The sequence below is a fragment of the Vidua macroura genome, chromosome Z, assembly GCF_024509145.1.
Source record: "Vidua macroura isolate BioBank_ID:100142 chromosome Z, ASM2450914v1, whole genome shotgun sequence".
Lineage (NCBI taxonomy): Eukaryota > Metazoa > Chordata > Aves > Passeriformes > Viduidae > Vidua > Vidua macroura.
In genome coordinates, this window is record NC_071611.1 from 76,887,711 (window position 1) to 77,027,585 (window position 139,875).

The 139,875-nt window shown below is 47.3% G+C and overlaps 3 protein-coding genes, 1 long non-coding RNA gene and 1 pseudogene across 4 annotated transcripts; all 5 read left to right on the plus strand.

Annotated features, from left to right (window-relative positions):
* The first annotated feature begins 9,296 nt into the window (after positions 1-9,296).
* Positions 9,297-11,013, plus strand: LOC128821627 (uncharacterized). The gene is made up of 4 exons (XR_008441169.1): positions 9,297-9,443; positions 9,618-9,710; positions 9,934-10,014; positions 10,927-11,013. It is a non-coding gene; the product is annotated as an uncharacterized LOC128821627 (long non-coding RNA).
* A 7,647-nt stretch (positions 11,014-18,660) lies between these two features.
* LOC128822393 (uncharacterized protein DDB_G0290301-like) lies at positions 18,661-25,473 on the plus strand. The gene is made up of 6 exons (XM_054004091.1): positions 18,661-18,931; positions 19,848-19,885; positions 23,959-24,090; positions 24,369-24,704; positions 25,123-25,201; positions 25,469-25,473. The coding sequence occupies exons 1-6, from the start codon at positions 18,661-18,663 to the stop codon at positions 25,471-25,473; spliced, it is 861 nt and encodes a 286-aa protein (XP_053860066.1).
* A 1,998-nt stretch (positions 25,474-27,471) lies between these two features.
* Positions 27,472-32,203, plus strand: LOC128822394 (serine/threonine-protein kinase PAK 1-like). Its single transcript, XM_054004092.1, has 7 exons — positions 27,472-27,512; positions 27,655-27,767; positions 28,396-28,513; positions 29,361-29,460; positions 29,904-30,100; positions 31,725-31,862; positions 32,126-32,203. Exons 1-7 carry the CDS (start codon positions 27,498-27,500, stop codon positions 32,201-32,203), a joined length of 759 nt encoding a protein of 252 aa, XP_053860067.1. The 5' UTR covers positions 27,472-27,497.
* Positions 32,204-50,402: 18,199 nt separating this feature from the next.
* LOC128821609 (retinitis pigmentosa 1-like 1 protein) lies at positions 50,403-77,294 on the plus strand. The gene is made up of 14 exons (XM_054002802.1): positions 50,403-50,440; positions 53,797-53,928; positions 55,541-55,672; positions 59,029-59,160; positions 60,773-60,904; positions 62,517-62,648; positions 64,261-64,392; positions 66,942-67,073; positions 67,352-67,684; positions 70,635-70,747; positions 71,376-71,493; positions 72,346-73,085; positions 75,545-75,682; positions 77,054-77,294. Exons 2-12 carry the CDS (start codon positions 53,797-53,799, stop codon positions 72,565-72,567), a joined length of 1,710 nt encoding a protein of 569 aa, XP_053858777.1. The 5' UTR covers positions 50,403-50,440; the 3' UTR covers positions 72,568-73,085; positions 75,545-75,682; positions 77,054-77,294.
* Positions 77,295-86,627: 9,333 nt separating this feature from the next.
* On the plus strand, positions 86,628-109,552 carry LOC128821618 (3'-5' RNA helicase YTHDC2-like; annotated as a pseudogene).
* The last annotated feature ends 30,323 nt before the right edge of the window (positions 109,553-139,875 follow it).

Below are 139,875 nucleotides of genomic sequence, written 5' to 3' on the forward strand. Positions count from 1 at the left end.
CTCACCTTGAATGTTGCTGGGCTTGGGGCTCCTCCCAGCTCTCTGGGCAGCCTGTGCCAGTGTTTCAGCACTCTCCTCGTAAACACTTTCTTCCTTAGAGCCAATCGAGTGTCTTGTAGCTTAAAACCATTCACCCTTGTCCTCTTACAATTGGCCTTACTAAAAGATTTGTCCCCATCTTTCTTAGAAGGCCCTACAAATATTGAAAGGTCTCCTTGGGGCTTGCTCTTCTCCAGGCTAAACAAGCACAACTCTCCCAGCCATTCCTCAGAGGAGAGCTCCCAGCTTCTGGTCATTTCTGTGACCCTCTTTTGTTCTCAGGTGGTGTATTCATGTTTACCTGGTAGCAAAGGAACTGAAGTATTGCAATGCCAGGGACGGGGGCTTGAAGAACACAACAAAAGCAGTCTAGAACCAAGCGGTTCTAGATTGGTCCGTGGGAAGGCAGGGGCTGTGGGGGAGCTCACTGTGAGCATCCGAGGGCACTCAGCTTGTCCCTCCTGCCCCAGCCTTAGAGGTTTCTGCCAGCCAGACGGGGACAGCTGAGCAGGAGTTGTGCCAGCCCCATGTGCTGCCTGGCCCGCTCAAGTAGATGAGAATTGCTGCGGCTTTGCTGCCAGGTTTTGTGGCAGACAAGGAGCTGGTGACCAGGCCATTTCCTTGGCTGTTCCTGCTGAGAAGGAAGATGCCAGCCAGCACAGGAGCGGGGGGCATGCCAAGGCAGACACTGCTCTTCCTGCAAGCCAGAGCTCAGCCCATCTGTGCCCTGCTGCTTGTGTCCTTGCTCCTGGCTTGCTGCTGAAAACCTGCGTGTCCAGCGCTCCTGAGAACAACACGTGCGGTCAATAATTTCAGAGCCCTTGGGAGTCTCTTGAGGACTGCCCAATGCCCCACATATCCTTTGGGCACTCAAATAGCCCATGTCTGTAGAAAAAAGGAGCTGGAATAAGTGTGTTGAGTTTCCTGAAAGGAACAAAACCTTTGGACAGCAAGCAGCAATCCCACAGTGCTGTCAGGACAAAAATGCCAGCAAGTGATGACACCTTGAGGAACGGACTAGTGCAGTTCTGGGCCATGTTTGCCTGTGCTAGCAGCATCCTGGACATGAAGGCTCATGTGCTGATGGTGACCTCAGGCCGCCTATGTTTGTGTATTTCTGGGGGCTAGAGGAATCCAGCTTGACCCTGTTAGGAAGTCAGTTTGGAAAAGAATGGTTCCTTTTTCCTTTGTCTCTTTTAATTTGGTTTGTTCCTTTTCCCCTTTGGGCAGCATCCATTTCTCCAGTCAGCGGAGCCTCTCTTAAGCCTCTTCTGACAGCCTGATCGCTGTCATCCCTGTAGCCAAGTCATGCAGGAAGCAAAGGAGATGACAAGGACCACTTGAGCACTTGGAGAACTGAACCTGTGAGAACAGGTAGAAATCCTGAGGGGAGAGGGGCCAGGAAACAGGCAGCCATCAGAGCAGGAAAGGAAGGTGGCATCTCCTTTTCCTCGCACCTGCTGATCCTGCTTTTGAATTTCTGCTTGGGACAGCATTGCTGGAGGGCACAAAGTCACTACTGACGTGCACTTTTCAGGTGGGGGGTGGTGTGAGGCATGAAGCTTCCACTAATTATTTGGGAAGCTTGGCTGGCACTTCATGTGGAAGTGTCTTCCTCCCCTCACCAGGAGTCAGAAGGGCAGCGTCTGGAGGCACAGCAGCTGCTGGCACAAGGGGAAAATTTCCTGGCAGAGGTACAGAAGGAGCAGGAGAACAGGCTGCTTGAGATGATGCAGTAAATTGCCATCATGCAGCCTGGGCGAGAAAAGATAAGAACCAGAGAGAGTCAAGAGGCACAGAGTGTGAAAAGAGAGTTTGTGTGTTGTTTTGGACTCCTCTGGGCTCCTTATGGGCACTGTTTCTCTGGACACTGTCTGTCTGGGTGGCATTGTCTCTTAGCTGGCCCTTGGTAAACAGTGCTGGAGAGATTTTTGTGTCTTCAGGGAGCGGTCTGGTGAGAGGCTACCAGAGCGCAGGTTTGAGGAAGGCAGGAATGGCGCTGCAGGCCCAAAGAGAAAGGGAAGCCCAGAACTTCCCCTCAGAAGGAGGGAGGTCCCACGGGAAGCCCCTGAAGAGCCAGGCTGGAGCTGTGGGAGAGGGCTGGCTGTCAGGCTGCTGAGGAGGTGCCTGAAGCTGCTGAGTACGTCCTGTGCATTCCTTGTCCAGTCGAGCAGTGTATTATAGTGTGTGTGCCTCAGCATGGGCTGTAACACATGTTCCTCCTCGTTTGGTGTTGGGAGAAACATTTTGGACTCCCTACAGAAGCCACTGTGGTGCTTGGATGCAGGCAGGGAGCACTTGGGGCTTTCCTTTTGCCTTTGAGGGCAGCTGGCAGTGGGTGGGCTTTGCCTGAGCTTCCCTCTACAGTAAAGACAAAAGCAGGGATTGTTTTGGGAGCAGCAGATGGCTGTGACCTAGCCAATGACTCAGAGAAGGTGTGTGTGCTAGTCTGGCCACACTGATCAGAACAGTTGGCTTCCTGGATTCCCTTTAGACTCCAGACTTGTCACCAGTCTTTGGAGACAAAATACTTCAGAGAAATTGATTGGCTGTAGGGCTGGTTTCATACTGCTGTTGTTTCTATGACTGTTTGTACTTCTATTATTCCTTCTCCAGATCACATAGGCCCCTGCCATCTAAATCCCAACTCTAAGGGCTTTTCAAATGAAAAGGAAGGAAACTTGCAGCGAAGCAATCGAGGAAGCAGAAGAGATGACCAGGACCACTTCAGGATTACTTCCTCCAAAGGCAGCTTGGAGCTGGACTCACAATAAAAGTCCTATACACCCCCAAGCCTGCTGGACGATTGCCTTCCTTGTCAGCCATGGAATAAGGCTCTACGTTCCCTTCTGAATTGGCCATTCTTTCTTAAAAATGGAAAGTCCCTCTAAAGGGCATTCTGGTGTGTTTTGGATTTGGCAACAATCTCCTCCATTTATCAGCTCCAACCTACACTGCCTTTGGAATGCTGTCCATTGGCTAGCTTTTTCCCCAACCATGGATTTCTGGATGAGGAAGAAAGGGCAATTGCATTTCCAGCCAAAACCCAGTGAAGAGCAGGGCAGCCAAAACATCCTGTGGAGATACAGGCTTTCAACTGGGCACACAGAGGCTTTTGGTTCCTGCTTGGTGTAGCCGGCACGTCTCCTCTGTGGACTGCTCCTGCCTCCCACGTGGCCATGGCTAATAGGTACAAGGCTCTGCAAGTGGATCGAAGAAGGTGGGCACATCTGCTGGCAGTACAGGAGAGCAGAGAGGAAACAGCCTGGCAGGACCCTGGCCAGCAAGGCAAGGCACCCGCTGGACCTGCTCTTTGTCAACAGAAAAGGACTGGTGGGTGATGGCACGCTTGGGGTTGTCTGGGGTTCAGCAATCATGACAAGTCTCTGTGCTTGGCTGGGTTTGTTCCTCTTTCTGTGCTTTCTGTTGTCCCTGTGCTCTGCGGTGTCTACCCAGGGCTGTGTAGCTGCATGGCACAGCTAAAGAGCAGGAGGGCCTCATTTGTCTGCCCTTTGATATGGCTGCTCACGGCAGCCTTTTCAATCTGCAAGCTCCATCTGGAGAGTGACTTTCCCCCTGTGTTTGGTCTCGGAGGCCAGGGCCTGTCATCTGTAGTCTCAGGTGGCATTGAGGGCTGCCCAGTGCCTCAGGCTGCTGTGACCCTACCGCAGAACAACAGGAGACAGTGGCAGGTGGTTGTTTCCAAAGTCACATCCTTCAGGGGCGGTGTGCCATGTGTGTCCTTTGTCCAGCCCAGCCCCAGACCTAGGGATCAGACGCAGGCGCTGCTGCTGCTGCCACTGAAGTCAGCGAGGATTTGGTGGTTGGTTTCCATCCCAGCAGAACTGGTCACTTATGAAGCCGGCTGCTGATGGCGCCCTGCAGATCTCTGGGCTGCACGGCTGTGAGGGAGCTGTTCCTTGTTGTTTTTCTCCATCAGGGAAAGCTGTGCCGGCCAGGTGTGCGTCTACAGGGCAAACAGGGAGCGCGCAAGTCTCTTCCATCTGTGTCTGCTGAGAGTGGTGATCTTTGAGATCAAGTGGCACAAAGTCAATTGCTTGTGGTCCCTCTGTGGGTATCCATGTTAGGTAATGCTGCTAAATCTGCCTGTAGCACAGCAGCAGGGGGAAAAGCCTCTCAGCTCTGCAGGTGCGGTAAGCTGCCATTGGTGCGCAGAAAAACTGCATTTTGTCTTTATGAGGAAGAGAACTGGCTTAGCAGCGAGAGAAGGTGGAATGGTTCTTCTGATCTTTTCTTTCTGCCTCGTACAGGCAGATCTCTGTGGCTCATAGGTGTGCCCCTGACTGGCAGTAAACGGGGGAATCCCTGGAGCCATAGCCAGGTTGGGCCATGAGATGCCGGCTCCAACTGGGAGCACAGCCCTGGGTGGGCTCACCTGCAAAGTGTGGGCAGACTGTGTCTTGGAGGTCGGTGCCACAGGCAAAGTCCATCAGTTTTGCCTGTCCGGTGGCCAGGTCGAGGAGGATGTTCTCTGGTTTGATGTCCCGGTGCAGGACCCCACAGCTGCTGCAGTATTGCATGGGCTCCAGCACCTGGAGGAACAGCCCCTGCACCACCTCCTCCGACATGGAGCCCCCATGGCAGAAGGAAATCAAAGAGGTTCTAAGACTGCTCAGGGCGCTCCATCACCAACACGAAGTTGTTAGGGAGCTGACACCAATCCAAGAGCTGAACAACACCATGGAACCCAGTGGACACCTTGTCCAGCAGCTCGATCTCCACGGGCACGCGGATTCCATTGGGCTGCAAGAAGACCACAATGCCGTCAGTGGGGCTGATGCCGTGCCGGGGTCTAGAAGCCCTCACCCAGCCCAGGATGCTCTGAGCCCTCCACTGAGCTCACGCCAGCTCTCTTCTGAGGCGTCCTGGCAGCTTCCACTCTCCCGGGGCCTCAGCTTACCCCGCCCGTCATGTGCTGTTTTCTGCTGCTGGCCCAAGTCATTCACCAGCTCGCCCTAATGACGGATGCAATCCCGCGACACACATTTGATGGCCACCTGCGAGCCAATGGGAGCAGCGGGCTGAGCTCAGATCCCACCCTGCCCAGCCCCGCCTTCCCTCTCCTCTGCCCTCCCCCTACTCCGCCCCTTGCCAGCCCCACCACCCACCGGGGCGTTGTCCGCCAGGCACGTCCCCAAGCAGACGGTGCCCAAGGCGCCGCGGCCCTGCAGGTAACCCAGCGGAATCGCTCCTGCAGGGCCTTCCCTGCAGGCGAGGTGTGGCTGTTGGCGTTCGGGCCAGGGCTGGGAACGGTTCCCGACCTCCCGGCTACGGCCCCCCAGGCACCTCGGGCTGGGCATCCCCATCTGAACAGGGCACTGGCATCGGGCTGGGCGGCCACGCTGCCGAGTGGCAGAGCTCAGTCCGGGGAACCTGCAGCGGAGGCGGGAGTGAGGCCCTGCCGCGCGTGTCCTCCGCGGGCCCGAGAGGAGCCACAAGCGGAGTCGGGGCCGGAGTCGTGACAGACGGAGCTGAGGGGTGGCGATGCTGCCCAAGACGCAGCTACTGAGGCCTGCCCGGCAGCACCACGGGCAGTACGGCGAGGGCCATCAAGGAGAAAGCGCTGCCGACTGCTCTATGGACTCGCTCCATCATTTGAGCAATGCTGCTCCAGTCCACAGACCATGAAACAGAAAGGGAAAAATCACCCACTTGCAAGAATGCCCAGAGCGTGCCGTGAAAAGACTAAAAAAAAGAACTCTTGCAAAAGTCCCCAGATCATGCAACTAAATTGGTAAAATAAGGACACTTACATGAGTTTGCAGACTGTGCCAAAAAAGGAGGATAAAAGGACACTTGCATGAATTCTCGGACTGCACAGCAAAACAGGGGAAAAAAAGAAAAGGACACTTGCACAAATCCACAGAGTGTAGAAGAAAAAGGAAGAAAAAAGGATACCTGCACATGTCTGCAGACCCTAGAATTGCAGCTGAAAATAAAAGGATGCCTGCATTTGTCCACAGACTTTACGGCATCAGGCGACAAAAAGGACTCCTTTGACAAGGCACACACTGTCCCAAAGCAGCACAAAACCCGCTTGAAGTGCATAACCCATAGCTCAAAGGATCCAAGAGGAACACAGAACAGGCACCAAGCCCACACACCCTGTCCTTTGGCCACCAATGCTTCTGACTAAAACCAGTTCCCTAAATTGGAATGCCTGTCATTCCTGCCCGTTCACTGCGTGGCTAACATCAACCAGCAAATTGTAGGGCTCACTGAAGGAAGAATGATTTTTTAGCGGGGAAAAGATGCCGACTAACAAATCACCCATATGTGTTTGCATGACACAGGAGCAGCGTTTATGTTGGCAATATGGCAGGGACACGTCCTCTGCACGGGGCAGTGCCCACGTCCTGTGCATGGCAGGGGGTGCCCTTGGAGCAACCCTCACACAGTGAGGGTGCACCCATGGAGGCATTTGCCCATTCTCTCCACTTCCACCAGCTCCCAAGTCAGCCCTTCTCTTGACAAACTTCTCCGTCCAACACTGAGCTCCTTGTGCCTTTGCCAAAACCCACTCCCGTTGGCTTGTGGGAAACCTGCAAGGTCAGATTCTCCATGGATGTGGGTTTGAAATCTCCGTCATGCCCACGATGGGTACGTGCTGCATAGTACTGCATTTTTCAGTCATTTGCTGCTCTCTCATTTCCGGCCTGCAGGAGCTGAGTAAATTGATCCTGGTTTTCCTGAGCTAACTTAGTCTTTTCTTTTCGGGGCCATATAGCTCACTGAACCACAAACTTCACATCTACTGCGGACAGTTGCAAGCACCAAGCAGGGCAAACGATCCAAAGTGCAGTTTCTGAAGAATTCTCCTCCGTCATTTCATTCTAGACTTCCTCATAACGTGCCTCAGTACCTCAGGTTTCCAGTCTCACGGGTAACAGGAGAAGGCCGCAGGTCAAGAACAGGAGTTCAGCCAATGGCTACAGGAAGCAGAGGAATTTGCAAGGCAGGTGAGTGCTGGAGCTGATGGAGGCCTGCCAAGCTGCCTGCTCTTGTCTTGCTGCTGAAACCCTGAACTTCAGTGCTCCTGAGAACAGCACTTGGGCCTAAATCCCACTGGAATCAGCATTTCTTAGAGGGATTGGCATTTGCTGAGGAACGGCGTACGCTGCTCATCCTCTTGGCAGTTAACCCAGGCCATGTGTTAGAAAGGATGAAGCTAAGTGAGTCTGTGGAGTTTCCTGGGAGGAACAAAGCCCTGTGACAGCAAGCAGCATTCCCAGGCTGCTCTCAGGAGGAAAATCCCAGCAAGCTGATGACACCTGGATAAAGGGGTGAATACAAATGTGAGCTACGTTGGCATACAATAGCAAGGTCTGGGACATGAAGGTAAGGGGCAAATAGTGTCATTGATGCCTTTGCTCAGGTGTTCCATATCAATTTAGCTGAAAATGTCAGTGGTAAGTCTATCATTTTATTACATTAGAAAAAAAAACAATAACAAAATGACTTTAACTTCTGTGGCTGCTTTGTCTCCAGGTTCAAACGTTGTTAGGTTTGAATTCTGATGCCTATTGGAAAAGTGAATGGAATTAGCAGAATTAATGCATTGTTTAGTTATTTTTTGTTTGTGCTTGTTTTGAAGTATTAGCAGATGCTGCGGTGTGTCTAAAGTAGTGTTAAATTCATATGAACTGAGTGGTGGGATGAAGTCAGAAACAAATTCTGTCTGGCCTGGATTTTAAAAATCATGTAAGCCACAATCACAGCGCCTTTAGGTGAAAAAGAAAGAATGTTTTTCTTTGGTTTGCTGGTTTATTTGTTCATTTATTTATTCATTTGTAATTCTCAGCTGATAATAGGCACAGTGAAACCAGTGCAACTGCACGAATGATTGCTTCAGGGAGAGGCTTTTTGAGTCAAGTAGAGCAGCTGATCAGTATGGGAGCAAGTATCCACTGCAAATCCTCTAATGGCTGGTAAAAAACAAACAGGCAAACCAAAGCATAGATTTGTCAGTATACAAATGAGAAAGTTTAAATGTTAAAGAAAATTCTAATTGCTAACTTAACAGGCTACTGTAAGCAATAGTAAATTTTGACATTCGAAACATATTTGAACTTCTGTTTATCACATTGTATTCCGGAAATTATAAATTGAATTCAGAGTCTTAGGCTGTGTGTCTTTTGAAGCGAGAAGTTCAAAAAGGATTTCTGTGTATTCTTTCAGGATGGCTGTGGACTGGGCTAAGCACTTGGGAGAGACAGAGGTGGTTGACTCGTTGGAATCCTACAGGTAAGCTACAACGACTTTGTAGAAACAGCTGAAGGGAAATGTTGAAGGGAAATTTGCATTTTGGCTTCTAATCAGAACAATTTTTAGCTTTTTGTGCCTTTAAATCTGACCTAAATAGCAGGATTTATTTGAGACCAGGAATGTTTCAAAACCATGCTTTTTAAAAAATGGTGTTTGTAGTCAGTGTATTTCTTTGATTATGTTTGATTATTGATTTGCACTTGATTATATGTAAATCCTAGGATAAGTATAGTTACAGTGGTATAGACTTCTTTCATATTTTTTTTTTATCATTTTGATGTGGGCATTGCTATCATGATTATATGTCTAGGCAGGAAATGAGTATAGTGACTTAGATAAATAGAGATAATGATTCTACTATGTACCATTTTAATTTCAGATGCTTATTTAGGAAACAAACCTGTTGTGTTTTTGTCTATACATTGTTGTCTATACATAGTAGCCATATGAAAGAAATTCAGTAGAAGTGACATTTGTACTAGGTCATTCAAGAATTGGTTTCTGATTAACGTACAGTTACAGTTCAGTTGTCGTTTTGCAGAGACTAGTATTTTTAGAACACTTTTTAGTGTAGTTTCCACTTGCACAGTACCTACTTATGGGAGGAAAACATTTGGGAAAACATTGCTTTGAAATACTTTTTATTTAACAGGTAAACAAGTAGTGTCTTTATACTTTGAGTTCTGACACTTTGCTTATGGCTGTGTTTCAACAAAGAGTAAGAACTGAAAGTTATGCTAAAAATTGAAGTTTCATGCTTTGTTGGATTGCACTTAAACCAGTGAACAGTAAGAGTATTTTGGAGGTGCTGTTCTGCTACACTTGAAAATTAAAATTGGAAAGGAGTAGTCTTGTTGGTGTTGATCTAAGTTTAGTTGGTGGCTGAATGCAAACCTGAAACAAACAGCCTTGATTCTGGTGTGGTCTGTGCATTTTTCTATTTGCTTCAGCAGGTTTTGGACATCTGGATGAAAGCTCCCTGGTCTGAGCAAGTGCTAGTGAGCTTAGCGCAGAGGACAGAGAACTACTGACAGCTTATCATCACAGTTTTGATGAAAAGGTGGATCTGGACCTCATTATGCACTCACTTCATAACATCTGTCATAGTTGTGAGACCGGTAAGTATAAACACACACTCCCAGCCAATGACTGTACTTTGAGCCTTTGATGAATCCTGCCCTTCTTTTGGAAACACTACATAGGTAAAACCTTCCAAATGCTACTCTGCACAGTACTGATGGATATTTTAAGCGAATTTGCTGCTTAACTCTGCAAACCTGCTTCTCTTTCAGGAGCGATTTTAATATTTCTTCCTGGATATGATGAGATAGCTTGAGGGACCGCATTCTTTTTGATGACAGGAGATTTGCTGACCATGCGCACAGGTAAAGCCTCTATGGTTGAGGTTTTCACTGTGTCTTTCAAAAACACTTAAATGTGCATTAGATATCAGGTTTTCATGCTTCATTCAAATACTCCGACTTTGGATCAGAAGAAAGTCACCTCCTGCTGTGCGCAAGATAGTACGTTTTAGAGGACTTTGTCAGATATTGTATTAATCTCTTTTGTCTTTGCTTTTAACTATAGTTCTGGTTGTTTTAATTGCAGATTCTTTCTACAAATACAGCAGAAACCAGCATAACAGTCAATGATGTGGTATTTGTTATTGGCTCAGGCAAGGTGAAAGAGGTATGAGTGGTTAAAAGCTTCTGTGACAAGTAAACTTCCTAGTGTTATTCTAACATATGTTATAGGTAAATTTTAGAGTACTATTTTCTTATAGTAGGCTGACAGCTAGTGCATGTCAAGTAACAAAGATCACAGAAGTTTTGACATTCTTTTTATGACAAATACTGTAAAAAATTAGCTGTTAATAAACCTTGTAAAAGCTATTGTAGATTGAAATGTTGATGCATTTTACAGTTTCTGTTAGGTGTTTTAAAATGAGTCCATCTGTTTAGACTGCCATATTCCTGAGACTTAAGAGAGCACTGGGAATTCCCTTTGTCCTACTGTTGTGTCAAGTCAAAATCAAATCCATTAAGTTTTTAAGTATTGCTTATGTTGTGTTGAATGCCCATTCCCAAATGACATGTGAAGGAAAGGAGAGATAGTATGATGAGGCAGTTTTAGACCTATGTCTTTGAAAATGAAGTTGGATTTCATAGGGCAGATACATGCCAAATTTCTAAAGTTCCTGTCTTTTTCTGTGACTTTGCATCAAATGTAAGAAAATAAGGATGTGTTTTCTAAGTGAGACAAAGAAAGAAGACCTTAATCAACACAAGAACATGTTTTTTCCTGGTTTGTGATAATTCAAAATACAGTCCATCTATTTTATTGACTCAAAATTACCTACTGAGACTACAAAGAAAACTTCAAGTTAGGAAACCGTAGCACAAAGATAATGCAAAACGTGTATTATAAATTCAATTGAAAGGAGGTACTTCAGGGCATACCTCTGTGCCAGAAGCTGCTGGTGTTTGTTAAAATTATTTTTTCTATTTTTTAAAGAATTTCTGTTAAAAGCTTATGAATAACTTCTTTATTTCATGTATCATGGTTAATCATGGTTTTATGTTCCTTGCTCTGCTTTTATAGAAGTCTTTTGATGCACTGAGTTGTGTTACAATGCTGAAAATGGTGTGGATTTCAAAAGCCAGTGCTATCTAGAGAAAAGGCAGGTGATAAATGCTTGAGATTTGTTTTTATTTTGCAGATTTCAGCCGTCCTGTATGTTAAGAGTGAAGTGCAAACCTATAGCAGCCAACTATTCCCCAGCCAAAACAACTGGGTAATATTTCTAGGCTAGTCCAGTATTATCTTGAACAATGGCTAATACTTCTTCTCTGCAGTAAATAAAGAGTCAGCATGTATTTTCTTGGAGTAATTTCCCAAGATACAGAAAAGCGGCCCTCAAGAATGTCCCAGAACTTACATTAGGTCCAGGTTGTTGTTCCCCCATGAACTGAATTGCTCTTTCTGCCACGTAGCACCAGCATGCAAAGTTGTTTGTCCGTGGGTAAAGGACTGCCTGCTGCTAGTTTTTAATTGATACCCTGGCGTCCCTTCTTTAGAAGTGACACTGAGCAGTGATTCCTTATTGACCATCTCCAAAGTACTCATAGATATTCAGACTTTGCATATTCATCAGGATGCTCAGGATCATACTCCTGTCAGTGCCGTGAGGGCTGAGAAGTTACGTGTGTATATAGCAGCAACTGCCTGTAATGTTGTATTATCCTCCAGGTTTCTGAGCATGAACTGTGAGCATTTGCTGTCTCTGTTCCTTCGTTCACACATGTTAGGGTCTTCATTCTACCATTTACATCTAGACTTCCATTTACCCTTTCCACTTTACCTGAGCTTTGTGGATGCCAGGGAGTATGATATTGCCGCTTTGTTCCTACTTCTTTAATTATTTTGGAGGCAAAGTGTGGCCCTCTGTCTGAGTCTATTATTTCTGCTAGTCCGTAGCGGGGGATTATCTCTTCTAATAGTATTTTTACTACTGTTTGTGTAGTTGGAGGTAGGGAATGCCTCTACAAAGTGAGTCAAGTGATCTATTATCACCAATAAGTGTTTATACCTTCCTACTTTAGGCAAATCAGTAAAATCAATTTGAATGTGGGAAAACGCTCTATGTGCCAATTCCCGTCCCCCCATTTCCCTTTATCTCCATTGCCTCTTGTTGGCCCGTTGACAGGTTAGACATTGTTGTGTTATTTGTTTAGCTAAGGTGTGCATCCCCATACAAGTGCATTTAATTGCAAATTGGTCTATTAATGCCTGGGTACCCCAATGTGTTTTTGTGTGAATTGCTTCCAGGATTTTTCAAGCCACTGACTTTGCGAGTACCTCACGGCCATCTGGTAATTCTTTTCTATTTCCCTTCTCTATGATCCCCATTTCTCTTAGTTTTTCCTGCTCCTTTTCTGTGAACACCAATATCTGGATTGGTCCGTGTAGTATACAATACTTCCTGTGGGGATTCTCGCAAGCACAATTTATTCCACACATCCCAAAATCTTTCCAACAGTTGTGACAACGTTTGCTCTCTAAATCAGCTGCACAATCGGGGCAGTCTTCCCTAACCCTTTTGGTAATTACAGTTTCTTTTAACGCTCTAAGAGCCGCATTTTTGGCCTCGTGATCAGCGACATTGTTTCCCCTTATTTGGTTACATATCCCCCTCGGGTGGCCTTTTACATGAACTACAGCGATTCCTTCAGGCAACCTTAAAGCTCTCAGTACTCTCCTAATTAAAGCCTCACGAATTAATCCCTTTCCCTGTGAAGTAATCAAGCCCCTTTCTTCCCATATCTTTCCAAATGTATGTATTACCCTTTCCAAATGTCTGTATTATAAGCATATTTTGAGTCTGTATAAATGGTTCCAACCTTTCCTTTTAACAGCTCTAAGGCCCGTAATACTGCATATAACTCACAAGCCTGTGCCGACCACCCTGAGCTTAATGGCCCTGATTCTATTACCTTCAAGGTTTTTCCATCAATTACAGCGTAACCTGATTTTCTTTTTCCATCTATTACTTGAGACGATCCATCCACAATTAATTTCTCGCAATTTTCTAGTTCTTCTTCCTCCAAATCAGGCCTTTTCTTTGTCTGTTCTTCAAGAACTTTTAGGCAATCGTGTGTCAAGTTTTTGCTAGGTTCTCCGTACAGAAATTGAGTAGGGTTTTGGAGGGAAGTGGTTTCTAAGCTTAATTTTGGTGAAGAAATCAGGATTCCCTCATATTTTAGGAGCCTAGCATCTGTGATCCATTTCTCTGCTTTTTGCTGTAACACTCCTCGAATGTTGTGGGGAGATAGTACATGTAATTCCCCTCCAAAGGTTATTTTTACTGTTTCCTCTACTAACAGTGCTGCTGCAGCTATTGTTTGTAAACAAGTGGGCCAACCCCTAGATACTGGGTCTAGCAGTGATAGACCATTTATTCTTTTGATAAAGAAGCCACTGTTTTTTTTCCTCCCTGCCCAATCTTGAGCTAATACTCCGTATGCTGTTCCATCCTCAATGTTTACAGAAAGATAAAAGGGCCTTTTTAAATCAGGAAGACTGAGAACCGGTGCATTTACTAATTCTGCCTTAAGGTCCTGTAGTTTTTCCTCATCTTCCTGAGTCCACCTAAGCAAGCCTTCTTTTGTTAGTTTCTCATATAGGAATTTTACTTTCCTGCTAAATCCCTCTATCCATTGTCTACAGTACCCAGATGATCCTAGCAGCTGTCTAACCTCCCGCTTCGTCCTTGGCCTTGGCATAGCCAAGATTCCCTTGACCCTTTCCGGGTCTAATTTCTTCATTCCTTGACTCAGTCTATGTCCGAGATACTTCACCTCTTTTTCCACAAATTGTAGTTTGGATTTTGACACTTTGAGTCCTTTCAGGCTTAGAAAATTGAGTAATCTCATACTCTCTTCCCTGACAACTTCCTCTTCTTTTCCAGCTAGTAACAAGTCATCTACATTCTGAATCAGGACAGCCCCTTCTCTCAATTGAAAACCTGTAAGTAACTGCTCCAGTGCCTGGCCAAATAAATTAGGGGACTCTGTAAACCCTTGTGGGAGTACCCTGTGGGTGTCTGGGTCTTCCCATTCAAAGGCAAAATAGTCCCTACAACTCTCTTGGAGGGGACATGCCCAGAATGCATCCTTTAAATCTATAACACTATACCACTGATATTCGGGGCCTAACTGACTTAATAAAGTATAAGGGTTAGCTACTACCGGGAATCTTTCTACCGTCCTTTTGTTCATTTCTCCTAAATCATGTACCAAACGGTATTTCCCATTGGGTTTTTTAACAGGAAGGATAGGAGTATTAAAAGGGGACATGCAGGGTTCTAATAACCCTTGTGCTTTTAATCATTCGGTTTCAGGTTTGACCCCTTTCCTTCCTTCATTTGGAATTGGGTATTGCTTAACTCAAACTGGGACTTCAGGATTCCTTAACATTACTTCAAAGGGCTTTATGTCCAGTCGGCCCGCCGTTTCTGGGGTATACCATACTTCAGGGTTAATTTTCTGTTCGTCCTCTACCCAAAGAGAACATAATTTAATAGTAGCTTTTTGTCATTTATGTCGATTTCAATTCCTAATTCAATCATCAAATCTCGTCCCAGTAAGTTATAGTCAGCCTCTGGAACGAATAGCAGTGACCCTATACCTATTTTGGAGCTGGTTTCAAAAATCACGTCTTTAATTACAGGCACTTTAAAGGCTTCCCCTTTTGCCCCAGCTACCTGCATTGTTTCTCTTGATAATTTACACCCTGAGGGAAGGGTTTGAACCGTTGATCTCTCGGCTCCTGAGTCCACAAGGAACTCCCATTCTTGCTGCTGGGGACCAATTCTCAGTTTTACCAGGGGCTCTGTTCTTTCCTGGGTCCCCAGCAAATAGAGCCCCTGACTTCCTCAGTCTTCCTTGAATTGCTTTTCATCTGCCAACCTTTTTCTGCATTCCCGCCGAAAATGCCCTCTCTTACCACAATAAAAGCAGCTTCCCTGTCCACCCTCCTTTTCTCTTCTCCCTCCTTCCACCCTCTGGCCGCTCGGCTTACTTCCCTGGAACCGATGAGGCGTTCCCTTCTGCCCTTCACGTACCACAGCCATCGTTACTCTCGCTCCTTTCCTCTGTCCTTCTTCCTCTCTCCGGACATACACTTTCTGACCTTCCCGCAACAACTCTTCCAGGCCTCTACCATGCCAATCCTCAATCTTTTCCAACTTTCTCCTAATGTCAGGCCAGGCTCTGGCCACGAATTGGGCCTTTAACAACATCTGTCCTTCCGGAGTGTCAGGGTTTACTCCGGAGTACAGCTGAAAAGATCTCCGGAGCCGTCCTAACCATTCCGTGGGATCCTCATCTTTCTTTTGACTCTCACAAAAAGCTTTATTCATGTTCTGCCCCTTAGGGACTGAGTCTCTGATGCCTTGGATAAGAATTGTTCTTCAGTCTGCCATATGTGTCCTATGCAGGGGATCCTGTTTATCCCAATTAGGACGCTGTAAAGGCCACTTAGCATCTGCTTGGGGTCCTGCCTGATGGTCTCTCTCCCAAATCCTCATACCAGCCATCCTGATCATCCCTCGCTCCTCAGATGTGAATAGAATCCCCAGTATTGACTGCATTTCGTCCCACGTACACACGTTGGGCCCCAGAAACTGATCCACCCGCTCTGCAACTCCGAAGGGGTCTTCCAATAGGTGTCCCATTTCTTTCTTGAACTCCCTCCCATCTCCTGAGTTGAGAGGTACCTCCACATAACCTATTCCTGGAATTTGGGCTGGTTGTCCCTGCTGACCAGCATTGGGGTTAGGGATCATTCCCAAAGCTACTTCCCTTAGTGGATATAGAGCTTGCCCTTCCCTTTCTCTTTCCCCCCGTGTTAGGCTACGAGTAACGCGGCGATTTTCCTCAGAGACCGGCTCCGGGATTTCTACCTCTTAGTTATCAAAATCTGCCCCTTGATCCAAATCGGGGTAGACTACGGGTGGTACTGGTGGGGGTGGAGGAGGGGGAGGTATGTATGGTAGAGGGGGTGCAGTTGGAACTTCCTCAGGCTTTTTATTTTTCTTTTTCCCTCCCTGGGTGCTTAAGGCAAGAAGTTTTGCTCTTGTTTGCCCCACTATCCAGAGAGCAGCATACTTGCTCTCTTCCATATCAAAAGGTTCTTTAGAGTTTCCATAAATGTTTAATGTCTGGCAAATCCAGTTCTCAAAGCTTCCAGACACTGGCCAAAATGAATTATCACCACGGATCTGTTTCCCTCCCCATACTTCCATACAATAATGTACCATTTTTGCCCTATCCTTCCCTTTTCTTGAAGGATATTCACCCCAAGATTTTATCATTAGACCTAACGGACTGTCAGGTGGTATCTGGGGAAGCTTTACCGGGGTCCCCATCCCCATGGAATCAGAGGGCTTGCTTTTCCTCCGTCCCATCTTCCAGGACACCTTCATGCACACACACACACTCGCGGCCCCGTTTGTGGCCCAGCCCCTCTCGGGGTCTGGAAACCGCACTACTTAGAGGTCCACACTTGCCTCGTCCTAAAGGGACGTCTCATAGGTTATGTCCTGGGATCCCAACCCCAACCGAGCGGATTCCCACTCTTATACTCACGCTGTTCTGCGTCTTCACCCAGGCTTTGTGCACAAAGATTATGGGGTTACCGGTATCCCTTTTGCTTAATACCAAATTTAGGTTCATTGGTAAGGGTCCGGGAAGGCAAAGCCTGCACCAGGGCTGCTGCAGAGGCAGCGGGGCGCCTCCCTGATGAGGAATTCCCACCCGGTCGCCCTCATCCGAGTCACTGCACCAAATTTGTTATGGACAAATTCAACTGGGGAGGCCCAGAATTATAGAAAAATCAATTAACAAGAATTTATTAAGCAAGCGGTAGTGAGCAAAAGACAGCGCTGGGCGTCCGGAGAGTCTCTGCTCTACCACGGTGTGCCCCTACACCCATTGCCCTTTTTGTTTTTATAATCTTTTTTTTTTTCTTCTTTCCAGGTGACGTATTTTCTCTCAATGCACTCTGCGCCTGTGCAATTGGTTGCTAGGGGTTGTGGGGGAGGTCCTGGAAGTGCACGGCCTACCTGCCCCCCCCCACACCAAGCACCACGCTCCATCTCCTTCTCCTGCTCAGCGGATTTTTGGGAAACCAGGGGTTAGTATGTATTATTGGCCACTGGAACTAATGGAATAAATTTGCTTTGCAAGCCCAGTTGTGTCTTAGATTATTTTGTGCATGAGTCTCCTCCTGAACCGGTGGCAATGACCACCAGGGACCTACAGGATACTCCTACTCTTCTGTCAATCAATTCTGAGAAATGATTTAAATATGTCAAAGAATTGGGAGTAATGTTTAGCCTGTGAGTTTCAGCAAAGTATTGACTCTGTCTTAGTTGCATGGATACAAACTAGTAAGTGAGATTGCTGGGTGTGCAGGTGTTAGGGAAGTGATTCCCTATGCACCGAGTACTGAAATAAACAAATGCCTCCTTTCTAAGGCTGAGCTGGCAGCAGGGATCAGGCCCTGCTTGGTAACTTTCATTTTGGCAACTTCTGTGAACAGGTAAGAAAGGTCAAAATGAAACCTTTTCCAGTTATTCCCCTCTGCTTCATCTTTTTAGGCGCCAGAACTCTGTGCCACAGGTGGCCTGGCTGTGTGCAGAGCAATGCAGCCCCCACAAACCCCTTGATTTCCCCACAAGTTGCCATGCCTTGTTCCGAGGTGTGCCCAGCTCTGCCAGGAGAAAGAGCCCGCAGCGCAGTGGGCACCGTGCCCTGCCCAGCCAGGGCTCTCTGGCACAGAGCAGCAGCAGCAGCTCCAGTGCCTTTCAACCCACTCCTGCCTTGGCTTCTCCTGGGACACAGAAGCCTCTGGAAATCAGCATTGCCAGTCGCAATGCAGCTTGGAGCAGCTCCTGTGGGCAGGCAGATGCTGCCAGTTTGACTGCTTCCAAAGGGGAATAAAGGCAGCGATGTACGTGCTCAGGAGCCCTGGGCATATCCAGTAAACATGTAAATATGTGGGAGATTTGTGAGGAATTATTTCAGCTGTTATGCCAACAGTGCCTTCTCTCCTGGTTCTGTGTGTTCTAGATGAGTAATGTAACAGTTGGCTCTCCCAATTAAGAGGTAGATAGTATGTGGATGTTACAATGTATAGTGATGTTATTGTAATATATCCTCCCATAGTCTTATTTGCCCTCCCTCCTGTAACAGCCTTGGTAGTCAGGGCTTTTGGGGAGGGCCGGCTTGTGACCAGGAGGCGCGGTGTAACAACACCTGACCTCCAATCAAGATGTAAGAAAGTAATCTCCACCAGTGGACAGCAGAGAAAGAGTTGACTGATAAAACTTTGGAGGGGCTAAGGGTATAAAAGGCAGAGCATCCGTTTTGTAGATGAGCTGCTCGTAATGGTCATAGAGACTCCCAGTGCTGCAATTTTTCCTTATTCAGTCCTCTGTTAAGGTTTATTAAACCTTTAACATTTTAAAAGTGAGGGTCATTTCTCAGATGTGCAGTGCTTTGGGCTATTCTCTTGGTCAGCTTTCCTTTGCTTGGGTCCCATCTGAGTGCTTTGTTGGGGTACAGGCTGTAGGTGCTTGGTGCGCTCTTGGAGTTACTCTTGGATCCCTTGAACAGCAGGGTTTGGCCCACAAAGGGAATTTGTGCTACTTTGTGACAGAGGAGAACTTCCCAGGCTATTTTGCGTTTGCTGTACGGATGGTTGGTTATTGCTTTGCATCAATTCACAGGCCAATATAGAGGGTTTGCATTGTGATGTCAGGGCATGGTTGCCATGCGGTCATGGTGGCATCAGAAGGTTGCTGTGGTGCACAAAAGGCCTCAGCGTCAGAGCAGCCCTAGGCCTTGCTCAGTGCAGGATGCTCAGTGCATCCTCCTGGTTGAGGCACGTGTCAGTGGGCAGCTGCACACTGACAAGAGCCTTGTTTTTTCTCGTGTTGGAGTGAATCTGCGCAGCAGTGCTACAATGATTGAGCAATTTGCTGCTGCATTTGTCACTGCTTACGGCGTTTCTTATTCCGCCTATTACCTGACTAACCTGGCACGTAAGTAGAGGTTTTCCCTGGGTGTAACCAAACCTGGCTTTTGTATGTCTTCCTGCTCTTAGTGACTGAGTTATTTTGAAACAGAAGGAGCATTAGGGTGCCACTGGTTTGGGAAAGCTCCTGTCAAGAGATTCAGCTAAAAAGGGGGTGTCTGTAGGCACAGGGGCAGCATTTGCAAGGGAACCTGCAGGGGTTCTGTTCCCTCCACGGGAGAGTCTGAGGCAGCAGAATCTGTCATTTCCTCAGATTGCTGGGACAAGCAAGACAGCTTTGAAAATGTAAACTGGAGAACTCCTTGGAAGGCCTTCTAAAAACTCTGCAGTTGTTCCCAGAATTCAGGGAAAGCTTCTTTCTTTTTACATTTTGTCATGAAAGGATTTGAGTGCCTAACTTGACCCTTGTCTGAGTGCTAAAATAGTGATTCCCTTTGCAATGAAATGCTAACTCCAAAGCAGTGACTATCTGCTCCTGAATCCTAGAGCTGCTGCTGTACTGCATCACAATAGAGCTGCCACAGCTCAGTGGAGTTTTGGGGAAGCTTTTCTGGGCAACTGTTTCCAGCAAGTTAATGAGAATTAGTTCATACCATTGATTAAAAAAAAAAAAAAAGGTACTGGAAGGAGAGGATTTTAAAAGATATTTCATGTGTTTGGTAGAAGAGGAGCATTGAGTGTGAAAGAACAATTTACATTTTCTTGATCATGTTTATATTAATTTACTGGCTAAACAGGCCAAAGTGTAAGCACGACCAAGAATATGGTCCTGATCTCTTGCTGGTTGTGTGAATGAAATGTGTCTCCTGGAGGGATGTTGTGAAGCGGAAAATACTCTCTGTTTGCAATTCTTGTTCTGTGGGATTCACCAGCCCAGGCAGTTTTCTGACAGCATCTGCTTCATTTTCTCTTGCCCACTACAGGTCACGTGAAGCATGTATTCAGTGGTGCTGATGCTAAGGTGAGTGAGCAAGGAACATTTCATGTTCGTGGTGTTTAAGTATTGTAGAGAATGCTGTGAGCTTAGCCAGAACAAGTAGACTGTACAGGGCCAGCCATGCAGGCCGAAAGAAAAACCAATTTCATTCCTTCAACAACAAACAAATAGGCAAATCTGGGTATTTCCTAATTTCCATCTCAGAGCCTTGAAGACTTAAAACTAAGATTTGCAGAGAGAATATTGCTTGTTAAAACCAAACACGGAAGAATACTTAATAAACAGCAATTTCCTATAAAGTTCAATTAGTGCATTTTAATAAAGCCATAGTGACTTACACTTTCATTCCAATCAAACATCAGGACACTTCCTAAGAAGATGTGGTTGTACAACAAGAAGGACAATTTAAAATTGTGAATACAGTATTTGAAGTCAAAGGGGCAACTTTGTGGTGGGGGAGCTGCGTGGGCCCAAAGGACCCAGGGGTGCCGGTCAAGAGCAGCTGAAGGTGGGCCAGCACGTGGCCAGGGAGCCAAGAAGGCCAAGGGCGTCCTGGCCTGTGTCAGCAAGAGTGGGGCAGCAGGAGCAGGGCAGTGAGCGTCCCCCTGGGCTGGGCAGCGCTGCGGCCACAGCTGGGAGTGCTGTGCCCAGTTGTGGGCCCCTGTGAAGCAGAAAGTCCTTGAGGGGCTGGAGCGTGTGCAGAGGAGGACACGGGAGCTGGGGAAGGCTGTGGAGCGCAAGGCCAAGGAGGAGGTGCTGAGGGAGCTTTAGCCTGGACAACGGGAGGCTCGTCAGGGCCCTTCAGGCACACTTCCATAGATCCATAGAGGACAGCGCTCACCCCAAGGCCTGCTTCCCTGCCAAACATCCCCGCTCTGCATCCATGTGCTTTAGCCACCTGAGCAGGTGACACTTCCAACTTTTGGTTTCTTGGCTTGCTAGGAGGAGAAGCCCTGCTCATTTTCTCTCTTCCCAGCAAGCAAAGATGCTTCTGCACAAGCTTTCCTGCCCTTTTCCTGCACCGAATGGGATTCTGATCCACTTTTAGTTTTCCATGTCTGCCGCAGCAATAGCAAAGGCCTTGCTGGCTATTTCCTACTTTTCCATTTCACAGCTTTCAAGAGCTAAAAGCTCCCTTGTGCAGAGGCACTGTGCCTTGCAGATAGCAGCCAGGGAGGACTATCAAATTCCTAGGCAAACAGAGTTCTCTTGAATTAGCCCATTTCAATCTGGTCGGAGTGACTTAGAATGCCATTGCTAAGAGAGCTGATGATTTCTCCTTCCAAGAGGTGGTTGTAGATGCCAGGAGAAAGGAGGTGCTAAACCATAGGTAACGGCCTGTCCCTCATGTTTCTCTCTTGCCACAGATGACAGAAGCAGCAGCAGTCTCTGCCCCGGCTCCCTCTGCTCCTGGAGAAGAAGCCAAAGAGGAACAAAAGGAGCAAGACGACCACAAGCCTGCAGCTGTGGTCACAGCAGAGCCTGATGCTTCCGAGAGAGTAAGTGCCAATTGTGGGTGGTGCTGTCTTTAGTGCAAGGCAGAGCTGCAAGTTTCTGAGCAGCCAGCACTTGCTGTTGCTGGCTGAGGATGCTGAGTGCTGGAATCCCGCAGGACGCGGCCATTTCCTGCAGGCAGGGACAGCTAGAAATTGGCCTTTGGCCTGTCACCTTGAGGCACCCAAGAGCTGGGGGCTGCGGCTCAGCTTCTGCCTGCTTGGCTCAGTGAAGCTCTGTCTCTGGGCTTCTGCAGGGCCGTGGCCAAGGGCACAGGTGCTCGTGCTGGAGGTCACAGGGCTTTCTTTAGTTGTTTTCCCTTTGTGCAAAGGTGTGTTTGGCTTGTGGAAGTGTTCTGCAGTTTTCTGCAGCAGTTCTTCACTTGTACACTCTCTTTTGGCTTTTGATAAGCGGCAAGGAGATGATTGCGTTGTCCATGAAGCTGGGGCAGGCCATTCTTGTGAGGTGTGGCCAAAGAAAGCAAGTGCCTCGTTGGGAAGGCTTCTTGTCAGGCAAAAAGCAGAAGGGGCAAGATTCTGTGGATGTGTTTTGGGATGAAGCCTGCAGCTTTGGAAATGGCATTAGTGCCTTGGGCGGGGGTGAAGCTGCAAGTCCTTGACTGCTGTCTTGTGTTGCTGAGAAGAGGAAGGACATCTTGGAATTGTGGGTGCTGTATTTGAAGTCAAAGGGGCAAGTTTGTGGTGGGGGAGCTGCGTGGGCCCAAAGGACCCAGGGGTGCCGGTCAAGAGCAGCTGAAGGTGGGCCAGCGCGTGGCCAGGGAGCCAAGAAGGCCAAGGGCGTCCTGGCCTGTGTCAGCAAGAGTGGGGCAGCAGGAGCAGGGCAGTGAGCGTCCCCCTGGGCTGGGCAGCGCTGCGGCCACAGCTGGGAGTGCTGTGCCCAGTTGTGGGCCCCTGTGAAGCAGAAAGTCCTTGAGGGGCTGGAGCGTGTGCAGAGGAGGACACGGGAGCTGGGGAAGGCTGTGGAGTGCAAGGCCAAGGAGGAGGTGCTGAGGGAGCTTTAGCCTGGACAACGGGAGGCTCGTCAGGGCCCTTCAGGCACACTTCCATAAATCGCTGCATGATAGTGCTCAATACAAATGCTTTTTTTTCTGGAAATATCTTCTCACAGCATTCAAGTGCTTTTGACACTTGATTTGTTCACTCTTTCATCTTTTGGTTTCTTCCTTTGTTAGGAGGACATGTCCTGTTCATTTTCTCATTTTTTAGGAAGGGAAAGCTATTTTCCTCCATGTTTCCCGTCCTTTTCCAGCTCTTGTCGATATTCTGCTAGCTTTTTCTTTTGTAAGGTGACATTTCTGGAGGATGCAGTATTTTTGCATGAGAACACATTGTTTGGGGCAGTGAGCTTGGTGCAGAAGGAGCTGTTCTGGTGCCAGGCCAGTCAACAGGGCCTTGCACTTCGCGTTCATATTGACAGTACCTCTGCTTTTTTGCAGCCCAGGGAATCAGTAAATGTGGTTTGGGAATTGAGCAGGAAATCATTGCTCTTGCATTCCAGCTGGTCCTCAGAGATCAGAGGAGCTGGAAGGAGCTGGGCTTTATTTCTGATTACAGCCCCTTTAGCACTCTCAGTGTTGTCAAGTCCAAGAGAAGCACTTGGCCGAGCACAAATGCTGCAAGAGTGCCATTCCCAGTGCAATGCTCTAGATCTGGTTGCATTCCATAAGGACCTAAATGCTCCAGATTCCCCGGGAGTGTGGTTTATTGAAGCAACAGGAGAGCAATCTCAGGAGTGCTGCTGATCAGGGCAATGGCTACCAAGTGTGTGTAGCAACAGAAATGATAGGAAAGAGAGATTATAAGAGTGAGTTCTATCTATCTATCTATCTATCTATTTATCTATCTATCTATCTATCATCTATCTATCTATCTATCTATCTATCTATCTATCTATCTATCTGTCTATCTATCTATCATTTGTATAATTGAATCTTCTTGGCTCTGGTCCAAAGCAGTTGGAGGTGCAAAGTTCACTTAAAGCATCCCTTTCAGGAGAGGATTAGAGACACGTTCTGTTGACCGATTCTGAGCAGGCAGAGCTGTTTCCCCCTCCAGATATGGTGTTTTTTTTTCCCCTCAGAGCTGTTTTCCACCTCCAGCCTCTTCTTCCTGAAGCCCCCAGTTATTTTTTAATTTTCTGCCTGTCCCAGAGAGGTGGAAGAATTCCATGTTTTAGGTGGTGAAGAGAACATGAACTCCAGAAGTGTCTCTCATAAAGGGTGAGCTCACCCAGGAAGCCACCTGCAGAGGCAGGATGGAGCTGTGGGACTGGGCTGGGTGTCAGTCACTACTGAAAGACAAACAGGACATGGCAGGAGCAGAGGGAGGCCCTCACCAGATCCCTGAGAAATGCCACACCTTCCCTGTCAGCTGCCTGAGAGGCTGTTGGAGCTTCAGCCCCAGATGGCCCCTGATTGTAGTGCCAGGGTCACTTTGGAATCTGTGCCTCCCCACGGGCAGAGAATGACCCAGGAGAGCAGCAGCACAGTGCTCTGGGAACGTGTGAGCCCATCAGTCCTTGAGTCTTGGCCCACAAATGTCCTATGGAAAGTTGAAACCCATCTTCTCTTGCTTTCTGTGCAGATCCTTCCAGAGAAAGAGCAGGAGCAGATTGCCTTATCAGAGATGCCATGCCAGACTCAGGAAGAGCTGAGAGCCCGAGAGCAGGAAGAGCAGCTCAGGCAGCAGGTGGAAGAGCCACAGGAGAATGGCCAGGTAAGCCTGACTCGCCAGGTGTCAGAGGGAAAGGGCAGGAAGAGGGGCATAAAACAGAGCTCTTGGGAGTGAGGAGGCCAGGAGTCCCAGAGGCACTGAAAGCACAGAGCCTTGGAATCTGCAGGGATCAGCACTGGGACAAGAGAGCTCCATTGGAAGCAGGTGTGGGTAGGGAAGGAGAAAGAAGTGGCTGAATAAATGTGATTTTGAGGCTGCAAGAGGAAAAAGCTGAGCCTTATGGCAGCTCCCAGTCACTTGCTCTGCATTTGTGTGTACAGAATATCAAGGCAGAGCCACAAGCAGAGCTGCCCGAAGCTCAGAGTGCCATCACGGAAGTGAAGAAGAGGAACCAGGAAGACACGAGAAGAATTCAAGAGGAGATGAATCTCCATCAGCAGAGGGGCGATCAACAAAACCAGGTGAGTGAAAGAGTGGCAGCCACTCCACTCATGAAACATCCTCTCTCTTGTATTTTAGAGAACTTGAAGGAACAGCTGGACACAGACTTTCAGAAGGCTCACGCTAAGATCAAGGCAAGGGAGAAGAGGCAGGAGGAAGAAATGAAAATCATCAGAGAAAAATTTAATCCCCTCCCTCAGGCTCTACAAAAGCAAGTGAGTGAAAGAGGGATAGCCACGGCAGTCACCAAACTGGTGGTTTCTGCCCTTCTGGCCTTCCCAGTGCAGAGCAGCAGGGAGCAGGGTGATGCCTCTGAGTGCCATCCTGCTCTAGTGTGTATCACAGTCACTCAGAAGGACATTTCCTGGTGTGCTGAATCTCAGCTGCTGCCCTGGACAGTGGGACTTGTCCTTTGGCCTTTTGGCCAGCAGTCATCCAAATTGATTCCTGCTGGCCTGTTCCTGCTCTCCTTGTTTCTTGAGGTGTTTTTACAGGGGAAGATGGTGACCCAGATGGAGGATTGAAACAAGCTGTCTGTATCCCTTGTAAATCTGTTCTTTCCTCACAGTCAGTGACTCTTGACTGACAGGGACAAGCTGTAGTCTCTGACTGCTTTGTTCTGTTTGACTCAAGGTGCAAGTGTTGACATCTCACCGGGCAGCCGGCAAAGACTTCCGGCAAATGAGTGGCACTGAAGAGCCCCGAGGCGTGCGTGAGGCACAGGAACTGTCCCCACCAAAGGTGCTACAGGTTGGGCATGACCTGAAGATGGTGCAGGAAAAGAAGACACAGTGGGGGGAGGACGAACACTTGAACAAGGAGCTGCACGTGTGTCTGAAGCCCTTGGAGGGGGAAAGGAATCCTTGAGTGGAAGTAGAATGGTCATTGTGGCAGTGATCCTTCAGAAAATCCATGAAAATGGACCATGAATCTGGCCATCCACTCAAGTAGAACTACCCTTTGGTTTTGACCCATCCAGTCTGAGAAGTGGACATCAGAAAAAAACCACTTAAGAGCCCTGCATGTTGCTGGCAGCACCTTCCTAAGGGCTTGCATTTGAAATGGAATCTCAGGCTAATCTCTGCCAGCCACCTTTCTGACATAAACTCATTTCTTGTCTCAGATCTACAAGGGCTTTGTCACCAAACCTGCTGCTGCAGCAGCATGGTCTAAAGGAGCCTTTGCTCTCCACCCTGAGAAGCGGAGCCGGGGCGGTTTGTTCATCTCCAGTGCTGACCCAGCTGCTGCTCAGCAACAGGAGATCAAGGATGACTCCCTGGAGCTACGGAGTACGTCTGCTGTATTTCTTGTCTGAGGGACAGTCTATTGTGTGCAGGTGTCAGCATAGCTGTACCAAATGTTTTTCCTGAGTTTGGTGTCCCAGGGACATTTAGAGACATTTCCCCACAGGAACTGCTGTAGAAAAGCAGTCTCTGTGCTGGCCACCTGTGCTGCAGAGCTGTCTGCCTGGTTGTTGTTGTTACCCAGCCGAACACAAAGGGTTCAAAGCTCCAGGCTCTGGGTCTGTCTTTTGAATCTCCTGGAAGCTGGGATCTCTGCTTTAAAGTGAGCATCTTGCATTTTGTTTCCCTCAGGGACAATAGTGAACATGGAAAATCCCGTGATGAAATACACGGAACTGGAATATATTGGCAGAGGGTGAGTCCAACCACAGTCACTTCTACATAACCATGGGCCAGGTGTTTTTCTGGTGGAATATCTATCCAGTGTGAAGTCAGAGCAGCTGCAAACAGACATCTATCCCCATGTTCAGACACTGGGGATAGATTGTCCCATCTCTCAGTGCTGCTCCGAATTTGTGAGTGTGCCCAAGAAGGCATTGTCAGACACACCTCCATGCTGCCAAGTTCTTGCCTGCAGCAAGGAACAGGACCTGGAAGATCTCCTTGTCTCTCAAGTGTGGGACAGTTCTGTGTTAATTTCCTGAGCATTTTTGTATATCTCCAAATCATACAGCCACACTAATAAAAGGGGAAGAAACGTGCTTGCCTGAAAGAGCAACCTACTCCCTGATAGCTGTCAGATAACAGTTCTCAGGAACATTTCTTTCCAAGAGATTGCAGAAGGAAATACTCCATGGTCAGGATAAAAACTGCACAGTTTAGAACCTGAAACCCAAGGTGAAAGAAGGAGATCTCCTTAGGAGCTGAGGCAGTAAACAGCAACGCTTCAGGGACAGGCCCAGTGCCCATGCACTTGAGAGGAAAATGCATCATCTGCCTTTGGGCAGAGCCCGCCTGCTTCCGCCAGGTTTTAGGCATTTGCAGCAGAGATCTCCTCTGTGGACTGGCTTTCACTGCAAGATCTAAATGTCTTCTCCTTTCTTTGCTGCTTTTTTGTTTCTAGGACTTTTGGAGATGTTTGCAGAGCACTTGACAATGCCACAGGAGAAGAGGTAAATGTCAACATCTCCCGCAGGTCCTCTGGTGTGAGCAGCTGTGGCTGGAGTTTGAGTAGAGCTGTGCTGAAAAGGCGCAAGAAGCACAGACTGCTACCAGCCTGCAAAATACATTTGGGACAGTCTTTGTCCTTCTCAGCTGCCAGAAGGAAGGCAAGGAGGGCAGCAGTTCCTTTCAGAGAAGGATGTGCTCATTTGCTCTCCATTGCTAAAACAAAGGTGGTGCCTTTGAGCATCTCACTGCTCTTTGGGGCTACGGCTTCAGAGTCCTGAATTCTCACTTCTGCTTGCCAGCAAATGCATCTGAAAGTTACTGGTAGTTCCTTAGCCACCTGCAGTGCTGCACTGGAGAACTGCACGTAGGGAGAGATCTGCACGGCGTCCCTAAAAGCCCTAAGTCCTGCCCATAGCCCGAGATGTATCCACAGAGTATTAAGGCATGGATTACTTCTTCTGAATCCCAGACAAAGCAGCAGGGAGTGTGCTCAGAGCTTTGTGGGTGATAGTTGAGACACCACAGTTACCAAGTGGACAAGGCAAAACCTCAGTGGCCACGTGTCCTGTAAGTGGCCTCCAAGGGAGCAGAGAAATGGGCTGTTGCAATGTCAGTTCCTAATTACTGCAATGCCCAGTCACAAGGCAGTTTGGCACAGCTCGGCTGTGGCATTGCAAAAGCACTCGCTCCATGTGCCTTGCGGTCTTGTGCCGCCAACTTCTCAAGTTACTGATTTTCAATGTCATTTTAGGTGGCCATAAAGAAAATAAATCTCCAAGAACTGAGGAAGAAGGAACTAAGAGTCTATGAACTCATGGTCATGAAGACAAATATGAATCCCAATCTGGTCAACTATTTAGACAGGTGAGTTGTTGTGAATGTTTGTTTACATATTGCAAACATGCAAGGTAAAATTCCACTTTGTTCACTGGCAGAAAATAGAGCTGTAATTATTGGTTAAATATTACTGCTCTGCTCATCTCCAGTGGATGGGAAGAGAGTGCATCTTGTCTGCATGAGTCTTCCCCGGTACACAGAGTTCTAAAATTATTCAAAAACCTGCATCACTCATATCTTACTAAATCAATAGCCTGTAAGTTCACAGCCACCACATTGTTTTGGGCCTTGGTTTTTTTCAAGAGTCCTCTTACGTCCAGATAAACTAACATGGATTTCCCTTGGATTGTGTCCCCTCTTTTCCATTGCTTTGCATGCCAGGAAGACTAGTTGCTTATTTCCAGAAACACGCAGTTTGACAGGTTTTTGATCTGTTCCTAACCTGCAGTTTTTACTTGCTGGCTATTGAAGACATCTCCTTTTTTCACAGCTGTGCCTTTCTTCTTGAGACAGATTGCAAACAATGCACAGCCTAGAGGGAATGTCTATTCCTTTTATTCTGTCCTAGTCACAAAGGGACTTGGAAACAAGAATCAATCAAGAAAACAACCTAGCCATGCATGTTTATCTCCATGCTCTTGTTTCCTTCTTTCAGCTACCGTGTGGATGGGCAGCTCTGGCTGGTCATGGAGTACATGGATGGAGGCACTCTGAGCGATGTCATCAGCGAGACCTACCTGTCTGAAGACGAGATGGCAGCCATCAGTCGGGAGGTCAGCAATCCCACCTGTGCTGCCCAGGGCTTGGGCAGGATTGTCTGGGAAACAGGGCTCCGACCTGGAGTGATTTCATGTGCCAAGCTTTGTTTCTGTGTTGCTGGTATGCTATGGGCAAGTAAAAGCCTCTCAAGTGAAATGCCTGCCAGTGCCCCTGCACTCACAGCAGTTAGTTCTTGTACTCATATCTCCTACTGTTGTATTCTCGCTCTGTCTCTTGTATTTGTATTTGCTGTTCTCCACCTTGCCTCCCTAAACTTTTATCTCCAGCCTGTCTGCACTGCATTCCTTGTCTGTAAAAGCAATGGTGCTGGTGGCAGCATTTGAAATGATCAGCAAAGAAAAAAAGACTCATTTCTCTCAGTCCTCAACTGAAAAGGACAGTAGTGCAGCCAAAATGCTCTTTGCTTCAGGAAGGTGACTGTTATGATACTTCCAAGTCTGTGCTGAGGCCAGCAACAAAACCTTTGTCATGCAGCCTCCCACCCCAAAGTGATCCACTTCACACCAAAGGGAGGGACTTTCTCTTCCTTGGCAAAACCCCTCACTTGTCCTCTGCATGGAGAAAGCACATCCACAGCAGCAGCAGCCATGCTGGCTGGTTTGCAGGGGACAGTCTACAACAACAGCAGCTGCTGTTGCTCTTTCAAAAGCTGACATGCCTTTCCTTAGAAAGGTCCTGCTCTGCAAGTGGTGGAGCAGCAAGCTCTTCCTCACAATGGCACTGTGTTCCTCCATTACTCGCCATTTCCCTGCAGAGGGAATCTTTTAGAGCTCTTTCCTTTCTTGTGTAATGAAATGACATCACTAATTTTTGCCCTCCTGTTTCTGTTTTCTCTCTCAGTGCCTGCAAGGCCTGGATTTTCTTCACTCGAACCATGTGATCCACCGAGATGTGAAGAGCAGCAACATCCTTCTCAGAACCGACGGCTTTGTCAAGCTGGGTCAGTGTATTCTTGGTCAGGTGCAGCATTCCAGGGACGTGGGCTGTGGGGCTGCTTTGAGTGACTGCCAGCTTCCCAAAATTGGTGTTGGTGGCAGTGCAGGGAACCCTGCCACAAACTGTGGGCACAGTTGCAACATGCACAGAAGTATGACAAGGAACAAGGAGTCAAGAGTGGCGTTGCTCTGTGTGTGTCCCTTCCAGAGGGAGGGAGCTGTAAATCTAAAGCTTCAGAAAAATAAAAGGCTGGAGGTAGTCTAAACAATGAGGCTTTTTTTTTTGAAGTGGCCAATTCCATATTTCCTTGTCTAAAGCCCTGAGGAAACAGAGCATGGACAGTTCTCCAGGAGACTCAACAGCACATTCTTAGACTGAGAGTGGGGAATTCTTTGGCTTGATTTCCTAACTTGAGCTGGCTTTCATGGTTTGTTTTTTTCTCCACAGCTGATTCTGGCCTCTTTGCTCAGCTCACCCCTGAGCAGAGTCGACGGAGCTCAGTGGCCAGCACTTCTGGGTGGATGGCGCCTGAAGTGGTGACAGGTCAACCATGTGGCCCCAAAGTGGACATATGGTCTTTTGGAATCATGGGCATCGAAATGGTGGAAAGAGAAGTTCCTTACTGGAATGAAACTCCTGTTTCGGTAAGGTGCAAATACTCACTGATCCTGCTTGTCTTTCTCACCTGTCCCATGGTCAGTGTGCCATTGGACAAAATCCCATTGCCATCTGCTGGCACCACTTCCACCAAGGTCCCCTTCTGAAAATGTCCCTGCAGCACATCAGCATCTGCTGTCGATTTGGTTGCATCAGAAGGGAAGTGGCAGTTCAGAAACCTAACCAGCTCAGAAACCTGCCATTTTGGCCTCCAGCCATGCCTGACATTTTTCACTTGCTTTTTGAACAATGTTGGAGCTCTGTCTCTGAAGAAAAGGAATTTTTCCGTGGAATGGTTGGATGTGTGATAAATATCCTTCAAAATAGAGATTGAATCTTCCTAGTTTCAATTTTAGAGAAAAAGAGAAAAGAAAAAAAAAAAATTGAAAAGGAAGAGGAAGAGAAAAGGGAAAAGAAAAAAAGAAAAAGTAAGAGAAAAATGGAAAGGAAGAGGAAAAGGAAGAGAAAATAAGAAAAAAAGGAAAAGGGAAAAAAAGAAAGAAAAAAAGAAAAAGAATAAAAAGAAAAAGGAGGAAAAACCACCAAAGCAATGCCCAAGCAAGTTCTGCTTGCTTTTCCCTTCATTTACCACAGCACATCAATTTTCCTCCAAACTGTAGCATCTTTTCCCAATCCTGTGGGTCTTCAAAACTTTCAGGCTTTCAAATCATCTGTACATTGTTCAGTCTTGCGTGTGGGTGGCCTGGATAAGTTTAGGATGTGTTTTTCTCCGACTGCAGTTAGAATTGTACACTAAACTCTTGGCTGTTTCTGGGTACTTTAACAAGTTGATGAGCTTGCAGCCAGGTGCCCGGGGCTGGGATCCAACGTGGGCGGTTGACGCCGGTGCTGTGTTCCTTTACCACAGGAGCAGGGCCATCCCTGGCTTGCACAGTTCTAAGGACAGTGAGGACTCCAGCTCCCCACCATGTCCAGTGGCTGAGCACAGCTGCAGAGAGACAGGATAAAACCCTCTTTGTAACCTTCGGGGGTGGGGGAAAAGTGAAGGAATTTTTCCTCTGGGTTGAAGAAGAAAGTAACAAAGTCTCTTTGGTCACCATCTATTTCAGTGCCACCAGCACAGAGCTGTCACTATTGTGGTGGGCATTTTCATGGAGACTCCCAGGCCTCCTTCCATTGTTATTTCTGTCTATTTTAGATGGATTCTGCATCTGCATTTTTTTCAAGAGGAGAAAAAAAAAAAAAAACTTGATGATTTTTGTTTCATGGAAGCTGTGCTAAAGGGACCAACAAGCACTGCAAAGATTCCTTTCATGTAATAATCCTTGGAAATAGTATGGATAGAATAAACTCCCCCTTCCAAATAGCCTGTCAGGCTGGTGCAAATCCTCAGAGAAGCAAAACATGCTTTTGCTGATGTAGTTCCCACTAACTAGGTCAGTCAATGAAATCAGCTGCCAAGGCAAGATCTGCTGAATGCTGGAAAAGCTGTGGCTGCATCGGGGTTTGGGTTTTTGGTTGGTAAAGGAAAGTCATCTCTGGGTCTCTCCAGGGCAGTTTCTGCAGAGTGGAGCTTAAACAATGGGATCTGAGAGAGCACTTACAGATGGGAAAGAAGCAGCTGGAGCCTTATGTTTCCTTTTTCCCCAGCCTCAACTCCTGATAGACATACGAGGGACACCAAAGCTGCAGCAGCCCAACCGATTCTCGCCTTGCCTGCGTGACTTCCTGAGCTGCTGCCTGCTGAGAAACGAGGCACAGCGCTGGTCAGCCAAGGAGCTCCTGCAGGTAAAATGCAAAGGGGCTGCAGGTGAAAGAGTGTCTGAGGGATGGGCTCCTCCTCCAGTGAGGTCCAAGGCATCAGATGAGCCCCCGTTCCTCCTCACCTCCACTCTTGGTGCTGTTCAAATGAAAACAGTGAAGAATCCTAGACTGGGCTGGCAGGGCCCTGTGAAGGTCATCTGGTCCAAGTGTCCTGCAATGAGCAGGGACATCTTCAAAGAGATCAGATTGCTCAGAGCCCTTTCCCACCTGACCTGGAATACCTGCAGGCATGGGGCACCTACAAGCTCTTGGGACAACCTGTGCCGGTGTTGCACCATGCTCTGAGTAAACAAGTTCTTCCTTAGACCTACACTTGATCCCCATTTTGTTATTAAAAATATTTGCCCACATTCTATTGTTAAATGGCCATGTTAAAAAAGATGTCCCCCATTTTCTTCAAAGCCACTCTGAAGTCTTGGAAAGTGGCAATAAAGTCTCCCTGGGGCCTGTTCTTCACAAAGCTGAATAACTCCACCTCTCTCCGCATTTCCTGAGAGGACAGGTGCTCTGTTTTCTGGCTGTTTCTGGAACCCAAGGAAGCCCGTCCTGGCAGAGCAGTCTGGAGAGATTTGGCTGTGGGCAGGAGGGGCTGTGGGGGGCTCACTGTGAGCCTCTGAGGGGCCCTGGTTTCTGCCCCCCACCCCACCCTTAGAGGTTTCTGGCACGCAGACAGGGGCAGCTGAGAGGGACTTGTCCCAGCCCCATCTGCTGCCTGGCACGCTCAGGCAGAGGGGAACTGGCCCAGGCTTACTGCCAGGCTGTGTGGCAGAGAGGGAACTGCAGCAGCCAGCGCCACTCGGCTGGCCCTGCTGGGAAGGAAGGTGCCATCCAGCACAGGAGGGGCAGGGCATGGAAAGGTAGACACTGCTCTGTCTCCCTGTGGAAATTAGCACGGTGCCTGTCTCTCAAAGACAGGGACCTATGTGGGTCATTGGAGTTTCCTGAAAGGAAGAAACCCCAGGGACAGAAAGCACCATTTCTAGAGCACTGGCAGGGCAAAAATCCCAGCTAGATGGAGAAACCAGAATAAAGGGATAAGTGGGATTCTGGGCCAGGTTTGCCTGTGATGGCAAGGTCCTGCACATAAAAGATGGAGGTGCAGATGGTCCCATTGGTCCTCTTTCTGCATCTTTCTAGGAGCCAGAGGAATCCTCTGAAATACTGAGCTTGGAAAGTCACGGTTCATTGGTTTTTGTTGTTTTTTTTTCTTTGGGCAGCATCCATTTGTAACACTTGCTGAGCCTGCGTCCTGCCTGGTGCCACTGATTGTTTCAGTGAAGAAGAGGAAGGAGACAAGAATGTGATAATCACATCAGCACCATTACCATTGACTTAGAGTAGGATTGTAGGTTAGGGTTAGGGTTAGGGTTAGGGTTAGGGATAGGGTTAGGGTTAGGGTTATGATTAGGGTTAGGGTTAGGGTTATGATTAGGGTTAGGTTTAGGGTTAGGATTAGGGTTAGGGTTAGGGTTAGGGTTAGGGTTAGGGTTAGGATTAGGGTTATGATTAGGGTTATGATTAGGGTTAGGGTTATGATTAGGGTTAGGTTTAGGGTTACGATTAGGGTTAGGGTTAGGGTTAGGGTTAGGGTTAGGGTTAGGGTTATGATTAGGATTAGGTTTAGGGTTACGATTAGAGTTAGGGTTAGGGTTAGGGTTAGGGTTAGGGTTAGGGTTAGGTTTAGGGTTAGGGTTATGATTAGGGTTATGATTAGGGTTATGATTAGGGTTAGGGTTAGGGTTTTGATTAGGGTTAGGTTTAGGGTTACGATTAGAGTTAGGGTTAGGGTTAGGGTTAGGGTTATGGTTAGGGTTATGATTAGGGTTTTGATTAGGGTTAGTGTTAGCGTTATGATTAGGCTTAGGTTTAGGGTTACGATTAGGGTTAGGTTTAGGGTTAGGGTTAGGGTTAGGTTTAGGGTTAGGGTTAGGGTTAAGGTTAGGGTTAGGGTTATGATTAGGGTTATGATTAGGGTTAGGGTTAGGGTTTTGATTAGGGTTAGGTTTAGGGTTAGGATTAGGGTTAGGGTTAGGTTTAGGGTTGGGTTAGGGTTAGGGTTAGGGTTAGGGTTAGGGTTAGGGTTATGATTAGGGGTATGATTAGGGTTAGGGTTATGATTAGGGTTAGGTTTAGGGTTACGATTAGGGTTAGGGTTAGGGTTAGGGTTAGGGTTAGGGTTATGATTAGGGTTATTATTAGGGTTAGGGTTAGGGTTATGATTAGGGTTATGTTTAGGGTTACGATTAGGGTTAGGGTTAGGGTCAGGGTTAGGGTAAAGTTAGGGTAGGATTTTCTTATCGGATTTGGAACAATAGGATTGCTAATGAATAAAGTTTCTGAAACCACACCTCTCCTTGAAGATTCCCTTCTTCCTCACTCTGTGAATAACCTCGTGATTTTCTTATGAATTGTCAGTTGTTTCCAAAAGGTGGAAAGTGACACTTATGGAGTCTTTGGCACAGTGTGGAAGTGGGGAAAGCTCTTCTTCATTCATCTTCTCCAGACCACGCTGCCTTTGGAATACGGCCCACTGGTCTGTTTTTGCCCAGCTGTGGTACTTCTAGTTGAGGCAGAAAGGGCAATGGCATTTGCAGGAAAAACCAAAGGGGGAGTGGGGAAGCCAAAACATCCTGTGCAGATGCAGGCCTTCAACTGTGACTCCAGAGCACATGGGCGCTTGCCACTTGGATTTGTATCCCTAAGTGCAATGTCTCTGGCTGGAGGAGAGCCTTGCTCAGCTGAGAAAGCAGCAAGATCAGAGAGGGTGCTCTGAAAGGTCTCCTGCGGTGCAGAGCTGTCAGCGACTGTGAGGTGAGAGCGGGCCCGGCCTTGCCCGGGCTGGAGCCACAGCAGAGCCCCGGCAGAGCCCGGAGCAGCCTGAGCCTCGGCAGAGGCAGGCTGCCAGGAGGCCCTTGTAGCTGCAGGAGGCAGCAGCCCGGCCCTGCGTGCCTCTTCCTGGCCCCGGGTGCATCCTCCGCTCTCAGAGGCCAAGCGGCAGCTGGCTGCTGCCGAGGGGAAGCGGAGCCCTGCTGGGCACAGCCCAGCCTGGAGGCATTGGCCGTCTGGAGTCTGCCCCGGGCGAGAGAAAGGGGAAGGGCAGCCGAGGGCCGGTGGCCTGGCTGAGCATTCCTACTCTTCTGCCGGCTGCCCTGTGACTCCTAGGAAAGGTTAGCAGTGTGTGCAGCACTCTGGGCACCGGCGGAGGGAGCCGGGCTGCTGGGCAGGCTGGAGCCCAGGGCAGTGTCCTTCAGGCACGGCACTTCTGCCAGGGGAGCCGAGGCCAGTGGTGTTACAAATAAACTTGTTTTAATAGGTGGGAGTGGTGATGGGTAAATTGTGTCGGGTGGGTTGTAGGTAATTGTTAATTAATGTAACCAATTGTCAATGTAATGAATTGTTAAATTGTTAATGCAGTAAGTGGTTGTGAGTTACTGTTAGTTACGAAGTTTAATATGTACCACTAGTTAAGTGTTTGTGCACAGTTGCCAATCGGGGGGGGGGGGGGAGGCCAGGTGCATCGGAGAACGACATCATCAGTCCAACCTGCTATTGGAGAAACAGATCAACCAATGGTGCCTCGAAGTTCAGGAATGATTGGCCAGAAATGCACCATCTTATAAACCAATCAAGGACCAGAAAAGGAGCCAATCAACGAGAGGATCAAGAACGCACCAATCGACAGCCTCCAGAGACTTTAACAACCCCGGGTGCTGGCCACCCCGGGTCTTTCCGCGGACTTTGTTGCCAAGGAAACACCCTGTGCCTGTGCACAGTTACTGTTGCACGTTGTTACTTTCTGGCTTGCCGCTGAGGTCCTGGGCTTATCCTGGGACCTCGTCCCCAGCTGTCTGTGATTTTAATAAACAGGCCCAAATTTTTTTAACATATTCTGGCTTTGAATTTGCCTGTTCGTAACAGCGGGAGGCAGTGACAGCTTGTCAGCTCCCGTCTGCAGGAGCCGGTGCCTCACACAGCTCTGGGAGGAAGCGCCTGCAGTCCTGCAGTTCTGCACTGAGCCAGAGCAAAGGTGGGAAATGCAGAGTGTTTTGCAGGAATACTCAGGGCCAGCAGGCCAGCCTGCTTTGTGCTGTCTGGCGCACCGCAAGCGCTGTGCAACGCAGCTCTGAGCTGCTGGGAGAGAGGGAATTGGGGACATGCCTGAGGGTTTTGCTTGAGTAGTCAACTGATTGGGAAGAGAGCAGAATAATTGCAGTTGGCAATCTGTGTTTTCTTCATTAATTTCTGAAAGAAAGTCACAATGTGTTGTGGGTATTGTCAAAGAAAAGCCTTATAAAAAAATCAGGCTTTGCTCTGCTAAAAATGACCAGCTGGCCTGTTATGTCTTCTACATACAGCTAGCTAACTTCCCATGTGAAAAATCATAAAAATGACTGCAGTTATTACAGTTTGCATCTGGAATAAACAAGAAATCTGTCCTATGAGAGTCCACAAAGGAAAAAATGTAAACACCTGAGTAAAAGAGAGAGTCTTAGCACTTCCACACAAAAACACCTTCTCAGCAATGAATTGTGTGGCAAGAAAACAAGCAGGCAATTGGAGTTGAACATGAGGTCTGTGAAAATGGTATAAAAATGAGTTATGTGAATAAAGAGTGGGCTTTCCCTGCACGAAGAAACTGAGTCCCGTCTACTTGATTGACACAGCAATGTGGCTTCACTCAGCAAGAGCAGTCGCAGGGTGTATTGATGAAAGGCTTGTGTTTGATTCCCAGAATGGGAAGGAGAGTGTGCAAGTGGCTGTTTTAGCCTTGAGAATAAAGAGAGCGGTCCTGCTAAGAAGGTAGCTGGAATGCATTCAAAGGGAAGGCAGTGTTTTTAGGAGGCTTTTGACCAGCAATGGAGAATTTGAGGAATGGAATATTTCCCAAACGCCTGAGTCAGGAACTGGAGTCGTGTCCAAGGCCCTGCCATATTTGATCCATTTTTGAGCAGGTTGACAAGACAATGAAGAAAAGTGTATTGTTTAATGGATGGTGTTATGGACAAATTCAACTGGGGAGGCCAGTTATAGATAAATCAATTAAGAAGATGTCATGGTTGGACACTGGCGCAATGCCAGCGTCCCCATGAAAATGCACCTTCCTTAAATAAATGCTGTGAGATGTTATCAGGAACAGAGCAGGCCCAAGCTTAATAACAAAGAAAAAAACTTTATTAAACTACTACTAATACAGAAAACACATAAACTAAATCCAGGATGAAGACCTTTTAAACCACCCCTCCTCCTCCCAATTCCAAAAACACCCAGCCATGAAACATCACCCGGGATTCTTGATCAAATTACCACCCTTCAGGTAATCTATACTTAAACTATCAAGGGAGAGAGAAGTCTCTCTTGCACCACAGACCCCCCAGGAAACACAGCTGCCCCCCTGTGTTTCCCTGTCACACATGGCAACCGCCCGGAAAAAAAAAATCTGCCAGTGTGACACTCTCCATTCCATGTCACAGTGCTCTCACCACCGTGCATGGACAGACTGCTCATAGGGCTCCTTTAAGGATGCTTTGCCACAGACCCAAAGATACAACAGTTCAGCTTCTCATCTTGGGACTACAGTCCCCCCCATTTTCCCCTGGGGCCGAGGGGTCCAAAAACAGGACTCATCTTCTTCCCGAAGACAGAGGGCATCACCATTCCCTCTTCAGCTTTCTTCGTTTCTCGCCATTCTTGTGCTGTTCGAAGCTGAAACAGGTCTCCCTGGGTCACCACTGCATCCCCCTAAAATGCAGTCTCTATTGCAGGAGATTTTGGTTCAGTCTATGGCTAACAAGAAAAGTCCAGCCAAAAGCTACTTCATCATCTCCTCCCGCTTAAATATTTCTTCTTCTAACATCTCAAGTCCCGGACTATCTCTCTTCCACTACAAATCAAGGAGGAGTAATACTTTTAAAAAGCCCTCATTTCCTGGAAAGGGTTAAACATTCAGACTCCTTGGACGGCTGAAATCTCGGTCCAGCGTTCCGTCTCCCATGCTGGGCATCATCCCCCCCCTTTCTCCTTCTCCTCTGCCGGCAAATTTCCAGGTGCCGCCAGGCTCTCTGTCACTTTCCCTCTTGGGGGGGGGGGGCAAAGGCATCTCCACTTCTCTCCACCCTTCCATCCACAGGAGCTGACTCGGTTCCAGACCCTCAGCCCCTCGGCCTACCTGGACAAGGCCGCGTGGCTTCCCCTCCCCCACCCAGCCCATGGCTGGGCAGGGGAGAGCCTGCACTCTCTGACCACCGGAACCAAAAGAGACAGTTCCCCTGGGAGTTCTTGCTTTTAACCCCCTGTGTTCTCAGAGGCGTGTCCATACTTTCAGTGGTCACTCCAGGTGCCAATATCCAAACCTGACCACTGATTGGTTTGACCCAACTTCCTGGAAAAAATTCACTTCCATGTCAAACCACGACAGAAGAATTTATTAAGCAAGTGGTAATGAGCAAAAGACAGTGCTGGGTGGACCGAGAGTCTCTGCTCTACCACGGCGTGCCCTCCCCCCTTGCCCTTTTTTGTTTTTATAGTCCATTTTTTTTTTTCTTCTTTCCAGTTGACGTATTTTCTCTCAATGCACTCTGCACCTGTGCAATTGGTTGCTAGGGGGTCTTTTTTTTCTGCCCTTGGTGGTCGTAGGGATGAAGGCTCCTCATCTTCCTTGCAGATTGTCCTTGGCCTAAAAGTTAACTTGCATATAATTAGTTACACAGTCTTCTATGCTACTTGCATCTGCACAATTCTTAAGCAGGATACTTGCTGTTCCCTCGGGCCCCCCCCCTCCTTCTCCTCCCACACCTTGAAATTCCCTACTCAGTTCAAATTCTTATCTCCTTCAATGCTTGTTTTGATGAAGACCTTTTTATTTATTACAGGTGGGAACATGATCCTTGAAGGAGAAGCAATGTATTGGTCAATGGGTGGGCAGTTAAGGTTTGAAAGGGGAACAATGCATAAGGGAGCTGTTGTTGGCATGGGGTCGGTATCGTGAGCCACCGCGGCTTCATCTCACGCGCCGGCCATGTGTGAGCTGATGCTGTAACTGGGAAAATTCCGCTCCTGCACAGGAGATATAAGGCCTGGTTCTGGGCTGGAGGGGTGAGAAGGACGAGATGCACATCCTTTTGATCCAGGGGAGGTCCTGGAAATGCACTGCCTACCTGCCCACACCAAGCACCACGCTCCATCTCCCTCTCCTGCTCAGCGGATTTTTGGGAATCCAGGGGTTGGTATGTATTATTTGCCACTGGAACTAATGGAATAAATTTGCTTTGCAAGCCCAGTTGTGTCTTAGATTATTTTGTGCATGAGTCTCCTCCTGAACCGGTGGCAATGACCACCAGGGACCTACAGGATACTCCTACTCTGCTGTCAATCAATTCTGAGAAATGATTTAAATACGTCAAAGAATTTGGAGTAATGTTTAGCCTGTGAGTTTCAGCAAAGTATTGACTCTGTCTTAGTTCCATGGATACAAACTAGTAAGTGAGATTGCTGGGTGTGCAGGTGTTAGGGAAGTGATTCCCTATGCACCGAGTACTGAAATAAACAAATGCCTCCTTTCTAAGCCTGAGCTGGCAGCAGGGATCAGGCCCTGCTTGGTAACTTTCATTTTGGCAACTTCTGTGAGCAGGTAAGAAAGGTCAAAATGAAACCTTTTCCAGCTATTCCCCTCTGCTTCATCTTTTTAGGCGCCAGAACTCTGTGCCACAGGTGGCCTGGCTGTGTGCAGAGCAATGCAGCCCCCACAAACCCCTTGATTTCCCCACAAGCTGCCATGCCTTGTTCCCAGGTGTGCCCAGCTCTGCCAGGAGAAAGAGCCCGCAGCGCAGTGGGCACCGTGCCCTGCCCAGCCAGGGCTCTCTGGCACAGAGCAGCAGCAGCAGCTCCAGCGCCTTTCAACCCACTCCTGCCTTGGCTTCTCCTGGGACACAGAAGCCTCTGGAAATCAGCATCGCCAGTTGCATTCCAGCTTGGAGCAGCTCCTGCGGGCAGGCAGATGCTGCCAGTTTGACTGCTTCCAAAGGGGAATAAAGGCAGAGATGTACATGCTCAGGAGCCCTGGGCATATCCAAGAAACGTGTAAATATGTGGGAGATTTGTGAGGAATTATTTCAGCTGTTATGCCAACAGTGCCTTCTCTCCTGGTTCTGTGTGTTCTAGATGAGTAATGTAACAGTTGGCTCTCCCAATTAAGAGGTAGATAGTATGTGGATGTTACAATGTATAGTGATGTTATTGTAATATATCCTCCCATAGCCTTATTTGCCCTCCCCCTTGTAACAGCCTTGGTAGTCAGGGCTTTTGGGGAGGGCCGGCTTGTGACCAGGAGGCGCGGTGTAACAACACCTGACCTCCAATCAAGATGTAAGAAAGTAATCTCCACCAGTGGACAGCAGAGAAAGAGTTGACTGATAAAACTTTGGAGGGGCTAAGGGTATAAAAGGCAGAGCATCCGTTTTGTAGATGAGCTGCTCGTAATGGTCATAGAGACTCCCAGTGCTGCAATTTTTCCTTATTCAGTCCTTTGTTAAGGTTTATTAAACCTTTAACATTTTAAAAGTGAGGGTCATTTCTCAGATGTGCAGTGCTTTGGGCTATTCTCTTGGTCAGCTTTCCTTTGCTTGGGTCCCATCTCGGTGCTTCGTTGGGGTACAGGCTGTAGGTACTTGGTGCGCTCTTGGAGTTACTCTTGGATCCCTTGAACAGCAGGGTTTGGCCCACAGAGGGAATTTGTGCTACTTTGTGACAGAGGAGAACTTCCCAGGCTATTTAGCGTTTGCTGTACAGATGGTTGGTTATTGCTTTGCATCAATTCACAGGCCAATATAGAGGGTTTGCATTGTGATGTCAGGGCATGGTTGCCATGCGGTCATGGTGACATCAGAAGGTTGCTGTGGTGCACAAAAGGCCTCAGCGTCAGAGCAGCCCTAGGCCTTGCTCAGTGCAGGATGCTCAGTGCATCCTCCTGGTTGAGGCACGTGTCAGTGGGCAGCTGCACACTGACAAGAGCCTTGTTTTTTCTCGTGTTGGAGTGAATCTGCGCAGCAGTGCTACAATGATTGAGCAATTTGCTGCTGCATTTGTCACTGTTTACGGCGTTTCTTATTCTGCCTATTACCTGACTAACCTGGCACGTAAGTAGAGGTTTTCCCTGGGTGTAACCGAACCTGGCTTTTGTATGTCTTCCTGCTCTTAGTGACTGAGTTATTTTGAAACAGAAGGAGCATTAGGGTGCCACTGGTTTGGGAAAGCTCCTGTCAAGAGATTCAGCTAAAAAGGGGGTGTCTGTAGGCACAGGGGCAGCATTTGCAAGGGAACCTGCAGGGGTTCTGGTCCCTCCACAGGAGAATCTGAGGCAGCAGAGTCTGTCATTTCCTCAGATTGCTGGGACAAGCAAGACAGCTTTGAAAATATAAACTGGAGAACTCCTTGGAAGGCCTTCTAAAAACTCTGCAGTTGTTCCCAGAATTCAGAGAAAGCTTCTTTCTTTCTACATTTTGTCATGAAAGGATTTGAGTGCCTAACTTGACCCTTGACTGAGTGCTAAAATAGTGATTCCCTTTGCAATGAAATGCTAACTCCAAAGCAGTGAGTATCTGCTCCTGAACCCTGGAGCTGCTGCTGTGCTGTGTCACAATAGAGCTGCCACAGCTCAGTGGAATTCTGGGGAAGCTTTTCTGGGCAACTGTTTCCAGCAAGTTAATGAGAATTAGTGCATACAACTGATTAATAAAAAAAAAAAAGAACCCTGGAAGGAGAGAATTTTTAAAGATGTGTTATCTGTTCGGTAGAACAGGAGCATTGAGTGTGAAAGAACAATTTGCATTTTCTTGATCATGTTTATATTAATTTACTGGCTAAACAGGCCAAAGTGTAGGCACGACCAAGAATATGGTCCTGATCTCTTGCTGGTTGTGTGAATGAACTGTGTCTCCTGGAGGGATGTTGTGAAGCAGAAAATACTCTCTGTTTGCAATTCTTGTTCTGTGGGATTCACCAGCCCAGGCAGTTTTCTGACAGCATCTGCTTCATTTTCCCTTGCCCACTACAGGTCACGTGAAGCATGTATTCAGCGGTGCTGATGCTAAGGTGAGTGAGCAAGGAACATTTCATCTTGGTGGTGTTTAGGTATTGTAGAATACACTGTGAGCTTAGCCAGAACAAGTAGACTGTTCAGGGCCAGCCATGCAGGCCAAACGAAAAACCATTTTCATTCCTTCAACAACAAACAACAAGGCAAATCAGGATATTTCCTAATTTCCATCTCAGAGCCTTGAAGTCTTACAAACTAAGATTTGCAGAGAGAATATTATTTGCTAACACCAAACACGGATGAATACTTAATAAACAGCAATTTCCTATAGAGTTCAATTAGCCCATTTTCATAAAGCCACAGTGACTTAGACTTTTATTCCTATCAAACATCAGGAAACTTCCTAAAAAGATGTGGTTGTACAACAAGAAGGACAAATTAAAATTGTGGATATTGTATTTAAAGTCAAAGGGGCAAGTTTGTGGTGGGGGAGCTGCGTGGGCCCAAAGGACCCAGGGGTGCCGGTCAAGAGCAGCTGAAGGTGGGCCAGCGCGTGGCCAGGGAGCCAAGAAGGCCAAGGGCGTCCTGGCCTGTGTCAGCAAGAGTGGGGCAGCAGGAGCAGGGCAGTGAGCGTCCCCCTGGGCTGGGCAGCGCTGCGGCCACAGCTGGGAGTGCTGTGCCCAGTTGTGGGCCCCTGTGAAGCAGAAAGTCCTTGAGGGGCTGGAGCGTGTGCAGAGGAGGACACGGGAGCTGGGGAAGGCTGTGGAGTGCAAGGCCAAGGAGGAGGTGCTGAGGGAGCTTTAGCCTGGACAACGGGAGGCTCGTCAGGGCCCTTCAGGCACACTTCCATAGATCCATAGAGGACAGCGCTCACCCCAAGGCCTGCTTCCCAGCCAAACATCCCCGCTCTGCATCCAAGTGCTTTAGCCATCTGAGGAGGTGACAATTCCAATTTGTGGTTTCTTGGCTTGCTAGGACGAGAAGCCCTGCTGATTTTCTCTCTTCCCAGCAAGCAAAGATGCTTCTGCACAAGCTTTCCTGCCCTTTTCCTGCACCGAATGGGATTCTGATCCACTTTTACTTTTCCATGTCTGCCGCAGCAATAGCAAAGGCCTTGCTGGCTATTTCCTACTTTTCCATTTCACAGCTTTCAAGAGCTAAAAGCTCCCTTGTGCAGAGGCACTGTGCCTTGCAGATAGCAGCCATGGAGGACTATCAAATTCCTAGGCAAATTCCTAGAGTTCTCTTGAATTAGCCCATTTCAATCTGGCCGGAGTGACTTAGAATGCCATTGCTAAGAAAGCTGATGATTCTCCTTCAAAGAGGTGGTTGTAGATGCCAGGAGAAAGGAGGTGCTAAACGATAGGTAACGGCCTGTCCCTCATGTTTCTCTCTTGCCACAGATAACAGAAGCAGCAGCAGTCTCCGCCCCGGCTCCCTCTGCTCCTGAGGAAGAAGCCAAAGAAGAGCAAAATGCGCAAGATGACCACAAGCCTGCAGCTGTGGTCACAGCAGAGCCTGATGGTTCCAAGAGAGTAAGTGCCAGTTGTGGGTGGTGCTGTCTTTAGTGCAAGGCAGAGCTGCAAGTTTCTGAGCAGCCAGCACTTGCTGTTGCTGGCTGAGGATGCTGAGTGCTGGAATCCCGCAGGACGCGGCCATTTCCTGCAGGCAGGGACAGCTAGAAATTGGCCTTTGGCCTGTCACCTTGAGGCACCCAAGAGCTGGGGGCTGCGGCTCAGCTTCTGCCTGCTTGGCTCAGTGAAGCTCTGTCTCTGGGCTTCTGCAGGGCCGTGGCCAAGGGCACAGGTGCTCGTGCTGGAGGTCACAGGGCTTTCTTTAGTTGTTTTCCCTTTGTGCAAAGGTGTGTTTGGCTTGTGGAAGTGTTCTGCAGTTTTCTGGAGCAGTTCTTCGCTTGTACAGTCTCTTTTGGCTTTTGATAAGCTGCAAGGAGATGATTGCGTTGTCCATGAAGCTGGGGTAGGCTATTCTTGTGGGGTGAGGCCAAAGGAAGCAAGTGCCTTGTAGGGAAGGCTTCTTGCCTGGCAAAAAGCAGAAGGGGCGAGTTTCTGTGGTTGCGTTTTGGGATGAAGCCTGCAGCTTTGGAAATGGCATTAGTAGCTCGGGTGGGGGTGAAGCTGCAAGTCCTTGACTGCTGTCTTGTGTTGCTGAGAAGAGGAAGGATATCTTGGAATTGTGGCTGCTGTATTTGACGTCAAAGGGGCAAGTTTGTGGTGGGGGAGCTGCGTGGGCCCAAAGGACCCAGGGGTGCCGGTCAAGAGCAGCTGAAGGTGGGCCAGTGCGTGGGCAGGGAGCCAAGAAGGCCAAGGGTGTCCTGGCCTGTGTCAGCAAGAGTGGGGCAGCAGGAGCAGGGCAGTGAGCGTCCCCCTGGGCTGGGCAGCGCTGCGGCCACAGCTGGGAGTGCTGTGCCCAGTTGTGGGCCCCTGTGAAGCAGAAAGTCCTTGAGGGGCTGGAGCGTGTGCAGAGGAGGACACGGGAGCTGGGGAAGGCTGTGGAGTGCAAGGCCAAGGAGGAGGTGCTGAGGGAGCTTTAGCCTGGACAACGGGAGGCTCGTCAGGGCCCTTCAGGCACACTTCCATAGATCCATAGAGGACAGCGCTCACCCCAAGGCCTGCTTCCCAGCCAAACATCCCCGCTCTGCATCCAAGTGCTTTAGCCATCTGAGGAGGTGACAATTCCAATTTGTGGTTTCTTGGCTTGCTAGGACGAGAAGCCCTGCTGATTTTCTCTCTTCCCAGCAAGCAAAGATGCTTCTGCACAAGCTTTCCTGCCCTTTTCCTGCACCGAATGGGATTCTGATCCACTTTTACTTTTCCATGTCTGCCGCAGCAATAGCAAAGGCCTTGCTGGCTATTTCCTACTTTTCCATTTCACAGCTTTCAAGAGCTAAAAGCTCCCTTGTGCAGAGGCACTGTGCCTTGCAGATAGCAGCCATGGAGGACTATCAAATTCCTAGGCAAATTCCTAGAGTTCTCTTGAATTAGCCCATTTCAATCTGGCCGGAGTGACTTAGAATGCCATTGCTAAGAAAGCTGATGATTCTCCTTCAAAGAGGTGGTTGTAGATGCCAGGAGAAAGGAGGTGCTAAACGATAGGTAACGGCCTGTCCCTCATGTTTCTCTCTTGCCACAGATAACAGAAGCAGCAGCAGTCTCCGCCCCGGCTCCCTCTGCTCCTGAGGAAGAAGCCAAAGAAGAGCAAAATGCGCAAGATGACCACAAGCCTGCAGCTGTGGTCACAGCAGAGCCTGATGGTTCCAAGAGAGTAAGTGCCAGTTGTGGGTGGTGCTGTCTTTAGTGCAAGGCAGAGCTGCAAGTTTCTGAGCAGCCAGCACTTGCTGTTGCTGGCTGAGGATGCTGAGTGCTGGAATCCTGCAGGATGCAGCCATTTCCTGCAGGCAGGGACAGCTAGAAATTGGCCTTTGGCCTGTCACCTTGAGGCACCCAAGAGCTGGGGGCTGCGGCTCAGCTTCTGCCTGCTTGGCTCAGTGAAGCTCTGTCTCTGGGCTTCTGCAGGGCCGTGGCCAAGGGCACAGGTGCTCGTGCTGGAGGTCACAGGGCTTTCTTTAGTTGTTTTCCCTTTGTGCAAAGGTGTGTTTGGCTTGTGGAAGTGTTCTGCAGTTTTCTGGAGCAGTTCTTCGCTTGTACAGTCTCTTTTGGCTTTTGATAAGCTGCAAGGAGATGATTGCGTTGTCCATGAAGCTGGGGTAGGCTATTCTTGTGGGGTGAGGCCAAAGGAAGCAAGTGCCTTGTAGGGAAGGCTTCTTGCCTGGCAAAAAGCAGAAGGGGCGAGTTTCTGTGGTTGCGTTTTGGGATGAAGCCTGCAGCTTTGGAAATGGCATTAGTAGCTCGGGTGGGGGTGAAGCTGCAAGTCCTTGACTGCTGTCTTGTGTTGCTGAGAAGAGGAAGGATATCTTGGAATTGTGGCTGCTGTATTTGACGTCAAAGGGGCAAGTTTGTGGTGGGGGAGCTGCGTGGGCCCAAAGGACCCAGGGGTGCCGGTCAAGAGCAGCTGAAGGTGGGCCAGTGCGTGGGCAGGGAGCCAAGAAGGCCAAGGGTGTCCTGGCCTGTGTCAGCAAGAGTGGGGCAGCAGGAGCAGGGCAGTGAGCGTCCCCCTGGGCTGGGCAGCGCTGCGGCCACAGCTGGGAGTGCTGTGCCCAGTTGTGGGCCCCTGTGAGGAGAAAGTCCTTGAGGGGCTGGAGCGTGTGCAGAGGAGGACACGGGAGCTGGGGAAGGCTGTGGAGTGCAAGGCCAAGGAGGAGGTGCTGAGGGAGCTTTAGCCTGGACAACGGGAGGCTCGTCAGGGCCCTTCAGGCACACTTCCATAGATCCATAGAGGACAGCGCTCACCCCAAGGCCTGCTTCCCTGCCAAACATCCCCGCTCTGCATCCATGTGCTTTAGCCATCTGAGGAGGTGACACTTCCAATTTGTGGTTTCTTGGCTTGCTAGGAGGAGAAGCCCTGCTGATTTTCTCTCTTCCCAGCAAGCAAAGATGCTTCTGCACAAGCTTTCCTGCCCTTTTCCTGCACCGAATGGGATTCTGATCCACTTTTAGTTTTCCATGTCTGCCGCAGCAATAGCAAAGGCCTTGCTGGCTATTTCCTACTTTTCCATTTCACAGCTTTCAAGAGCTAAAAGCTCCCTTGTGCAGAGGCACTGTGCCTTGCAGATAGCAGCCATGGAGGACTATCAAATTCCTAGGCAAACAGAGTTCTCTTGAATTAGCCCATTTTAATCTGGCCGGAGTGACTTAGAATGCCATTGCTAAGAATGCTGATGATTTCTCCTTCAAAGAGGTGGTTGTAGATGCCAGGAGAAAGGAGGTGCTAAACGATAGGTAACAGCCTGTCCCTCATGTTTCTCTCTTGCCACAGATGACAGAAGCAGCAGCAGTCTCTGCCCTGGCTCCCTCTGCTCCTGGAGAAGAAGCCAAAGAGGAGCAAAAGGAGCAAGACGACCACGAGCCTGCAGCTGTGGTCACAGCAGAGCCTGATGCTTCCAAGAGAGTAAGTGCCAGTTGTGGGTGGTGCTGTCTTTAGTGCAAGGCAGAGCTGCAAGTTTCTGAGCAGCCAGCACTTGCTGTTGCTGGCTGAGGATGCTGAGTGCTGGAATCCCGCAGGACGCGGCCATTTCCTGCAGGCAGGGACAGCTAGAAATTGGCCCTTGGCCTGTCACCTTGAGGCACCCAAGAGCTGGGGGCTGCGGCTCAGCTTCTGCCTGCTTGGCTCAGTGAAGCGCTGTCTCTAGGCTTCTGCAGGGCCGTGGCCAAGGGCACAGGTGCTCGTGCTGGAGGTCACAGGGCTTTCTTTAGTTGTTTTCCTTTTGTGCAAAGGTGTGTTTGGCTTGTGGAAGTGTTCTGCAGTTTTCTGCAGCAGTTCTTCACTTGTACAGTCTCTTTTGGCTTTTGATAAGCGGCAAGGAGATGATTGCGTTGTCCATGAAGCTGGGACAGGCCATTCTTATGGGGTGAGGCCAAAGGAAGCAAGTGCCTTGTAGGGAAGGCTTCTTGCCTGGCAAAAAGCAGAAGGGGCGAGTTTCTGTGGTTGTGTTTTGGGATGAAGCCTGCAGCTTTGGAAATGGCATTAGTGGCTCGGGTGGGGGTGAAGCTGCAAGTCCTTGACTGCTGTCTTGTGTTGCTGAGAAGAGGAAGGATATCTTGGAATTGTGGCTGCGGTCTTTGACGTCAAAGGGGCAAGTTTGTGGCGGGGGAGCTGCGTGGGCCCAAAGGACCCAGGGGTGCCGGTCAAGAGCAGCTGAAGGTGGGCCAGCGCGTGGCCAGGGAGCCAAGAAGGCCAAGGGTGTCCTGGCCTGTGTCAGCAAGAGTGGGGCAGCAGGACAGGGCAGGGAGCGTCCCCCTGGGCTGGGCAGCGCTGCGGCCACAGCTGGGAGTGCTGTGCCTAGTTGTGGGCCCCTGTGAAGCAGAAAGTCCTTGAGGGGCTGGAGCGTGTGCAGAGGAGGACACGGGAGCTGGGGAAGGCTGTGGAGCGCAAGGCCAAGGAGGAGGTGCTGAGGGAGCTTTAGCCTGGACAACGGGAGGCTCGTCAGGGCCCTTCAGGCACACTTCCATAGATCCATAGAGGACAGCGCTCACCCCAAGGCCTGCTTCCCTGCCAAACATCCCCGCTCTGCATGCAAGGGCTTTAGCCACCTGAGCAGGTGACACTTCCAATTTGTGGTTTCTTGGCTTGCTAGGAGGAGAAGCCCTGCTGATTTTCTCTCTTCCCAGCAAGCAAAGATGCTTCTGCACAAGCTTTCCTGCCCTTTTCCTGCACCGAATGGGATTCTGATCCACTTTTACTTTTCCATGTCTGCTGCAGCAATAGCAAAGGCCTTGCTGGCTATTTCCTACTTTTCCATTTCACAGCTTTCAAGAGCTAAAAGCTCCCTTGTGCAGAGGCACTGTGCCTTGCAGTTAGCAGCCATGGAGGACTATCAAATTCCTAGGCAAACAGAGTTCTCTTGAATTAGCCCATTTTAATCTGGCCAGAGTGACTTAGAATGCCATTGCTAAGAATGCTGATGATTTCTCCTTCAAAGAGGTGGTTGTAGATGCCAGGAGAAAGGAGGTGCTAAACGATAGGTAACGGCCTGTCCCTCATGTTTCTCTCTTGCCACAGATGACAGAAGCAGCAGCAGTCTCTGCCCCGGCTCCCTCTGCTCCTGGAGAAGAAGCCAAAGAGGAGCAAAAGGAGCAAGACGACCACGAGCCTGCAGCTGTGGTCACAGCAGAGCCTGATGGTTCCAAGAGAGTAAGTGCCAGTTGTGGCTGGTGCTGTCTTTAGTGCAAGGCAGAGCTGCAAGTTTCTGAGCAGCCAGCACTTGCTGTTGCTGGCTGAGGATGCTGAGTGCTGGAATCCCGCAGGACGCGGCCATTTCCTGCAGGCAGGGACAGCTAGAAATTGGCCCTTGGCCTGTCACCTTGAGGCACCCAAGAGCTGGGGGCTGCAGCTCAGCTTCTGCCTGCTTGGCTCAGTGAAGCTCTGTCTCTGGGCTTCTGCAGGGCCGTGGCCAAGGGCACAGGTGCTCGTGCTGGAGGTCACAGGGCTTTCTTTAGTTGTTTTCCCTTTGTGCAAAGGTGCGTTTGGCTTGTGGAAGTGTTCTGCAGTTTTCTGCAGCAGTTCTTCACTTGTACAGTCTCTTTTGGCTTTTGATAAGCGGCAAGGAGATGATTGCGTTGTCCATGAAGCTGGGGCAGGCCATTCTTGTGGGGTGAGGCCAAAGGAAGCAAGTGCCTTGTAGGGAAGGCTTCTTGCCAGGCAAAAAGCAGAAGGGGCGAGTTGCTGTGGGTGCGTTTTGGGATGAAGCCTGCAGCTTTGGAAATGGCATTAGTGCCTCGGGTGGGGGTGAAGCTGCAAGTCCTTGACTGCTGTCTTGTGTTGCTGAGAAGAGGAAGGATATCTTGGAATTGTGGCTGCTGTCTTTGACGTCAAAGGGGCAAGTTTGTGGCGGGGGAGCTGCGTGGGCCCAAAGGACCCAGGGGTGCCGGTCAAGAGCAGCTGAAGGTGGGCCAGCGCGTGGCCAGGGAGCCAAGAAGGCCAAGGGCGTCCTGGCCTGTGTCAGCAAGAGTGGGGCAGCAGGAGCAGGGCAGTGAGCGTCCCCCTGGGCTGGGCAGCGCTGCGGCCACAGCTGGGAGTGCTGTGCCCAGTTGTGGGCCCTTGTGAAGCAGAAAGTCCTTGAGGGGCTGGAGCGTGTGCAGAGGAGGACACGGGAGCTGGGGAAGGCTGTGGAGCGCAAGGCCAAGGAGGAGGTGCTGAGGGAGCTTTAGCCTGGACAACGGGAGGCTCGTCAGGGCCCTTCAGGCACACTTCCATAGATCCATAGAGGACAGCACTCACCCCAAGGTCTGCTTCCCTGCCAAACATCCCCGCTCTGCATGCAAGGGCTTTAGCCACCTGAGCAGGTGACACTTCCAATTTGTGGTTTCTTGGCTTGCTAGGAGGAGAAGCCCTGCTGATTTTCTCTCTTCCCAGCAAGCAAAGATGCTTCTGCACAAGCTTTCCTGCCCTTTTCCTGCACCGAATGGGATTCTGATCCACTTTTAGTTTTCCATGTCTACCGCAGCAATAGCAAAGGCCTTGCTGGCTATTTCCTACTTTTCCATTTCACAGCTTTCAAGAGCTAAAAGCTCCCTTGTGCAGAGGCACTGTGCCTTGCAGATAGCAGCCATGGAGGACTATCAAATTCCTAGGCAAACAGAGTTCTCTTGAATTAGCCCATTTTAATCTGGCCAGAGTGACTTAGAATGCCATTGCTAAGAATGCTGATGATTTCTCCTTCAAAGAGGTGGTTGTAGATGCCAGGAGAAAGGAGGTGCTAAACGATAGGTAACGGCCTGTCCCTCATGTTTCTCTCTTGCCACAGATGACAGAAGCAGCAGCAGTCTCTGCCCCAGCTCCCTCTGCTCCTGGAGAAGAAGCCAAAGAGGAGCAAAAGGAGCAAGACGACCACGAGCCTGCAGCTGTGGTCACAGCAGAGCCTGATGGTTCCAAGAGAGTAAGTGCCAGTTGTGGCTGGTGCTGTCTTTAGTGCAAGGCAGAGCTGCAAGTTTCTGAGCAGCCAGCACTTGCTGTTGCTGGCTGAGGATGCTGAGTGCTGGAATCCCGCAGGACGCGGCCATTTCCTGCAGGCAGGGACAGCTAGAAATTGGCCCTTGGCCTGTCACCTTGAGGCACCCAAGAGCTGGGGGCTGCAGCTCAGCTTCTGCCTGCTTGGCTCAGTGAAGCTCTGTCTCTGGGCTTCTGCAGGGCCGTGGCCAAGGGCACAGGTGCTCGTGCTGGAGGTCACAGGGCTTTCTTTAGTTGTTTTCCCTTTGTGCAAAGGTGCGTTTGGCTTGTGGAAGTGTTCTGCAGTTTTCTGCAGCAGTTCTTCACTTGTACAGTCTCTTTTGGCTTTTGATAAGCGGCAAGGAGATGATTGCGTTGTCCATGAAGCTGGGGCAGGCCATTCTTGTGGGGTGAGGCCAAAGGAAGCAAGTGCCTTGTAGGGAAGGCTTCTTGCCAGGCAAAAAGCAGAAGGGGCGAGTTGCTGTGGGTGCGTTTTGGGATGAAGCCTGCAGCTTTGGAAATGGCATTAGTGCCTCGGGTGGGGGTGAAGCTGCAAGTCCTTGACTGCTGTCTTGTGTTGCTGAGAAGAGGAAGGATATCTTGGAATTGTGGCTGCTGTCTTTGACGTCAAAGGGGCAAGTTTGTGGCGGGGGAGCTGCGTGGGCCCAAAGGACCCAGGGGTGCCGGTCAAGAGCAGCTGAAGGTGGGCCAGCGCGTGGCCAGGGAGCCAAGAAGGCCAAGGGCGTCCTGGCCTGTGTCAGCAAGAGTGGGGCAGCAGGAGAAGGGCAGTGAGCGTCCCCCTGGGCTGGGCAGCGCTGCGGCCACAGCTGGGAGTGCTGTGCCCAGTTGTGGGCCCCTGTGAAGCAGAAAGTCCTTGAGGGGCTGGAGCGTGTGCAGAGGAGGACACGGGAGCTGGGGAAGGCTGTGGAGCGCAAGGCCAAGGAGGAGGTGCTGAGGGAGCTTTAGCCTGGACAACGGGAGGCTCGTCAGGGCCCTTCAGGCACACTTCCATAGATCCATAGAGGACAGCGCTCACCCCAAGGCCTGCTTCCCTGCCAAACATCCCCGCTCTGCATCCATGTGCTTTAGCCATCTGAGGAGGTGACACTTCCAATTTGTGGTTTCTTGGCTTGCTAGGAGGAGAAGCCCTGCTGATTTTCTCTCTTCCCAGCAAGCAAAGATGCTTCTGCACAAGCTTTCCTGCCCTTTTCCTGCACCGAATGGGATTCTGATCCACTTTTAGTTTTCCATGTCTGCCGCAGCAAGAGCAAAGGCCTTGCTGGCTATTTCCTACTTTTCCATTTCACAGCTTTCAAGAGCTAAAAGCTCCCTTGTGCAGAGGCACTGTGCCTTGCAGATAGCAGCCATGGAGGACTATCAAATTCCTAGGCAAACAGAGTTCTCTTGAATTAGCCCATTTTAATCTGGCCGGAGTGACTTAGAATGCCATTGCTAAGAATGCTGATGATTTCTCCTTCAAAGAGGTGGTTGTAGATGCCAGGAGAAAGGAGGTGCTAAACGATAGGTAACGGCCTGTCCCTCATGTTTCTCTCTTGCCACAGATGACAGAAGCAGCAGCAGTCTCCGCCCCGGCTCCCTCTGCTCCTGGAGAAGAAGCCAAAGAGGAGCAAAAGGAGCAAGACGACCACGAGCCTGCAGCTGTGGTCACAGCAGAGCCTGATGCTTCCAAGGGAGTAAGTGCCAGTTGTGGGTGGTGCTGTCTTTAGTGCAAGGCAGAGCTGCAAGTTTCTGAGCAGCCTGCACTTGCTGTTGCTGGCTGAGGATGCTGAGTGCTGGAATCCCGCAGGACGCGGCCATTTCCTGCAGGCAGGGACAGCTAGAAATTGGCCTTTGGCCTGTCACCTTCAGGCACCCAAGAGCTGGGGGCTGCGGCTCAGCTTCTGCCTGCTTGGCTCAGTGAAGCCCTGTCTCTGGGCTTCTGCAGGGCCGTGGCCAAGGGCACAGGTGCTCGTGCTGGAGGTCACGGGGCTTTCTTTGGCTGTTTTCCCTTTGTGCAAAGGTGTGTTTGGCTTGTGGAAGTGTTCTGCAGTTTTCTGGAGCAGTTCTTCGATTGTACAGTCTCTTTTGGCTTTTGATAAGCTGCAAGGAGATGATTGCGTTGTCCATGAAGCTGGGGCAGGCCATTCTTGTGGGGTGAGGCCAAAGGAAGCAAGTGCCTTGTAGGGAAGGCGTCTTGCCAGGCAAAAAGCAGAAGGGGCGAGTTTCTGTGGGTGCGTTTTGGGATGAAGCCTGCAGCTTTGGAAATGGAATTAGTGCCTCGCGTGGGGGTGAAGCTGCAAGTCCTTGACTGCTGTCTTGTGTTGCTGAGAAGAGGAAGGACATCTTGGAATTGTGGGTGCTGTATTTGAAGTCAAAGGGGCAAGTTTGTGGTGGGGGAGCTGCGTGGGCCCAAAGGACCCAGGGGTGCCGGTCAAGAGCAGCTGAAGGTGGGCCAGCGTGTGGCCAGGGAGCAAAGAAGGCCAAGGACGTCCTGGCCTGTGTCAGCAAGAGTGGGGCAGCAGGAGAAGGGCAGTGAGCGTCCCCCTGGGCTGGGCAGCGCTGCGGCCACAGCTGGGAGTGCTGTGCCCAGTTGTGGGCCCCTGTGAAGCAGAAAGTCCTTGAGGGGCTGGAGTGTGTGCAGAGGAGGACACGGGAGCTGGGGAAGGCTGTGGAGCGCAAGGCCAAGGAGGAGGTGCTGAGGGAGCTTTAGCCTGGACAACGGGAGGCTCGTCAGGGCCCTTCAGGCACACTTCCATAGATCCATAGAGGACAGCGCTCACCCCAAGGCCTGCTTCCCTGCCAAACATCCCCGCTCTGCATGCAAGGGCTTTAGCCACCTGAGCAGGTGACACTTCCAATTTGTGGTTTCTTGGCTTGCTAGGAGGAGAAGCCCTGCTGATTTTCTCTCTTCCCAGCAAGCAAAGATGCTTCTGCACAAGCTTTCCTGCCCTTTTCCTGCACCGAATGGGATTCTGATCCACTTTTAGTTTTCCATGTCTGCCGCAGCAATAGCAAAGGCCTTGCTGGCTATTTCCTACTTTTCCATTTCACAGCTTTCAAGAGCTAAAAGCTCCCTTGTGCAGAGGCACTGTGCCTTGCAGATAGCAGCCATGGAGGACTATCAAATTCCTAGGCAAACAGAGTTCTCTTGAATTAGCCCATTTTAATCTGGCCGGAGTGACTTAGAATGCCATTGCTAAGAAAGCTGATGATTTCTCCTTCGAAGTGGTGGTTGTAGATGCGAGGAGAAAGGAGGTTCTAAACTATAGGTAACGGCCTGTCCCTCATGTTTCTCTCTTGCCACAGATGACAGAAGCAGCAGCTGTCTCCGCCCCGGCTCCCTCTGCTCTTGGAGAAGAAGCCAAAGAGGAGCAAAAGGAGCAAGAGGACCACGAGCCTGCAGCTGTGGTCACAGCAGAGCCTGATGCTTCCAAGAGAGTAAGTGCCAGTTGTGGGTGGTGCTGTCTTTAGTGCAAGGCAGAGCTGCAAGTTTCTGAGCAGCCAGCACTTGCTGTTGCTGGCTGAGGATGCTGAGTGCTGGAATCCCGCAGGACGCGGCCATTTCCTGCAGGCAGGGACAGCTAGAAATTGGCCTTTGGCCTGTCACCTTCAGGCACCCAAGAGCTGGGGGCTGCGGCTCAGCTTCTGCCTGCTTGGCTCAGTGAAGCTCTGTCTCTGGGCTTCTGCAGGGCCGTGGCCAAGGGCACAGGTGCTCGTGCTGGAGGTCACAGGGCTTTCTTTGGCTGTTTTCCCTTTGTGCAAAGGTGTGTTTGGCTTGTGGAAGTGTTCTGCAGTTTTCTGCAGCAGTTCTTCGCTTGTACAGTCTCTTTTGGCTTTTGATAAGCTGCAAGGAGATGATTGCGTTGTCCATGAAGCTGGGGCAGGCCATTCTTGTGGGGTGAGGCCAAAGGAAGCAAGTACCTTGTAGGGAAGGCTTCTTGCCAGGCAAAAAGCAGAAGGGGCGAGTTTCTGTGGTTGCGTTTTGGGATGAAGGCTGCAGCTTTGGAAATGGCATTAGTGCCTCGGGTGGGGGTGAAGCTGCAAGTCCTTGACTGCTGTCTTGTGTTGCTGAGAAGAGGAAGGACATCTTGGAATTGTGGGTGCTGTATTTGACGTCAAAGGGGCAAGTTTCTGGTGGGGGAGCTGCGTGGGCCCAAAGGACCCAGGGGTGCCGGTCAAGAGCAGCTGAAGGTGGGCCAGCGCGTGGCCAGGGAGCCAAGAAGGCCAAGGGCGTCCTGGCCTGTGTCAGCAAGAGTGGGGCAGCAGGAGAAGGGCAGTGAGCGTCCCCCTGGGCTGGGCAGCGCTGCGGCCACAGCTGGGAGTGCTGTGCCCAGTTGTGGGCCCCTGTGAAACAGAAAGTCCTTGAGGGGCTGGAGCGTGTGCAGAGGAGGACACGGGAGCTGGGGAAGGCTGTGGAGCGCAAGGCCAAGGAGGAGGTGCTGAGGGAGCTTTAGCCTGGACAACGGGAGGCTCGTCAGGGCCCTTCAGGCACACTTCCATAGATCCATAGAGGACAGCGCTCACCCCAAGGCCTGCTTCCCTGCCAAACATCCCCGCTCTGCATGCAAGGGCTTTAGCCACCTGAGCAGGTGACACTTCCAATTTGTGGTTTCTTGGCTTGCTAGGAGGAGAAGCCCTGCTGATTTTCTCTCTTCCCAGCAAGCAAAGATGCTTCTGCACAAGCTTTCCTGCCCTTTTCCTGCACCGAATGGGATTCTGATCCACTTTTAGTTTTCCATGTCTGCCGCAGCAATAGCAAAGGCCTTGCTGGCTATTTCCTACTTTTCCATTTCACAGCTTTCAAGAGCTAAAAGCTCCCTTGTGCAGAGGCACTGTGCCTTGCAGATAGCAGCCATGGAGGACTATCAAATTCCTAGGCAAACAGAGTTCTCTTGAATTAGCCCATTTTAATCTGGCCGGAGTGACTTAGAATGCCATTGCTAAGAAAGCTGATGATTTCTCCTTCGAAGTGGTGGTTGTAGATGCGAGGAGAAAGGAGGTTCTAAACTATAGGTAACGGCCTGTCCCTCATGTTTCTCTCTTGCCACAGATGACAGAAGCAGCAGCTGTCTCCGCCCCGGCTCCCTCTGCTCTTGGAGAAGAAGCCAAAGAGGAGCAAAAGGAGCAAGAGGACCACGAGCCTGCAGCTGTGGTCACAGCAGAGCCTGATGGTTCCAAGAGAGTAAGTGCCAGTTGTGGGTGGTGCTGTCTTTAGTGCAAGGCAGAGCTGCAAGTTTCTGAGCAGCCAGCACTTGCTGTTGCTGGCTGAGGATGCTGAGTGCTGGAATCCCGCAGGACGCGGCCATTTCCTGCAGGCAGGGACAGCTAGAAATTGGCCCTTGGCCTGTCACCTTGAGGCACCCAAGAGCTGGGGGCTGCGGCTCAGCTTCTGCCTGCTTGGCTCAGTGAAGCCCTGTCTCTGGGCTTCTGCAGGGCCGTGGCCAAGGGCACAGGTGCTCGTGCTGGAGGTCACGGGGCTTTCTTTGGCTGTTTTCCCTTTGTGCAAAGGTGTGTTTGGCTTGTGGAAGTGTTCTGCAGTTTTCTGGAGCAGTTCTTCGATTGTACAGTCTCTTTTGGCTTTTGATAAGCTGCAAGGAGATGATTGCGTTGTCCATGAAGCTGGGGCAGGCCATTCTTGTGGGGTGAGGCCAAAGGAAGCAAGCACCTTGTAGGGAAGGCGTCTTGCCAGGCAAAAAGCAGAAGGGGCGAGTTTCTGTGGGTGCGTTTTGGGATGAAGCCTGCAGCTTTGGAAATGGCATTAGTGGCTCGGGTGGGGGTGAAGCTGCAAGTCCTTGACTGCTGTCTTGTGTTGCTGAGAAGAGGAAGGACATCTTGGAATTGTGGCTGCTGTATTTGACGTCAAAGGGGCAAGTTTGTGGTGGGGGAGCTGCGTGGGCCCAAAGGACCCAGGGGTGCCGGTCAAGAGCAGCTGAAGGTGGGCCAGCGCGTGGTCAGGGAGCCAAGAAGGCCAAGGGCGTCCTGGCCTGTGTCAGCAAGAGTGGGGCAGCAGGAGAAGGGCAGTGAGCATCCCCCTGGGCTGGGCAGCGCTGCGGCCACAGCTGGGAGTGCTGTGCCCTGTTGTGGGCCCCTGTGAAGCAGAAAGTCCTTGAGGGGCTGGAGCGTGTGCAGAGGAGGACACGGGAGCTGGGGAAGGCTGTGGAGCGCAAGGCCAAGGAGGAGGTGCTGAGGGAGCTTTAGCCTGGACAACGGGAGGCTCATCAGGGCCCTTCAGGCACACTTCCATAGATCCATAGAGGACAGCACTCACCCCAAGGCCTGCTTCCCTGCCAAACCTCCCCGCTCTGCATCCATGTGCTTTAGCCACCTGAGGAGGTGACACTTCCAATTTGTGGTTTCTTGGCTTGCTAGGAGGAGAAGCCCTGCTGATTTTCTCTCTTCCCAGCAAGCAAAGATGCTTCTGCACAAGCTTTCCTGCCCTTTTCCTGCACCGAATGAGATTCTGATCCACTTTTAGTTTTCCATGTCTGCCGCAGCAATAGCAAAGGCCTTGCTGGCTATTTCCTACTTTTCCATTTCACAGCTTTCAAGAGCTAAAAGCTCCCTTGTGCAGAGGCACTGTGCCTTGCAGATAGCAGCCATGGAGGACTATCAAATTCCTAGGCAAACAGAGTTCTCTTGAATTAGCCCATTTTAATCTGGCCGGAGTGACTTAGCATGCCGTTGCTAAGAATGCTGATGATTTCTCCTTCAAAGAGGTGGTTGTAGATGCCAGGAGAAAGGAGGTGCTAAACGATAGGTAACGGCCTGTCCCTCATGTTTCTCTCTTGCCACAGATGACAGAAGCAGCAGCAGTCTCTGCCCCAGCTCCCTCTGCTCCTGGAGAAGAAGCCAAAGAGGAGCAAAAGGAGCAAGAGGACCACGAGCCTGCAGCTGTGGTCACAGCAGAGCCTGATGCTTCCAAGGGAGTAAGTGCCAGTTGTGGGTGGTGCTGTCTTTAGTGCAAGGCAGAGCTGCAAGTTTCTGAGCAGCCAGCACTTGCTGTTGCTGGCTGAGGATGCTGAGTGCTGGAATCCCGCAGGACGCGGCCATTTCCTGCAGGCAGGGACAACTAGAAATTGGCCTTTGGCCTGTCACCTTCAGGCACCCAAGAGCTGGGGGCTGCGGCTCAGCTTCTGCCTGCTTGGCTCAGTGAAGCCCTGTCTCTGGGCTTCTGCAGGGCCGTGGCCAAGGGCACAGGTGCTCGTGCTGGAGGTCACAGGGCTTTCTTTGGCTGTTTTCCCTTTGTGCAAAGGTGTGTTTGGCTTGTGGAAGTGTTCTGCAGTTTTCTGGAGCAGTTCTTCGATTGTACAGTCTCTTTTGGCTTTTGATAAGCTGCAAGGAGATGATTGCGTTGTCCATGAAGCTGGGGCAGGCCATTCTTGTGGGGTGAGGCCAAAGGAAGCAAGCACCTTGTAGGGAAGGCGTCTTGCCAGGCAAAAAGCAGAAGGGGCAAGTTGCTGTGGATGCGTTTTGGGATGAAGCCTGCAGCTTTGGAAGTGGCATTAGTGCCTCGCGTGGGGGTGAAGCTGCAAGTCCTTGACTGCTGTCTTGTGTTGCTGAGAAGAGGAAGGACATCTTGGAATTGTGGGTGCTGTATTTGAAGTCAAAGGGGCAAGTTTGTGGTGGGGGAGCTGCGTGGGCCCAAAGGACCCAGGGGTGCCGGTCAAGAGCAGCTGAAGGTGGGCCAGCACGTGGCCAGGGAGCCAAGAAGGCCAAGGACGTCCTGGCCTGTGTCAGCAAGAGTGGGGCAGCAGGAGAAGGGCAGTGAGCGTCCCCCTGGGCTGGGCAGCGCTGCGGCCACAGCTGGGAGTGCTGTGCCCAGTTGTGGGCCCCTGTGAAGCAGAAAGTCCTTGAGGGGCTGGAGCGTGTGCAGAGGAGGACACGGGAGCTGGGGAAGGCTGTGGAGCGCAAGGCCAAGGAGGAGGTGCTGAGGGAGCTTTAGCCTGGACAACGGGAGGCTCATCAGGGCCCTTCAGGCACACTTCCATAGATCCATAGAGGACAGCGCTCACCCCAAGGCCTGCTTCCCTGCCAAACCTCCCCGCTCTGCATGCAAGGGCTTTAGCCACCTGAGCAGGTGACACTTCCAATTTGTGGTTTCTTGGCTTGCTAGGAGGAGAAGCCCTGCTGATTTTCTCTCTTCCCAGCAAGCAAAGATGCTTCTGCACAAGCTTTCCTGCCCTTTTCCTGCACCGAATGGGATTCTGATCCACTTTTAGTTTTCCATGTCTGCCGCAGCAATAGCAAAGGCCTTGCTGGCTATTTCCTACTTTTCCATTTCACAGCTTTCAAGAGCTAAAAGCTCCCTTGTGCAGAGGCACTGTGCCTTGCAGATAGCAGCCATGGAGGACTATCAAATTCCTAGGCAAACAGAGTTCTCTTGAATTAGCCCATTTTAATCTGGCCGGAGTGACTTAGAATGCCATTGCTAAGAAAGCTGATGATTTCTCCTTCGAAGTGGTGGTTGTAGATGCGAGGAGAAAGGAGGTTCTAAACTATAGGTAACGGCCTGTCCCTCATGTTTCTCTCTTGCCACAGATGACAGAAGCAGCAGCTGTCTCCGCCCCGGCTCCCTCTGCTCTTGGAGAAGAAGCCAAAGAGGAGCAAAAGGAGCAAGAGGACCACGAGCCTGCAGCTGTGGTCACAGCAGAGCCTGATGGTTCCAAGAGAGTAAGTGCCAGTTGTGGGTGGTGCTGTCTTTAGTGCAAGGCAGAGCTGCAAGTTTCTGAGCAGCCAGCACTTGCTGTTGCTGGCTGAGGATGCTGAGTGCTGGAATCCCGCAGGACGCGGCCATTTCCTGCAGGCAGGGACAGCTAGAAATTGGCCTTTGGCCTGTCACCTTCAGGCACCCAAGAGCTGGGGGCTGTAGCTCAGCTTCTGCCTGCTTGGCTCAGTGAAGCTCTGTCTCTGGGCTTCTGCAGGGCCGTGGCCAAGGGCACAGGTGCTCGTGCTGGAGGTCACAGGGCTTTCTTTGGTTGTTTTCCCTTTGTGCAAAGGTGTGTTTGGCTTGTGGAAGTGTTCTGCAGTTTTCTGCAGCAGTTCTTCACTTGTACAGTCTCTTTTGGCTTTTGATAAGCTGCAAGGAGATGATTGCATTGTCCATGAAGCTGGGGCAGGCCATTCTTGTGGGGTGAGGCCAAAGGAAGCAAGTGCCTTGTAGGGAAGGCTTCTTGCCAGGCAAAAAGCAGAAGGGGCGAGTTTCTGTGGTTGCGTTTTGGGATGAAGGCTGCAGCTTTGGAAATGGCATTAGTGGCTCGGGTGGGGGTGAAGCTGCAAGTCCTTGACTGCTGTCTTGTGTTGCTGAGAAGAGGAAGGACATCTTGGAATTGTGGCTGCTGTATTTGACGTCAAAGGGGCAAGTTTGTGGTGGGGGAGCTGCGTGGGCCCAAAGGACCCAGGGGTGCCGGTCAAGAGCAGCTGAAGGTGGGCCAGCGCGTGGCCAGGGAGCCAGGAATGCCAAGGGCGTCCTGGCCTGTGTCAGCAAGAGTGGGGCAGCAGGAGCAGGGCAGTGAGCGTCCCCCTGGGCTGGGCAGCGCTGCGGCCACAGCTGGGAGTGCTGTGCCCAGTTGAGGGCCCCTGTGAAGCAGAAAGTCCTTGAGGGGCTGGAGCGTGTGCAGAGGAGGACACGGGAGCTGGGGAAGGCTGTGGAGCGCAAGGCCAAGGAGGAGGTGCTGAGGGAGCTTTAGCCTGGACAACGGGAGGCTCGTCAGGGCCCTTCAGGCACACTTCCATAGATCCATAGAGGACAGCGCTCACCCCAAGGCCTGCTTCCCTGCCAAACATCCCCGCTCTGCATCCATGTGCTTTAGCCACCTGAGGAGGTGACACTTCCAATTTGTGGTTTCTTGGCTTGCTAGGAGGAGAAGCCCTGCTGATTTTCTCTCTTCCCAGCAAGCAAAGATGCTTCTGCACAAGCTTTCCTGCCCTTTTCCTGCACCGAATGGGATTCTGATCCACTTTTACTTTTCCATGTCTGCCGCAGTAATAGCAAAGGCCTTGCTGGCTATTTCCTACTTTTCCATTTCACAGCTTTCAAGAGCTAAAAGCTCCCTTGTGCAGAGGCACTGTGCCTTGCAGATAGCAGCCATGGAGGACTATCAAATTCCTAGGCAAACAGAGTTCTCTTGAATTAGCCCATTTTAATCTGGCCGGAGTGACTTAGCATGCCGTTGCTAAGAATGCTGATGATTTCTCCTTCAAAGAGGTGGTTGTAGATGCCAGGAGAAAGGAGGTGCTAAACGATAGGTAACGGCCTGTCCCTCATGTTTCTCTCTTGCCACAGATGACAGAAGCAGCAGCAGTCTCTGCCCCAGCTCCCTCTGCTCCTGGAGAAGAAGCCAAAGAGGAGCAAAAGGAGCAAGAGGACCACGAGCCTGCAGCTGTGGTCACAGCAGAGCCTGATGCTTCCAAGGGAGTAAGTGCCAGTTGTGGGTGGTGCTGTCTTTAGTGCAAGGCAGAGCTGCAAGTTTCTGAGCAGCCAGCACTTGCTGTTGCTGGCTGAGGATGCTGAGTGCTGGAATCCCGCAGGACGCGGCCATTTCCTGCAGGCAGGGACAACTAGAAATTGGCCTTTGGCCTGTCACCTTCAGGCACCCAAGAGCTGGGGGCTGCGGCTCAGCTTCTGCCTGCTTGGCTCAGTGAAGCCCTGTCTCTGGGCTTCTGCAGGGCCGTGGCCAAGGGCACAGGTGCTCGTGCTGGAGGTCACGGGGCTTTCTTTGGCTGTTTTCCCTTTGTGCAAAGGTGTGTTTGGCTTGTGGAAGTGTTCTGCAGTTTTCTGGAGCAGTTCTTCGATTGTACAGTCTCTTTTGGCTTTTGATAAGCTGCAAGGAGATGATTGCGTTGTCCATGAAGCTGGGGCAGGCCATTCTTGTGGGGTGAGGCCAAAGGAAGCAAGCACCTTGTAGGGAAGGCGTCTTGCCAGGCAAAAAGCAGAAGGGGCGAGTTTTTGTGGATGCGTTTTGGGATGAAGCCTGCAGCTTTGGAAATGGCATTAGTGGCTCGGGTGGGGGTGAAGCTGCAAGTCCTTGACTGCTGTCTTGTGTTGCTGAGAAGAGGAAGGACATCTTGGAATTGTGGGTGCTGTATTTGACGTCAAAGGGGCAAGTTTGTGGTGGGGGAGCTGCGTGGGCCCAAAGGACCCAGGGGTGCCGGTCAAGAGCAGCTGAAGGTGGGCCAGCGCGTGGCCAGGGAGCCAAGAATGCCAAGGGCGTCCTGGCCTGTGTCAGCAAGAGTGGGGCAGCAGGAGCAGGGCAGGGAGCGTCCCCCTGGGCTGGGCAGCGCTGCGGCCACAGCTGGGAGTGCTGTGCCCAGTTGTGGGCCCCTGTGAAGCAGAAAGTCCTTGAGGGGCTGGAGCGTGTGCAGAGGAGGACACGGGAGCTGGGGAAGGCTGTGGAGCGCAAGGCCAAGGAGGAGGTGCTGAGGGAGCTTTAGCCTGGACAACGGGAGGCTCGTCAGGGCCCTTCAGGCACACTTCCATAGATCCATAGAGGACAGCGCTCACCCCAAGGCCTGCTTCCCTGCCAAACCTCCCCGCTCTGCATCCATGTGCTTTAGCCACCTGAGGAGGTGACACTTCCAATTTGTGGTTTCTTGGCTTGCTAGGAGGAGAAGCCCTGCTGATTTTCTCTCTTCCCAGCAAGCAAAGATGCTTCTGCACAAGCTTTCCTGCCCTTTTCCTGCACCAAATGGGATTCTGATCCACTCTTACTTTTCCATGTCTGCCGCAGCAATAGCAAAGGCCTTGCTGGCTATTTCCTACTTTTCCATTTCACAGCTTTCAAGAGCTAAAAGCTCCCTTGTGCAGAGGCACTGTGCCTTGCAGATAGCAGCCATGGAGGACTATCAAATTCCTAGGCAAACAGAGTTCTCTTGAATTAGCCCATTTTAATCTGGCCGGAGTGACTTAGAATGCCATTGCTAAGAATGCTGATGATTTCTCCTTCAAAGAGGTGGTTGTAGATGCCAGGAGAAAGGAGGTGCTAAACCATAGGTAACGGCCTGTCCCTCATGTTTCTCTCTTGCCACAGATGACAGAAGCAGCAGCAGTCTCTGCCCCGGCTCCCTCTGCTCCTGGAGAAGAAGCCAAAGAGGAGCAAAAGGAGCAAGAGGACCACGAGCCTGCAGCTGTGGTCACAGCAGAGCCTGATGGTTCCAAGAGAGTAAGTGCCAGTTGTGGGTGGTGCTGTCTTTAGTGCAAGGCAGAGCTGCAAGTTTCTGAGCAGCCAGCACTTGCTGTTGCTGGCTGAGGATGCTGAGTGCTGGAATCCCGCAGGACGCGGCCATTTCCTGCAGGCAGGGACAGCTAGAAATTGGCCTTTGGCCTGTCACCTTGAGGCACCCAAGAGCTGGGGACTGCGGCTCAGCTTCTGCCTGCTTGGCTCAAGAAAGCTCTGTCTCTGGGCTTCTGCAGGGCCGTGGCCAAGGGCACAGGTGCTCGTGCTGGAGGTCACAGGGCTTTCTTTAGTTGTTTTCCCTTTCTGCAAAGGTGTGTTTGGCTTGTGGAAGTGTTCTGCAGTTTTCTGCAGCAGTTCTTCTCTTGTACAGTCTCTTTTGGATTTTGATAAGCTGCAAGGAGATGATTGCGTTGTCCATGAAGCTGGGGCAGGCCATTCTTGTGGGGTGAGGCCAAAGGAAGCAAGCGCCTTGTAGGGAAGGCTTCTTGCCAGGCAAAAAGCAGAAGGGGCGAGTTTCTGTGGGTGCGTTTTGGGATGAAGGCTGCAGCTTTGGAAATGGCATTAGTGGCTCGGGTGGGGGTGAAGCTGCAAGTCCTTGACTGCTGTCTTGTGTTGCTGAGAAGAGGAAGGACATCTTGGAATTGTGGCTGCTGTATTTGACGTCAAAGGGGCAAGTTTGTGGTGGGGGAGCTGCGTGGGCCCAAAGGACCCAGGGGTGCCGGTCAAGAGCAGCTGAAGGTGGGCCAGCGCGTGGCCAGGGAGCCAGGAAGGCCAAGGGCGTCCTGGCCTGTGTCAGCAAGAGTGGGGCAGCAGGAGCAGGGCAGTGAGCGTCCCCCTGGGCTGGGCAGCGCTGCGGCCACAGCTGGGAGTGCTGTGCCCAGTTGTGGGCCCCTGTGAAGCAGAAAGTCCTTGAGGGGCTGGAGCGTGTGCAGAGGAGGACACGGGAGCTGGGGAAGGCTGTGGAGCGCAAGGCCAAGGAGGAGGTGCTGAGGGAGCTTTAGCCTGGACAACGGGAGGCTCGTCAGGGCCCTTCAGGCACACTTCCATAGATCCATAGAGGACAGCGCTCACCCCAAGGCCTGCTTCCCTGCCAAACATCCCCGCTCTGCATCCATGTGCTTTAGCCACCTGAGGAGGTGACACTTCCAATTTGTGGTTTCTTGGCTTGCTAGGAGGAGAAGCCCTGCTGATTTTCTCTCTTCCCAGCAAGCAAAGATGCTTCTGCACAAGCTTTCCTGCCCTTTTCCTGCACCGAATGGGATTCTGATCCACTTTTAGTTTTCCATGTCTGCCGCAGCAATAGCAAAGGCCTTGCTGGCTATTTCCTACTTTTCCATTTCACAGCTTTCAAGAGCTAAAAGCTCCCTTGTGCAGAGGCACTGTGCCTTGCAGATAGCAGCCATGGAGGACTATCAAATTCCTAGGCAAACAGAGTTCTCTTGAATTAGCCCATTTTAATCTGGCCGGAGTGACTTAGAATGCCATTGCTAAGAATGCTGATGATTTCTCCTTCAAAGAGGTGGTTGTAGATGCCAGGAGAAAGGAGGTGCTAAACCATAGGTAACGGCCTGTCCCTCATGTTTCTCTCTTGCCACAGATGACAGAAGCAGCAGCAGTCTCTGCCCCGGCTCCCTCTGCTCCTGGAGAAGAAGCCAAAGAGGAGCAAAAGGAGCAAGAGGACCACGAGCCTGCAGCTGTGGTCACAGCAGAGCCTGATGGTTCCAAGAGAGTAAGTGCCAGTTGTGGGTGGTGCTGTCTTTAGTGCAAGGCAGAGCTGCAAGTTTCTGAGCAGCCAGCACTTGCTGTTGCTGGCTGAGGATGCTGAGTGCTGGAATCCCGCAGGACGCGGCCATTTCCTGCAGGCAGGGACAGCTAGAAATTGGCCTTTGGCCTGTCACCTTGAGGCACCCAAGAGCTGGGGACTGCGGCTCAGCTTCTGCCTGCTTGGCTCAAGAAAGCTCTGTCTCTGGGCTTCTGCAGGGCCGTGGCCAAGGGCACAGGTGCTCGTGCTGGAGGTCACAGGGCTTTCTTTAGTTGTTTTCCCTTTCTGCAAAGGTGTGTTTGGCTTGTGGAAGTGTTCTGCAGTTTTCTGCAGCAGTTCTTCACTTGTACAGTCTCTTTTGGCTTTTGATAAGCTGCAAGGAGATGATTGCGTTGTCCATGAAGCTGGGGTAGGCTATTCTTGTGGGGTGAGGCCAAAGGAAGCAAGTGCCTTGTAGGGAAGGCTTCTTGCCAGGCAAAAAGCAGAAGGGGCGAGTTTCTGTGGATGCGTTTTGGGATGAAGCCTGCAGCTTTGGAAATGGCATTAGTGGCTCGGGTGGGGGTGAAGCTGCAAGTCCTTGACTGCTGTCTTGTGTTGCTGAGAAGAGGAAGGACATCTTGGAATTGTGGCTGCTGTATTTGACGTCAAAGGGGCAAGTTTGTGGTGGGGGAGCTGCGTGGGCCCAAAGGACCCAGGGGTGCCGGTCAAGAGCAGCTGAAGGTGGGCCAGCGCGTGGCCAGGGAGCCAGGAAGGCCAAGGGCGTCCTGGCCTGTGTCAGCAAGAGTGGGGCAGCAGGAGCAGGGCAGGGAGCGTCCCCCTGGGCTGGGCAGCGCTGCGGCCACAGCTGGGAGTGCTGTGCCCAGTTGTGGGCCCCTGTGAAGCAGAAAGTCCTTGAGGGGCTGGAGCGTGTGCAGAGGAGGACACGGGAGCTGGGGAAGGCTGTGGAGCGCAAGGCCAAGGAGGAGGTGCTGAGGGAGCTTTAGCCTGGACAACGGGAGGCTCGTCAGTGACCTCCAGGCAGTGTTCCATAAATCCCTGCAAGATAGTGCTCACTACAAATGCTATTTCTCCTACAAATATTATCTCACTGCATCCAAGTGTTTTTGACACTTCATTTGGTGACTCTTTCATGTTGTGGTTTCTTCCTTTGTTGGGAGGAGAAGTCCTGTTCAGTTTCTCATTTCTCAGCAAGGCAAGGCTATTTTCCTCAAACTTTTCTGTCTTTGTCCAGCACTTGTTGAGATTCTGCTCGCATTTTCTTTTGTAAGGTGACATTTTTGGAGGATGCAGTATTTTTGCATGAGATCACATTGTTTGGGGCAGCGAGATTGGTGCAGAAGGAGCTGTTCTGGTGCCAGGCCAGTCAACAGGGCCTTGCACTTCGCATTCATATTGACAGTACCTCTGCCTTTTTGCAGCCCAGGGAATCAGTAAACGTGGTGTTTGGGAACTGAGCAGGAAATCAATGCTCTTGCATTCCAGATTGTCCTCAGAGATCAGAGGAGCTGGCAGAGGCTGGGCTTTATTTCTGATTACAGCCCCTTTAGCACTCTCAGTGTCATCAAGTCCAAGAGAAGCACTTGGCCAAGCACAGATGCTGCAAGAGTGCCATTCCCAGTGCAATGCTCTGGACCTGATTGCATTCCATAAGGACCTAAATGCTCCAGATTCCCCGGGAGTGTGGTTTATTGAAGCAACAGGAGAGCAATCTCAGGATTGCTGCTGATCAGGGCAATGTCTACCAAGTGTGTGTAGCAACAGAAATGATAGGAAAGAGAGATTATAAGAGTGAGTTCTATCTTTCTCTCTCTCTCTCTCTCTCTCTCTCTCTATCTATCTATCTATCTGTCATTTGCATAATTGAATCTTCTTGGCTCTGGTCCAAAGTAGTTGGAGGTGCAAAGTTCACTTAAAGCATCCCTTTCAGGAGAGGATTAGAGACACGTTCTGTTGACCGATTCTGAGCAGGCAGAGCTGTTTCCCCCTCCAGATATGGTGGTTTTTTCCCCTCAGAGCTGTTTTCCTCCTCCAGCCTCTTCATCCTGAGGCCCCCAGTTAATTCTTTAATTTCTGCCTGTCCCAGAGAGGTGGAAGAATTCCATGTTTTAGGTGGTGAAGAGAACATGAACTCCAGAAGTGTCTCTCATAAAGGGTGAGCTCACCCAGGAAGCCACCTGCAGAGGCAGGATGGAGCTGTGGGACTGGGCTGGGTGTCAGTCACTACTGAAAGACAAACAGGACATGGCAGGAGCAGAGGGAGGCCCTCACCAGACCCCTGAGAAATGCCACACCTTCCCTGTCAGCTGCCTGAGAGGCTGTTGGAGCTTCAGCCCCAGATGGCCCCTGATTGTAGTGCCAGGGTCACTTTGGAATCTGTGCCTCCCCACGGGCAGAGAATGACCCAGGAGAGCAGCAGCACAGTGCTTTGGGAACGTGTGAGCCCATCAGTTCTTGAGTCTTAGCCCACAAATGTCCTATGGAAAGTTGAAACCCATCTTCTCTTGCTTTCTGTGCAGATCCTTCCAGAGAAAGAGCAGGAGCAGATTGCCTTATCAGAGATGCCATGCCAGACTCAGGGAGAGCTGAGAGCCCAAGAGCAGGAAGAGCAGCTCAGGCAGCAGGTGGAAGAGCCACAGGAGAATGGCCAGGTAAGCCAGACTCGCCAGGTGTCAGAGGGAAAGGGCAGGAAGAGGGGCATAAAACAGAGCTCTTGGGAGTGAGGAGGCCAGGAGTCCCAGAGGCACTGAAAGCACGGAGCCTTGGAATCTGCAGAGATCAGCACTGGGACAAGAGGGTTCCATTGGAAGCAGGTGTGGGTAGGGAAGCAGAAAGAAGTGGCTGAATAAATGTGATTTTGAGGCTGCAAGAGGAAAAAGCTGAGCCTTATGGCAGCTCCCAGTCACTTGCTCTGCATTTGTGTGTACAGAGCATCAAGGCAGAGCCACAAGCAGAGCAGCCCGAAGCTCAGAGTGCCATCACGGAAGTAAAGAAGAACCAGGAAGACACGAGAAGAATTCAAGAGGAGATGAATCTCCATCAGCAGAGGGGCGATCAACAAAACCAGGTGAGTGAAAGAGTGGCAGCCACTCCACTCATGAAAGATCCTCTCTCTTGTATTTTACAGAACTTGAAGGAACAGCTGGACACAGACTTTCAGAAAGCTCACGCTAAGATCATGGCAAGGGAGAAGAGGCAGGAGGAAGAAATTAAAATCATCAGAGAAAAACTTAATCCCCTCCCTCAGGCTCTACAAAAGCAAGTGAGTGAAAGAGGGATAGCCACTGCAGTCACCAAACTGGTGGTTTCTGCCCTTCTGGCCTTCCCAGTGCAGAGCAGCAGGGAGCGGGGTGATGCCTCTGAGTGCCATCCTGCTCTAGTGTGTATCACAGTCACTCAGAAGGACATTTCCTGGTGTGCTGAATCTCAGCTGCTGCCCTGGACAGTGGGACTTGTCCTTTGGCCTTTTGGCCAGCAGTCATCCAAATTGATTCCTGCTGGCCTGTTCCTGCTCTCCTTGTTTCTTGAGGTGTTTTTACAGGGGAAGATGGTGACCCAGATGGAGGATTGAAACAAGCTGTCTGTATCCCTTGTAAATCTGTTCTTTCCTCACAGTCAGTGACTCCTGACTGACAGGGACAAGCTGTAGTCTCTGACTGCTTTGTTCTGTTTGACTCGAGGTGCAAGTGTTGACATCTCACCGGGCAGCCGGCAAAGACTTCCGGCAAATGAGTGGCACTGAAGAGCCCCGAGGCTGGCGTGAGGCACAGGAACTGTCCCCACCAAAGGTGCTACAGGTTGGGCATGACCTGAAGATGGTGCAGGAAAAGAGGACACAGTGGGGGGAGGACGAGCACTTGAACAAGGAGCTGCAAGTGTGTCTGTAGCCCTTGGAGGGGGAAAGGAATCCTTGAGAGGAAGTAGAATGGTCATTGTGGCAGTGATCCTTCAGAAAATCCATGAAAATGGACCATGAATCTGGCTATCCACTCGAGTAGAACTAGCCTTTGGTTTTGACCCATCCAGTCTGAGAAGTGGACATCAGAAAAAACCCACTTAAGAGCGCTTCATGTTGCTGACAGCACCTTCCTAAGGGCTTGCATTTGAAATGGAATCTCAGGCTAATCTCTGCCAGCCACCTTTCTGACATAAACTCATTTCTTGTCCCAGATCTACAAGGGCTTTGTCACCAAACCTGCTGCAGCAACAGCATGGTCTAAAGGAGCTTTTGCTCCCCAACCTGAGAAGCGGAGCCGGGGCGGTTTGTTCATCTCCAGTGCTGACCCAGCTGCTGCTCAGCAACAGGAGATCAAGGATGACTCCCTGGAGCTACTGAGTACGTCTGCTGTATTTCTTGTCTGAGGGACAGTCTATTGTGTGCAGGTGTCAACATAGCTGTACCAAATGCTTTTCCTGAGTTTGGTGTCCCAGGGACATTTAGAGACATTTCCCCACAGGAACTGCTGTAGAAAAGCAGTCTCTGTGCTGGCCACCTGTGCTGCAGAGCTGTCTGCCTGGTTGTTGTTGTTACCCAGCCGAACACAAAGGGTTCAAAGCTCCAGGCTCTGGGTCTGCCTTTTGAATCTCCTGGAAGCTGAGATATCTGCTTTAAAGTGAGCATCTTGCATTTTGTTTCCCTCAGGGAAAATAGTGAACATGGAAAATCCTGTGATGAAATACACTGAACTGGAATATATTGGCAGAGGGTGAGTCCAACCACAGTTACTTCTACATAACCATGGGCCAGGTGTTTTTCTGGTGGAATATCTATGCAGTGTGAAGTCAGAACAGCTGCAAACAGACATCTATCCCCATGTTCAGACACTGGGGATAGATTGTCCCATCTCTCAGTGCTGCTCTGAATTTGTGAGTGTGCCCAGAAGGCATTGGCAGAGACACCTCCATGCTGCCAAGTTCTTGCCGGCAGCAAGGAACAGGACCTGGAAAATCTCCTTGTCTCTCAAGTGTGGGACAGTTCTGTGTTAATTTCCTGAGCATTTTTGTATATCTCCAAATCATACAGCCACACTAATAAAAGGGGAAGAAACTTGCTTGCCTGAAAGAGCAAGATACTCCCTGATAGCTGTCAGATAACAGTTCTCAGGAACATTTCTTTCCAAGAGATTGCTGAAGGAAATACTCCATGGTCAGGACAAAACCTGCACAGTTTAGAACCTGAAACCCAAGGTGAAAGAAGGAGCTCTCCTTAGGAGCTGAGGCAGTAAACAGCAACGCTTCAGGGACAGGCCCAGTGCCCATGCACTTGAGAGGAAAATGCATCATCTGCCTTCGGGCAGAGCCCGCCTGCATCCGGCAGGTTTTAGGCATTTGCAGCAGAGATCTCCTCTGTGGGCTGGCTTTCACTGCAAGATCTAAATGTCTTCTCCTTTCTTTGCTGCTTTTTTGTTTCTAGGACTTTTGGAGATGTTTGCAGAGCACTTGACAATGCCACAGGAGAGCAGGTAAATGTCAACAAATCCCGCAGGTCCTCTGGTGTGAGCAGCTGTGGCTGGAGCTTTGAGTAGAGGTGTGCAGAAAAGGCACAAGAAGCACAGACTGCTACCAGCCTGCAAAATACATTTGGGACAGTCTTTGTCCTTCTCAGCTGCCAGAAGGAAGGCAAGGAGGGCAACAGTTCCTTTCAGAGAAGGATGTGCTCATTTGCTCTCCATTGCTAAAACAAAGGTGGTGCCTTTGAGCATCTCACTGCTCTTTGGGGCTACGGCTTCAGAGTCCTGAATTCTCACTTCTGCTTGCCAGCAAATGCATCTGAAAGTTACTGGTAGTTCCTTAGCCACCTGCAGTGCTGCACTGGAGAACTGCACGTAGGGAGAGATCTGCACAGCATCCCTAAAAGCCCTAAGTCCTGCCCATAGCCCGAGATGTATCCACAGAGTATTAAGGCATGGATTACTTCTTCTGAATCCCAGACAAAGCAGCAGGGAGTGTGCTCAGAGCTTTGTGGGTGATAGTTGAGACACCACAGTTACCAAGTGGACAAGGCAAAACCTCAGTGGCCACGTGTCCTGTAACTGGCCTCCAAGGGAGCAGAGAAATGGGCTGTTGCAATGTCAGTTCCTAATTACTGCAATGCCCAATCACAAGGCAGTTTGGCACAGCTCGGCTGTGGCATTGCAAAATCACTCGCTCCATGTGCCTTGTGGTCTTGTGCCGCCAACTTCTCAAGTTACTCATTTTCAATGTCATTTTAGGTGGCCATAAAGAAAATAAATCTCCAAGGACCGAGGAAGAAGGAACTAAAAGTCAATGAACTTATGCTCATGAAGACAAATAAGAATCCCAACCTGGTCAACTATTTAGACAGGTGAGTTGTTGTGAATGTTTGTTTACATATTGCAAACATGCATGGTAAAATTCCACTTTGTTCACTGGCAGAAAATAGAGCTGTAATTATTGGTTAATTATTATTGCTCTGCTCATCTCCAGTGGATGGGAAGAGAGTGCATCTTGTCTGCATGAGTCTTCCCTGGTACACAGAGTTTGAAGATTATTCAAAAACCTGCATCAGTCATATCTTACTGAATCAATAGCCTGTAAGTTCACAGCCACCACATTGTTTTGGGGCTTGGTTTTTTTCAAGAGTCCTCTTACGTCCAGATAAACTAACATGGATTTCCCTTGGATTGCGTCCCCTCTTTTCCATTGCTTTGCATGCCAGGAAGACTAGGTGCTTATTTCCAGAAACACACAGTTTGACAGGTTTTTGATCTGTTCCTAACCTGCAGTTTTTACTTGCTGGCAATTGAAGACATCTCCTTTTTTCACAGCTGTGCCTTTCTTCTTGAGACAGATTGCAAACAATGCACAGCCTAGAGGGAATATCTATTCCTTTCATTCTGTCCTTGTCACAAAGGGACTTGGAAACAATAGTCAATCAAGAAAACAACCTAGCCATGCATGTTTATCTCCATGCTCTTGTTTCCTTCTTTCAGCTACCTTGTGGATGGGCAGCTCTGGCTGGTCATGGAGTACATGGACGGAGGCACTCTGAGCGATGTCATCAGCGAGACCTACCTGTCTGAAGACGAGATGGCAGCCATCAGTCGGGAGGTCAGCAATCCCATCTGTGCTGCCCAGGGCTTGGGCAGGATTGTCTGGGAAACAGGGCTCCGACCTGGAGTGATTTCATGTGCCAAGCTTTGTTTCTGTGTTGCTGGTATGCTATGGGCAAGTAAAAGCCTCTCAAGTGAAATGCCTGCCAGTGCCCCTGCACTCACAGCAGTTAGTTCTTGTACTCATATCTCCTACTGTTGTATTCTCACTCTGTCTCTTGGATTTGTATTTGCTGTTCTCCACCTTGCTTCCCTAAACTTTCATCTCCAGCCTGTCTGCACTGCATTCCTTGCCTGTAAAAGCAAAGGTGCTGGTGGCAGCATTTGAAATGATCAGCAAAATAAAAAGAGAGACTCATTTCTCATAGTCCTCAACTGGAAAAGGACAGTAGTGCAGCCAAAATGCTCTTTGCTTCAGGAAGGTGACTGTTGTGATACTTCCAAGTCTGTGCTGAGGCCAGCAACAAAACCTTTGTCATGCAGCCTCCCACCCCAAAGTGATCCACTTCACACCAAAGGGAGGGACTTTCTCTTCCTTGGCAAAACCCCTCACTTGTCCTCTGCATGGAGAAAGCACATCCACAGCAGCAGCAGCCATGCTGGCTGGTTTGCAGGGGACAGTCTACAACAACAGCAGCTGCTGTTGCTTTTTCAAAAGCTGACATGCCTTTTCCTTAGAAAGGTCCTGCTCTGCAAGTGGTGGAGCAGCAAGCTCTTCCTCGCAATGGCACTGTGTTCTGCCATTACTCACCATTCCCCTGCAGAGGGAATCTTTTAGAGCTGTTTCCTTTCTTGTGTAATGAAATCACATCACTAATTTTTGCCCTCCTGTTTCTGTTTTCTCTCTCAGTGCCTGCAAGGCCTGGATTTTCTTCACTCGAACCACGTGATCCACCGAGATGTGAAGAGCAGCAACATCCTTCTCAGAACCGATGGCTCTGTCAAGCTGGGTCAGTGTATTCTTGGTCAGGTGCAGCATTCCAGGGATGTGGGCTGTGGGGCTGCTTTGAGTGACTGCCAGCTCCCCAAAAATGGTGCTGGTGGCAGTGCAGGGCCCCCCACTGTGAGCTGATGACACAGTTGCAACGTGCACAGAGGTATATGGAACCACGAGAAGTCAAGAGTGGCATTGCTCTGTGTGTGTCTCTTCCAGAGGGAGGGAGCTACAATGTAAAGCTTCAGGGGAATGAAGGCCACTGCTGTGAGCAGCTTAAAACAACTGGGGTTTTTTTGGAAGTGGTCAATTCCATACTTCCTTGTCTAAAGCCCTGAGGAAACAGAGCGTGGACAGTTCTCCAGGAGACTCAACAGCACATTCTTAGACTGAGAGTGGGGAATTCTTTTGCTTGATTTCCTAACTTGAGCTGGCTTTCATGGTATGTTTTTTTCTCCACAGTTGACTCTGGCCCCTTTGCTCAGCTCACCCCTGAGCAGAGTCGACAGAGCTCAGTGGCCAGCATTTCTGGGTGGATGGCGCCTGAAGTGGTGACAGGTCAACCATATGGCCCCAAAGTGGACATATGGTTTTTTGGAATCGTGGGCATCGAAATGGTGGAACGAGAAGTCCCTTACCGGAATAAAACTGTTTCGGTAAGGTGCAAATACTCACTGATCCTGCTTGTCTTTCTCACCTGTCCCATGGTCAGTGTGCCATTGGACAAAATCCCATTGCCATCTGCTGGCACCACTTCCACCAAGGTCCCCTTCTAAAAATGTCCCTGCAGCACATCAGCATCTGCTGTCGATTTGGTTGCATCAGAAGGGAAGAGGAAGGTAACCAGTTCAGAAACCTAACCAGTTCAGAAACCTGGAATTTTGGCCTCCAGCCATGCCTGAAATTTCTCATTTGCTTTTTGAAGCCTGCTGGAGCTCTGTCTCTGAAGGACAAGAATTTTTCAGTGGAGAGGTTAGACATGTGGTAAATAGCCTGAGAAATGGAGGTTAGACCTTCCCAGTTTCAATTTTATAGAAAAAGAAAAAGAAAAAGAAAAAGAAAAAGAAAAAGAAAAAGAAAAAGAAAAAGAAAAAGAAAAAGAAAAAGAAAAAGAAAAAGAAAAAGAAAAAGAAAAAGAAAAAGAAAGGAAAAAGAGAAACAACCACCAAAGCTATGCCCAAGTAGTTTTGTCTAGGAGCGATGATGGGTAGGACCGTCAGGGTGGACAGAAACGAGAGATCTTTGAAGCCAGGTCTTGGAACTTTCGGTTTATTGCAAAGGGCGTGGCTGCAGGGGCCCTGTTTGGAGCTGCCAGCCACAGCTCGGAGCAGGCCCAAAAGAGGAGCCCAAAAGAGAGACCTGAAAGAGCGAGGAAGTTCTGGTTACAGCCCAATAAATCTTCTTCTGTGCTGAATATTCTAATTGTCACTAACCAATCTAGTACAAAAGACAGATCCTATAGCATTTACCTACAGCCTATAGGAATAATTACATTACCATACTGTGTTACATTTTAAACCTTAAAAACTACTCTTTGCACCCTGAAGGGGATTGCCTTCAGCCAGCCATACCATTGTTTTCCAGTTGCTCAGTAACTAAGGCTAGTAACTATCTCAAAGCTTACTTTCATTTCAATCTCGCTTATAGTTTCCATATTCTAAAAATCTTTTGCCAGATTAGAACGTTTTCCTGTTTCATCTTCCCCAACAGTTTTGCTTTCTTGTTCTTTTTTTAACCACAGCACATCAATTTTCCTCCAAACTGTAGCATCTTTTCCCAATCCTGTTGGCCTTCAAAACTTTCAGGCTTTCAAATCATCTGTACATTGTTCAGTCTTGCGTGTGGGTGGCCTGGATAAGTTTAGGATGTGTTTTTCTCCGACTGCAGTTAGAATTGTACACTAAACTCTTGGCTGTTTCTGGGTACTTTAACAAGTTGATGAGCTTGCAGCCAGGTGCCCAGGGCTGGGATCCAACGTGGGCAGTTGACGCCGGTGCTGTGTTCCTTTACCACAGGAGCAGGGCCATCCCTGGCTTGCACAGTTCTAAGGACAGTGAGGACTCCAGCTCCCCACCATGTCCAGTGGCTGAGCACAGCTGCAGAGAGACAGGATAAAACCCTCTTTGTGACCTCTGGGGGTGTGGGAAAAGGAAAGAAAGCTGCCATAATTATTTATACTCAAGGGGAGTGTGTTTGCTGTTTCAGGCTTGGAAATTTTCCTCTGGCTTGAAGAGGATAGTCTTTTTGGTCACCATCTATTTCAGTGCCACCAGCACAGAGCTGTTAGTATTGTGATAGGCATTTTTATGGAGACCAGGCCACAGCCTGGTGCCATGGAGAGCCAGCCAAAACCTCCCATTTCTTACCCAACACTTTCTGCGATGGGGACACCATTAATGCATTGATTGAGTATCCAAATGAGCAGAGGGTGACCATAGGGATGGCACTTCTTCTGATTTGACCTTGAAAAGTTTTCCTTTTGCCACATAAAGAAGCTGAAACTTGCAGCTGAGAGACAGAGCTGCAGGTGGCTCCTGTGTGCCCAAGCAGGCATTTTCATCCCAATACATTTGTGCAGGCATCTTAAACTGTCTGTGTTGAATATGAGATTCCAAATGTTTGTTTCCTTACCTGAGGAATACCTGGCAGGTTTCCTTTCTTGCCTTCCACGTACTGCTGTTTTCTAGAAGAGGACAAGAAGCTCGATGAGTTTTGGTTTATGACCACTGTGCTTAAGGGACCAACAAGCACTGCAGAGATGCCTTTCATGTACTAATCCTTGGAAATAATAGAGTTAGTTAGTGTAGCAGAGTCCGTCTTCTCAAAAGCCTGTCAAGCTGGTGCGAATCCTCTGAGAAGGAAACATGCTTTGCTGATGTAGTTCCCACTAACTAGGTCAGTCAATGAAATCAGCTGCCAAGGCAAGATCTGCTGAATGCTGGAAAAGCTGTGGCTGCATTGGGCTTTGGGTTTTTGGTTGGTAAAGAAAAGTCATCTCTGGGTCTCTGCCAGGGCAGAAACTGCCCTGCAGAGTGGAGCTTAAACAATGGGATCTGAGAGAGCACTTACAGATGGGAAAGAAGCAGCTGGAGCCTTATGTTTCCTTTTCCTGCAGGCTCAACTCCTGATAGCCAGAGGAGGGAGACCAAAGCTGCGGCAGCCCAACCGATGCTCGTCTTGCCTGCGTGACTTCCTGAGCTGCTGCCTGCAGACAGACGAGGCACGGCGCTGGTCTGCCAAGGATCTCCTGCAGGTAAAATGCAAAGGGGCTGCAGGTGAAAGAGTGTCTGAGGGATGGGCTCCTCCTCCAGTGAGGTCCAAGGCATCAGATGAGCCCCCGTTCCTCCTCACCTCCACTCTTGGTGCTGTTCAAATGAAAACAGTGAAGAATCCTAGACTGGGCTGGGCTGGCAGGGCCCTGTGAAGGTCATCTGGTCCAAGTGTCCTGCAATGAGCAGGGACATCTTCAAAGAGATCAGATTGCTCAGAGCCCTTTCCCACCTGACCTGGAATACCTGCAGGGATGGGGCACCTACAAGCTCTTGGGACAACCTGTGCCGGTGTTGCACCATGCTCTGAGTAAACAAGTTCTTCCTCAGACTTACTCTGACTTGATCCCCATTTTGTTTAAAAATATTTGCCCACATTCTATTGTTAACTGGCCCTGATAAAAAAGATGTCCTCCACTTTCTTCAAAGCCACTCTGAAGTCTTGGAAAGTGGCAATAAGGTCTCCCTGGGGCCTGTTCTTCACAAAGCTGAATAACTCCACCTCTCTCCGCATTTCCTGAGAAGACAGGTGCTCTGTTTTCTGGCTGTTTCTGTCACCCTGTTTTGTAATTTGGTGGGGTGCTCCGTTTTATCGAATGGCAAAAGAACTGAAGTAGAGCAATGCAGGGTACAGAGCCATGAAATGGTGGTGGAGGAACCCAAGGAAGCCAGTCCTGGCAGAGCAGTCTGGAGAGATTTGGCTGTGGGCAGGAGGGGCTGTGGGGGGCTCACTGTGAGCCTCTGAGGGGCCCTGGTTTCTGCCCCCCACCCCACCCTTAGAGGTTTCTGGCACGCAGACAGGGGCAGCTGAGAGGGACTTGTCCCAGCCCCATCTGCTGCCTGGCACGCTCAGGCAGAGGGGAACTGGCCCAGGCTTACTGCCAGCCTGTGTGGCAGAGAGGGAACTGCAGCAGCCAGCGCCACTCGGCTGGCCCTGCTGGGAAGGAAGGTGCCATCCAGCACAGGAGGGGCAGGGCATGGAAAGGTAGACACTGCTCTGTCTCCCTGTGGAAATTAGCACGGTGCCTGTCTCTCAAAGACAGGGACCTATGTGGGTCACTGGAGTTTCCTGAAAGGAAGAAACCCCAGGGACAGAAAGCACCATTTCTAGAGCACTGGCAGGGCAAAAATCCCAGCTAGATGGAGAAACCAGAATAAAGGGATAAGTGGGATTCTGGGCCAGGTTTGCCTGTGATGGCAAGGTCCTGCACAGGATGACAGGGGAGCAGATGTCCCCGTCACTCCTCTTTCTGGGTCTTTCTAAGTACCAGAGGAATCCTGATTGAGTCTGTGAAGCACTGAGCTTGGAAAGTCATGGTTCACTGTTCTTTTTTTTTTTTTCTCCCTATGGACAGCATCCATTTGTAACATCAGCCAAGCCAGCGTCCACCCTGGTACCACTCATCAACTCAGTGAAGAAGGAGAAGAAGAAGAAGACAAGAATCTAACAGTCAAGATATTATCTCCATAACCAAGTTAGAGTAGGATTGTAGAGTAGGACTCTAAAGTAGGATTATTGAGTTGTTTTGTAGTATAGGTTTATAGAGTAGGATTGGAATTAAATAAAGTTTCTGAAGCATCAACTCATTTGGCAGATTCCCCTCCTTCTGACCCCTTCAGAAAACTCAACATTTCCTTCTGAATTGCCAGGTGTTTTTGATTGGTGCTAAGACACGCTTATGGCTTCTTTGGTATGGTTTGTAAGTGGAGAAGGCTCTTCTTCATTCATCCTCTCCAGACCACACTGCCTTTGGAATACGGCCCACTGGTCCCTTTTGGCACATCTGGGGCACTTCTAGTTGAGGCAGAAATGGCAATGGCATTAGCAGGAAAAACCAAAGGGGGAGAGGGGAAGCCAAACCATCCTGTGCTGATGCAGGCCTTCAGCTGTGACTCGAGAGCATTTGGGCGCCTGCCACTTGGATTTGTATCCCTAAGTGCAATGTCTTTGGCTGGAGGAGAGCCTTGCTCAGCTGAGAAAGCAGCAAGATCAGAGAGGGTGCTCTGAAAGGTCTCCTGCGGTGCAGAGCTGTCAGCGACTGTGAGGTGAGAGCGGGCCCGGCCTTGCCCGGGCTGGAGCCGCAGCAGAGCCCCGGCAGAGCCCGGAGCAGCCTGAGCCTCGGCAGAGGCAGGCTGCCAGGAGGCCCTTGTAGCTGCAGGAGGCAGCAGCCCGGCCCTGCGTGCCTCTTCCTGGTGTCATGAATGAGGTGCCATATGTCAAGTTCAAAAACCTGCAAGATTTAAACTTTAGCAGCAATTTTAATTGAGGTATAAAAAAATATAAAATAATAATAAAATCAAATATAATGAAGTAGTTACAAATAGAAATTTGGCAGTGGTTCTGATAAAGCATAAGCAAAACCAAGCGGGGGACGGGGAGGACCTCTCACCCTGCCGCACGTACAAAAGGCAAAAGAATCCAAGCACAACTTTTATACTGTATGCTAATACATATTCATCAATAGTTCCTGTAAATCTCCTCCCAGTTTTGATTCTTGAAGTCTAAGTCACCATATTACACAGCGCACGTTCCCGTTGTTCGTGGGGGTCTTCTGGACTCTTCAGGGATCTTCTTGGATGAAGGCCGATGGTCTTCCTGGCTGTCCTCTGAATAACCTGGCAGGTTGCACATGCACATGGAGCTTGGTGTTACATAAGTAAGCATTATGTTCCTGTTTTGGGTTCTCTATCTGGAATTATATCAACTGCTTTGTCTTCAAGGCTGTTCTTGCCTAAGAAGAAGTTGCCTGGACTTTTATTTGTCTCAATGTCGATTCCACTCTTGGAGGTTTTCCCAGCTTTGTTTTTCCCAAGGCCGTTTGTGCTAAAATATCTCAATACTCCATCCTGGATCATATGAACATCTGCGAACATCTGTTTTGTGATGCTAATGACATATCACTTTCCCCTATTACTTTTTAACAAATATTTTCTAAAATATCAATATAGTTACAATTATTAGCACAAATCATCTTCATTTATCACATCTCCATCTGGCTGTGTTTGAAGGTAGAGGGTCAAAGCAAACTCCCTTGGTTCCTCCCTGAGCCCTGCCCAAGAGGAGGATGAAACCAGATGTGCCTGCACTAGAAGTTATGGTAGCTTGTTTATCCAACAGTATAAAATCTGGGCCCTCTCACAGCAAAGTTGGCAGCCTGGCCTGAGGGTGGGCGAACCACATAGGAATTCCCCGTTACTGGGAGTGCTTCTCCAATCCTTTGGTGTGACAGGGCATCCCCAGCTGACGTGTGTGTCAGGACAATGGTCAAGTATTAGGGTAACTGGTGATGTGTCTTTCTTCATCCCTACAGGCAATCTTTTGTAGCAATAATCGGGTGCATTGCTTAGCTTATCCTTCTCTACTTCTTTGCTGCTTTGCCCTACAGGAAATGACACTTCTTCCTTAAGTTGGTGTGGGTGTCTTTGGTGCTGACCCTGCCAGCAAGCCATTCCCTTCAGAATTGGACTCGGTGGATCCCTTCCAACACAGAACGCTCTGTGATTCTGTGATCACTTCTACAAAGTTTGCTCAGAATGACTTTCAGCTAAAACACTTGAAACTATTTGCTGAAATCAGAGTTGGTAGATAGTTCTTGTTGGTAAACAATGGAGGGAGAGAACAGCTTCATGTGGTTTTTTGGGGCGTTGCTCCAATTTTGTGGGTTCCTCCCTCCATTTTGGGATATCGCACCTCCCTTTTGGGGGTCTCCACCCAGCGATTTTGGCTTCCACTCCTTCCACTTTGGGGCCCCCCTTTAATTGTGTGCACCCTATCCCCATGTTCCACACATGCCCAGCATCCCCAGTGTGCACTGAATGGCCAGCAAGGGACTGGGGAATGCTGGGACCCACAGTGATGTCAGCCATCCCTCCTGGTTACACACAGGACTCCTCGGCCCTTTTTGGGGTGCCCTGGAGTGCCAAGGCCACGGTGAGGAAATGTCTTTGCTGCCATGCTGTGCAGGATCTTGCTTGGCTCATTATGGCCTCATGTCCCCTGTGAAAAGAAGTGATACAGCACCAGCACCAATCTGTTTTCTCTCTAACTGGAAACAGCTATTCTGAAACAGTCTACAACAGCATTTCAGTTTACATAACACATTATGTTTCTTACTCCATCATGTCACATGATTAATTTGGGTGAACTAAGTTTTTTCCTAACCTATTTCTGTGTTTGAAAAAAAGACCTTGTTATTAAGGACATACGTTTCCCTCATAGCATCAGGTATTACTCCTTTCCTATTAATGAAGTCTTTGAAGATATCCAGTTCATGCCACAAAACATCTTGATCTTCCTTGTTGCTGTCAGGGATTAATGAATATATAAATCCAGCAAAGTTATCACACTTGTTGCACAGTGCCTTTAAAGTACATTAACTGATGGCAACAGTTCTAATTGTTAATATTTATTGTACCTTGATTACGTAAGTCATTACAAGGTAAAGAGTTCCTCTGGCATTTTATTAACTGAAACTGCTTGCAAGTTAAGCATGCATACACTCACTGGTCTCATATGGTCTCAGTCTCTGCAGATTTCCAAATTACATGGCTCACATTAGTTCTTGCCGGATGACCAGGGCACTGTAGTATGGAGCCAACACACTTCCATACTCTTCCAAGGCATTTAAAGCAGAAAATATTGCACCTATCCTTTCAGATGCTGTCTGCTAAGCCTCACAGTTGGCCAGTTCTCACAATTTTTAAACTAAGCCTCACAGTTGGCCAGTTCTCACAATTTTTAAACTAAGCCTCACAGATGGCCAGTTCTCACAATTTTTAAACTAAGCCTCACAGTTGGCCAGGTCTCACAATTTTTAAACTAAGCCTCACAGTTGGCCAGTTCTCACAATTTTTAAATTAATCTCCCACTTCTAGTCTAATCTAGATAACACTTTATCTTTTGTTCTCATCTTAGATGCATGCTTCACACACTAGCTTTCTTTCTGGATCAGAAATTCACCCATTCCTTATCTTCTCCCTGCTCATTGTGAACAATTTTTGGTTTGGTTGAATTGAATTTTTCCTGCTATCTTTTCCTTCTGGGCATCAGCTGTAGTTAACTTATTTTGCATTTGTACCAGTCCCAAGAAAACCTGGTGCAGTGGTTTCTGACTTTCCCTGATAACAAAGCAAAGAATGTGAATTGCAGATGGCAAAACCCCCACATTTAAAAGACAAACTATGCTGTGCAGCAGAAAGTACAATTCCACTTGAAGCATCCCTGGTGTGAGGGGTATGTGGTGCCTAGAAAGTTGTGAAGAGAACAAGGAAGGAGGGCAAGGAGTGAGAGTTCTGTACTGCTGTGAGTAGCAAAATAGATTTGATATTTCTCAAAAGAAATTTTAAAAAAGTTTGTATATTTTCTGTTTAAGACTGGGGGTTTTAACTGTCAAGCCGTTGGGTATTTCTCTTCTTATGCAAGTTAAATAAATCTTTCGTTTTTCAATATAATTTATAATGCACAATATAAATTTTTCCATAATGCCCTGATTTCTAAATTCAAATAAGCATATACAAGACAGTCAATGCCAACGTTAATAACAATGCTGTAGCACTACTAGCTGCACTTAATCTCCAACATTGATATACCTAAAATCAGACATCTCTGAAAGATGAGCAGGAGACACCTGATTTCCAGAGATGCCGGACTTTTCAGAGTTTTCACCAAATCAACAGGACACCTAAGTTCTTGTGATCTCTGAAAGTCAAGTCTACCTCAAATCAGATGTTGAACAATAGAAAAAGAAAAGCACTGTAAACCTCTCCAAATTTACCTAGAAGTGGTTTTGCAGTAGAAAACTGCTTAAGTCACTGCATAAAAAGATGCCAAATGACCAAAATCAACTGACCAAAAAAATGGAAGAACTTCCTTCTAGATAACATTCAGCCCTAGCATTTTCAATTAATCTCTTTCAAAACCCACTAACAAAACAGTAAGTTAATTTGCAAGCAGAAGTTTTAATTTAGTAATATTCCTTTGAGCAAGGTAGCCAGGGTGTGCAATGCAGAACTTTCTCAGCATCCAGAGCCCAACTGTCCAGAATACCATCTCTTTCAATTTCCTAAATACTACATCCAGCCCTTTTCACACACTTGCTAAAAAGTTCCCTGTTGCTCCATGAGGTTCTGGTTAATAGACATGTCAGGGTTATCCGAGTGACACTGTCACCCAGCACAGATGGGTTCTCTTGGGGATATTGGCAGAGTGAGGATAGCACTAAACCATAGGTACAATTCAAACTTTGTTTTCTTCACAGGATGTTATGATTGATACAGAAGAGAATTTATTATTAGAATGGCACAGGATTTTTACAAGCAGAGTCAACATAGTACAATCTGTAACTAGCACGGTAGGGAATTTATAATACAATTTAACTTATAATTTCTCATCACCTGAATCTCTGCAGCTCAGGTCAGATCCCAATCCATGGTTTGCTGTATCAGTATTACAATGACAATCTCGAGGGGCTGGGGAGCCAGAAGTTGCAGGGGCTGCCTGGGAAGTCAGAGCAGGGCCTGGCAGCCAGGACCACCCAACCATGGCAGCCAGATCAGCCCAGGGTATCAGACACTTCCCTGGGACAACAAAGGGCAGGCTGGGACATGGGACCAGGGTGGAGCTGGCTTGGCCACCAGGCACTCACATAACGTGACTCTGCACACGTATACCAAGCTACTAAGATGCAGGTATGCTCAGATCTGAATCTGTGCCTAGCCTATATAAAGCATGCCCAGGTAATATAAGGGCTAAATAGAAGTAATTTCCTATGTAAACCTACTTTTTCTTTCTTTTTTTTTTTTTTTAATTTTTTTTTTAGGGAACTGAAATTAAAAACATAATTTATTTTCTATAATGCAACTTACAAAACACATATTGTTGATGTTGCTATAAGATAGATGGGAGAGTTAGGTATTCTAATTGCTGCCACTGCTTAGGTATTCAGACTGAAGATCTTTATGGGCACTATGATTAAAAGCAATGCCTGATGGTGTCAAAGGAGAGATTATACCGTGTTTCAGCTGGCTTCAGATAAAGACCATCTTTGTTTACTGACCTTCATTGTAAAAAGATTTTTAAGATTTTAAGTAACAGACATATAATGTGAGTTCAAATTAATGTTATATAGAACATCACTGTGTACAGCAAACTGCATCTGCTGCTAACAGAGTAATGGTTTAGCTAGGAAATTGCTAGGTTAAATTCTCATCAAAATCTTGTGTCTGAAGTCAGTGTATTACCCTCTTCACATTAGTTTGTTTAGATCCACTTCTCATCACAGATCTATGATTTAAAGCTCCATCTAGAAATATAAGTCTTGTGCAGCCTTTGCTGTGGAATTTTTAGCAAGTAGAGCTGTTTGAAAACTCTTACAACAGTATATTCAAAAGATTTTTTTTTTAATCGAGGAATAAAAATACATTAGCGAGAATATTAGTTTTTAGATAGAATATTAATGCCTCTTTTGAGAAGCTTCTTAATAATTTTTCACCTTTATAAATGCTCAACCACCTTGTAAAACTGTTCTGAAAAGTGTACTTTTTTGTGATGATGATGATTAATAGAAATGAGAACAGATTTGCCCCTTTTTACAAAAATATCCTAAACTGCTCTCCTACTCAGACAGGTTCCAATTCCTGGATCTTAGATAAGGATCCACATTTTGGATACAGAAAGTTAGAAGTTCATTTCCTCATTTCTTGTATATACATGTAAACAAAGATATTGAATAGTCCCACTATTTTTTTGCCAAAGTATGTTATTTGAAGCTGTATTTCTGTTAACAAAATACCACTTTGGTCAAAAAAAGTGGGGGCACATGTCAAGATAAATGGTCTTTTTGTAGACTGTGACTAGGAAGTAACCTCAAAACCTTTTGCTGCAAGCTACTGATGACTGCGATAGGTAAATCTGTTCTGTGCTCCAGAAAATTTCTGCAACATAGGTTTTGTTTTCATCAAAATATTTCAGTGAAACAGTATTCTAGTAGGAAATTACATTCTGGATAAATTAATCTCCCTAGGGAGCACATCAGTTCCCATTTCAGCAAAGACACAAGCACATGAATGACGGGGATGAAATCCTTCTGCCTTCAGTCGACTCCTAAGCTCACAAGACATGGGATCCCTGCAGTTTTCATGCTGCCTTGATAACATGTTGTAGACACAGAAAGATCTGCTAGCACAGGATCATTCAACTCTCCCTCCTGTCCTCTGTCATTTGCTCACCCTGGAAACTAGAGTTTCTCAATTTAGGAGTGAGGAGTAGTGGAGAAAGCTGTGGGAAGACCTGGGGCATATCTGACCCTGTTGGGAATCACGCTCTTCCCAGCCTTCGTCCTGGAGTCGTTGCTGAACTCTCTGGATGCCTTGAGGGCACTGAAGGGTTGCGGCTCAGTTCAGTTCAGCAGTGATGTGGGAAATGGATTTGTAGAGACAAAGACCAAGTTCTGCACTGTGGCAAGTGAGCACCTGAGAGAGGTTGTTTTACAAGGACAGAACTGATCAAAAGGCTTTTTCCTTGATGTCTCAAAAATCAATAAGAACTGAAGTAAGGGAAGTGGAAAAGACAGAGAAGTAAGGAATGATGTGTCAGTAGATGATAGGAGAGGTTCCAGAAATGGGGCAGAGGCAATCACCCGCATCAGCAGCCAAAGGTCTGGGGAACTATCAATGGATCAGTGTATCCAGGAGTGTGCAGTAGAGCAAGAAATGCCCATTTTCACTGCAGTTAATTTATTAAACAAATATCTCTCAATAGAATTTGACATCAGTCTTACTTCCCTAAATGTGTATAAATACTTATATAAATAACTTAATATAAGTTAATACTTATATAAATAACTTACTTCATGGGAACATTAATGATCACAGCAGCCAACAGCTGTCTGCTTACAAATTTACTATAATGCTTAAACCCCTACATACTGGAATTCTTTTTTTTTTTTTTTTTTTCAAATAATCAAGGAACTGAAAAGAGAACTAAATCTTGTGCTCTTTCATTAACTTGGTCTTGAAGAATTGGCTCACCAGTGATCCTTGCATCATATTTCAACAGCTACGAAGTCTTACAGCACTTAAAATCTTTAAAAAATCCCAAACAAACAAAAACCAGAAAGACTAATTATTTTGCAGCCAAACCTGACACAATCTAACACAGTACAGAATTGATAATACTGTTTCACTAACTTCCTTTGCAGTTCTTTTTCTGGTAGAACTGGCATCTTTTGTGGAACATAAAGAGTGTTTACAAGAGAGAAAATGTTCTGCAAACTGAAAAGAAGTCAGCAGAAGTGCCTCTAGGGAGGGTAAAATAAGAATACCTAATTGTATTTAAACGTGCAGATGTATTTTTGCATAAAACTGTGCTGCTTCTTAATTCCTCTTATAAAAAATACATGGGTACTTGGACATACGTTAATACGAGGAAATCATTCTTATTCCAGGGGTTATTTGTTTTGAGTCAACATTAGCCAGAAGGTATTTCTGAGGCCAATCATGAAAACGGAATTTTTAAATCCTTACAGATTGTTATTTTTAATATGAAAAACCACAGCTAGTGATTTTTATTAAGAGAATACGTATAAAGAATAAAACCTCCATGTCTAAGAGCCTGGGTAAGCACAATTCTTTGCTTATTCATATGCTGAGTGCAGACTGCAACTCAGTATTTAGCAGGGCTGCAGGAGGCAGTGCGTGCCTGACCACACTCTCCTCTTTTTTCACCCTTCTAATAGCATTGGACAGTCAAAAAAGCAGTGAAGAAGAAAGGCATGTATTAAGGAATTTGTTATGCAGGATGCACTCAGGCTTGACGCCAGTCTCAGCCATGTAGATGAGACTTAACCCAACAGTTAGTTATCTCTGTGCCCTGCTGTATTTACAGGATTGCAAACTGAGAGCAGAATTGAACCTGAGGAATCATTTTTCAGAATCATGGAGCTTTTTGTCTATAGGAAGGCAAGATGATGCTGTTAAGAGGCAAAAACTGTTAAGAGATCTGGGTTCATAATTAAAGATTTCTGATGTGGCTCTTTCAAATTAGTTATGAACTCTCATTTTTTACTGTTGATACCAAGGATGATAAGAGGAATGCTCATCTTATTCAGCTGAAGTGTTTAATTTTCCATAATAACTGTGATCTGCTTTGCGGTGGCAGTACTGAATGTCACAAAAACAGCTATGAGGACCTAGCATTATGTACTTTGATTGAAGATACACAGTCAGATAGCTGAACTGAAAACTGAAAAAAAATTTAAAAATAACCTTAGAACAGATCAATTGTTCCGCTCCAGTGTGATCTCTCAGTGCAGAATTATGCTGAAGTTAGTCTTGTAAAAGCTTTGGTAGAGGTGGCTTAAGAGCTGTTTTTCAGTCAGCTGCATCAGACAGTGAGTGCTTATCTTCTATTTATTTAATTGCTCACTTCAGTTCACAACTGAGGATGTTTGTTCAAACGGAGGAGTAGTTTGTTCTTCTTCCAAGTACTCTCCTTCTGACCGATGATGTTTCCAAAGCAGCAGCCTTCAATCCCGAGCCCTGTGTCAAGCCCAAGAGGATTGGGTTTAGTTTCTACCTCGTGTCCTCAGCGTGGAGTCAAAGGACAGCAGGAAAAGACGATCCAAAACCAAGGGCAAGTAACACTTTACAGAGTGAGGAGGCTGAGGGCCGAGATGACCCTCGCCACAGCTACGTTTAATACCATGAATTAAAGCACGTAATTTATGACCGGACAGGGCACCAGTGCCACGTTTTGGCCAGAGCCATACACATACCTCGGTACTAGGCAGGCTTGGCCCTACCGTCGGGAAAAGAGCCAATTTCCTTCCCTTCGGCCCGACGGGGCTGTGGGTGACTCCACGCAGGCCCCGCCCGCCGCCAGCGCCGCCCCTCGGGCCGAGCAGCTGCGGCCCCCGATCCGTGTGGGGCCGTGTGGGGCCGTGTCGGGGCCATGTCGCGACACAGGCGGGTTCTGCGGCGGCAGCCCGGCGGGGCTGCGGGGGACTGGGCTGCCGGCGCCGCGGGGCGCGCCCGGGCCGAGGCCCTCAGGGAGGTCGGCGTGGACGAGGTGGTGGAAATGGCGGTGCAGCTCGCCCTGGAGCGGTTCCGGAGCGGGGACGAGGCGGGTGCGCGGCACAGCCCGGCCCGGGGGCAGCCTGCGGCTGTTGGGAGGGCGCTGGCAGCGGGTCAGGGAGGGGATCCTGCCCCTCTGCCCGGCCCTAGTGAGGCACGGCTGGGGTGCTGTGTCCGGCTCTGGGCTCCCCAGCACAGAGACAGGGAGCCACTGCAGGGGTCCGGCAGAGACCACCGAGATGAGATGAGAGGTCTGGAGCATCTCTTATCAGGAGAGGTGTGGGAGTTGGTCCTGTTAAGCCTAGAGGAGACCGAGAGGGGATCTCACTAATGCATACGAAGATCTTCAAGATGAGTCCCAGGAAGGCGGTGCAGACTTTTTGGTGACAGGACAAGGAGCAGTGGCCATAACTTAAAACACAAGAAGTTCCACCTGAACATGAGGGAGAACTTCTTTCCTTTGCGAGTGGCAGATCACTGAAACTGCTGCCCAGGGAAAGTGCTGAGTTTGCCCCTCTGGAGACATCCCAAACCCTAGATGTGTTCCTCTGTCAGCTGCTCCAGGTGACCCTGCAGGGGGTTGCACTGGCTGGTCTCCCTTCCAATCCTAGCAATTCTGTGGTTCTGTAACACTGAGTTGTCAAGATTAGTGCCTGTTGCATTGTTACTGTTTTCTCATTATTATTTATCATTCTAGAGATGGAATTTCCTTCTAGTTTCACTAGTACTGAAAGAGCATTTGTTCACCGTCTCTGTCAGTCTCTTGGACTGGTATCTAAAAGCAAAGGGTGAGTCAGGGTACAATTTTCAGTTTCTTGGTGCAGACCAATAGAATTTCAAGACTAATGATAACCTGATGATGTTTTCAACATACTCAACTGTGTTGCAAGGAATAGTATTAGAGAAAAAAGTGTAAAAGAGAAATGAGCATCTGTGTTCATTGCTGTATGCATGCTTGGAAAAGCTTGTGACATGCCTTTTGGGACAGCTTGCTTTTATACTTTGTGGATTTAATGGCTCCATTAAAAAAGCTTCTCACTGTGATTTCTGTTTTTTTTTTTTCCCAAAGATTTTGCATAGCATCTCCTACCTTGACAGATCAAAGTCAACCTAGAGTAGGTTCCTTTTTCCTAAAATATGTTTTCTTCTCCCGCTGACAGAAAAGGAGCCAATCGCTACCTGACTGTAAGGAAGAAGGATGTATCAGAGGCACACGCAGGCATGACTTGTGGCTTGGCTCTCCGTACGAAACACGCTGTTCGGAGTCTGATTCAGCGCTTTCCCGTCACAAATAAGGAAGGCACGGAACTCCTGCCAAGGACAGAGCGAGGAAATGCCTGTGCTGTTGAATCTGGTACGTTGGGCGTGTGTTCTGCTTTGGACTTGTCCATCGCCACCACTTGGAAAAACCACCTGCAGCCCAAAGACAAAAGAAACCTCTTTCTGTTCTGTCCCCTCTCGTGTCCTAACAGACACCTTCTTGCAAACGCATTAATTTTCCTTACTTTTAAGGTCTTTTAGAACTGGTGCTGTGAGGAACTTGGGAAGTCATATCATGCACATGGTGATGTCCACCTTGTGTTGTGTTACTTTAGAATCTTTGAGGCAGTTCCAGCCAAACCTTTTTGGAAGCACAGTTTGAAATGTGGCTCCATAAAAGTTCTGTGAGGTGGGATTGAAGAGTCAGTGTTCCCCTGCTGCTGTAAGAACACCCATATGAGAAAATGAAGTTGTCTGTTCTGCTTGTAGAAATTAATGTCCTTGATAAGTGAAGAATTTTAATTTTTATTTCTTCATCTCTACAAAATAGATTTGGTCCTTAAGAGACTACTGTCCAGACTTCTTGATTTCTTGAATATGGAAGAGTTCACTGAAAGACAAACTTCTGATAAAATGTTGGTTTTTTTTTTTTAAAAAGCAAGGTTTTAATCTAGATTATTGCTTTAGCAGCTACAAGTGGAAGAGTTACAGTGTGTTTCTGTGTGCAGAGATGGGTGTAGTGAACAGAAAACACTTGTACCAATATGCCTTGTTTAATGGCATGGTTCTGATAGGTGGTGTCTGTTCTTGAAGTGCTTCCTTTGCTGTTCTTTCCAATTGTTTCAGTTGTTTAATAGGATTGTTTAATGAACAGAGGGAAGCTGTAATGCAAGGACTGAAATGCAATGTCTTAGGAATGTAAGGGATAAGTTAATGAGCAGTGTAATATTTGCCTTTCTCCGCATCTCAAGAATGTATTTTTAGTTCTCCCGATCTCTTAGTCTGTGTTTGTCTTGGTACAGCAGAGGTTGAAATTTAGTATATGAATCTGTTACTGACATTAAATATGTATCATTGACTTTACAGCAAGCTTTTCATTCTTCTGGAAGATAATTCTCAAGGAATTAGAGAGTAGCACTTGCAATGATGGATGTGAAGTAGCTGCCTCAGAAGATGTGCCCGTTTGTTGGCTACTTATGCACTGCTTTGTAACACATCACACTGCTGTGTGGGGGCCAGGACTCTTGATACAGCATGCTTGCATTAGTATGATTTCAGGCAAAGGCGTGGAATAGCTTCAAGGCTTACCCCTGGAAGTGTGTATTTCTAGGGAGAACTGCAGGTGTGAAATGTGGGTGCAGATACAAGGGCCACCAAAATACACCGGGCTGTGTTCTCTGGTTTAGTTTCTGTTTCTCCTTTTGCTCTTTGTGGGCTTCTTTGACTTGGAGCAATGCTCTGGAAGAGTCTGGTTTTGTTCAAAATAGCTATGAAAGTAATAACTGTTTTGAAAGATATTTATTTCAAGCACTGCAGGAGGACATGTTGCTATAAATATGACTTCTAAATGTGTGATGGGTTTGTCACTTTACCCACAGGGATGCATCAAAAGTCAGCAATGTTAATTTTTCAGTACAGTTTTTGAGCAGTGTTTTTCTGTGACCTTCCTCTGTATCTGCATAAATAAACTTTTACCTTGTCTTCACAGAAAACAAAGAAGTAAACAAGATAACTTTTCGACTTAATGATGGTATCCCCCAGGTCCCAGTGAAAAGAGGGGAATCAGAGTTTGATTCCTTCAGGCAGTCACTACCAGTTCTTGAAAAACAGGAAGAAATTGTCCAAATAATAAAGGACAATAAAATTGTTTTGATCATAGGAGAGACTGGATCAGGAAAAACTACGCAAGTATGTTTCTTCAATTAAATAAAAACTAGAACAGTATTTATGACAATTGTGTAATATTTGTGATACAGGATATTTTGATGCTATTTTAAGGCTTTTCTTTTCCTGTATGATTGAAAATCTTGTTCCAATTCACTTTCTTGCTTTTGAAACACTAAGCCAGTAGATAGGTACTAAAAGCAAAAATGATTCCTCACAATTTTCTGGTTGATACAATTTTTTCCTTAAAACAATACAAAATATTGAAGGGAAAGTAGCTGTGATGTTTGTATAGCCCTTTTTCTTCTAAGGTAGTTCTGTTCTTAGTACCCAGAGTATTTTTTGTGTTAAAATGAGAGATTATCTACCGGAGTTTTATTTTAGATTTCTCTGAAGCAGGAGGGAGACACTGCAAGTTTTTTCTTTAAAAAAAGCCTAAAGAGTTTATACGTAGAAATTTATTTTCCACTGCTTCAGGTATGCTTGCCATGATAATCCTAATGAAAAGTCTTTTGCAATGTGTAATACTGAGATGCAGTTAAATTGTTTCCCTGTGCTAACTAAGCTGTGACTTTCTCAAAAAGTAAATTTGAACCACTTCTTTACAGATTCCTCAATTTATCCTTGATGACTGCTACAAGAATGGAACTGCCTGTCGTGTGTTCTGTACTCAGCCCAGACGTTTAGCAGCTGTTGCTGTGGCTGAAAGAGTGGCAGCAGAAAGAAGAGAGAAGATTGGCCAGACAATTGGTTACCAGATCCGGTTAGAAAGCAGGTACTAATGGTATTTCTGAGTGCCAGTTGATCTTGTGTTGGTCTTGTGCATCTTGTGCACAGGTAAACTGCAGTGTGTTTGGGTTGCAGCCTCCCAGGTGGGATATGTTACTGCAGGTAAGGAATACGTAAGAGGGAAAAGGATGGCTTTCTTGCTGTGTTTTGCAGTTTCATGTAGTAGGTTGTCTTATAGAACTGAATCTCAGGTATTTTCTGTTGACTTCTTCTGCGGAGTGTATGCAAGGAAATCTTTGTCTGATTTTCAGATCAAGTCTACACTTTCTTTTTTATTTTTTTTTCTTCCCCCCTCTCTACTTGTAACAAGTGTGGATCCAAAAGTTCTGCAAGCTTTGAAGGTAGGTGTGAAGACCAGCATGCTGTAAGAAATGTTATGTAGTGTGAGTTGATAGGAGTCATAAAAGGGAAAACAACAAAATTGGAAAGCGACTGATGAAGATGAGCATTATTGATCAGTCTAGTTTGGGCTAAATTTACTCTTCTTCAGCTTCTGTGTTTAAAACATGAAGTGAAGTAAAAGTAGAGATTTCAGTATCACTTGATGAATTTGTCTGTAAAGCAGAGCATGAATGGATTGTGTGGGGTTTTTACATCTTTGCACCGTGTAGCCAAATGACATTTCAGGGAAGGGCCAGCAGTTGGGATATGAGTGACCAGAAGATGGCAAAAGGTTGTGTTGCTTGAGTGAACAAAGATAACACACAGCTGATGAAAATGAATGTGCTTGAACAACAAAGCCACAGTAAGAATTCAAATGTGTGTACGAAAGCTCACAAGGATATAAAGAGATTAGAAGAGCTGGTGAAGATGTATCACAAATCAGCTGGATAATTAATATATGGAAGTACTATGCTGGCAGAAGAAGAGCAAAGTCAGGTGAAAATGGAAGAATTGCTGGAAGCAGTGCAGGAAATCCAGCTTGAGAGGAATCAATACAATTGCTGCAGAGAAACACTAAAAGGGAGAAATAACAATATTTTGAGCTGTGGACAAAAAAAAATCTGGAATGGAGATGTTTAGAGGTGTTTATAGTAAGACAGAAGTATAATTTTTAAGGTTTTCTTTTAGGATGGCAGTACCAGAGGGCGTAGTGACAATTGCTGTTTTTATTGGGACAGCTTCCCCAGGTATAGAATTGTAACATTTCAGTAGTTTGAGCTTCTGAAGGAGCAGAGGATGAAGCAGATGACTTTGTGATTTAGTCAGCTGTACTGTATTGTGTCCTCAAGGCAAGGCTTTGGGAGCTGTGGGGAGGCTTCTGTGAGGAGGTGCCAGAAGCCTCTCCCGTGTGTGACAGAGCCGGTGCCAGCCAAGACAGACCTGCCTGTGGCCGAGGCTGAGCCCATCTGTGATGGTGGCAGTGCCTCTGGGACAGTGGGGAACAGGGGAGGAAAACCTGCACAACAGAGGCAGCAGTTCAAGAAGAGCAGTGAGAGCATGCAGAATTTCTTCATGCTTCTCTTTTACTTCCTTATTTATTAAAATCTGAATCTTACTTTTTCAAGTAATCTGTTGTCCAAAGTTTTGGGGTGCAAGCACTACAAATTGTTAGGAAATGTGCGGGAAAAGGCACCGGTTAAAAACAAGTGGTGTGCAGGAGTCTTTTGGGGAGAGAACTGTAATTCCTCTTGTGGTCAGCAGCTGCTTTAATTTTTGATCCCTGGAAAGCTAGCTGCCTTTAAATGGTGCAAAGCCCCTGAGCTGTCTGTGTGATGTGTTCCATAGGGTTTCTCCAAAGACACTGGTAACATTCTGCACTAATGACATGCTCCTTGGCACGCTGATGGCAGGAGACAGCACCCTCTCCACCGTGACCCATGTTATTGTGGTGAGCATCCTGTGGTCTTTCATGTGGGGTGGGGCAATATGTATTGCCTTGGAAAATGAGGTCCTCATTTGTTTTATTTAGATTTGCTGAGCTCTTCAGGTGTTTTTGTTTGGTAGAAGATGAATCAGCTTTAGAGACTTTCTGAGTCCTTAGAGTAGCATGATTGTTTTGTGGAGTTTGGTGTTTTTCTGCGTGTTTGTGTTTTTTCCTGTAAAAATAGTTTATTTTCATGCCAATGATTAATTGTGGAATCAGGAGGAGTGGAGAAAGACAGAAGTGTAAATTTTTCTGAACTTCCCCTGTCAGCAGCAAATCCTTAGGGAGGCTTACATGGATGTGGTTCAATGTGATTGTCTCAGAATTCCTGTTATCATTTGTTTTAGCAATAGCAGGTTTTCAGTCCATTTGTTTGCCCAGAGTGTTCTAGATAATGTGGAGTCTAATGGCTAACAAATTATTCAGATGTGTTCATTTATGAGTATGCTAATATTCCTATTGTGGAATTTAATAAGGAAGGGGAACTAGAATGCTTATGGCAAGATTGAAGTCCTGAAGATTAAAAGATAAGTTTAGGTGCCTGCCTGTTTATCAAAGTCAAAAAGGCATGAGAATGATCTATGCATTCTTGATGTCAGCCTACAAGCCTTGTATTTTGAGTCCTTGTTTCCTTCATTCATAATAGAAATCAAAACAGAAGAATGACAAAGATGATGAATCAGTTAGGTGCCTTAATTTATAGGCTTTGTGTGGCTTTGACTTGTCTAAGCAATCTGTCTGTTTTTTCTGATTATGTGGTGTCATCCATTTCTTTAAATGCTCATCAGTGGTGAAGTGAGAATTTATGAAAATAAGATTTGTAGGATTTGTGGTTTGTGGCGTTTTCTTGAAATTTGGCTTCAAATACAAAATCAGAGAGGTCTCAGATATTCACTTTAGCCTCTAAAGTTAAGGTGCGTACAGCTTCAGCATGGCAACGCACTCAGTGCTGATAAAAACTTTTTGAAGTGGTTTTTTTTTTCGCTTATGGATAGTTTTTAAATAAAACCCTATTACTTAAACTAGACTTACACATTTTAAGGCCTCTGTAATGTGCCACCAGATCATGTATTTAATTTTTTTAGAAAAGTTTGTTTTTGTCAGAAGTTGTGATCCTGAATCTATGATGGCTTTTTATCTCTTTTTTTTTCCTTTTGTTGCAGGATGAAGTACATGAGAGGGATAGGTTCAGCGACTTCTTGCTAATAAAACTGAGAGATGTGCTGCAAAACCAGCATCATTTAAAACTAATTCTTTCTGGTGCTGCTGTAGATACAAATCTCTTTATTAGGTATTTTGGAAGCTGCCCAGTAATACATAGTAAGTCTTGATCTTAACTCTTAAATCTGAGTATGCCTGCCCTGAGACTCAGAGATCTTAGTAAACTGTAGCAAACTATTCTGAGTAAAGGCAGGTGCTGAATACACTGAGAGTTCCAGGAATCCTTGTTCTTTGTGTATTCAGGTTTCTTGTTTCTTGACTATTTGCACCTCGTTCAGAGTGAAGTGTTTTAGTCACTGGGAGTTCTGTACATGCAGGTACATCCTGCCCCCCTCCACTGTTAACTGAAGAAGTAGGAAGAGGTTATTGAAGTGCTGTCTTCATGCTGATACAGGACTTAGGAGCTACATGAGTGTGATACATATGAATACATTCCAGTAGAATCTCACTCTTCAGGCTTGGTGAAGGTTGTTACTGGTTGCTGGATGAAACACAGCTAACTGTAGCTGTTCAGCTCAGAAATACAGGCTCAGGCAGATTGGGTTTCACATGAAAAAAGAATGACATGATTCTTTGATTTAAAGAAAATTAGTAGCCCTTCATGTAGGTGAATATTCAGAAAAGGCATCCAGTTTCTCTTAGTTTGTGTTCAGACTCAGTTACCTGCAGTTAGATTACATTCAAATGCAAAGAAAAGTTACCATTATTGCTGTTTTAATTTCATGTGACTGATCTTTAGTAGAGGCAAAATATAAATGTGTGGGAGATGGGGGGGTTTTGTGGGTTTGCGTTTTTTTCCCCACACTCCTGGCTTGAAGGTTGTTCTGCATGGGTGACCTTCTCTGGCACCTTGCAATCCTCTTACTTTTTCAACAATAATGTCCAAGTTTAATGTAAGCTGTTAAGCTTACATTACTTTACTTAATGTAAAGTAGCTTTTAAGAGAAATGCTTTATTTGACAATCAGGTAGACTCTCTGCATGTCAGCCTTTTTTAAAAAAATCTCAACAGTTTTAGGAAGTGGGATTGCTTACTGGTTTATTTTAACAAATGTTTGTGAGAGGAAACCTCTTTTTCCTAGGTTTTTTTTTTTTACAGATGGAAGTGTTTAGTTCCCAGTTTTGAATTTCTGCCTAGTAAAATAAGACTTGCAACTTGTTGGAGACAGGAATCTGGAAATTATACATGCTTTCATGTTTTCTGAATTTTTTTTGCAAGCAAGAGCCTCAGTTGTGATTGTTGTGTGGCTTTCCAGTTTACTCTTTTTGCAGCTTCCTGTTCTTTCAGATCAGTCAATTTGTGTTGGAAATTCTGGTGGCAATCTCTCCAGTTTGCCACAGTGCTTGTGCTGGTTATGTAACAGGCCAATAACAATTGAAAAGATGGTTTCCCCCCTTTTTTTTTTTTGTTTTTTTTTTCCTTTTTTTGAGAATTTAAGAACTAAAAGAAGAGTCTTTGTCTGTTCATGTAATGTAAAAGGTTTGATTCTCCTTCAGCATTATGGCTGACAAAATTCTGACCACAGAAACCAACATTTTGTAGCTGTGGATTGCTGTAGTACACAGAGCTTGTGCTCAGTGTTGGAAGGCTTCCTCTGTGACAGCTTCTAAAAGTGTGTGAATTGTGGATTGCTCTTTCTGAAGGAAAATCCAGAGTGATCCTGAGTCAGCTTAAGGGACAAGAAATCAAAATGCAGAGATTTGAATTCTTCATGCAAAAAGCATCCTTTAATGTCCACAGATAAGGTCTAGAAAACAGTCATGTTGAAAAAGAAATCAGGATAAATTTTGAGAAGGTAAAGGCCACTGGGATGTCTCATCTGGCAAGAAGTATTCAGTAAAGAAAGCTCAGCTTTGCTGAATAAGTTGAGGACATGGAGATAAGAATCTCTTCTCACATACTTCTGATGAAAAGAAAGTAGTTCAGTACAAAGATGTACTGTCTCCGTGTGGAACCTTGCAAAAAGCTGTATTAATTGCTTATTAATTCATGAAATTTTAAATCCAGGTGGCAGGCTTACATGGCGAGTTCTTGTTTGTAACCCTAAAAAAAAACGGCTGTTCTCTTTTTCTCATTAAAAACAAATTAATAACTGTCACTCTTATGAACATCTCTTGCTGTAACACTTGATAAAATTGAAGAGGTTGAGGAGAAACAAGGTGGCATTTTACTTTGGAAATGTTTTGTTTTGTATAATTCTGAGAAAAATAAACTCCAGTGAAGATAGTTTTTGAAAAAATGAATGCTGTAAGTGAAGCTAGTGAATATATAATCTTTTATGGATTTTTTTCTATTTTAGTCCAAGGGAGGCCTTTTGAAGTTAAAGAGTTGTTTCTGGAGGACATTTTACGAAGCACTGGGTATACAAACAAAGAGATGGTGAAGTACAAAGAAGCAGCAAGGTCGGTGGACTTGTTAATTGTAAGGGTTGGCCATGAGAATCATTGGTTGATTGAACAAACAATTAACAGGATTCTTTTCTGTTAAAATTCCAAAGTCAGGAGATTAAATGAGATGTGATTAGATGACAGCAAGTATTTTTAAGCTCTCAGTATTTACATTACTGAAATAGTTTATGCAATTAATGAAAAAAAATCACTTTGATTTGGTGGTTGCATTCTTTTTTCTTTCAGTTGATAAATGTCATCTGTTTTCTAATTATTACGCTGTAGAGTTATAGAGAACTGGGGGCTGTGCCCACATGAATACTAAAGAAGCATAGGATGCTCTGTACCTTTGGGTGCAAACTAAAGTGCAGCTATTAAAGCAGGCAGGATTTTGTACATCTTGCACTAAATGGACAAGTTGTTGCCTTCAGTAACATTTTTCACTGCTTTCTTCAGGCATGGATGTATTTTTTGTGTTAACACTCTTGAGCTAAACATCATTGGTTTTCAGTTGATTAAGTAGATACTGCTTCAGAAGTTTTCCTGGCACCTGAAAGTAATGATCCCAGTGATTATTTAAAGAAATTAAAAAAAAAAAAAAAAATGCAAACCCCAAAGCTATAACATACAGTCCTAACTGGATATTTATCACAGTGCTCATCTCTGATCACTGGGGGCAGAAAAGTTCAGTTAAGACACTGGTGTTTTCTAATGTTTCTTCCACTTGTGTAGAAAAATAAGTTGTTATGTGCAGGGACTGTCTCACTTGTCTTCAGCATTCCATTTCTGGAAAAAGATCTGGGCTGAGATTGTGTGGAAGGTGATTACTTAAGGAAGACCCTTTGAATGCAGTAGTTTGAAATAATGGAGGCTTGGGGGGTTCAACACCAAAGTGGTGGGTTTTACCTCGTTCTTATAGCCCTTGTTTGCAGTGTGCACTTTGGGTACCCTTAAACATGTCATTTATGTTGGACTGGTAGTAGCATTCTAGATTAAATAAGAGAGGTTGAATAGGTAAAACTTGGACCTGCTGGAACTGTCTTTTTTAGTAGAAAACAATGGATAATAAAGATGACTCAAACTTTCTTGGGGAATATTTTGCATTCTAGAAGAGAAACAGAAGTACACTCTTGCTGAGTGGTGTTCAGCTCAAGGCAACAGTAACAAAAGGACATCTCGGAGACAAAAATCGGTTCCAAGGGCAAATGAGGAGTACAAATGGTTGGATGATGGTGGTGACACAGTATTTAATCAACTGGTAAGTTTCTTCTTTAGTTGGAAGAGACATTTATATTTGTGTTGTATTACTAGCCATTTAAAATCTGTTTTCTACAGGTAGTTCTGTAGAGTCTTTGGGGATATTAACCTATTTTAAAGATTACTTGATTGGGGTGAACTGCTGTAGCTGAAGTGTGCTCTTCAGTTAGGGTGGTTGTACACAGCTTTTCCTCAGATCAAATGGCTCGACTGCCATTGTGTTAGTACTTGCATCTGACAAAATCAATGCATTGATACCTGAGTGCTGGATTTCTGGTTGCTGCTGGGAAAAATTACCATTCAAATTCTTTGTGGGTAATGTATGAGAATGAAGACAACTCTTGGAAGAGACTAATCTTTCAGTATTGTTTTTTATCTTCAGACTGAAAAAGATGTGAATTGCCTTGAACCGTGGATAGTAAAAGAAATGGATTCCTGTCTTTCTGACATCTGGTTGCATAAAGATACTGATTCCTTTGCTCAGGTGTTAAATCTTATTTTAACTGAAAATGTCAGTGGTAAGTTTCATGTGCTATTACATAAGAAAAAAGCAACCTCAACTTTACTTTGATTTTTATGGCTACTTTTCTCTCCAGTTTCAAATGTTGTTACCTTTACATTCTGATGCCTACTGAAAAAATGGATAGGGCTAGCAGAATTAATGAGTTGTTTAGTTAGTTGATGATGTTGTTTTCAAGTATTGACAGAAGTGTGTTTCTAAAAGAGTGTGGAATTGACATGAAGTGACTGCAGAGATAAAGTGAGGAAACAAATTCTCTTTGGGCTGGAATTTGAAAGCAATATTTGTACTATATTTAGATGAAGAAATAAGATTTCTATGGGGTTTGCTGGATTTTTTTGTTTTACTTCTCAGTTGATTATAGGCACAGTGAAACTGGTGCGACTGCTCTGATGATTTCTTCAGGGAGAGGCTTTTTGAGTCAAGTAGAAGAGTTGATCAGCATGGGAGCAAGTATCCACTGCAAATCATCTAATGGCTGGTAAAAACAGAGAAACCAAAAGATAGATTTATTTGTCAATACAGGAGAAAGAAAGAAAATTCTTTAACATCTAAATTAATTTGCTAACTTATCACACTGCTGTAAGAACTGTAGATTTTGACAGCCTAAACAGTTTCTAACTCCTGTTAATCACATTGTTTTCTGTAAATTCTAAATTGAATTCTTAATTACATGGTCTTGATTATGAGCTATAAACTTTGTTTCAGGAGGTCTTATTTAAGACACTGCTTAGCAGAACAACTGTAATCTACTGAATTGGACCAAAATGTTTGGCAGTTCGTATTTTCATGGAGTTACCTATATCAGAAGATCTTTCTGTTATGTTTCTAAATATGTTGTAGCATGTAAAAATATTTGTGAATCTGTAGAAGCTCAAGTTCTGTGGTCATGGAGTATGTCTTCATCTAAGCAGGGAAGTACAGTTTGTAACTGTAGTATGGAATGATAAGAATTAGGATTCCAGGGGTCTGATATCTGGTACTAACATTTGAAAAACTTGGGAAGAAATGCAGTTTAAAGGTGTAAAACAGTGAAGTGCATTGTGAGGAGGACAGCTTCTGAAAGACCTGAAATAGCCAAATGTTAAGCCTGGGGTGTGACTTTTGGAGATGACTTCAAGGGTACTGCAAACAGGCAGGTCTGATCTCTGCACTTTGTTGTGGGCTTTTTAAAGGAATGGCACCTCCTTCCTCCTCATTTCCTTGTGCATGTTTGCCGGTGCTCCTGTGTACAAGGACATTCTTTTGTGGTAAAGAACTGTAGTTACCTAAAAGTCAGATAGCTGTTAACACCTATTTCAAATGGGAAGTCGAAGATCCAGCAATAACTGAGAGATAACTGAGAGAAATGGGTACAAAAGTCTGGTGTCAATTGCCTCACCTGATGTGCTCTTCATCTTCATCTTTTGAAGTGAAAAATCTAATGAAACGACTTGTGCAACTCTTTCAGGATGGCTGTGGACTGGGCTAGGCACTTTGGACAGACAGAGGTTGTTGATCTGTTGGAATCCTACAGGTAAGCTGTAGCTATTTTGCAGAAGGAGTTGTATATGATAGTGATGGGGAATTTGAGGTTTGTGTTCTTTGAATCAGAACAGGTTTTAGCTTTTCATGCTGTAAAATCTGGACTGAATAGCAATACCTATTTTTTTAAGAATAAGAATTTCAAAACCAAACAAGTTTGTACTCAGTATCGTATTGTTTATGTTTGCACAACTTGCTAATTGTATGCTATGTGCCATTTTCTTTTCACATGCTTACTTTGCAAACAAATCTGTCATGTGTTTTTATCTGTATATTTTTTATATGCAATAGGCATGTTAAAGAAAATTGACAGAAGTAATGTGTACACTAGGCCATTCAAGAATGCTTTTCTGATTAACTTACAGTTATCATAGTTGAGGTAGTGTTTTGTAAAGATTATATTTATTATAATTTCTCTTAGTGCAGTTTCTGCTAGTGGGAAATTTTTGGAGAATACGTATCTCTTAAATATTTTTCCTTGAACAGATAAATGAGAAGTATCTTTACACTTTCATTTGCTTATGGTTCTGTTTCAATGAAGTTGAAGAAACCTAAAGTTAGCACTAATAAATGAAGGGGCATCCTTTGTTGGGTTAACATTGAAATCAGTGAACAGCAATAGTATGGTGGTTCCCTTCTGCTACACTTCAGCATTAGAATTCAAGACCAATAGTCGTGTTGGTCGTGATCTAACTTTGAATTGATGGCTCAATGCAAACCCAAAGGGGCAGCCTTGACTCTGGTGTATTTTTCTGTTACAGCGCTTCATTTGCATTTGGAAATCTGGATGAAAGTTCCCTGGTCCAAAATAGTGGTAGTGACCTTAGTGCAGAGGACAGAGAACTACTGGCAGCTTATCATCACAGTTTTGATGATGAAAAAGTGGATCTGGATCTGATAATGCACTTACTTCACAGCATCTGTCATAGTTGTGATGCAGGTAGGTAAATACCCAACCAGCTGTTGTGGCTTTGGCTTCTGATGAATCGTGCTCTTTTTTCAGCAATCCCCAAACGTTAAAACCTTCTGAGTGCTAGTCGACACGTATTTGAATTTTCTGTTTAACTTTGCAAACCCACTTCCTTTTTTAGGAGCAATTTTAATATTTCTTCCTGGGTATGATGAGATAGTGAGCCTCAGGGACCGCATTCTTTTGGATGACAAGAGATTTGCTGCTAATGCTCACAGGTAAAACCTTTAGTTGCTGTGGCTTTTCATTGCTTCTTTTAAGGATCCTTAAAATGTTCCTTTTGTCTTGCATTAGATACCAAGTTTTCATGCTTCATTCAAGTGTGCAGACTTTGGATCAGAAGAAAGTGCTTGAAACTCCACCTTTTGGCATCCGCAAAATTGCAAGTATTAGAGGACTTTGTCCGATGCTACAATGATCTGTTTTACCTTTGCTTTTACAGTGACTCTAGTTTTGGTGGTTTTGGTTTTTTTGCTTTGCAGATTCTTTCTACTAATATTGCAGAAACCAGCATAACAGTCAATGATGTGGTGTTTGTCATTGACTCAGGCAAGGTGAAAGAGGTAGGATTGCCTTAAATTTTCCTAGTGCAATTCTAAAACACACAGTGCGTAAACTTTGGGGAACTTGGTTTTTTTTTCCTTTTTACTTTACATGAAAATGAAAAAAAGCTTTTACTAGCTGAGAGCTACTGCCTGTCAGGCAACAGTCCTCGCTGAAAAGTTTCAACATCCATTTGTTTGAAGACAAATACTGTAAATAGCTAGCTGTCTAAAAAAACCTTGTAAAAGCTAATCTAGGTTGATGTATTAATGGATCTTTCTCTTTTGCAATTTAGTATTTCTGCTGGATTTTTAAAACAAGTCCTCAGTTTAGACCACCACCTTCCTGAGACTTAGAGAGCACTGGGAGTTCCTTTTGTCCTACTATTGTATCAAGTCCAAAAATAATCCATGAAGTTTTTAAGCAGTTTTTTTTGCTGTGTTCAGTGCCCATTCCTAATTACTTGTTCAAGAAAAGTGAGAACACACAATGAGGCAATTTAAGACCTAGTGTACAGCTTTGAAAATGAAATTGGATTTCATAGGTGATATGCACACCAAATTTCTGAGGTTCTCATAAAGTGTTTTTTTTGTAATTGTACATCAGTCTTAAGAAAACAAGTAGGTAATTTCCAAGTGAGATAAAAAGGAAAACTTTATTTGGTATAATAATGTAGTTTTACCTGCTTTGTGATATCTCAGAACACAGATTTGACATAGCTTTTACTGACTTGCAATTACCTATTGACTAGAAAATGGTGACTTTCACAAACTGTGGAGCATTAAGGTACTACAAAGGAGATACCATCATAAATTCACTTGAAACTGAGAAGGTACCTTTGTTGCAGAAGCTACTGTATCTCTATTAGTGTTTCATACTTTTTAGGAAACTTCTGTTGGTAATCTAAATAACTAGTAACTTTTATTTCATGTACCCTATTGAGTTTTCAGTTTATATTCCTTTCTTTGTTTTTCTAGAAGTCTTTTGATGTGCAGAGTCATGTTACAGTGCTAAAAATGGGCTGGATTTCAAAAGCCAGTGCTGTCCAGAGAAAAGGCAGGTAATAAATGCCTCATACTGGTTTCCATTTTGCAGATATCCACAATCTGTGTTTCGAATAAAGCACAGAATGTAGTAACTGTTTCTAGCCTAGTCCAGTGTGTAGGGTCAGTATGTATTTCCTTGGAATAATTTCCCAAGTTGTAGAAGAGTGATGCTCAGGCATTTCCCAAAGGTCTGGGTTGTTTTCCCCCCATTAATTTGTTCTCCTTCCTCTTTCTCCCATGTAGCACCAGCAGTCACAGTGTCCAGTGGGGTGTTTTCATATCTTGTCTGTGGGCAGAGGACTGCCTGTTTCACTTTCTCCAAGCTATCCATGACTTAACAGGCCATGATTATATTCTTCCCAACACTGTGGGTGAGGGCTCAGAAGTTTATGTAGCAACAAATGCCTGTTTAATCAGTCATACTGGTATTAAGCTGCACATTTGCACATAGATGTATATGAATGAGAGAACTGGCTGTCTCTCATTCACTCACAAGTTACTTAATCTTTATTCTGCCTTTTACTCCAAGCATCACTTCTGTTTGGGGGATGTGAGAGGAAACAAAGTTTGCAACTGATTCCTTACAACAAAGGATGATTGAGATTTGGACTGGTCTTAAGTTAGCAAAAACCCCACAGCACTTTACATTAGATAAGCCTTGTTTTTCTTTCTCCAGATTTCTCAGTGTTGGGTTAAAATTACCATAAAAAATTGCCACACTCTCAAAGATAACTCACGATTGGAAAACTCTCACTTTGCATGTGACTGACAACACTGTCTTCATAGAACTGCTTCTTCTTTTCCATTCTGAGTTTCTGTGTCTGTTTGTTGGCTTTAGGTTTTGTTTTTAGAAAGAAATCCTCATTTTCACCACTTCCCATATTTTATTTTCAAGGGCTGGGCGCTGTCAGCCTGGAGTCTGCTTTCGTCTCTTCAGCAGGCTGCGATTTCAGAATATGTTGGAATTTCAGTCTCCAGAACTTCTAAGAATGCCACTTCAGGTGCATGTTCAGTTAGAAACTGTAACTTTAAAAAATACAATGTCCTCAAACCATACTATTAATTGCAACAAATCATGGGTTTGGGGTTGTTTCCAAATCTTGGTAATCTTTTTTGTTCTGCCTTTTACCTTGCAGGAGATTTGTTTGTTCACAAAACGTCTGACTCCAATTAATTGTCCAGTTGTAGACTTTCTTATGAAAGCTCCTGATCCGCCGCCTGCTGTAACTGTGAGAAATGCTGTGCATATGCTTAAGGTCAGAGAAGGAATAGGTTTAGATGGTAATTGTGTTTGATCCCAAATTTGTGGTGTAGCAGTCTGTCTTACTGACTTCAGTTTGTACTGAAGCCATTTTTAATTACCTAAGGATATTCTGAGTTTTTGTTTATTGTCTGTTTTCATTTTGTGTGTGGGGATGTGGTTTTCCATGTCAAGGGAAGAGAGTGCTTTGAAGTCTTGTCTCTGTTAATAGTTTCACTTGCTTTTTTAGTGTTTGGAAACAAGTCTAGTTAATGTCCAGTATTCACATCCTTTCTGCTTTCTCTGTAAAGTGATTTTGTCCACCCTACCCGTCCCCCTCTCCTTTGTTTGTTTGTTTGTTTATAAACAGACCATAGATGCCATGGACCCTTGGGAAGATCTCACTGAGCTTGGTTATCACCTCACTGAATTGCCTGTAGAGCCACACCTCGGTAAAATGGTGTTGTATGCTGTAGTTCTGAAGTGCCTGGACCCCGTTCTGACCATTGCCTGTGCTCTTGCCTGCCAAGACCCTTTTGTGCTGCCCACGCTGGCCTCCCAAAAGCGAGCAGCCGTGCTGTGCAGGAAGCGTTTTGCTGCCGGGACGTTCAGTGACCACATGGCCCTGCTCAGGGCTTTCCAGGTAGAATTTCATTTCAGAGAGTTCTGATCACAGCACACCAGCCAAGCAATGCAAATGTACCAAGCCACTTGGATGTAGAGTGGTGGACTGTGCTTAAGTCCTCGGAGAAGACTTTCTTTTTGCCTAGTGGCTTTCCTGGGTATTGGACTCATAAATTTGTGAGGGAACCCTTTTTGTAGTATGTTTTGTTGATATTTTCAAACCTTATAAAATTCTAAATGTTCTAACCATGTGCCTCTTTATATCCTACTACACTGAGCTTCAAATCATGATCTTAATGTAATGATCTTTATTTCTTCTTTTAACTTGACATAATCATCATTCTAGGGAAAACATAAAGAGAATCTAATTCTTGAGCAGAAAAAGGTATCTCGTTTGATACATTAACTTTTGGAGTGGGTTTTGCATTTTATTGACATAAATGTAATCTTTTTGAAAAAATGCAGTTTTAGTTTAAGCCCTTCAAATTAATAGGCAAATGTAAAAACGTTGTCAGGCATGGCAGAAGGCCCGCAGTGACGGCTGGGAGAGAGCCTTCTGTGAAAAGAACTTCGTATCCCAAGCCACAATGGAAATCATTGCAGGAATGAGAACACAGTTGCTTGGCCAGCTTAGAGCCTCAGGTAAAGAAGTTGGAAACAATTTTAACCTTGTTTTAAAGTCAGGCATTTAGAAATTGTAACAAAAGTCATGTTCACTGGTGTAATTTTCCTTACTTAATTTGAAATACACCTCCATGTACACATTCATGCAGGGTATGGTGTAGATGAGGAAGTGTGGCTGATCTAACTGAAGGCACCCTCATCTCCACATGCCACTGCATTTCATGTTTTAATAAATTATTCCCATCGGAAATGTCTTTAAATTGTAGAAAATAGTGATATTCTGTGTTAGTATGAAACCCCTTATCAGGAAGGCTTTCAGTGTAATGGTTTCTTCTTGCTGCTGTTAAGGTTGGCAGTGGTGAAAAATGAAACAAATAAGTTGTTTATTTCACCTTTAGTTTCTAACTCCTTTTGAAAACCAAAGAGAAGCTAACGTGGCGCTGTTTTGTCTTTTTCATTTGTCAGGTTTTGTGAGAGCCAGAGGAGGAGCTGATATTAGAGATGTTAATGCTAACTCTGAGAACTGGGCTGTGATTAAAGCTGCCTTAGTGGCCGGGATGTATCCCAATCTGGTGCATGTAGACAGAGAAAGCCTGCTGTTGACTGAACCAAAGGAGAAGAAAGTGCGATTTCATCCTACCTCTGTTCTTGGCCAGTCTCAGTGTAAAAAGGTAAAATCACTTGGAATTCATAGTTCAAAAAACACGGCACTAAAATCTCTCCCATGTTTTAGAAATGTCTTTTCCTAGTTGTCAGTACATTAAAAGCACTATGGGCATTTAACACTACAGCTTTAGAAAATACTGTTCTACTCAGCTGAGAGAATTGGAGTTGTTTCATTTTTCCATTGTTTCAATTAGTCCTTTCTCTAGATGGAACAAGGCAAAATGGTAAACAAACCGCCCCAGTTATAAAATTGTTTTAAAGATATAATGATCCCTACTCTTAAAAGCAAGTTTTTCTCTGAAACTTTTTTTTTAACATTTCTTTTTAAAGCAAAATATTTTGTTTTTTCATGATAGGATAATTTGTGAATCTGGTTGAATTCTCTCACGCTTTTTTAATTGCATGTATATTTTTATATGTATCTAATTATACATGTATTTATTTCTCAAAATACAGAATCATAGAATGGTTTGGGTTGGAAGGGACCGTAAAGCTCATCTCATTCCAACCCCTGCCACGGGCAGGGACACCTTCCACTAGTCCAGGTTGCTCAGAGCCCCCCCAGCCTGGCCGTGAACACTGCCAGGTTGAGGCATGCACAATGTCTGTGGATAAAATGAGAGATACGTTCAAATTTACATTCATTACAGGTAGAGGGTATAATAGCCTGGTCTTACCTGCTCTTGCACAGATTGCCCCAGCAAATGGACAAGCTGCAGCCATCCAGGCCCTCCCTACAGACTGGCTTATATACGATGAAATGACGGCAGCTCACAGGACAGCAAACATCAGGTGCTGCTCTGTTGTGACACCTGTCACCGTGTCCCTCTTCTGTGGACCAGCCAGACTGCCAAGTAATGCCTTGCAGGCATCTTCATCCTTTCGAGGTACACCGGAGTCTGGATTTGGAATGTTTCCGTTGGTGTCCATCAGTGTGTGACAAGGAAAGCTTACTTTTCAGTAATATTTAATACATATATTGGCTGATTCTGGAAACAGCGCTCTTATAATTCCTGTAGTTATTCAGGAAGAGTTTGTTGGTTCTGTAAGAAATCTCTCCGTTTTGGGATTCCTTACATATTCAAGTCCATAAATGACACAGTTCCAGGGTATCAGAAACTGCAGTATAGTTCATAAGGAAAGAATGCAGCCACAATGTCGAATGATCATACTGGTTTCATGCTGATTGAATTGCATTTTAGAAAAATCAGGAATCCTAATTAATAGCCATATCTGTATATATATATTTCCTTACTAGGTCTTTAAATCTGCTGCTTTACTAGGAAATAGAGCCACGTGAGGTTTTGCAAACAGCTTTAGGCAAAAGTTGGATAGTGGCCTGTGAATACTGGGGAAGGTACATGAGTTGAGTCACATCATATCAGTACAGGTTTTTACATAGCAGGACTTTCAGCAGGTCTGGCTACTTGATTGCTGCTATCTGGAGCAAAGACTTTCCAGTGTATTTGCAGAAAAGAAGAGGTAGTTTTACAAATGGTTACATTTAAAAGTCAATTTTAGAAGGAAAAATATTATTGCTGGTAACACAGTAGTATGCAGGTTTTTGTGTGTAAGCAGAAATAATATAGAGATGCTAATGCACCTTTTGTCTTTAATTCAGGGGGATGGGTATCTAATGATAGCAGTGACAGTGAGATGGAGGACAAAACAGCTGCTGATCTGCCACTGCTGAAGCTGGATGAATGGCTCCATCTCAAACTGGACCCTGAAGTAAGAAAGAAATTAGTCCTGGGCTTGCTTCATGTAGAAGAATTGTAAAAAGATGTGAAAAGGTGTTTGTAACATTTGAGTAGCCCAGAATTTTCTCCAAGAACGTCATGGTCCATTTGGGTCTCTCAAACCATGTGCTCTGTGATTTAACCTTTACTTGACGAGCTCGTCAGGAATTGAAGGGCTTCAATCCCCTTTGGCACAGAGTTGTCTGTCACGTGAATTCGTGTATTCAACATCCGGGCTGCAATGCTTCATCACCTATCACCCATACCTTTCTGTTCTTTTACCTGTGAGCAAAAAGAAAGAAAATAATTAGTCACCTAAGTCAACAGTGAGAGTGCTCACCCCTCTTCCTCCCTCTTGGTGTGGGTGTCCTGTCTCTCACACAAGGGAGCAGGAAAGCCTCTGCAGTCCAGGTGCTGTTGGATCTGCTTCACAAACTTTCTGGGCAGTGCGCTGTTTTAAATGTCTGAGCTTGGCAGATTTGTCCCTTTCCATAGGTCAGCAGATTCTGAAGAGATTCTGCCAGACAAAAGATAATGGCTGCAAGGGACAGCAAGCTGCAGGTGACAGTGGCTGCGTAAGGGCCCTTCTGCTCCTTCTGGCCTCCTGTCCTGCCTGCATGGTGCTCCATCAGGCCATAGCATGAGCTGGGATAGCCAAAATCTGAACAAGAGCTGAGAGAACAGCCACATTGGCATATTGTGCTCTTCTTTCTCTGAGAGAATAACCAAAATCAGATCAAAAAAGGAGCACTTGAAGCTGGAGTTGCTGAAAGAAAGTTGCTGTCAGATTTTGGAAGGAGAAATTTCAAAACCTCTTTGAAATAGAAGTCTTTATGTCATTGAGGAGCTGTGGCGATGGTAGGAGGTAGTTTATGGGTCATGAAACATACAGCTTTACCAGCTCTAATAATAACACTGTCTCTCCTAGACGTGTCCAAAAGAGTAATTTTTGAAAACTGATTTCAATGGAAGCATTTCGGATAACATGGGAATTAGACTACAGTCTTCTGAACTTAGTCATCACACTTGAGCAGGTGTCTCTTTAAGAAAAATGTCACTTAGAGCTCTTTTCCCTCAAGTATGACTGAAGAGTGCATGAGTAGAGACTGATTGGAGAGGAAGGGCATAAAGCATGAAAGGATTGGGTTTTCTCAGAAGATAAAAAGGAAAAAAAAAGTCTGTGGGTTTACAGTACAAAGCTAAGATTAATACAGAGCTAAATGAAATGTTTCAAAAATTACCTTGCACCCAAGGAAAAGAAAGTAAATCAGCATCTTAGTTTAAATATGGATTATTCCCCTTCCCCAAGACCTTAGTCTTGCCTTTCATTGTGGGCCCTGTTTATATTAGAATGCCAGGTGCTGCCTGCTGTGAAAAAGACAGGGTCCTCTTACCTGTGTGATCTAATTTTCATCAGTATTTAACAGAACTGGAATTCACTGCAGGCTGCTGGTATGCTGCTGCAACTCAGGCAGAAGTGGCACAGCTTGTTCCTGCGTCGTATGCGAGCTCCTTCTAAGCCGTGGTCTCAGGTTGATGAAACAACTGTAAGAGCAATTACAGCTGTTCTGAGTGCTGAAGAACAGTCTGCAGGTCTGCAGCAGCCTTCAGGAATTGGCCAGAGACCAAGACCTGTGACTTGTGAAGAGCTTCCTTTGGCATCTACATGGAAGTCAACCAACAGCAGAAAAAGCTCAACAGAAACTGAATTGTCTGCCTCCTCTCATGCTGAAAAGTAAGATGTTGAGGTCTTCCGCTCACTGTAGGTTGCAATTGATGTATACAAGCTTCACTTAAATTTCTGCTAGTCATAGGAGGTGGAAACCATGGAAATACAGTTGAAAGGTGTTATACTGTTGTGTGCTGCTTTGTAATCCCATAAAGAAGTGTTTCATACCTGGGCCTGCTGTTTGAGAGAGCTGTCAGGAATATTGTCCGTGAATTGTGATGCTTGAGAAGTAGCAGAAGAGGTTTACCAGTAGCATTAAAAAGCAATGCATGATCAGTATGGGATTTTTAGTTAGGGTTTAATAGATTTTGTAGTTGCTGTAATACGTGTGGTCATGCAGTAGCTGACAGGTCGATGTAAAATGTTCAGTGACTGCTTGTGAAACTCAAGGTATGTCCTTTTTAGGGTTTCAGTGAAATCTGCTTCTCCTGCACTCCGCCAGCCAAAGAAGTACAAAGAAAAAGACATTTTGCTCTCCAAACGATCCTCAGCTGACAAACCAGCTCAGTCCTCAGTGAAGCCTGCAGAGAGCAGTAGCTGTTCCAGCCCCTGTGCTAGTCCTCCTTCTCCAGTGTCTGGAAAGGTAGAGTTCTCTAACATATCACCCTGCTCTTCCAAAGTAATAGAATTTCTTGCTGATCTCATTCTGCAATTAGGTATTTTACTGATAAATTAGGAACCTAACTTAACTTTCCATTTATAACAGCTGCATAATACTTCCTTCTGGAACTTAAAATCTAGACTAAATATCCTTGTTTCACTAGTTTAATACAGCAAAAATAATTTGTGGACTGCTGAGGTAAAGCTATGCAAAGTAGAAAAAATGAGATTTTAAAACAAAACTTGTTCTAATAAACGTGTATTAGTTTTTTCCAACTACATGAGTATATTATACGCACACCTGAAGTTTTTGGATTCTGCCTTTCTCGGCTTCTCTAATAGATTTTCAGTATCAATACTGATTCTGTCTTATCTGCCTTACTATGACTGATTGGGGTTTTGGTGATGGTTATTTTAACAACGCACGCATTTTTAATGAGAGTATTGTGGTAGTTGTCCCTGTATACTTGAATAGTAGACTGCAGTAGTACTAAAGAGATCATTGAGAGGAAACTTCATGGACTCGTTGGAGGATTTAGTAATTCCTTTTGAATCTTTCAGCTTTTCAATAGACAGTGTAAAAGGAAGAAACTATGTTTCCTGAATGCAGAAATGCGGGTAGTGGGCTGTAGGCTGCACTCTAGGATGATTAATTTTGGTGTCATCTCAAGGTGTGTCAGACTTAAACCAAGTCTAATTAATCACCAGACTTTTTAATCCTATTCTGTTCTACTTGTTTTCTGCCCCTCATGGATGAATTACTGCGGAAGGGGCTAACGGCGGGCCTGTCAGCTAAAGGAGCGAGGAGAAGCTGAGAAGCAAGAAGCTGATAAGGAGCTCTCTCCAAGGCTGTTACCAAGGAGACCAAGAGAAGAGAGGAATTGAGGAAAGATAAGGAGAGAACTTCGTAGCTGGACAACGTAGTTTTAGAAAGTTAGCTGAAGTCACTGTTACTTTTCACCAGTGGTGTTATGTTGATTTATTGATGCCAATAGTTGGGGCAGAAGAAGTATAAACAATTAGAAAGTATATAAAAGGTCAGCCACTGTCGATAATAAAGAGTTGCCATCAGAGACTGCGTGTGGTCTCTGCTTTGTGTCGCGACCACCTCGACAGCGACATGTGGTGATCAGCGAGTGGAACAGCCCAGTGTGAGTGCTCAGTCGAATCCATTTACAAGCAGTGCTTGAAATAATGTCAAATCAAACTCTGACCATGGATCTCTTAAACAGCAGTAACAGCAAACACGATCAGTAATTTACCAGATTCGATTGGCAGTAGACTACCTCCTCGCAGAGGAAGGAGGGATCTGTGGAAAATTTAATACTTCAGAATGCTGCCTAGAGATCGATGACCACAGTCATGTAATTAAAAACGTTACTCAAAATATTAGAAAACTAACCTGTGTTGGAACGCTTGTTTGGAGAATCTGATTAGTGGGACAACTCGTTCACCTGGAATGGCAAATTGTGGAAGAAATTGGTCTTCTTTGTGGTGTGTGCACTAGCAAGTGTAATATTTCTACCATGTGTAATTCCATGTCTAGTCCAGATAGTAACCAGCATTGTCCAAAGCAGCATCATGCTGCAAGGTAACGTGGAAGGGAAAAATGGTGAAGAAGTAACCGTAATAAAAGAACAGAGTGATCAGAATGCCAGAGATATGCTTGAACATCTCATTTTCCACAAGCAACTGAGAAAAGTAGAAGTGGAACTTTAAAAGGTTGATGCAGGCTAGAAGCCTGATCAAATAGTTAGAGGGGGGAATTGTTAACAATAGGTTAGAAAGGGTTGTAAAATAGTTGATAATTGTTAAGCAGGTGCTGTTAGTTTGGTTATGGTAAAAGGGGTTAAAAGGGTATTTATAAGAAACTCGGTACTCAGCATACTGTATTACACCTGTGAAAAACGCCAATCACTTGTGTTAAAATTTTAGAAGTTTAATAGTAAAGAATAGTAATAAAAACAGGACAATAAGAATTTGGAGAATCAAAGTTAGGACAACAAAAGACAATAAAAAGCAAAGAATAACAGACATCCGTATGCTCTTGGGCACTAAGCCACAAAAGCATACCTCGCTAACAAAGGATTAACCCTTCAAACCCAATATGCCTGTTGCATATTTATCTATCTCATACATTATTCACAAATTCTTTCCAAACAAAGGGTATTTTCTGGTTATTGTCAACTTCCCCCCTCATCTTGTAAATCAGTGTTTTGGCTCCAAGAAGTCTGGAAGAAGTCTGGTTCTTCCTGATAAGGAGGCAATAATTCTTCTTTTGAAATTTTGGTGTCTTGTTGCTGTTATTTCTGTGCAAAGAATTTCATGATGATCTTATCCGTTCCTTGAGCTAGTTAAAAAAAGTATCTTACATCGCATAGTTTCTATTTTAATATTATCTTAGAGCCTAAAACTATATTTACCACACTACTTAAAAGGATTAATACAGCACTACAAAAATTAATACAAAATTAATAAGTTAATTAACATAACTTTCCAACATAACATGTATAGTATTCATTTTGATATTTGTGAAAAGACAATCACATAATATGCATTTTTCACACACCTAAGTAAAGTGCACCACCCCCCAAGTGAAACCAGCCAGCCTGGACAGAACTGTAATGGGCCAATGAAGCCCCTTAAACTTTCATGCAAATGAAGGATCCAAAAAGAAACAAATCCAAAGGGACAAGAAACAGGATAAAAAGGGGCATCTGACCCACTGAATTCGCTCCACCTGGAACATTGAGGACATGGCTGTTCAAGAAGACCCAGTGCCAGCGCCGCGGCATCCTCAACGGGAACGCTCCTGCTCGGCCTGCGGGCCCCCTTGCTTTAGGCCTTTTTATTATAATAAATGCTGAAATCACTTTTAGTACCGGGAGTGGGGTCCCATTTTTAACTGTACTATATCAGAAGAATTTACTAAAGCCAATAATAGTGAAAGTCAATAACTACATCAATTATTCATAACAATCAGTTAACAAATGTTTTCTGAATATGGGACTGGGAAGGCAGTGGACTTGGATGGGCGTCCTGGTTGGGAATGGGAGGAAATTCAGGGACGTGATGCAAAGCTTTTTTGTAAGTGACAGTCTGTTGAACCACTGAGAAGCTGGACACGGCTCTGTGAAACACGCATGTTAAAGACAAAAAAACCCGGGAACTGTCTCTTGCGATGGGTGAGGAGGTGGAGGGCCCTGGCCCCCGTCTCGGCCAGGCCGGGCCGGGCGGTCCTGCCGCGAGCCAGGCCCCTTTCCCCCTCCCCGGCCACCCGCCGGTCGCCTCATCGGCTCCGCCCTGGCCAGGCCAGTTTTTGATTGTTTTATGGGACTTTTTCTATGTTTGTCCCCATTTATGAAGGGATTAAACCAAAGCGTAAACATAAATGTTAAAAACAGGCAAAATGAGGCTAGGATCTTTTAAAAAGCTCCGGCCTGTTTATTAAAAATCAAAGCAACTGAAGACGGGAGCCCAGGGTAAGCCTGTGGCCTACGCAGCAAGTCAGAGATACAAGTGTCAGCCTGTAGGCAGCACAGGGTGCTTCCTTGGACACTGGCTGCGCAGAAAGACCCAGGCGCTCAGCACCCGGGGGTTTTAAAGTCTCTTAAAGCTGCCGGATTGGTGCGCTCTTGATCCTTTCATAGATTGGCCTTTTTCCGGTCACTGGTGTGTCCAATTTGCGGTGCGTTCCTGGCCAGTCATTCTGGGATGCTTCGATGTCACTGGCTGGCTCGTTGTCCGATTACAGTCCGGGCTGCTGTCATCAGGCCGTGAGGTAACCTTCTGGAAAGTTCTTACCACCCTCCTCTAGCGGGCACATGCTCATGCTACAGTACATTTAACTTCAGAACTTACTGCATTAATTAGGCCTAACAATTCATTACATTCATTAACAATTCATAACAACATGACATCATTAACAATTTATAACCCCACCTACGAAAGCCAATTTTATTTATAACAATAAAGTTGAAAGAAATGGGGGAAAAAGGTTCTCTAGACCAGACTGCAGTCCTACAAGGGGATATTGTGAAAAACACCAATCACTTGTTTTTTAAAATCTTAAAAGTTTATTAGCAATAAAATAGTTATAAATAAATAGTAATAAAATTAGAGTAATAAAAATTTGGACAATGAGGATTAGGACACTACAAGACAATAAAATAAAATATTAAAAATTAAATTAAATTAAATTAATTAAATTAAAATTAAAAAATAAAAATAAAAAATAAAAAATAAAAAGCAAAGAACTACGGATGTCCAGATCTTTTTGGACACTAAACTGCCAAAAACATGCCTTGTGAACAAAGGAATAGCCCTTAAAAGCAACAGCCTGTTGCATATTCATATATCTCATACATGATGCAGAAATTCCTTGCAAATTAAGAATTTTTCTGGTTTTTGTCAACTCCTTCCCCTTAATCCTGGTGGCTCCATAAAGATGGAGAGAAGGTGGAAGAATGTTTGTCTTTTCCCATAAGGAGGCAGTAACTCATTAGGTGTCCTGTTGCTGTTATCTCTGTGCGAAGAGCTTCTTGATTATCTTATCCCTTTCTTGAGCTAGTAAAAAATATCTTACATTGCAGAGTTTCTATTTTACCATTATGTTGTAACCTAAGACTATATTTAACACACTACTTAGAAAGGATTAATACAGTATTACAAAATAACCCTCCATAATACATAGAGCATTCAATTCAATATTTGCCAAGAGCCAATTATAAAATACGCATTTTTCACAGATATTTACTCTGTGACCACTGAGTTCTGTATAATGGAAGTCTCTACGGCACTATATGGGATCTTGCACGTTTGCCTGATTATCAGCACAAGAGACAAATTGTGTAACTCAGCAGACAAACTCTTAAACAGAGGAAGACAGGCAAGGAAGTCCTACCAGTGTAGAAAACATACCAGACTCAAAAAAGTGTCATCCCTCATGCATAGGTGTCTAAGCTACTTTTTAAGAATGCCACAACCTCCACGTGGGCTCTGTCCTAGCACTTCACTGTTCTCTTCTGCAAGTTTCCTAATTTCAATTTTCCCAGATACAATTTGAATTGCTACTTCAAAAAGGAAGTTAACACACTGATTTCTGCCATTAGAGTGGGTAAGAAAAACAGTCTTTACATATTTAAAGCCCAGAATGAGATGTTCCACCTTCTTTTGAGTAAAGAACCCCATGTTTTGTATCTCCAATCATCATAAGCTGCTCTTGTCTTTCTCTAAATGATCCACCAACTGAATGGATGACAGCACACAGAACTAGACACCAGCTTAAAGCGTCACTGAAAAGAGACTGGAAGGCAAAAGCAGAAGTCCCGCTCTGCAACAGCACAATTCTGTTAATTCAAGTTTAACTTGAGAACCACGATAAATCTCATAAAGTTTTTCATCCAGCTCACATCATGTATGTCTACCACCAAATGTGCTAATGTCTGCTTATCCCTACTTTATGTCACTTGATTTTTTTCAAGCAACAGCTTCATCTGTCAGCACCAATTGTGACTCTTATCCCACAGCAAGCCTCCAATTTTCCCTAGCTTGATGTCATCTCAGATTTACGAAAGTTTCCCCCTTATTATGTCATCCAGATCATTAATCCTTTGGTGGTTGCATTCTTTTTTCTTTCAGTTGATAAATGTCATCTGTTTTCTAATTATTACGCTGTAGAGTTATAGAGAACTGGGGGCTGTGCCCACATGAATACTAAAGAATCATAGGATGCTCTGTACCTTTGGGTGCAAATTAAAGTGCAGCAATTAAAGCAGGCAGGATTTTGTACAATCTTGCACTAAATGGACAAGTTGTTGCCTTCAGTAACATTTTTCACTGCTTTCTTCAGGCATGGATGTATTTTTTGTGTTAACACTCTTGAGCTAAACATCATTGGTTTTCAGTTGATTAAGTAGAGAGGTGCCAGCTGTGTCAAGGTTCAGTAACAACTAGAAGTCATGACTGGCCATGCCTCCACAGACGTGTCTCTGGGGTTTGCAGGATAGCAGTGACATCAGAAAATTATAAAAAAACGGGCCCGCCAGAAACTGCTGCAGCCTGCAAATGCCTCAGGCATCTGTCTGGGACAAAGCTGTAGCATCCCATCAACTCTCCTCTCTCAGTCAATTCCCAAGTCTTCTGCCCTGGCCATGGCAGTGACTAGCTAGCATAGAGTAGTCCTCCTGGGAGTAAAAGACAGATTCCCCCATGGACTTCTGGCTCTTTGACCCCTGGTTTCTCCTTTCCCTCTTCCCTCATGGGTTGGATATATTGTTGCCCGTCTACTAATTGTAAAATATCAAAGATGATATTTTTACTAATTTCTTTACTTACATTCATACCAATACCTTACTTTGCCTGATCTCCTTTTCCCTTTTCTCCTAGTTTCACTCAGTTTTAGCCTTCCATATGTTTTCCCCGACCCCTTCCTTGTTTTCTTAAACTAATAAAACGGGGAAAGCGGAGTGGAGGAAGGGGGAACAGGGGAAAGTGGAATAGAGGCATGCACATAGAAAAGGGGAGAGAGAGGGATTCATGTAATTGTTACAATAAATAAGGTGCCTTATTTATTGTAACAATTTTTAGGTTACAGCCCAGTACCCGGACAAACATCAAGATGCTCTCCAGCATGATTGTGAGGCTGCCCTGGATCATTGTCGGCACCAGCACTGCCTGGATCATCCAACAGCCCAAGCAAAATATATGGGTCACTCTTGTGAAGTCTTTACAACAGGACAGTTTCTGCATGGCCATGGGCAGCGTGGAAGAGCCTTTATCCCCATGCCTGCTGGGAATCCCTTTGGCATCCAAAGATTATCCCTATACAGGTAAGAGGCCCAACCCTGTGGGCACCTGGGATGAGTGGACAGAGATTTTACCACATGCACCACAAGAAGCCCAAGAACTGGGGTCTTCCAAAGCAACATTGTGTGTTCAGTTTTACTATAAGCAATCTAATCAGCTATGGTCTGAAGCCACGCAGGCCCAATTAATTCCTAGAAGAGATGTGACACCAATTTGAAAAGAACATAATTCGGCCAACTGGTGCAATTACACCAGTCCCATATTGTCTACGTCCTCTCCATACCCCAGAGTGCTCCCCAGGGGAGTGTTTCTTATCTGTGGGGATGGAGTGTGGGCAGGGTTCCCCTCACGACTCCAAGGGCAGCAGTGCCCACCATCCACCTCCCCCATTTTTAGTGGTTCCCTTATGAAATCAGGTATTTATTGCCTTCGATGGGTTTGTATTTTTCCCAAAGCTGTTTGTATTTGTTTGGGAAGCAGGAGTGCCTGTATGTGATCCTGTTTACTCCATTGAGACAGCTTTGATTTTGCTTCCCAAAATGAAAAAGCAGAAGACTGTAGCAGGAACTAAGTATAGATAACTTTTAATATATTGCTGTTGGTCTTTGCTATACCCGTGCCAAAATTGTGTGAAAATGTCAGTGTGTTCTCTTCCCTTCATTTTCACTTCCTGCTTTCCTGACCTATACAGTATTTTTTCATCTTGTATACCACTTTTATGCTCCCTGAATATGTTCTTTCCACTCTAGTCTGAGAATCTTATCTTGATCTCTGACTGTACTGATACGGTGGTTTACATACTTTGTCCTCATGGCATTTGAGAAACAGCTTTCTATTAGCTTAATCAAAGTTTCTAAGTCACTTGTATGTTCTAAAATTATGAAGAATTGAATTTCTACTGCGTGCTGTTGTAGCTGAAATTTATTTATAACCTGAATCCATTTATTCTGCCACTGATTAAAATCACTGTAAAGCAATGAGGCATGGCTTGTGGAGTTTGACTGATGGAGCTGTAGGCCTGTTTTGGCCAGCTATTTAATCGTATATAATGCATGCAAAGCCAATTTTTAAACAAATTTAGAGTGTGTTGTGCTGCCCAGCCAACGGGACAGTTTTCTGTGTGCTGTGCAGTTGTGTGGGGGCACAGTTTGAATGCACCTCACAGTATTAACAAGGGAGAATGAATTGCATCCACTAAGAGCACGGAAATTTTTATCTGTGCCAGGTCACGGCTGTGGCCCTGACAGCACTGGGATTTATTCACATACTTTATAGACATACTGTGTCTAATTAGATAAATTTTGTGAAATCTCTTTTCTTACTCTGCTGTAAGATTATGCAATTTTATGGCTGCAATCATTAGAAATGAACTGAGGAATTTTGTAAAGCTGTGAGAATGAACTTTGAGGGCTTGTTTTCAGCTGCACCGCTACTGCACATATGATGCATCTCTTTTGATTTTAACATTGCCCAGCTACAGCAATTAATTTTTCTTTGTGTTCCAGAGGGAGCTGTCCATCCTCCTAAACTTATACCAGAGCATGGCAAACGCCCATGTGCCTGCCAAACATTCAGACGTCGCCCTGGAAGAGTTACCTTGGACAGGGCTTTGTGCACTCTTGCGTGAGAATGTTGAAGCCCTGATCTTGAACTTCCACAAGGCTAACGAGAGGCTGAGTGTCCCCAGGCATCAGCTGCCTCTGCTGAGCTCAGGGACATTTGTGCACACTGCAGTCTCGTTACAAAGGAGAAGAAGGAGTGGTATTCATCCCCCCAAGAGGATTTGGACATTAACAAATGAACACCATTAATTATGGCTGGTCCACTGCTCAGTTTGATGCTGTTGCTGTGAGCATTTAGATGGGACTGGAGTGTGCATCAAGTCTCTCAGCTCCACTTTCTGTGCAGGACATTCTGAAAGGACTGTCTGATACCCGCCACAGGCACCTAATTCAAGGATAATAAATTCATTTTACTGATGAAGAAACTCACAGAATGTAGTCATTTCCAGTCATAAAGCAAGTCTTTATTTTACCATAATCCATAGGCAAAATACACTTTCTCCAGGAATACCATCTTTAAATTATGTGTTTATGACTCAGATGCACTATTTGAAAGATTGCCAGTCTGGGGTTTTCTGTTTAATTGCAACTTTCGGATTATGGCATTTTTATTCAGAAACACAATAGAAATACCTATTCTAAAACATGTCAGTATTTGTGTGAAGGAGGAGCTGTACTTTTCTGAGTGATATTAATGCAAGTGAGCTTACGTGGCCTTTCTTCCCAGAAAACCTTGTATTTTTAGGAAAAAAAATACCAACCCTTTCTAAATAGATCAGCTGGGTCCTGAGACTAAGCTAAGAGTGGCTAAGCCACTCTTCAGGGTTCCACTTTGTTTTCTGGTTTATTTCTCTTTTGAAGTAAAAGAGGAAAGGGAGAAGGAAAGACATGGGAAGGGAAGGAGATGGATATTGTTGGCAGTGTTTGTGGGGATTGTGTCTTACTGTTCTTGCTTTTTGATTAAGCCTTGTTACTGAGACTGATTGTGAGGTCTCTAGGGATCTTCTCATGTACTTAGCAGCTTTTCTGGGATTTTAGACTGTGTTGCACCAAACGTTTTTCCTACAGCTCAGCGTGATCTATCTGGAAGTGTCTTGCCGATATTTTCTAGTAACAAAGTGCAGGTGTGTGCATTTGGAGATCATTGTTGGCTTGGTTCATTCCTCCATTTAATTTGCATGGGAGGTGCAGTGTTAAACCACAAGAGTGAATCCCTTCATGCTTGTTGAAAACACATCGTAAACTTAGGAGCTACTTGTAAGGAAAACATTCTAGAATTCCCTGAAACATGCTAGAATTCCCTGAAATTGTTTAAAAACTTAATCTGGAATGTCTTGGGTTTTCAACAAAAAAAAAAAACAAAACAAGGGTTTTACTTAGTTTTAATGATAATTTTGAAGAAATTACAGTTTAGATTTTATGCTGGAATAGTCTGTGCTTGACTCAAAGTGAAAAGGTAAATAATAATTTCTTCTTAAATTCTTGTCACACAGATATTTCACCTAGAATATATTTGCAAGCACAAGACTGACACTATGAACAACCTTCAGCAGAAGCAGGGGGAGGCTTTTGAGAAAATGTCTGAACAGTTAAAAGCACAGGAACATTGCAGGCAGAAAGAAAAGCAATATCTTGAAGAGCAGTACTCAAATATCCTTGTAGAAGTTCATGCAAGAGCACAGGTATGGTGCTGGGAACTTCTAATTTTTTTTCTTGTACCATTTAATGGATTCTTTCAGTAGTTTAACACCCTTAGCAGTTTAAGGTCATTTGGGAATGTTAGTATATTTTTAAAGTAAAAAAAAAACCCAAACAGCAAACCAAGCCATCACTGTGCTGATATTAACATCATTTAAAATAAGGCCTGAGGGTGTATAGGACTTTTATTGTGAGTCCAGCTCCAAGCTGCCTTTGGAGGAAGTAATCCTGAAGTGGTCCTGGTCATCTCTTCTGCTTCCTCGATTGTTTCGCTGCAAGTTTCCTTCCTTTTCATTTGAAAAGCCCTTAGAGTTGGGATTTAGATGGCAGGGGCCCATGTGATCTGTAGAAGGAATAATAGAAGTACAAACAGTCATAGAAACAACAGCAGTATGAAACCAGCCCTACAGCCAATTTCTCTGAAATATTTTGTCTCCAAAGACTGGTGACAAGTCTGGAGTCTAAAGGGAATCCAGGAAGCCAACTGTTCTGATCAGTGTGGCCAGACTAGCACACACACCTTCTCTGAGTCATTGGCTAGGTCACAGCCATCTGCTGCTCCCAAAACAATCCCTGCTTTTGTCTTTACTGTAGAGGGAAGCTCAGGCAAAGCCCACCCACTGCCAGCTGCCCTCAAAGGCAAAAGGAATGCCCCAAATGCTCCCTGCCTGCATCCAAGGGCCACAGTGGCTTCTGTAGGGAGTCCAAAATGTCTCTCCCAACACCAAAGGAGGAGGAACGTGTGTTACAGCCCGTGCTGAGGCACACACACTATAATACACTGCTCGACTGGACAAGGAATGCACAGGACGTACTCAGCAGCTTCAGGCACCTCCTCAGCAGCCTGACAGCCAGCCCTCTCCCACAGCTCCAGCCTGGCTCTGCAGGGGCTTCCCGTGGCACCTCCCTCCTTCTGAGGGGAAGCTCTGGGCTTCCCTTTCTCTTTGGGCCTGCAGCGCCATTCCTGCCTTCCTCAAACCTGCGCTCTGGTAGCCTCTCACCAGACCGCTCCCTGAAGACACAAAAATCTCTCCAGCACTGTTTACCAAGGGCCAGCTAAGAGACAATGCCACCCAGACAGACAGTGTCCAGAGAAACAGTGCCCAGAAGGAGCCCAGAGGAGTCCAAAACAACACACAAACTCTCTTTTCACACTCTGTGCCTCTTGACTCTCTCTGGTTCTTATCTTTTCTCGCCCAGGCTGCATGATGGCAATTTACTGCTTCATCTCAAGCAGCCTGTTCTCCTGCTCCTTCTGTACCTCTGCCAGGAAATTTTCCCCTTGTGCCAGCAGCTGTTGTGCCTCCAGACGCTGCCCTTCTGACTCCTGGTGAGAGACACTTCCACATGAAGTGCCAGCCAAGCTCCCCAAATAATCAGTGGAAGCTTCATGCCTCACACCACCCCCCACCTGAAAAGTGCACGTCAGTAGTGACTTTGTGCCCTCCAGCAATGCTGTCCCAAGCAGCAATTCAAAAGCAGGATCAGCAGGTGCGAGGAAAAGGAGATGCCACCTTCCTTTCCTGCTCTGATGGCTGCCTGTTTCCTGGCTCCTCTCCCATCAGGATTTCTACCTGTTCTCACAGGTGCAGTTCTCCAAGTGCTCAAGTGCTCCTTGTCATCTCCTTTGCTTCCTGCATGACTTGGCTGCAGGGATGACAGCGATCAGGCTGTCAGAAGAGGCTTAAGAGAGGCTCCGCTGACTGGAGAAATGGATGCTGCCCAAAGGGGAAAAGGAACAAACCAAATTAAAAGAGACAAAGGAAAAGGAACCATTCTTTTCCAAACTGACTTCCTAACAGGGTCAAGCTGGATTCCTCTAGCCCCCAGAAATACACAAACATAGGCGGCCTGAGGTCACCATCAGCACATGAGCCTTCATGTCCAGGATGCTGCTAGCACAGGCAAACATGGCCCAGAACTGCACTAGTCCGTTCCTCAAGGTGTCATCACTTGCTGGCATTTTTGTCCTGACAGCACTGTGGGATTGCTGCTTGCTGTCCAAAGGTTTTGTTCCTCTCAAGAACTCAACAGACTTATTCCAGCTCCTCTTTTCTACAGACATGGGCTATTTGAGTGCCCAAAGGAGATGTGGGGCATTGGGCAGTCCTCAAGAGATTCCCAAGGGCTCTGAAATTATTGACCGCACGTGTTGTTCTCAGGAGTGCTGGACACGCAGGTTTTCAGCAGCAAGCCAGGAGCAAGGACACAAGCAGCAGGGCACAGATGGGCTGAGCTCTGGCTTGCAGGAAGAGCAGTGTCTGCCTTGGCATGCCCCCCGCTCCTGTGCTGGCTGGCATCTTCCTTCTCAGCAGGAACAGCCAAGGAAATGGCCTGGTCACCAGCTCCTTGTCTGCCACAAAACCTGGCAGCAAAGCCGCAGCAATTCTCATCTACTTGAGCGGGCCAGGCAGCACATGGGGCTGGCACAACTCCTGCTCAGCTGTCCCCGTCTGGCTGGCAGAAACCTCTAAGGCTGGGGCAGGAGGGACAAGCTGAGTGCCCTCGGATGCTCACAGTGAGCTCCCCCACAGCCCCTGCCTTCCCACGGACCAATCTAGAACCGCTTGGTTCTAGACTGCTTTTGTTGTGTTCTTCAAGCCCCCATCCCTGGCATTGCAATACTTCAGTTCCTTTGCTACCAGGTAAACATGAATACACCACCTGAGAACAAAAGAGGGTCACAGAAATGACCAGAAGCTGGGAGCTCTCCTCTGAGGAACGGCTGGGAGAGTTGTGCTTGTTTAGCCTGGAGAAGAGCAAGCCCCAAGGAGACCTTTCAATATTTGTAGGGCCTTCTAAGAAGAATGGGGACAAATCTTTTAGTAGGGCCAATTGTAAGAGGACAAGTGTAAATGGTTTTAAGCTACAAGACACTCGATTGGCTCTAAGGAAGAAAGCTTTTACGAGGAGAGTGCTGAAACACTGGCACAGGCTGCCCAGAGAGCTGGGAGGAGCCCCAAGCCCAGCAACATTCAAGGTCAGCTTGAATGGGACCCTGAGCAACCTGATCCACTTGAAGATGTCTTTGCCAGTGACTGGGGTTTTGGACTAGATGACCTTCACCGGTCCCTTCTAATCTCAACCAGTCTTGGATCCTGCTTGGTTTTCATTGGAAAAGCACCCAGAGTGGATATTACTATGTGGGGGGGCCCATCGGAAGCCCTGGAGTTTGGCCGAGGAACAAACCCTGACAGGGAACAGCTCTTTGGGCTGCAGCCGCTTTGCCTTGTACCTGCAGAAGTTCCTTGGCAGAGCCTCGCCTGTCCACATCCATCTGCAGGCAGCAGCCCAGAAATTCACACAAGCCAGAGGGCAGCCTGAGCATGTGCAGGTCTGGTACCCCTTGCTTGCCTATCAGGTAGTTAGCCTGAAGCCAAAGGAAACATGAGACTCTACGTGATTCTTCCATATCCTTCAGTGCTCACCTAGACCCCATCTTTTAAGCTCCAGCCTGCAGTGGCAATTTCTTGCCTAGCAGACGCTTAGAGATGAGCCTTCCCTCCCAAAGGAAAAAAGGCTCCAGTGCAGCCCCAGCTCTTCCAAGCTGCAACAGGTCTTGCCTTGACAGCTGATGCGAGCCCCAAGGATGGTTTTACAAGTGGGCCTTGGTGGAAGCACTTTAAGCTGTGGGCATGGGATTTTGTCTAATGGACACACAGGAGAAGGACACCGCTCTCTGAGCGTATTTGCACCTTACCCTCTCACTGGTTTCCCGAATATAAGGAGCCTCTCCTTTGGCCATTTCTATTCCCATGATGCCAAGGGACCAGATGTCCACTTTGGGGCCGTATGGCTCTCTTCTCACCACCTCGGGTGCCATCCAGCAAGTGGTCCCGACCATCGACCTCCGTTTACTCTGCTCAGGGCTGAACGGAGCACAGAGGCCAAAATCGGCTGAGGAGAAAAACAAACACTGCTTCAAGTAGGGAACCAAGGAAAAGGCTTCCTCACTCTACGTCTCAGAATGCAGTGCTGAATCGAGCTGGAAAAGCAGCTGGGCTCTCATTCCTCAGGGCTGCAGCCAAGGACATGGGCAATTGTCCACTTAGCAACCCCCCCCCAGGATTCCCACCCTGGCTTTTCCTCAGGCACTGGAACGTTTACACTGTAACTCTCTCCCTTTGGAATGAACACACACACAAACCAAAGTTACTCTTGCTACCTTCTTGCTCTCTAGACCACTCAGCCCCTTACAGCTGCGCCCTGGGCTCGCAGAGTGCTCCCTGCCCTCTCACCAGCGCCACTGCTGGGCACCCGGCAGCCGCTCAAAAGCAGCCCCACACCGCCTCCCCGGAGCGCTGCGCCTGACCCAGAACACCCACCCAGCTTGACGGAGCCATCCCGGCCCAGAAGGATGTTGTCACTTTTGATGTCTCTGTGGATCACCTGGTTGGCATGAAGGAAAGCCAGGCCTTGCAGGCACTGGGAGAGAAAAAAGAAACAGGAGGCCAAAAGTTAGCCTGATCTGATTTCATCACACCCAAAAGGACACTGCTCCTGAAGATTCACAGATCTCAAAGGAGCAGTGACCACTGGCAAGAGGAAGTGCTTGCTGCTGCAACACGAGGAGGAGAGCAGGATCTTTCCAAGGGAAGGCATATTAGCGCTTGAGAGGGAAACATCAGTCCTTGCTCAAGACTGTCCCCTGCAAAGCCAATTAGAATGATCCCTGCTGCACTGGATGTGCTCTCCCTGTCTGGAGGACAAGCAATGGTTTGCCAAAAGAGAAAAAGTTCCTGCCTTGGGTACAAGGGGATCACTGTCGGGTGGGAGGCTGGAGGACAAGGGTTATAGGGCTTCCTCGACAGCAGACTTGGAAGGAGCTCATTTGTCAGTTTTCAGTAGCAAGCAGCATGGTGGGTGCCGTGCCATCCTTTGAAGTTGGGACTGTGACAGATGAGTCTCTCTTTGGCTTTGCCGCTGGTTTAAAACTTGGACACCAGCACCTTTGCACTTACAGGCAAAGAAGGCAATGCAGAAAGGGTTTGGGCAAAGGCTTGGAGAGGCAAAGTGCAGAACAGAAAATAGAAATGAAAACGAGACAGGGAGTTCAACAATGGTCTAGAAGAGTAAAGAACAGACTATAGTAAGGGCAGGGACACTGGCAGGCAGTTCACTCCAGATGCTCTTTCTTCTCCAAAGCATAAGAGCAACACAGAAAGAAAGCTCTGAACATGGAATCACTCGCTTTGCAGTGCTTTTGAGGGACGAGCCTGTCCAAGCCATCCCAAGCACAAGCAGGACCCCTTACCTCCCGACACACTGTTGCTATGTGTCCTACAGCCATCCTTTTCATGCTGACCACATCAGCTAAGGAGCCTCCATCCATATACTCCAACACCACCAGGACATCCTCATTGACAAGGTAGCTGCAAGATGAACGCAACAGAATTGAGCTGAATGTGAGCAGCAGAATTGCCGGATGAAGGAAAGACTGCAGCTGAGTTTTGTTTCCAGGTCACTGGTAAATGAAGATGGAATCAAATGAAGACACACTCCACCCAGGCTATCCACTGCTTGCCATCTGTGCCGTCTGAACGAGGAAGGCACATCCGTGGAAAAGGAGGCTGTGGGTATTCTCAGCTCAGTCAGAGAGAAAGAGAAAGGTTTTCTAATCAGGCAAGAGCCTGGGAAACATGCTGATGGCTTAGTAAGAGAGCCAGGTTTCTGAGATCGATCTCCAAGCTATTTCTGCCAGGAAGCATTCATGGGGACAAAATGCAATCTCCTCCCATGCCTTGTGCAGGACTAGATTGATGTTAATTGAAAGATCCATTTTCTGCCAGAATATTTACCTTTCTAGGTAGGTGACAATATTGGGGTTCTTATATTCCTTCATGACCAGGATTTCCTTCAACACATCCTCGCAGCCCTGCTGCTGGAGATTAACTTGCTTTACGGCCACCTACAATGACATTGAAAAGCCCTCAGGAGTGGACATTACGACAGCCTCTTACTCCGTGCACTCACGGGCCTGGATGCCTTGTCACCTCGGTAGAAATGGACACTAAACCATCAACCACAAAGCGCTAACAGCACTCTCTGCACCTGCAGACTTCTCAAACCGACTTTGTTTATCACTACTATTATCATTTACACATGTTTTGCAAGCCAAAAGTAATTTTGCTCCTGTGAAGGTAAATTGAAACCACTGGAAATACGTTAGCATTTCTAGGGGCTTTCACCAGTCTTTTGGAGATGGCTGCCATTCTTGACTGGGTGCCAAAGGAAACACACACCTACATGATGGGGACCATGCTGTCCAAAAAAGAACTCCAAGGCGACTCAGAGTAAAGTTACAATCCTAGCACATCCTAACTTCTTCAGTTTGGGTTTTGCAACTCTGAAGAACAATCTTGAACATGGTTTACACTGTGGAATTATTGTCATTTGTAATTCGTTAGTGGCTTTAAGAATGAATAACCCTTTATGTGGTACCCTATGGATGGACGGCAGGTCATAAGCAGGGCTTCGGGCTTTCGGACGCCTCCTCCACCTCCCTCCAAGTGCAGTTCCTGAGCGCAGCACTGCAGGTGGATAATGAACTACCAGAAAGATGCAGTTGTATTTGCCGAGAGCCAAAAACAAGAATTAAGGACTATGAACTTATCGTCCCAAAGAGCAGTGGCACTCTCCAAGACACCATGTCTTCAACACAGGATCAACACAAGGTTGTATTATTTAAGGCTCTTCATCGATTTCTTCTCATTGATCTGTGCATGTGTGTGTGTGTGTGTGTGTGTGTGTGTGTGTGAACTAGGTTCCCTAGGACTGAAAGGCAAAACTCTGCTCTAGGCAAGATCTCTCCTTCTTTAGGACTTGCATTATATTTTCAAACTGAACCACATGATGGAAAACAATGGGAAATCCTATCTGTGTCTGAACCTGGGCTTAAGAGGAGTTGGGCTGGAATGACGGCTCTTGCCATCTGCTAATCTATGCATGTTTATCCAGGAAGTCCAAGCCAGCGTGTCCTTCTCTGAAAGGCACCACTGCCATCCTTGCATTCATTCAGGTAAGGAGGGAGGACAAAGTCTGTCCCAAATGCATTTTGCAGCCTGCCTCTGGACAGGCTGCTTCTGTGGGACAGCCTTTGCAGCAAAGAGTCAGGCGGCCCAAAGCTTTGGCCACGGATCACATCACAAGGGAAAGCACTCAAGGGCTGCAAAATCTGAATGGGCTGTTGGCACTTACTGCTCGTCCTGTGGCAGCATTGAAGGCCTTATAAACGGTTCCAAACCCCCTGGAAACAGAACAGTGGCAAGAACAGAGAAGTTGGTCAGTGCTGAGAAGCAAAAGGCAGCCCAGGCAGGAGCTCTCTGCTGCCTGCAGTGTCTCAAAACCACCAGGCTTTGTCTACTCTTCAGCCAAAGGCACAGCAGCCCAGCAGCCCTCTGCCACGCAGAGTGTCCAAGGGAAAAGCTGGGTGCAACCAGAAGAGAAAGGGCTGCTACAAATCTCAAATGTACACACTAGACTGTGCATGCGGGTGTTTTCTTCGCCTTTTCCTTCTGGCATCTGTGCTTGTGGCGTGCCTTTCCAGGCAATGAAACATACAGTCCTGCTGGGCCTTCTCACCACTCTCTTTTCATCCTACCTGCCAAACTCAGGCCAACACCACACAGCCTTCCTTATTTTCCTGACCACGGAATGTTGTTTTCAGCAAAATACTACTAAGAAATGCTACTGACAGCTGCTATCTGACAGCTATCAGGTGGGACATTGCTCTCTCAGGTTCTTCTTCCTTCATGAGTGTGGCCAAATTACTTTGAATCGTACAAAACCATGTCTCCTGGGAAAATAGGCAAACTGGCGCCACATGTTTGAGGGACAGGAAGGCTTCCAGGTCCTGCTCCTTGAGGCAGGCAAGATGTCGTCACCATCCAGTGATCTTTCATGATGCCTTGAACTGCCTCAGCACTGAGACAGGGACAGACTAAAGCCAGGGCCTGAAGATGCTTGCAGCTTGCCTGACTTCCCATGTGATATTGCAGCACCAAAATACCTGGCCCATGGTTCTGTAGAAGTAAGCGTGCACTCACCCACTGCCAATAGGTTTCCATCCAGTGTACTTCTTCTCTGGATCTCCCACACTCACCACACGCCCTGAAAAAAAAAAAATGCAAGAAGCACACTTCAAAACAGAGATCCTGACTTCCGGGAGATCTGAAACCCAGCTCCACTCACATCAACAAGAACAACAACAGCAGCCCCAGCAAGACAGGCAGTTCTGCAGCACACCTGGCCTGTACAGAGCCTGATTCTCCACACTCCATTGAAGGGTTGCCTTGAGAGGAAACTAAGCCCATGGAAAAAGCATCAGAGCAGACAGAGACCAGAAAAGAACAGGCACCAAGGCAGAAAGAATATTGCAAAGTGAATTCCGGGAGAGGAGGGCAACTTCTCGACCTCTCGGCATTTTGCCTAAAGAATGCCTTGACATTTTTGGAGAGCAGCAGCTCATGCTATAACCAAGAACAGTGGCTCTAAGAATTAGGACCCTCTTCATTGATGAGCAGGCTAAGTTCTGAAGATGACTTTGCCCATTCCCCCTTTAGTGAAGAACTACAAGTCCTTGTCTTCAGCCTGGCGTGCAGCAGTCACTGGCACTGGACTCAGCCCCTTGAACACCACCCACATGCCCCATCTTCCCAAATGGGCACAGCCCAGATGGGAAACAAGGACAGCGCTGCTCCTCAGGCCCTGCCGTGACACAGACACCTGCACAAATGAGATGCTGATCCTTTCATCAGTCCAGGCAAAGCTGCAGCAACGGGACGGCAGCTGCAACCTCACAGCTAAGGAAGGCTCCAGCCTCTGCAGTCACACCAGCTGTCAGTGGCAGGGCAGGTATGACAAAAAGCTCGGCAAAGCCCACAAATGGCCACTGACAGCCACTGTGAAGAAGCCAGAGCCAGACTGAGCCCCGTTACAAGCTGCTGACCTCACTCAAGACAGAACATGATTGTCTTTGACTTCAGACCCTGGAGCAGTAGATCAATCCACCTTTTGTCCCAACAGCTGGTGGCAGACGCTGAGTAAACCGGGCTCTGTTCTGTACCTGACTGGTTATTCTCTGACAGCACTGCACTGGCAGCTATTACCAGTGGCAAGAAGCAACTCAGTTGTACTGCAGAATCAGCAAGGCCTTGGTGTGCTTTCCTAGAGTACGATCTGTGCAGGGATTGAGGCCAATGCTTAGTATTCCAGGAGTATTTACCAGCGGGCAGTAGCAGTACAGCATGCCTGGTACCAGAGGAACATGCAGCAGAGGCTTCCTTCTTTGATGCATCTTCCTAAGCATACAACTAAGATATCAAAGAGGGACTGTAAAAAGAGTATCCTGTTTTGCTTCTTTTGGGGCACTTTGAAAAGAACTCTTCCTCTCTGATTCCTCAAGATTCTTCTAAGAATATCATTTTTTAACTTTTAGGGCGTACTGAAAAGACGTCTTCCCCTCTTAATTGTGCCTGATGTTCATTTCAAGGAGGTCAGGCTAACCAAAATGGAGGATTCTTATCAAAAACAACTGTAGAAGGAATAGGAGAAGTACTAAGAGTCATAAAAACAACACCAGCACTAAACAAGCTGCACAGCCAATCAAATTCACTGATGTATTCTGTCTCCAATGACTGCTGACAAGTCAGGAGTCTAAAGGGAATCTAGGAAGCCAACTGCTCTGATCCGTTTGGCCAGACTAGCACACACATGTTCACTCGGTCACTGCATAGGTTGCAGGCTACTGCGGCTCAGGACACAATCCCTGCTTTTGTCTTTATTGCACAGGGAAGCTCAGGCAAAGCCCACCCACGCCCAGCTGCCCTCAAAGGCAAAAGGAACGCCCCAAATGCTCCCTGGCTGCCTCCGAGCACAACAATGGCTTCTGTAGGGAGTGCAAAAGGTCTATCTGACACCAAAGCGAGGAAGAACATGTGCTACAGCTCATGCTGAGGCACACACTATAATACGCTGCTCAATGGCACAAGAAATCCCCAGGACGTACTCAGCAGCCTCAGGAACTGCTTCTCTTTCTCCCGGCTTGAGAGGGCCGAACTGCTCACGCTCGGGTTTTCGGGCTGCGGAGAGGAGGCTTCTTCGGAGGATGCTGCTGCAGCGGCAGCTTTGATGGCAGATCCTGCGTCCATCTGGGACAAGAAATTTGTGTGTGTCAGAAAGGTGCCTGGCAGAGATGCCCCAGACAGAGCATTTCAAAGGCAAGCCCTTAGGAACAGCACTGGTGCTGTTAGGCTGCAAGCTGAGCTGCCAACTCTTCCACCTCCAGTCAAACCCAAACGAGCAGTCAGAGACCACAGCTTGTCACAGTCAGCCGTAGTAGAGAGTGCAAAAGGGAAAGAACAACTTCACACTTCACCCCGTTCTGAGGACTGCATTCACCATGGACAGGGACAACTTGCTCAGAATCTGTGTGGGTCACCATGCTCGCCTGAGCAAACCCCTCAAAAAACAAAGCGAGCACTAAGAGGCCAGCAGAAATACATTCAGAGGATTGCTGGCCCACCGGCCAAAGCACTAGCCCTGCTGCCCAGGGCAGCAGCTGAGATTCAGCGGCCCAGTAAGTGTCCTTCTGACCAGCTGCCATGGAGACCACAGAGCATGGCGGTCAGAGACATTGCCCCCATCCACCTGCTGCTCTGCAGGGGAAAGGCAGCAAGGGCAGACACCACTTGTTGCACCACTGCAGTGCCTCCTGCTCTTTCACTCACCTGCTTTTCTTCAGCTGGGCTGTACTGCAGCAGGACCTTATGCATCCTTTCCATTTCTTCTTTGTGCCTCTTCTCCATGGCCTTCATCTTCCCCTGAGCTTCCTGCAGCTCTGCCTGCAGCTTGATATTCTGTCAAGAGGAATCTTACTGGCATCTGCAATCTCGCTCAGGTCTCCTCTTTTGCACTCTCAAAAGCACTTGTGTTCAGCCACTTCCTTCTGCTTCTCTACCCAGCTCTAACCCTTCCATCCTAGCTCTTCTGCCTGCTGCTCAGCACTGGAGCCTGCCAGGCTCTGTGCTTCCAGTGCCTGATGAGGGGAAGACACACTTCCAGATGAAGTCCCAGCAATGCGCCCCAAAGAAAAAAATGGAAGCTTCATCCCTCCAACAACCCCCGTACCTGAAGAGTGCACACTAGTGACTTTGTGCCCTCCAGCACTCCTGCCCTAACAATCAACGTAGGAGGAGGCCCAACACGTGCAAGGAAAGGAGAGGTCACCTGCCTTCCCTGCTCTGATGGCTGCCTGTTTCCTGGCCCCCCTCTCTTCAGGATTTCTGTCTGTTCTCAGAGACTCTGTTCTCAAATTCCCCCTGCCCTTTAATCAAGGAAAAGCTGCAGATGGACTGCAGGACGAGGACGAGGCCAGCACCTCGATGACCCAGTCACAAGACAGGCCACCAGCTGAAATACCAGCAACACGGGGCCTGTTGCAACTGCTTCAGGCTCAAAGGGAAGACTTCTGTCCACTGTGGAAGGACAGAAAGCAAGGAAGCCAGTTGCTGGCACTGCACTTGGCAGCAAGGTCAGCAGCACTCTGCTGCATGGCACGAGGCTGTGGGGAAGACGCTGCCCCTTCGCTGCCATGCTTTGGGTGGCGACCACCCAGCCTCCTGGGGAACTTGGCTTATGCCCGTGCTCAACCTGTGGCTGCATATACTGTCCCAGCATTGTCCTCTGGGTCTTCACAGGCCTTCAAGTAGGAGCCCTTGAAGCCCTCTGCTGCCCGGCCCAGCAATGTGTAGCCTACAGCAGATGCTTGCGACCATGTCACTGACTCAGGCTGCTCTTCTGCTAAGCCAGCCCTCCAAACTTGCCTGAAAACTTCAGGGATGTATTGTTTCTTACCAGTTTTTGCATGATCTTTCTTTCCTTCACTTTCTCAGCAGATTGCCAGAGTCTCACAGCCTTGCTGCACTGCTCTTCTGCCCAGCGGAGCTGTTGAGCCATGTCTTCACATTGCTGCTTGCTGAGAGATCTTACAGCCAGCAGCTCACGACGAAGGCCCCTCACATCCTCTGCAAACATGACACACGGCAACAGTCAGAGACTACACAAGCAGAGGAATCTGCTGACCTTAAGCCCTTTCAGTTTCAGACCAGGAGGAACCTGCCCTCAGCTCCTTCACTCCTCAGAAGCCCTGCAGACAGAGCTGGCTTCGCAGCAGCTGCACTAGGCAGGGCGATCCCCAGAAACAAAGCGCACGAGCCTCTCACCCAGTATCGCCTCCTTGGCCTGCGTGGCTGTGCGCACTTGGGCTTCCACACGGCTCCTGGCTATCTCCAGCTCTGATACGTGCTGCTGAGCCTCCAGCAGGCTGCTTTGCAGGCTCTCCTTCTCTGACCTACAAGTTGTGAAGACGAAGAGCAATTGTTCCTGGCACACAGGGGCAGTTTCTCCAGTATGATGTGCCTTAAGAACCCGACACCTTAGTATGGAAAACAGCTTGCATGGAAACTCAGGTACAGCAGGACAATTTTACCACTTCAAATAGCAAAGCAAGCCCCTCCAGGTGACTGGGCAGCCTTTCCTCATGATCTAGCCCAGCACAGAAAGCCCAGCTGAGTTTGAGCTCAGCGGACAAAGCTCAGATTGCCGTTGCCTGACTTATCACACACGGGTGGCTGTGCCCACAAAGTCTCTGCCAACGAGCAAAAGCCCAGCCTCTGCTCACAGCCCTCAGCTCATCAGCACTTCCAAGTCCCTCTGCAGGGGGACAGAACAGTGTTCTCCAGGCCGACCCGTCAATGTTTCATGCTATCCACGGTGTACGTATAGGTACTTTGTTTGCCAGGCACTCTCTAAGTAAAAGGGACTGAAGGAATTCACCAAACGATATTATTGGAGTGAAACCTCCAGCTTCTAGCAACATGAGTAGGAAACCAGAACCAGGTTTTTATCTGAACAAGAACTGTGTAGGAAAAGGAGAGATGGACAGGTATCCTGCCATTTAAATAATTGGAAATTTGTGAACAAGAACACTTCGTACCTTGGCAAGCGTGGAGAGGAGGCACCGGTGCTCGGGGCGGCTTTGTGCCCAGCCAGCTCATGGCAGGGCTGTGGCATCAAAACGCCTAAATCCTGCAGTGCATGGGAAGATTGCCTTCCCGGTCAGCCTGCGCTTAAGCTGTGCTGTGCCCGGGCGCTGTCCATTGCCCTGGCGCTGTCCTTGCGGACGGTCAGTCCCGTTTGCGGCTCCGCGCTGCTTCGCAGCTGCCCGAGGCTCTCCCCCCTCACAGAGGGGCCCCGCCCCGCCCCAGGCGCCCCCTGGCGGCTGCCCCGCCCCGCCCGGCCCGCGCAGGGGCGCTCCCTTCCCATGGCGCCCCCCAGCGGCAGCCGCCCCTCACTGCAGGCACGGGGGCGGGATCGGGCCCTGCTGCTCGTCCTGGCGCTCGGCTCCCTTTTCCAAGAGCGAGCGCGGCTTGAAAGGAAGCCTTTTCCAACTGTGTCCCTCTGCTTTCCTTTGAGGGGGCCGAAAGTCTCCCCTGAAGGTGGGCCTAGTGCGTCCATAAGTGCTGACGCAGGAAAAGGCCCATTTGTTCTCCCACCAGCTGCCACTACTGGCTCAAAAGCAGCGCCCAGCTCTGGAAGGAGAAACAGCCCGCGGCACAGTGGTGCCATCCCTGCCCAGCCGGAGCTCTCTGGCAGAGCAGCAGCAGCAGCAGCAGCAGCAGGACTTGCCTTGGCTTCACCTGGGAAGCCAGAAGCCTCCATAAATCAGCAGGTTCCCAGGCTGCATTGGCTCCTGATGCTGGGTGAATCCTGCTAGCTCTGACTGCTTCCAAAAGGTTATAAAGGCAGCAGTATAGACATACATGCAGAGCAACCAGCGTCCAATACATGTGTAAAACTATGGGGGTTTGTGTGCTATTATGAGGGCTGTCATGCTGATAGTGAGTGCCTCCTCCACAGCTTGTGTGCAGTACCATTGCTGGGCCACTTTCCTCCCCAAGCAGTCACCGCCAGCTTCGTTCTCTGGCTCTGTTGCATCTCAAAGCTCAGTTGCCCAAGCTCCTGTGTTCCAGCTCTCAGGCTGGAGCACCAACCCGTGCTGTTGCACGTGAACAAATGGTCTGTCTCCAGTTCACTGTGCTGGCAGAAAGCACTTTTGCTAAGACGTAGGACGTAGAAAGTAGAGGAAAAAATTGGCTGGAAACTCTTGGGGTGGGGGCAGGCTGCCAGAGCTTTCTGTTGCTTTCATTTGAGGAAACAGCAGTGTTTTGTGACTGGGGGGCAGAAAATGGTATGCATAGCTCTGTGGACTGTTTTGTAAGCAGTGCATGCTTGAAACTACTCCCTGATCTCTAGCCCTGAGGAAATGAGGGTCACCCACCAACATTTTAAAGCTTTGGGATTAGGACACTAGGACGGTGCAAATGTGGTGTCTGTAGATGCAAAGGCATTCGTCATCGAATCAGTCATTTCTTGAGAATTGTCCTGACTTCCAGTCTGACACACAGAGGGAATTTGCATCAGGACAATATGCAGCCTGGAAGGAAGCTTCTGAACTTTGGAAGGCTTGTGGTTGCTCTGTTTTTCTGAGCCTGCCTTCCTAAGGTGTGCCCACCAGCTGAGCTATTTGGTCTCTGCCTCAGGGTCTCCTCCTTTTTCGGTGGGACTTGCCCATTTTGCCACATTGGTTTCCTCCCCCCACCAGCTTCTCCGGTGTCCCGCACTGGGATTTGATTTCCTGTTCCTTCTTTCTGTGTGTCCATTAGAGTCAGATCTCTGTGACTCCCAGATGTGTGCCCAAGAAAGCTGCCAGAAGTGAGTCACAGGCCCCAAAGGCTTCTTTGAGGTGCTGTGATTGTGCAGCAGCAGTGTGCTGTGTGTGCAGCAGGTTGGTTACTTGGCTTTTTCTCCCCACTTAGGTGTCATTCTTCCTTCAGCGAGCCCTACAATTTGCTGGTTGATGTCAGCCATGCAGTAAATGGGCAGGAATGGCAGGCATTCCAATGTAGGGAACTCTCTGGGATATTAGCAAAGCACGATTTCACCCACAGAATTTAAAAGCAAATTTAAAACTGGCTTTAGTCAGAAGCACTGCTGGCCAAAAGGGCACGGGGCCTTTGGTTTCCTCACATCCTGGTTGTCTCTCAGTGTTCAGCTTGGTGTACAGGGTGTGTGTATGGGCTTGGTGCCTGTTTTGTGTTACTCTTGGTTCCTTTGAGCTGTGGGTTTTGGACTGCAAGGGGGTTTTGTGCTGCTTTGGGGCAGAGGAGAACTTTCCGGGCTTTTCTTCTGTCTTAGCTGCTGAGAAGGTTGGGTTGCCATGCATGAATTCACAGACCAACCCAGAGCAGCTGCTATTGTGATGTCAGCAGAGGGCTGCCACGTCACAGCGCTGTCAGCAGGAGGTTTCCTGGTGCCCGCAAGGCCTCAGCGTCCAGAGCAGCCCTTGGCACGCTCGTGGCAGGAGGATCACCTCGACTGTGCTGTTCTCAGATTACAGCGGGTGTCCTTTTGCTTCTGTATTTTCTTGCACAGTCCGTAGAGTCGTGCAAGTGTCCTGTTGCTCCCCTTTTTCCTTGCACAGTCTGGGGACTTGTGCAAGAGGGGGGTTTTTTCTATTTTTTTTCCTGGCCTACGGACTCGAGCAGCACTGCTCAAACGATGGAGCGAGTCCGTAGAGCAGTCAGCAGCGCCTTTTCATTGGCGGCTTCTCGGAAAGCTTTTCATCGTTTGACTGGTAAATAGAAGTTTTTCCTTGGGGCAGCACGTTGAAACAAAAATGGCATAAAGATGCCATGTGTTTGGTAAAGCTCCTGTCAACAGCTTCACCTAAAAAGGGGGTGTCTCTTGCCCAGCAGGGTGTGGGAACCTCCCAAATGCAGACTGGGGGAGCTTTGCAGGTGTCCTTCTAGAAACTGTTTGGTTCTCTCCAGAGCTGAGGAAAAGCATCTTTTTTCTGCATACCATCCTTCAAGGACGTGCCTGTCTAAGTGGACCCCCTGTGTGTGCTACCAGAGCCACTGGCTTTGCGCTGAAGGGCAAAGTGCCGAGCAGTTTGTGTGTGCTCCTGAACCCCGGAGCTGGGCCTGTGCTGTGTCCCAACAGAAGTGCAAGCGCTAAGAGGGGCTTGGTGGGAGCTTTTGTGGGGAATTGTTTACAGCAAGCGTGTGGGACATGCTGCATGCAATTTACAAAAAGAAAGAGCAAGTCCAGGAAAGAGAGGAGAAAAAAGCTGCTTTAGCTGCAGGCTGCACAATGAGCTTCAATGTAGGCACTGACTGCTAAGGAACAATTTGCATCTTCTCAGCCAAGTTTCTAGGTCCTTAGTGGCAAAGCCGAGCAAAAGGTAGACACAGCCTAGGGTATTGGCCTGCAGTCTCGCTTGCTGTGCTAAAGAAGTGTTGCTCCTGGAGGGATTGGTTGTGAAAGGAAAATGCTCTCTGCTTGGGTGGACTTGTTCTGTGGGATTCCTCAGCACAAACAGATTTCTAACAGCACCTGGTTCATTTTCCCTTGTCCCCGGCAGGTCGCCTCAGACGTGGAAGGAATCAAGGGCACGTTTCGGTGAGTGGGACGGGCACCCTTGACATTCCTGGTGTCTGAGGATTGTGCAGAAAGCTGTGGCCTTGGCCTGTTGCAGTAGAGTGCCAGCCTGGCAGGCCGAAAGAAAGTCCACTAAGTCGATGTGTGCATGAACACTACCAAAAGGATTCCATCCGTTTCCTCCTCTCCACGGAAGAGGTTATAATTAATGAAAGTCAAGCTTTGCAGACAGGAGGCTGCATGCTGATTGTAGGCAGGCTGAAACATCTCCTTCAGAAGCATATGCAATCCTGTCCAAACATTAGTCTCATTAGTGCACTTGAATTGAGTTTGAATGACTGAGCATCCCACTTGTCTCCAAATTCATGACTTCTGCTGAAGAGAGCTGAGGATAGAGCTCAGGAGACATAAGGTTCTAAATGACAGGTTACTCCCTGTCCCTCACGCTGCTGCCTGTCTGCAGAGCACCTCCTCTGGCTCTCTCTCTTCCTCTGGAGGCTAAAGGGGAGGTGTCCTGTCAAAGGACAACAAACCTCCACGTGTCGTCAGTGCAGGGCCTGAGCATCCTGCACCAAGGAGTGGCAGCTTTGGTTGGTTCAGTGCAAAGCTTTGGTGCAGTGCAGAGCTGCAAGGTTGTGAGCAGGCAGCACTTGCCCTTTGTGGCTGAAGATGCTGTGGGCTGGAGTCCTGCCATGACCTAGCTCTTCAGCCCAGCCACTGACCCGTGGGAAATGGGATCTGAACTTTCCCATGCAGGCACCATTTTCCTGGCATTCTCACAGGGACTGGGAACTTCCCTTGCTGTGAGATAAGCGGTAGCATGATGTCCCTTAGTGCTACTGGTGCAAAAGTCAGCCCCTTTGTGCACAGAGCCTGTGCAGGCTCCCTGTTGTCAGCAGAGGGAGAGGTCCCAAGGCGCAGTTCACCGCCTTGTGGGCTACGGAGGAGCCACTGCTGCCTGCAGGGACCTACCCCTCTCCATGCCCTGTCTAGGTAGCTACAGTCACTGCTTCGACTACACCCTTAACTGTGACATGAGCCAAGTTTGTTGAGAAGAATCCTGAGCTGCTCTGCATGGCAGAGACAAGGTCTGTCTGTGAAGGGCTGGAATGCAGTTCCTATTGGCTGCTCTCCAAGGCCTGAAATCCTGAGGGGAAGCCAGCTGACCAGAGCTGAGCAGGGAAGTATTCCCTGCTTCTACTCAGACACTTCCAGAGCAACTCAAGGGTTAGTTGGGACATAAACAGCACCTAAACACCACCTCAACAGCCCCACACACAACAGATTTTGCCTTCACATGAGCTGTGTCTCTGCTTGCTGCTTCTGCCAGCTCTCAGGAGCCAACTTCCCTGCTCCTTATTGCTGCTTTGTGGTTTTCCCTGCCCATTCCTTACAGGTCCCTCAAGGAGAGGTCCTCGCCAGTCAGGACTCCTCGGTCCAGGCAGGAGAGGTGGAGCGGCAGGAGAGCACGGATAGAGTGCGCAGCGCTCAGGAGTTCAGGTATGTGTTAAGCTTTCTCGCTTCCTCTGAGCAGGGGTGAGCGTTGCTGGGCCTTTGGAGGCCCAGGGTCGAAGAACAAATTTGGCTTTCTCATAGTTTGACTTGCTCAGCACAGCCAGGAGAAGGCAGCCCAGGTCAGGTCTGGATGCCGACTGATCTAGAGCATAGCTGCCTCCTGGGACTCACTTCTCAAACCTTGACTAAAAGCATTCTGAACTAGACGAGAGTTAAAACAAGGGAGGTTCAGGCTGAGCTTAAGGAAAGCAAAGCATTGACCTGGAAAGACAATCATGCAGCAGAACAAGTGCCTCAGAGAGCATGTACAGATTCCACCCCTTGAAATTTGGAAGCCCCAGGTGCATAGAGCCTTGAGCAGCCTGTCCAGATTCTGACCCCAATTGCTTGGAGCTGAAGACTAGGCTAGAGGCTTCCTGGGGTCTCTGCCAGCCTAAACCATCTTGGGATCCTGTGATTATTGAATTGGAAAATCGTACCCACCACCTCCCCAAGCTGCAACATGCAGGCTCTTTCCTTGTTTCACTAGGGAAAGCAAGAGTAATTGTGGGACTACTCATTTGGACTTACCAAGAGGGTCTTAGCCAAAGAAAAGCTTTTGCAAGTTCGGTATCCACTGTATGGGAAAGGAGCATTAGACCTAGCAGGCAGGAAGCTGTTACACTGAGAGTACCAGAGCTTTCTGCAAATGTTCTGTGGCTTCTGGAAGCTTGTTTGACTTCCTCAGTGACGACTCTTTCACCTGCACGAATGACAAAGAGAGATGCTGGTCTAGAGAGGGAATTGCAACATTCTCTTGAGGTGGAAGTAGAGGGCTGTTGGAAGGCCCCGAGACTGCCTTATGTGGGGCATGGTACGTAGTGCTGGTTTTGCAAGGAGACTGTGTTGCAATTAAAGGCTTGTTTGTCCGTCCCCTTGTTGTAGATGGAAGCAGTTGTCTGCATTTGAGGGAAAGCACCACTCCTCACTAGAGAGGGTGTTTGAAGTGGCGGCACAGACAGCGGAGGAATCACAGCCTCAGAGGGATCTGCTGAAGGAAGCAGTTCCTCTGGCAGCGCCAAAGGTACGCTCATCTTAATCCTAGGCAGCACCTGTGGGAGAGGGATTGGTCCTAGCCAGGCCCCCCTGAATGCTGCTTCTGGCAGCAAGCTAAGAGCGAGACTGTGTTGTTGTTGTTGTTGTTGTTCCTCTTGGAAAATGGTGCCCCCCCACTTGCAGGTTTGCCGCCCGCAGCGGCCAGCCCACAGGGGTCTGGAGAAGCTGCTCCAGGAGTTCTCTCGCCAAGGGCACGCACTGTCCCAGGTGTGCAGAGAGAAGGCGGTGCTGGCGCAAGAGAACGCTGCCCTGGAAGCCCGACTGGCAGCCACGGAGCGGGACCTACGAGGCGTTTCAGAGCAGCTGGCAGAGGCCAGGTAAAGGCAGGGAGGGGACATGATTGAAGGTCTGGAATTACAAAGGTGGTGAGCATTATGTCAGGATTTACTGCCTCCTGTGTGCTCTCCTGATGTTTCTCAGACAGGGAGGCAAAGAGACATGAGAAAAAAGTAAAGGATACTGTGATCTGAATGTTATTTTTCTGCCAACTCAAGCTCTCCAAGCTCTTCTGGGTGCCTGCTTGGGACCTCTTGCACATTCCCGTGAAAAGTGCAAAGCAAACCAACTTGGCACTGAATTGAGTACCAAGGAAACCATGCAGATGTTTCCTGAAACCAGAAGTTTCCCTCTGGTTTTGCTTTCTCCTTCGGTGCATCTAAACATTATTTTTTCTTTGCCAAGTAGTTTGACATGGGATTTTCAGAATTCAAGGCTCTTACATGGGAATGTTGTGAGTAGGGTGCTGATGCTTCAGCTGAAGATGGAAGGAAAAAAAATCTTGAGACTCTTCAGAGCTCACTCTTGTGGAGTATGATGCAGGACCTAGAGTAGCTTATTAGCAGCAGCAGCAGCAGCAGCAGGGAAAGGTCTTGTGACTTCTCAACAGTCTCTAGGGATTCTTGCTGAGCACTGAGCCCACTTGTCCACCCACCTCTGTAACCTCTGTCAAGGTCCCTTTGGCTGGTCCCTCTTCCTTTTTAAAGAGTGCCAAGTCATTTGGGCACTACTGGCTTAATTAGCCATAAATAAAGGTAGCAAGTGTTCTTGTTCACAAACTTCCAGTGATTTAAATGGTAGGATACCTGTCCATCTCTCCCTTTCCTATACAGTTCTTGTTCAGATAAAAACCTGGTTCTGGTTTCCTACTCATGTTGCTAGAAGCTGGAGGTTTCACTCCAATAATATCGTTTGGTGAATTCCTTCAGTCCCTTTTACTTAGAGAGTGCCTGGCAAACAAAGTACCTATACGTACACCGTGGATAGCATGAAACATTGACGGGTCAGGCAGGAGAACACTGTTCTGTCCCCCTGCAGAGGGACTTGGAAGTGCTGATGAGCTGAGGGCTGTGAGCAGAGGCTGGGCTTTTGCTCGTTGGCAGAGACTTTGTGGGCACAGCCACCCGTGTGTGATAAGTCAGGCAACGGCAATCTGAGCTTTGT

What these genes read in the sequence shown, in the direction of transcription:
- LOC128821609 (XM_054002802.1), top strand. Translation starts at nt 53,797, where the DNA reads ATGACAGAAGCAGCAGCTGTCTCCGCCCCGGCTCCCTCTGCTCTTGGA. An exon ending in AGCCTGATGCTTCCAAGAGA is followed by an intron (nt 53,929 to 55,540) that starts GTAAGTGCCAGT and finishes CTCTTGCCACAG; the next exon opens with ATGACAGAAGCAGCAGCTGT. An exon ending in AGCCTGATGCTTCCAAGGGA is followed by an intron (nt 60,905 to 62,516) that starts GTAAGTGCCAGT and finishes CTCTTGCCACAG; the next exon opens with ATGACAGAAGCAGCAGCAGT.
- LOC128822394 (XM_054004092.1), top strand. An exon ending in TGGCAGCCATCAGTCGGGAG is followed by an intron (nt 28,514 to 29,360) that starts GTCAGCAATCCC and finishes TTTCTCTCTCAG; the next exon opens with TGCCTGCAAGGCCTGGATTT. An exon ending in CGACGGCTTTGTCAAGCTGG is followed by an intron (nt 29,461 to 29,903) that starts GTCAGTGTATTC and finishes TTTTCTCCACAG; the next exon opens with CTGATTCTGGCCTCTTTGCT.
- LOC128822393 (XM_054004091.1), top strand. Translation starts at nt 18,661, where the DNA reads ATGCGGTCATGGTGGCATCAGAAGGTTGCTGTGGTGCACAAAAGGCCT. An exon ending in TTACCTGACTAACCTGGCAC is followed by an intron (nt 18,932 to 19,847) that starts GTAAGTAGAGGT and finishes TGCCCACTACAG; the next exon opens with GTCACGTGAAGCATGTATTC. An exon ending in CTCAGGCTCTACAAAAGCAA is followed by an intron (nt 24,705 to 25,122) that starts GTGAGTGAAAGA and finishes GTTTGACTCAAG; the next exon opens with GTGCAAGTGTTGACATCTCA.